This window comes from Strix aluco, unplaced genomic scaffold, assembly GCF_031877795.1.
Source record: "Strix aluco isolate bStrAlu1 unplaced genomic scaffold, bStrAlu1.hap1 HAP1_SCAFFOLD_37, whole genome shotgun sequence".
Lineage (NCBI taxonomy): Eukaryota > Metazoa > Chordata > Aves > Strigiformes > Strigidae > Strix > Strix aluco.
Window position 1 is genome coordinate 1,461,659 of NW_027436531.1, and position 139,507 is coordinate 1,601,165.

Sequence of the window (139,507 nt, forward strand, 5' to 3'; positions counted from 1 at the left end):
AGCCCCAGATTCTATGTTGTCCTGGAGAGCTTGCAGAGCACTGGGGAAAGGCAGGCAGAGAATTCCTTGCTAGCACCTTCTCTGTGCCTGGGAAGCAGAAGTGTTCACATTGCTTCGCAAGAATCGCTTTTGTGCAGAAAACAGTAACACTTGTTCAGAAGGAAAGAAAGCACAGAGCCCCAGATTCTATGTTGTCCTGGAGAGCTTGCAGAGCACTGGGGAAAGGCAGGCAGAGAATTCCCTGCTAGCACCTTCTCTGTGCCTGTTCACATTGCTTCGCAGAATCGCTTTTGTGCAGAAAACAGTAACACTTGTTCAGAAGGAAAGAAAGCACAGAGCCCCAGATTCTATGTTGTCCTGGAGAGCTTGCAGAGCACTGGGGAAAGGCAGGCAGAGAATTCCTTGCTAGCACCTTCTCTGTGCCTGGGAAGCAGAAGTGTTCACATTGCTTCGCAAGAATCGCTTTTGTGCAGAAAACACTTACACTTGTTCAGAAGGAAAGAAAGCACAGAGCCCCAGATTTTATGTTGTCCTGGAGAGCTTGCAGAGCACTGGGGAAAGGCAGGCAGAGAATTCCCTGCTAGCACCTTCTCTGTGCCTGGGAAGCAGAAGTGTTCACATTGCTTCGCAAGAATCGGTTTTGTGCAGAAAACAGTAACACTTGTTCAGAAGGAAAGAAAGCACAGAGCCCCAGATTTTATGTTGTCCTGGAGAGCTTGCAGAGCACTGGGGAAAGGCAGGCAGAGAATTCCCTGCTAGCACCTTCTCTGAGCCTGTTCACAGTTCTTCGCAGAATCGCTTTTGTGCAGAAAACAGTAACACTTGTTCATAAGGAAAGAAAGCACAGAGCCCCAGATTCTATGTTGTCCTGGAGAGCTTGCAGAGCACTGGGGAAAGGCAGGCAGAGAATTCCTTGCTAGCACCTTCTCTGTGCCTGGGAAGCAGAAATGTTCACATTGCTTCGCAGAATCGCTTTTGTGCAGAAAACACTAACACTTGTTCAGAACGAAAGAAAGCACAGAGCCCCAGATTCTATGTTGTCCTGGAGAGCTTGCAGAGCACTGGGGAAAGGCAGGCAGAGAATTCCCTGCTAGCACCTTCTCTGTGCCTGGGAAGCAGAAGTGTTCACATTGCTTCGCAAGAATTGCTTTTGTGCAGAAAACAGTAACACTTGTTCAGAAGGAAAGAAAGCACAGAGCCCCAGATTCTATGTTGTCCGGGAGAGCTTGCAGAGCACTGGGGAAAGGCAGGCAGAGAATTCCCTGCTAGCACCTTCTCTGTGCCTGTTCACATTGCTTCGCAGAATCGCTTTTGTGCAGAAAACAGTAACACTTGTTCAGAAGGAAAGAAAGCACAGAGCCCCAGATTTTATGTTGTCCTGGAGAGCTTGCAGAGCACTGTGGAAAGGCAGGCAGAGAATTCCTTGCTAGCACCTTCTCTGTGCCTGGGAAGCAGAAGTGTTCACATTCCTTCGCAAGAATCGCTTTTGTGCAGAAAACAGTAACACTTGTTCAGAACGAAAGAAAGCACAGAGCCCCAGATTCTATGTTGTCCTGGAGAGCTTGCAGAGCACTGGGGAAAGGCAGGCAGAGAATTCCTTGCTAGCACCTTCTCTGTGCCTGGGAAGCAGAAGTGTTCACATTGCTTCGCAAGAATCGCTTTTGTGCAGAAAACAGTAACACTTGTTCAGAAGGAAAGAAAGCACAGAGCCCCAGATTCTATGTTGTCCTGGAGAGCTTGCAGAGCACTGGGGAAAGGCAGGCAGAGAATTCCCTGCTAGCACCTTCTCTGTGCCTGGGAAGCAGAAGTGTTCACGTTGCTTCGCAGAATCGCTTTTGTGCAGAAAACAGTAACACTTGTTCAGAAGGAAAGAAAGCACAGAGCCCCAGATTTTATGTTGTCCTGGAGAGCTTGCAGAGCACTGGGGAAAGGCAGGCAGAGAATTCCCTGCTAGCACCTTCTCTGTGCCTGGGAAGCAGAAGTGTTCACATTGCTTCGCAAGAATTGCTTTTGTGCAGAAAACACTAACACTTGTTCAGAAGGAAAGAAAGCACAGAGCCCCAGATTCTATGTTGTCCGGGAGAGCTTGCAGAGCACTGGGGAAAGGCAGGCAGAGAATTCCCTGCTAGCACCTTCTCTGTGCCTGTTCACATTGCTTCGCAGAATCGCTTTTGTGCAGAAAACAGTAACACTTGTTCAGAAGGAAAGAAAGCACAGAGCCCCAGATTTTATGTTGTCCTGGAGAGCTTGCAGAGCACTGGGGAAAGGCAGGCAGAGAATTCCTTGCTAGCACCTTCTCTGTGCCTGGGAAACAGAAGTGTTCACATTGCTTCGCAAGAATCGCTTTTGTGCAGAAAACAGTAACACTTGTTCAGAACGAAAGAAAGCACAGAGCCCCAGATTTTATGTTGTCCTGGAGAGCTTGCAGAGCACTGGGGAAAGGCAGGCAGAGAATTCCTTGCTACCACCTTCTCTGTGCCTGGGAAGCAGAAGTGTTCAGATTGCTTCGCAAGAATCGCTTTTGTGCAGAAAACACTTACACTTGTTCAGAAGGAAAGAAAGCACAGAGCCCCAGATTCTATGTTGTCCTGGAGAGCTTGCAGAGCCCTGGGGAAAGGCAGGCAGAGAATTCCTTGCTAGCACCTTCTCTGTGCCTGGGAAGCAGAAGTGTTCACATTCCTTCGCAAGAATCGCTTTTGTGCAGAAAACAGTAACACTTGTTCAGAACGAAAGAAAGCACAGAGCCCCAGATTCTATGTTGTCCTGGAGAGCTTGCAGAGCACTGGGGAAAGGCAGGCAGAGAATTCCCTGATAGCACCTTCTCTGTGCCTGGGAAGCAGAAGTGTTCACATTGCTTCGCAAGAATCGCTTTTGTGCAGAAAACAGTAACACTTGTTCAGAAGGAAAGAAAGCACAGAGCCCCAGATTCTATGTTGTCCTGGAGAGCTTGCAGAGCACTGGGGAAAGGCAGGCAGAGAATTCCCTGCTAGCACCTTCTCTGTGCCTGTTCACATTGCTTCGCAGAATCGCTTTTGTGCAGAAAACAGTAACACTTGTTCAGAAGGAAAGAAAGCACAGAGCCCCAGATTCTATGTTGTCCTGGAGAGCTTGCAGAGCACTGGGGAAAGGCAGGCAGAGAATTCCTTGCTAGCACCTTCTCTGTGCCTGGGAAGCAGAAGTGTTCACATTGCTTCGCAAGAATCGCTTTTGTGCAGAAAACACTTACACTTGTTCAGAAGGAAAGAAAGCACAGAGCCCCAGATTTTATGTTGTCCTGGAGAGCTTGCAGAGCACTGGGGAAAGGCAGGCAGAGAATTCCCTGCTAGCACCTTCTCTGTGCCTGGGAAGCAGAAGTGTTCACATTGCTTCGCAAGAATCGGTTTTGTGCAGAAAACAGTAACACTTGTTCAGAAGGAAAGAAAGCACAGAGCCCCAGATTTTATGTTGTCCTGGAGAGCTTGCAGAGCACTGGGGAAAGGCAGGCAGAGAATTCCCTGCTAGCACCTTCTCTGAGCCTGTTCACAGTTCTTCGCAGAATCGCTTTTGTGCAGAAAACAGTAACACTTGTTCATAAGGAAAGAAAGCACAGAGCCCCAGATTCTATGTTGTCCTGGAGAGCTTGCAGAGCACTGGGGAAAGGCAGGCAGAGAATTCCTTGCTAGCACCTTCTCTGTGCCTGGGAAGCAGAAATGTTCACATTGCTTCGCAGAATCGCTTTTGTGCAGAAAACACTAACACTTGTTCAGAACGAAAGAAAGCACAGAGCCCCAGATTCTATGTTGTCCTGGAGAGCTTGCAGAGCACTGGGGAAAGGCAGGCAGAGAATTCCCTGCTAGCACCTTCTCTGTGCCTGGGAAGCAGAAGTGTTCACATTGCTTCGCAAGAATTGCTTTTGTGCAGAAAACAGTAACACTTGTTCAGAAGGAAAGAAAGCACAGAGCCCCAGATTCTATGTTGTCCGGGAGAGCTTGCAGAGCACTGGGGAAAGGCAGGCAGAGAATTCCCTGCTAGCACCTTCTCTGTGCCTGTTCACATTGCTTCGCAGAATCGCTTTTGTGCAGAAAACAGTAACACTTGTTCAGAAGGAAAGAAAGCACAGAGCCCCAGATTTTATGTTGTCCTGGAGAGCTTGCAGAGCACTGTGGAAAGGCAGGCAGAGAATTCCTTGCTAGCACCTTCTCTGTGCCTGGGAAGCAGAAGTGTTCACATTCCTTCGCAAGAATCGCTTTTGTGCAGAAAACAGTAACACTTGTTCAGAACGAAAGAAAGCACAGAGCCCCAGATTCTATGTTGTCCTGGAGAGCTTGCAGAGCACTGGGGAAAGGCAGGCAGAGAATTCCTTGCTAGCACCTTCTCTGTGCCTGGGAAGCAGAAGTGTTCACATTGCTTCGCAAGAATCGCTTTTGTGCAGAAAACAGTAACACTTGTTCAGAAGGAAAGAAAGCACAGAGCCCCAGATTCTATGTTGTCCTGGAGAGCTTGCAGAGCACTGGGGAAAGGCAGGCAGAGAATTCCCTGCTAGCACCTTCTCTGTGCCTGGGAAGCAGAAGTGTTCACGTTGCTTCGCAGAATCGCTTTTGTGCAGAAAACAGTAACACTTGTTCAGAAGGAAAGAAAGCACAGAGCCCCAGATTTTATGTTGTCCTGGAGAGCTTGCAGAGCACTGGGGAAAGGCAGGCAGAGAATTCCCTGCTAGCACCTTCTCTGTGCCTGGGAAGCAGAAGTGTTCACATTGCTTCGCAAGAATTGCTTTTGTGCAGAAAACACTAACACTTGTTCAGAAGGAAAGAAAGCACAGAGCCCCAGATTCTATGTTGTCCGGGAGAGCTTGCAGAGCACTGGGGAAAGGCAGGCAGAGAATTCCCTGCTAGCACCTTCTCTGTGCCTGTTCACATTGCTTCGCAGAATCGCTTTTGTGCAGAAAACAGTAACACTTGTTCAGAAGGAAAGAAAGCACAGAGCCCCAGATTTTATGTTGTCCTGGAGAGCTTGCAGAGCACTGGGGAAAGGCAGGCAGAGAATTCCTTGCTAGCACCTTCTCTGTGCCTGGGAAACAGAAGTGTTCACATTGCTTCGCAAGAATCGCTTTTGTGCAGAAAACAGTAACACTTGTTCAGAACGAAAGAAAGCACAGAGCCCCAGATTTTATGTTGTCCTGGAGAGCTTGCAGAGCACTGGGGAAAGGCAGGCAGAGAATTCCTTGCTACCACCTTCTCTGTGCCTGGGAAGCAGAAGTGTTCAGATTGCTTCGCAAGAATCGCTTTTGTGCAGAAAACACTTACACTTGTTCAGAAGGAAAGAAAGCACAGAGCCCCAGATTCTATGTTGTCCTGGAGAGCTTGCAGAGCCCTGGGGAAAGGCAGGCAGAGAATTCCTTGCTAGCACCTTCTCTGTGCCTGGGAAGCAGAAGTGTTCACATTCCTTCGCAAGAATCGCTTTTGTGCAGAAAACAGTAACACTTGTTCAGAACGAAAGAAAGCACAGAGCCCCAGATTCTATGTTGTCCTGGAGAGCTTGCAGAGCACTGGGGAAAGGCAGGCAGAGAATTCCCTGATAGCACCTTCTCTGTGCCTGGGAAGCAGAAGTGTTCACATTGCTTCGCAAGAATCGCTTTTGTGCAGAAAACAGTAACACTTGTTCAGAAGGAAAGAAAGCACAGAGCCCCAGATTCTATGTTGTCCTGGAGAGCTTGCAGAGCACTGGGGAAAGGCAGGCAGAGAATTCCCTGCTAGCACCTTCTCTGTGCCTGGGAAGCAGAAGTGTTCACGTTGCTTCGCAGAATCGCTTTTGTGCAGAAAACAGTAACACTTGTTCAGAAGGAAAGAAAGCACAGAGTCCCAGATTTGCTGCTGTCCTGGAGAGCTTGCAGAGCACTGGGGAAAGGCAGGCAGAGAATTCCTTGCTAGCACCTTCTCTGTGCCTGGGAAGCAGAAGTGTTCACATTGCTTCGCAAGAATTGCTTTTGTGCAGAAAACAGTAACACTTGTTCAGAAGGAAAGAAAGCACAGAGCCCCAGATTCTATGTTGTCCAGGAGAGCTTGCAGAGCACTGGGGAAAGGCAGGCAGAGAATTCCCTGCTAGCACCTTCTCTGTGCCTGTTCACATTGCTTCGCAGAATCGCTTTTGTGCAGAAAACAGTAACACTTGTTCAGAAGGAAAGAAAGCACAGAGCCCCAGATTTTATGTTGTCCTGGAGAGCTTGCAGAGCACTGGGGAAAGGCAGGCAGAGAATTCCTTGCTAGCACCTTCTCTGTGCCTGGGAAACAGAAGTGTTCACATTGCTTCGCAAGAATCGCTTTTGTGCAGAAAACAGTAACACTTGTTCAGAACGAAAGAAAGCACAGAGCCCCAGATTTTATGTTGTCCTGGAGAGCTTGCAGAGCACTGGGGAAAGGCAGGCAGAGAATTCCCTGATAGCACCTTCTCTGTGCCTGGGAAGCAGAAGTGTTCACATTGCTTCGCAAGAATCGCTTTTGTGCAGAAAACAGTAACACTTGTTCAGAAGGAAAGAAAGCACAGAGCCCCAGATTTTATGTTGTCCTGGAGAGCTTGCAGAGCACTGGGGAAAGGCAGGCAGAGAATTCCTTGTACCACCTTCTCTGTGCCTGGGAAGCAGAAGTGTTCACATTGCTTCGCAGAATCGCTTTTGTGCAGAAAACACTAACACTTGTTCAGAAGGAAAGAAAGCACAGAGCCCCAGATTCTATGTTGTCCTGGAGAGCTTGCAGAGCACTGGGGAAAGGCAGGCAGAGAATTCCTTGCTAGCACCTTCTCTGTGCCTGGGAAGCAGAAGTGTTCACATTGCTTCGCAAGAATCGCTTTTGTGCAGAAAACAGTAACACTTGTTCAGAACGAAAGAAAGCACAGAGCCCCAGATTCTATGTTGTCCTGGAGAGCTTGCAGAGCACTGGGGAAAGGCAGGCAGAGAATTCCCTGATAGCACCTTCTCTGTGCCTGGGAAGCAGAAGTGTTCACATTGCTTCGCAAGAATCGCTTTTGTGCAGAAAACAGTAACACTTGTTCAGAAGGAAAGAAAGCACAGAGCCCCAGATTCTATGTTGTCCTGGAGAGCTTGCAGAGCACTGGGGAAAGGCAGGCAGAGAATTCCCTGCTAGCACCTTCTCTGTGCCTGGGAAGCAGAAGTGTTCACGTTGCTTCGCAGAATCGCTTTTGTGCAGAAAACACTAACACTTGTTCAGAAGGAAAGAAAGCACAGAGCCCCAGATTCTATGTTGTCCTGGAGAGCTTGCAGAGCACTGGGGAAAGGCAGGCAGAGAATTCCTTGCTAGCACCTTCTCTGTGCCTGGGAAGCAGAAGTGTTCACATTGCTTCGCAAGAATCGCTTTTGTGCAGAAAACACTAACACTTGTTCAGAAGGAAAGAAAGCACAGAGCCCCAGATTCTATGTTGTCCTGGAGAGCTTGCAGAGCACTGGGGAAAGGCAGGCAGAGAATTCCTTGCTAGCACCTTCTCTGTGCCTGGGAAGCAGAAGTGTTCACATTGCTTCGCAAGAATCGCTTTTGTGCAGAAAACAGTAACACTTGTTCAGAACGAAAGAAAGCACAGAGCCCCAGATTCTATGTTGTCCTGGAGAGCTTGCAGAGCACTGGGGAAAGGCAGGCAGAGAATTCCCTGCTAGCACCTTCTCTGAGCCTGTTCACAGTTCTTCGCAGAATCGCTTTTGTGCAGAAAACAGTAACACTTGTTCAGAAGGAAAGAAAGCACAGAGCCCCAGATTCTATGTTGTCCTGGAGAGCTTGCAGAGCACTGGGGAAAGGCAGGCAGAGAATTCCTTGCTAGCACCTTCTCTGTGCCTGGGAAGCAGAAGTGTTCACATTGCTTCGCAAGAATCGCTTTTGTGCAGAAAACACTTACACTTGTTCAGAAGGAAAGAAAGCACAGAGCCCCAGATTTTATGTTGTCCTGGAGAGCTTGCAGAGCACTGGGGAAAGGCAGGCAGAGAATTCCCTGCTAGCACCTTCTCTGTGCCTGGGAAGCAGAAGTGTTCACATTGCTTCGCAAGAATCGGTTTTGTGCAGAAAACAGTAACACTTGTTCAGAAGGAAAGAAAGCACAGAGCCCCAGATTTTATGTTGTCCTGGAGAGCTTGCAGAGCACTGGGGAAAGGCAGGCAGAGAATTCCCTGCTAGCACCTTCTCTGAGCCTGTTCACAGTTCTTCGCAGAATGGCTTTTGTGCAGAAAACAGTAACACTTGTTCATAAGGAAAGAAAGCACAGAGCCCCAGATTCTATGTTGTCCTGGAGAGCTTGCAGAGCACTGGGGAAAGGCAGGCAGAGAATTCCTTGCTAGCACCTTCTCTGTGCCTGGGAAGCAGAAATGTTCACATTGCTTCGCAGAATCGCTTTTGTGCAGAAAACAGTAACACTTGTTCAGAACGAAAGAAAGCACAGAGCCCCAGATTCTATGTTGTCCTGGAGAGCTTGCAGAGCACTGGGGAAAGGCAGGCAGAGAATTCCCTGCTAGCACCTTCTCTGTGCCTGGGAAGCAGAAGTGTTCACATTGCTTCGCAAGAATTGCTTTTGTGCAGAAAACAGTAACACTTGTTCAGAAGGAAAGAAAGCACAGAGCCCCAGATTCTATGTTGTCCGGGAGAGCTTGCAGAGCACTGGGGAAAGGCAGGCAGAGAATTCCCTGCTAGCACCTTCTCTGTGCCTGTTCACATTGCTTCGCAGAATCGCTTTTGTGCAGAAAACAGTAACACTTGTTCAGAAGGAAAGAAAGCACAGAGCCCCAGATTTTATGTTGTCCTGGAGAGCTTGCAGAGCACTGTGGAAAGGCAGGCAGAGAATTCCTTGCTAGCACCTTCTCTGTGCCTGGGAAGCAGAAGTGTTCACATTGCTTCGCAAGAATCGCTTTTGTGCAGAAAACACTTACACTTGTTCAGAAGGAAAGAAAGCACAGAGCCCCAGATTCTATGTTGTCCTGGAGAGCTTGCAGAGCCCTGGGGAAAGGCAGGCAGAGAATTCCTTGCTAGCACCTTCTCTGTGCCTGGTAAGCAGAAGTGTTCACATTCCTTCGCAAGAATCGCTTTTGTGCAGAAAACAGTAACACTTGTTCAGAACGAAAGAAAGCACAGAGCCCCAGATTCTATGTTGTCCTGGAGAGCTTGCAGAGCACTGGGGAAAGGCAGGCAGAGAATTCCCTGATAGCACCTTCTCTGTGCCTGGGAAGCAGAAGTGTTCACATTGCTTCGCAAGAATCGCTTTTGTGCAGAAAACAGTAACACTTGTTCAGAAGGAAAGAAAGCACAGAGCCCCAGATTCTATGTTGTCCTGGAGAGCTTGCAGAGCACTGGGGAAAGGCAGGCAGAGAATTCCCTGCTAGCACCTTCTCTGTGCCTGGGAAGCAGAAGTGTTCACGTTGCTTCGCAGAATCGCTTTTGTGCAGAAAACAGTAACACTTGTTCAGAAGGAAAGAAAGCACAGAGTCCCAGATTTGCTGCTGTCCTGGAGAGCTTGCAGAGCACTGGGGAAAGGCAGGCAGAGAATTCCCTGCTAGCACCTTCTCTGTGCCTGGGAAGCAGAAGTGTTCACATTGCTTCGCAAGAATTGCTTTTGTGCAGAAAACACTAACACTTGTTCAGAAGGAAAGAAAGCACAGAGCCCCAGATTCTATGTTGTCCGGGAGAGCTTGCAGAGCACTGGGGAAAGGCAGGCAGAGAATTCCCTGATAGCACCTTCTCTGTGCCTGTTCACATTGCTTCGCAGAATCGCTTTTGTGCAGAAAACAGTAACACTTGTTCAGAAGGAAAGAAAGCACAGAGCCCCAGATTTTATGTTGTCCTGGAGAGCTTGCAGAGCACTGGGGAAAGGCAGGCAGAGAATTCCTTGCTAGCACCTTCTCTGTGCCTGGGAAACAGAAGTGTTCACATTGCTTCGCAAGAATCGCTTTTGTGCAGAAAACAGTAACACTTGTTCAGAACGAAAGAAAGCACAGAGCCCCAGATTTTATGTTGTCCTGGAGAGCTTGCAGAGCACTGGGGAAAGGCAGGCAGAGAATTCCTTGCTAGCACCTTCTCTGTGCCTGGGAAACAGAAGTGTTCACATTGCTTCGCAAGAATCGCTTTTGTGCAGAAAACAGTAACACTTGTTCAGAACGAAAGAAAGCACAGAGCCCCAGATTTTATGTTGTCCTGGAGAGCTTGCAGAGCACTGGGGAAAGGCAGGCAGAGAATTCCCTGATAGCACCTTCTCTGTGCCTGGGAAGCAGAAGTGTTCACATTGCTTCGCAAGAATCGCTTTTGTGCAGAAAACAGTAACACTTGTTCAGAAGGAAAGAAAGCACAGAGCCCCAGATTTTATGTTGTCCTGGAGAGCTTGCAGAGCACTGGGGAAAGGCAGGCAGAGAATTCCTTGTACCACCTTCTCTGTGCCTGGGAAGCAGAAGTGTTCACATTGCTTCGCAGAATCGCTTTTGTGCAGAAAACACTAACACTTGTTCAGAAGGAAAGAAAGCACAGAGCCCCAGATTCTATGTTGTCCTGGAGAGCTTGCAGAGCACTGGGGAAAGGCAGGCAGAGAATTCCTTGCTAGCACCTTCTCTGTGCCTGGGAAGCAGAAGTGTTCACATTGCTTCGCAAGAATCGCTTTTGTGCAGAAAACAGTAACACTTGTTCAGAACGAAAGAAAGCACAGAGCCCCAGATTCTATGTTGTCCTGGAGAGCTTGCAGAGCACTGGGGAAAGGCAGGCAGAGAATTCCCTGATAGCACCTTCTCTGTGCCTGGGAAGCAGAAGTGTTCACATTGCTTCGCAAGAATCGCTTTTGTGCAGAAAACAGTAACACTTGTTCAGAAGGAAAGAAAGCACAGAGCCCCAGATTCTATGTTGTCCTGGAGAGCTTGCAGAGCACTGGGGAAAGGCAGGCAGAGAATTCCCTGCTAGCACCTTCTCTGTGCCTGGGAAGCAGAAATGTTCACTTTGCTTCGCAGAATCGCTTTTGTGCAGAAAACACTAACACTTGTTCAGAAGGAAAGAAAGCACAGAGCCCCAGATTCTATGTTGTCCTGGAGAGCTTGCAGAGCACTGGGGAAAGGCAGGCAGAGAATTCCTTGCTAGCACCTTCTCTGTGCCTGGGAAGCAGAAGTGTTCACATTGCTTCGCAAGAATCGCTTTTGTGCAGAAAACAGTAACACTTGTTCAGAAGGAAAGAAAGCACAGAGCCCCAGATTTTATGTTGTCCTGGAGAGCTTGCAGAGCACTGGGGAAAGGCAGGCAGAGAATTCCCTGATAGCACCTTCTCTGTGCCTGGGAAGCAGAAGTGTTCACATTGCTTCGCAAGAATCGCTTTTGTGCAGAAAACACTTACACTTGTTCAGAAGGAAAGAAAGCACAGAGCCCCAGATTCTATGTTGTCCTGGAGAGCTTGCAGAGCCCTGGGGAAAGGCAGGCAGAGAATTCCTTGCTAGCACCTTCTCTGTGCCTGGGAAGCAGAAGTGTTCACATTGCTTCGCAAGAATCGCTTTTGTGCAGAAAACAGTAACACTTGTTCAGAAGGAAAGAAAGCACAGAGCCCCAGATTCTATGTTGTCCTGGAGAGCTTGCAGAGCACTGGGGAAAGGCAGGCAGAGAATTCCCTGCTAGCACCTTCTCTGTGCCTGTTCACATTGCTTCGCAGAATCGCTTTTGTGCAGAAAACAGTAACACTTGTTCAGAACGAAAGAAAGCACAGAGCCCCAGATTCTATGTTGTCCTGGAGAGCTTGCAGAGCACTGGGGAAAGGCAGGCAGAGAATTCCTTGCTAGCACCTTCTCTGTGCCTGGGAAGCAGAAGTGTTCACATTGCTTCGCAAGAATCGCTTTTGTGCAGAAAACACTAACACTTGTTCAGAACGAAAGAAAGCACAGAGCCCCAGATTCTATGTTGTCCTGGAGAGCTTGCAGAGCACTGGGGAAAGGCAGGCAGAGAATTCCCTGATAGCACCTTCTCTGTGCCTGGGAAGCAGAAGTGTTCACATTGCTTCGCAAGAATCGCTTTTGTGCAGAAAACAGTAACACTTGTTCAGAAGGAAAGAAAGCACAGAGCCCCAGATTCTATGTTGTCCTGGAGAGCTTGCAGAGCCCTGGGGAAAGGCAGGCAGAGAATTCCTTGCTAGCACCTTCTCTGTGCCTGGGAAGCAGAAGTGTTCACATTGCTTCGCAAGAATCGCTTTTGTGCAGAAAACAGTAACACTTGTTCAGAAGGAAAGAAAGCACAGAGCCCCAGATTCTATGTTGTCCTGGAGAGCTTGCAGAGCACTGGGGAAAGGCAGGCAGAGAATTCCCTGCTAGCACCTTCTCTGTGCCTGGGAAGCAGAAGTGTTCACATTGCTTCGCAAGAATCGCTTTTGTGCAGAAAACACTAACACTTGTTCAGAAGGAAAGAAAGCACAGAGCCCCAGATTCTATGTTGTCCTGGAGAGCTTGCAGAGCACTGGGGAAAGGCAGGCAGAGAATTCCCTGCTAGCACCTTCTCTGTGCCTGTTCACATTGCTTCGCAGAATCGCTTTTGTGCAGAAAACAGTAACACTTGTTCAGAACGAAAGAAAGCACAGAGCCCCAGATTCTATGTTGTCCTGGAGAGCTTGCAGAGCACTGGGGAAAGGCAGGCAGAGAATTCCTTGCTAGCACCTTCTCTGTGCCTGGGAAGCAGAAGTGTTCACATTGCTTCGCAAGAATCGCTTTTGTGCAGAAAACAGTAACACTTGTTCAGAACGAAAGAAAGCACAGAGCCCCAGATTCTATGTTGTCCTGGAGAGCTTGCAGAGCACTGGGGAAAGGCAGGCAGAGAATTCCCTGATAGCACCTTCTCTGTGCCTGGGAAGCAGAAGTGTTCACATTGCTTCGCAAGAATTGCTTTTGTGCAGAAAACAGTAACACTTGTTCAGAAGGAAAGAAAGCACAGAGCCCCAGATTCTATGTTGTCCTGGAGAGCTTGCAGAGCACTGGGGAAAGGCAGGCAGAGAATTCCCTGCTAGCACCTTCTCTGTGCCTGGGAAGCAGACGTGTTCACATTGCTTCGCAAGAATCGCTTTTGTGCAGAAAACAGTAACACTTGTTCAGAAGGAAAGAAAGCACAGAGCCCCAGATTCTATGTTGTCCTGGAGAGCTTGCAGAGCACTGGGGAAAGGCAGGCAGAGAATTCCCTGCTAGCACCTTCTCTGTGCCTGTTCACATTGCTTCGCAGAATCGCTTTTGTGCAGAAAACAGTAACACTTGTTCAGAACGAAAGAAAGCACAGAGCCCCAGATTCTATGTTGTCCTGGAGAGCTTGCAGAGCACTGGGGAAAGGCAGGCAGAGAATTCCTTGCTAGCACCTTCTCTGTGCCTGGGAAGCAGAAGTGTTCACATTGCTTCGCAAGAATCGCTTTTGTGCAGAAAACAGTAACACTTGTTCAGAACGAAAGAAAGCACAGAGCCCCAGATTCTATGTTGTCCTGGAGAGCTTGCAGAGCACTGGGGAAAGGCAGGCAGAGAATTCCTTGCTAGCACCTTCTCTGTGCCTGGGAAGCAGAAGTGTTCACATTGCTTCGCAAGAATCGCTTTTGTACAGAAAACAGTAACACTTTTTCAGAAGGAAAGAAAGCACAGAGCCCCAGATTTTATGTTGTCCTGGAGAGCTTGCAGAGCACTGGGGAAAGGCAGGCAGAGAATTCCCTGATAGCACCTTCTCTGTGCCTGGGAAGCAGAAGTGTTCACATTGCTTCGCAAGAATCGCTTTTGTGCAGAAAACAGTAACACTTGTTCAGAAGGAAAGAAAGCACAGAGCCCCAGATTCTATGTTGTCCTGGAGAGCTTGCAGAGCACTGGGGAAAGGCAGGCAGAGAATTCCCTGCTAGCACCTTCTCTGTGCCTGTTCACATTGCTTCGCAGAATCGCTTTTGTGCAGAAAACAGTAACACTTGTTCAGAACGAAAGAAAGCACAGAGCCCCAGATTCTATGTTGTCCTGGAGAGCTTGCAGAGCACTGGGGAAAGGCAGGCAGAGAATTCCTTGCTAGCACCTTCTCTGTGCCTGGGAAGCAGAAGTGTTCACATTGCTTCGCAAGAATCGCTTTTGTGCAGAAAACACTAACACTTGTTCAGAACGAAAGAAAGCACAGAGCCCCAGATTCTATGTTGTCCTGGAGAGCTTGCAGAGCACTGGGGAAAGGCAGGCAGAGAATTCCCTGATAGCACCTTCTCTGTGCCTGGGAAGCAGAAGTGTTCACATTGCTTCGCAAGAATCGCTTTTGTGCAGAAAACAGTAACACTTGTTCAGAAGGAAAGAAAGCACAGAGCCCCAGATTCTATGTTGTCCTGGAGAGCTTGCAGAGCCCTGGGGAAAGGCAGGCAGAGAATTCCTTGCTAGCACCTTCTCTGTGCCTGGGAAGCAGAAGTGTTCACATTGCTTCGCAAGAATCGCTTTTGTGCAGAAAACAGTAACACTTGTTCAGAAGGAAAGAAAGCACAGAGCCCCAGATTCTATGTTGTCCTGGAGAGCTTGCAGAGCACTGGGGAAAGGCAGGCAGAGAATTCCCTGCTAGCACCTTCTCTGTGCCTGGGAAGCAGAAGTGTTCACATTGCTTCGCAAGAATCGCTTTTGTGCAGAAAACACTAACACTTGTTCAGAAGGAAAGAAAGCACAGAGCCCCAGATTCTATGTTGTCCTGGAGAGCTTGCAGAGCACTGGGGAAAGGCAGGCAGAGAATTCCCTGATAGCACCTTCTCTGTGCCTGTTCACATTGCTTCGCAGAATCGCTTTTGTGCAGAAAACAGTAACACTTGTTCAGAACGAAAGAAAGCACAGAGCCCCAGATTCTATGTTGTCCTGGAGAGCTTGCAGAGCACTGGGGAAAGGCAGGCAGAGAATTCCTTGCTAGCACCTTCTCTGTGCCTGGGAAGCAGAAGTGTTCACATTGCTTCGCAAGAATCGCTTTTGTGCAGAAAACAGTAACACTTGTTCAGAACGAAAGAAAGCACAGAGCCCCAGATTCTATGTTGTCCTGGAGAGCTTGCAGAGCACTGGGGAAAGGCAGGCAGAGAATTCCCTGATAGCACCTTCTCTGTGCCTGGGAAGCAGAAGTGTTCACATTGCTTCGCAAGAATTGCTTTTGTGCAGAAAACAGTAACACTTGTTCAGAAGGAAAGAAAGCACAGAGCCCCAGATTCTATGTTGTCCTGGAGAGCTTGCAGAGCACTGGGGAAAGGCAGGCAGAGAATTCCCTGCTAGCACCTTCTCTGTGCCTGGGAAGCAGACGTGTTCACATTGCTTCGCAAGAATCGCTTTTGTGCAGAAAACAGTAACACTTGTTCAGAAGGAAAGAAAGCACAGAGCCCCAGATTCTATGTTGTCCTGGAGAGCTTGCAGAGCACTGGGGAAAGGCAGGCAGAGAATTCCCTGCTAGCACCTTCTCTGTGCCTGTTCACATTGCTTCGCAGAATCGCTTTTGTGCAGAAAACAGTAACACTTGTTCAGAACGAAAGAAAGCACAGAGCCCCAGATTCTATGTTGTCCTGGAGAGCTTGCAGAGCACTGGGGAAAGGCAGGCAGAGAATTCCTTGCTAGCACCTTCTCTGTGCCTGGGAAGCAGAAGTGTTCACATTGCTTCGCAAGAATCGCTTTTGTGCAGAAAACAGTAACACTTGTTCAGAACGAAAGAAAGCACAGAGCCCCAGATTCTATGTTGTCCTGGAGAGCTTGCAGAGCACTGGGGAAAGGCAGGCAGAGAATTCCTTGCTAGCACCTTCTCTGTGCCTGGGAAGCAGAAGTGTTCACATTGCTTCGCAAGAATCGCTTTTGTACAGAAAACAGTAACACTTTTTCAGAAGGAAAGAAAGCACAGAGCCCCAGATTTTATGTTGTCCTGGAGAGCTTGCAGAGCACTGGGGAAAGGCAGGCAGAGAATTCCCTGATAGCACCTTCTCTGTGCCTGGGAAGCAGAAGTGTTCACATTGCTTCGCAAGAATCGCTTTTGTGCAGAAAACAGTAACACTTGTTCAGAAGGAAAGAAAGCACAGAGCCCCAGATTCTATGTTGTCCTGGAGAGCTTGCAGAGCACTGGGGAAAGGCAGGCAGAGAATTCCCTGCTAGCACCTTCTCTGTGCCTGGGAAGCAGAAGTGTTCACATTGCTTCGCAAGAATCGCTTTTGTGCAGAAAACAGTAACACTTGTTCAGAAGGAAAGAAAGCACAGAGCCCCAGATTTTATGTTGTCCTGGAGAGCTTGCAGAGCCCTGGGGAAAGGCAGGCAGAGAATTCCCTGCTAGCACCTTCTCTGTGCCTGTTCACATTGCTTCGCAGAATCGCTTTTGTGCAGAAAACAGTAACACTTGTTCAGAAGGAAAGAAAGCACAGAGCCCCAGATTCTATGTTGTCCTGGAGAGCTTGCAGAGCACTGGGGAAAGGCAGGCAGAGAATTCCCTGCTAGCACCTTCTCTGTGCCTGGGAAGCAGAAGTGTTCACATTGCTTCGCAAGAATCGCTTTTGTGCAGAAAACAGTAACACTTGTTCAGAAGGAAAGAAAGCACAGAGCCCCAGATTTTATGTTGTCCTGGAGAGCTTGCAGAGCACTGGGGAAAGGCAGGCAGAGAATTCCCTGCTAGCACCTTCTCTGTGCCTGTTCACATTGCTTCGCAGAATCGCTTTTGTGCAGAAAACAGTAACACTTGTTCAGAAGGAAAGAAAGCACAGAGCCCCAGATTTTATGTTGTCCTGGAGAGCTTGCAGAGCACTGGGGAAAGGCAGGCAGAGAATTCCTTGCTAGCACCTTCTCTGTGCCTGGGAAGCAGAAGTGTTCACATTGCTTCGCAAGAATCGCTTTTGTGCAGAAAACAGTAACACTTGTTCAGAACGAAAGAAAGCACAGAGCCCCAGATTTTATGTTGTCCTGGAGAGCTTGCAGAGCACTGGGGAAAGGCAGGCAGAGAATTCCTTGCTAGCACCTTCTCTGTGCCTGGGAAGCAGAAGTGTTCACATTGCTTCGCAAGAATCGCTTTTGTGCAGAAAACACTAACACTTGTTCAGAACGAAAGAAAGCACAGAGCCCCAGATTCTATGTTGTCCTGGAGAGCTTGCAGAGCACTGGGGAAAGGCAGGCAGAGAATTCCCTGATAGCACCTTCTCTGTGCCTGGGAAGCAGAAGTGTTCACATTGCTTCGCAAGAATCGCTTTTGTGCAGAAAACAGTAACACTTGTTCAGAAGGAAAGAAAGCACAGAGCCCCAGATTCTATGTTGTCCTGGAGAGCTTGCAGAGCCCTGGGGAAAGGCAGGCAGAGAATTCCTTGCTAGCACCTTCTCTGTGCCTGGGAAGCAGAAGTGTTCACATTGCTTCGCAAGAATCGCTTTTGTGCAGAAAACAGTAACACTTGTTCAGAAGGAAAGAAAGCACAGAGCCCCAGATTCTATGTTGTCCTGGAGAGCTTGCAGAGCACTGGGGAAAGGCAGGCAGAGAATTCCTTGCTAGCACCTTCTCTGTGCCTGGGAAGCAGAAGTGTTCACATTGCTTCGCAAGAATCGCTTTTGTGCAGAAAACAGTAACACTTGTTCAGAAGGAAAGAAAGCACAGAGCCCCAGATTCTATGTTGTCCTGGAGAGCTTGCAGAGCACTGGGGAAAGGCAGGCAGAGAATTCCCTGCTAGCACCTTCTCTGTGCCTGTTCACATTGCTTCGCAGAATCGCTTTTGTGCAGAAAACAGTAACACTTGTTCAGAACGAAAGAAAGCACAGAGCCCCAGATTCTATGTTGTCCTGGAGAGCTTGCAGAGCACTGGGGAAAGGCAGGCAGAGAATTCCTTGCTAGCACCTTCTCTGTGCCTGGGAAGCAGAAGTGTTCACATTGCTTCGCAAGAATCGCTTTTGTGCAGAAAACAGTAACACTTGTTCAGAACGAAAGAAAGCACAGAGCCCCAGATTCTATGTTGTCCTGGAGAGCTTGCAGAGCACTGGGGAAAGGCAGGCAGAGAATTCCTTGCTAGCACCTTCTCTGTGCCTGGGAAGCAGAAGTGTTCACATTGCTTCGCAAGAATCGCTTTTGTACAGAAAACAGTAACACTTTTTCAGAAGGAAAGAAAGCACAGAGCCCCAGATTTTATGTTGTCCTGGAGAGCTTGCAGAGCACTGGGGAAAGGCAGGCAGAGAATTCCCTGATAGCACCTTCTCTGTGCCTGGGAAGCAGAAGTGTTCACATTGCTTCGCAAGAATCGCTTTTGTGCAGAAAACAGTAACACTTGTTCAGAAGGAAAGAAAGCACAGAGCCCCAGATTCTATGTTGTCCTGGAGAGCTTGCAGAGCACTGGGGAAAGGCAGGCAGAGAATTCCCTGCTAGCACCTTCTCTGTGCCTGGGAAGCAGAAGTGTTCACATTGCTTCGCAAGAATCGCTTTTGTGCAGAAAACAGTAACACTTGTTCAGAAGGAAAGAAAGCACAGAGCCCCAGATTTTATGTTGTCCTGGAGAGCTTGCAGAGCCCTGGGGAAAGGCAGGCAGAGAATTCCCTGCTAGCACCTTCTCTGTGCCTGTTCACATTGCTTCGCAGAATCGCTTTTGTGCAGAAAACAGTAACACTTGTTCAGAAGGAAAGAAAGCACAGAGCCCCAGATTCTATGTTGTCCTGGAGAGCTTGCAGAGCACTGGGGAAAGGCAGGCAGAGAATTCCCTGCTAGCACCTTCTCTGTGCCTGGGAAGCAGAAGTGTTCACATTGCTTCGCAAGAATCGCTTTTGTGCAGAAAACAATAACACTTGTTCAGAAGGAAAGAAAGCACAGAGCCCCAGATTTTATGTTGTCCTGGAGAGCTTGCAGAGCACTGGGGAAAGGCAGGCAGAGAATTCCCTGCTAGCACCTTCTCTGTGCCTGTTCACATTGCTTCGCAGAATCGCTTTTGTGCAGAAAACAGTAACACTTGTTCAGAAGGAAAGAAAGCACAGAGCCCCAGATTTTATGTTGTCCTGGAGAGCTTGCAGAGCACTGGGGAAAGGCAGGCAGAGAATTCCTTGCTAGCACCTTCTCTGTGCCTGGGAAGCAGAAGTGTTCACATTGCTTCGCAAGAATCGCTTTTGTGCAGAAAACAGTAACACTTGTTCAGAACGAAAGAAAGCACAGAGCCCCAGATTTTATGTTGTCCTGGAGAGCTTGCAGAGCACTGGGGAAAGGCAGGCAGAGAATTCCTTGCTAGCACCTTCTCTGTGCCTGGGAAGCAGAAGTGTTCACATTGCTTCGCAAGAATCGCTTTTGTGCAGAAAACACTAACACTTGTTCAGAACGAAAGAAAGCACAGAGCCCCAGATTCTATGTTGTCCTGGAGAGCTTGCAGAGCACTGGGGAAAGGCAGGCAGAGAATTCCCTGATAGCACCTTCTCTGTGCCTGGGAAGCAGAAGTGTTCACATTGCTTCGCAAGAATCGCTTTTGTGCAGAAAACAGTAACACTTGTTCAGAAGGAAAGAAAGCACAGAGCCCCAGATTCTATGTTGTCCTGGAGAGCTTGCAGAGCCCTGGGGAAAGGCAGGCAGAGAATTCCTTGCTAGCACCTTCTCTGTGCCTGGGAAGCAGAAGTGTTCACATTGCTTCGCAAGAATCGCTTTTGTGCAGAAAACAGTAACACTTGTTCAGAAGGAAAGAAAGCACAGAGCCCCAGATTCTATGTTGTCCTGGAGAGCTTGCAGAGCACTGGGGAAAGGCAGGCAGAGAATTCCTTGCTAGCACCTTCTCTGTGCCTGGGAAGCAGAAGTGTTCACATTGCTTCGCAAGAATCGCTTTTGTGCAGAAAACACTAACACTTGTTCAGAAGGAAAGAAAGCACAGAGCCCCAGATTCTATGTTGTCCTGGAGAGCTTGCAGAGCACTGGGGAAAGGCAGGCAGAGAATTCCCTGATAGCACCTTCTCTGTGCCTGGGAAGCAGAAGTGTTCACATTGCTTCGCAAGAATCGCTTTTGTGCAGAAAACACTAACACTTGTTCAGAAGGAAAGAAAGCACAGAGCCCCAGATTCTATGTTGTCCTGGAGAGCTTGCAGAGCACTGGGGAAAGGCAGGCAGAGAATTCCCTGATAGCACCTTCTCTGTGCCTGTTCACATTGCTTCGCAGAATCGCTTTTGTGCAGAAAACAGTAACACTTGTTCAGAACGAAAGAAAGCACAGAGCCCCAGATTCTATGTTGTCCTGGAGAGCTTGCAGAGCACTGGGGAAAGGCAGGCAGAGAATTCCTTGCTAGCACCTTCTCTGTGCCTGGGAAGCAGAAGTGTTCACATTGCTTCGCAAGAATCGCTTTTGTGCAGAAAACAGTAACACTTGTTCAGAACGAAAGAAAGCACAGAGCCCCAGATTCTATGTTGTCCTGGAGAGCTTGCAGAGCACTGGGGAAAGGCAGGCAGAGAATTCCCTGATAGCACCTTCTCTGTGCCTGGGAAGCAGAAGTGTTCACATTGCTTCGCAAGAATTGCTTTTGTGCAGAAAACAGTAACACTTGTTCAGAAGGAAAGAAAGCACAGAGCCCCAGATTCTATGTTGTCCTGGAGAGCTTGCAGAGCACTGGGGAAAGGCAGGCAGAGAATTCCTTGCTAGCACCTTCTCTGTGCCTGGGAAGCAGAAGTGTTCACATTGCTTCGCAAGAATCGCTTTTGTACAGAAAACAGTAACACTTTTTCAGAAGGAAAGAAAGCACAGAGCCCCAGATTTTATGTTGTCCTGGAGAGCTTGCAGAGCACTGGGGAAAGGCAGGCAGAGAATTCCCTGATAGCACCTTCTCTGTGCCTGGGAAGCAGAAGTGTTCACATTGCTTCGCAAGAATCGCTTTTGTGCAGAAAACAGTAACACTTGTTCAGAAGGAAAGAAAGCACAGAGCCCCAGATTCTATGTTGTCCTGGAGAGCTTGCAGAGCACTGGGGAAAGGCAGGCAGAGAATTCCCTGCTAGCACCTTCTCTGTGCCTGGGAAGCAGAAGTGTTCACATTGCTTCGCAAGAATCGCTTTTGTGCAGAAAACAGTAACACTTCTTCAGAAGGAAAGAAAGCACAGAGCCCCAGATTTTATGTTGTCCTGGAGAGCTTGCAGAGCACTGGGGAAAGGCAGGCAGAGAATTCCCTGCTAGCACCTTCTCTGTGCCTGTTCACATTGCTTCGCAGAATCGCTTTTGTGCAGAAAACAGTAACACTTGTTCAGAAGGAAAGAAAGCACAGAGCCCCAGATTCTATGTTGTCCTGGAGAGCTTGCAGAGCACTGGGGAAAGGCAGGCAGAGAATTCCCTGCTAGCACCTTCTCTGTGCCTGGGAAGCAGAAGTGTTCACATTGCTTCGCAAGAATCGCTTTTGTGCAGAAAACAATAACACTTGTTCAGAAGGAAAGAAAGCACAGAGCCCCAGATTTTATGTTGTCCTGGAGAGCTTGCAGAGCACTGGGGAAAGGCAGGCAGAGAATTCCCTGCTAGCACCTTCTCTGTGCCTGTTCACATTGCTTCGCAGAATCGCTTTTGTGCAGAAAACAGTAACACTTGTTCAGAAGGAAAGAAAGCACAGAGCCCCAGATTTTATGTTGTCCTGGAGAGCTTGCAGAGCACTGGGGAAAGGCAGGCAGAGAATTCCTTGCTAGCACCTTCTCTGTGCCTGGGAAGCAGAAGTGTTCACATTGCTTCGCAAGAATCGCTTTTGTGCAGAAAACACTAACACTTGTTCAGAAGGAAAGAAAGCACAGAGCCCCAGATTCTATGTTGTCCTGGAGAGCTTGCAGAGCACTGGGGAAAGGCAGGCAGAGAATTCCTTGCTAGCACCTTCTCTGTGCCTGGGAAGCAGAAGTGTTCACATTGCTTCGCAAGAATCGCTTTTGTGCAGAAAACACTAACACTTGTTCAGAACGAAAGAAAGCACAGAGCCCCAGATTCTATGTTGTCCTGGAGAGCTTGCAGAGCACTGGGGAAAGGCAGGCAGAGAATTCCCTGATAGCACCTTCTCTGTGCCTGGGAAGCAGAAGTGTTCACATTGCTTCGCAAGAATCGCTTTTGTGCAGAAAACAGTAACACTTGTTCAGAAGGAAAGAAAGCACAGAGCCCCAGATTCTATGTTGTCCTGGAGAGCTTGCAGAGCACTGGGGAAAGGCAGGCAGAGAATTCCTTGCTAGCACCTTCTCTGTGCCTGGGAAGCAGAAGTGTTCACATTGCTTCGCAAGAATCGCTTTTGTGCAGAAAACAGTAACACTTGTTCAGAAGGAAAGAAAGCACAGAGCCCCAGATTCTATGTTGTCCTGGAGAGCTTGCAGAGCACTGGGGAAAGGCAGGCAGAGAATTCCATGCTAGCACCTTCTCTGTGCCTGGGAAGCAGAAGTGTTCACATTGCTTCGCAAGAATCGCTTTTGTGCAGAAAACACTAACACTTGTTCAGAAGGAAAGAAAGCACAGAGCCCCAGATTCTATGTTGTCCTGGAGAGCTTGCAGAGCACTGGGGAAAGGCAGGCAGAGAATTCCCTGCTAGCACCTTCTCTGTGCCTGGGAAGCAGAAGTGTTCACATTGCTTCGCAAGAATCGCTTTTGTGCAGAAAACACTAACACTTGTTCAGAAGGAAAGAAAGCACAGAGGCCCAGATTCTATGTTGTCCTGGAGAGCTTGCAGAGCACTGGGGAAAGGCAGGCAGAGAATTCCCTGATAGCACCTTCTCTGTGCCTGTTCACATTGCTTCGCAGAATCGCTTTTGTGCAGAAAACAGTAACACTTGTTCAGAACGAAAGAAAGCACAGAGCCCCAGATTCTATGTTGTCCTGGAGAGCTTGCAGAGCACTGGGGAAAGGCAGGCAGAGAATTCCTTGCTAGCACCTTCTCTGTGCCTGGGAAGCAGAAGTGTTCACATTGCTTCGCAAGAATCGCTTTTGTGCAGAAAACAGTAACACTTGTTCAGAACGAAAGAAAGCACAGAGCCCCAGATTCTATGTTGTCCTGGAGAGCTTGCAGAGCACTGGGGAAAGGCAGGCAGAGAATTCCCTGATAGCACCTTCTCTGTGCCTGGGAAGCAGAAGTGTTCACATTGCTTCGCAAGAATTGCTTTTGTGCAGAAAACAGTAACACTTGTTCAGAAGGAAAGAAAGCACAGAGCCCCAGATTCTATGTTGTCCTGGAGAGCTTGCAGAGCACTGGGGAAAGGCAGGCAGAGAATTCCCTGATAGCACCTTCTCTGTGCCTGGGAAGCAGACGTGTTCACATTGCTTCGCAAGAATCGCTTTTGTGCAGAAAACAGTAACACTTGTTCAGAAGGAAAGAAAGCACAGAGCCCCAGATTCTATGTTGTCCTGGAGAGCTTGCAGAGCACTGGGGAAAGGCAGGCAGAGAATTCCCTGCTAGCACCTTCTCTGTGCCTGTTCACATTGCTTCGCAGAATCGCTTTTGTGCAGAAAACAGTAACACTTGTTCAGAACGAAAGAAAGCACAGAGCCCCAGATTCTATGTTGTCCTGGAGAGCTTGCAGAGCACTGGGGAAAGGCAGGCAGAGAATTCCTTGCTAGCACCTTCTCTGTGCCTGGGAAGCAGAAGTGTTCACATTGCTTCGCAAGAATCGCTTTTGTGCAGAAAACACTAACACTTGTTCAGAACGAAAGAAAGCACAGAGCCCCAGATTCTATGTTGTCCTGGAGAGCTTGCAGAGCACTGGGGAAAGGCAGGCAGAGAATTCCTTGCTAGCACCTTCTCTGTGCCTGGGAAGCAGAAGTGTTCACATTGCTTCGCAAGAATCGCTTTTGTGCAGAAAACAGTAACACTTGTTCAGAAGGAAAGAAAGCACAGAGCCCCAGATTCTATGTTGTCCTGGAGAGCTTGCAGAGCACTGGGGAAAGGCAGGCAGAGAATTCCCTGATAGCACCTTGTCTGTGCCTGGGAAGCAGAAGTGTTCACATTGCTTCGCAAGAATCGCTTTTGTGCAGAAAACACTTACACTTGTTCAGAAGGAAAGAAAGCACAGAGCCCCAGATTCTATGTTGTCCTGGAGAGCTTGCAGAGCACTGGGGAAAGGCAGGCAGAGAATTCCCTGCTAGCACCTTCTCTGTGCCTGGGAAGCAGAAGTGTTCACATTGCTTCGCAAAAATCGCTTTTGTGCAGAAAACAGTAACACTTGTTCAGAAGGAAAGAAAGCACAGAGCCCCAGATTTTATGTTGTCCTGGAGAGCTTGCAGAGCACTGGGGAAAGGCAGGCAGAGAATTCCCTGCTAGCACCTTCTCTGTGCCTGTTCACATTGCTTCGCAGAATCGCTTTTGTGCAGAAAACAGTAACACTTGTTCAGAAGGAAAGAAAGCACAGAGCCCCAGATTCTATGTTGTCCTGGAGAGCTTGCAGAGCACTGGGGAAAGGCAGGCAGAGAATTCCCTGCTAGCACCTTCTCTGTGCCTGGGAAGCAGAAGTGTTCACATTGCTTCGCAAGAATCGCTTTTGTGCAGAAAACAATAACACTTGTTCAGAAGGAAAGAAAGCACAGAGCCCCAGATTTTATGTTGTCCTGGAGAGCTTGCAGAGCACTGGGGAAAGGCAGGCAGAGAATTCCCTGCTAGCACCTTCTCTGTGCCTGTTCACATTGCTTCGCAGAATCGCTTTTGTGCAGAAAACAGTAACACTTGTTCAGAAGGAAAGAAAGCACAGAGCCCCAGATTTTATGTTGTCCTGGAGAGCTTGCAGAGCACTGGGGAAAGGCAGGCAGAGAATTCCTTGCTAGCACCTTCTCTGTGCCTGGGAAGCAGAAGTGTTCACATTGCTTCGCAAGAATCGCTTTTGTGCAGAAAACAGTAACACTTGTTCAGAAGGAAAGAAAGCACAGAGCCCCAGATTTTATGTTGTCCTGGAGAGCTTGCAGAGCACTGGGGAAAGGCAGGCAGAGAATTCCCTGCTAGCACCTTCTCTGTGCCTGGGAAGCAGAAGTGTTCACATTGCTTCGCAGAATCGCTTTTGTGCAGAAAACACTAACACTTGTTCAGAACGAAAGAAAGCACAGAGCCCCAGATTCTATGTTGTCCTGGAGAGCTTGCAGAGCACTGGGGAAAGGCAGGCAGAGAATTCCCTGATAGCACCTTCTCTGTGCCTGGGAAGCAGAAGTGTTCACATTGCTTCGCAAGAATCGCTTTTGTGCAGAAAACAGTAACACTTGTTCAGAAGGAAAGAAAGCACAGAGCCCCAGATTCTATGTTGTCCTGGAGAGCTTGCAGAGCCCTGGGGAAAGGCAGGCAGAGAATTCCTTGCTAGCACCTTCTCTGTGCCTGGGAAGCAGAAGTGTTCACATTGCTTCGCAAGAATCGCTTTTGTGCAGAAAACAGTAACACTTGTTCAGAAGGAAAGAAAGCACAGAGCCCCAGATTCTATGTTGTCCTGGAGAGCTTGCAGAGCACTGGGGAAAGGCAGGCAGAGAATTCCATGCTAGCACCTTCTCTGTGCCTGGGAAGCAGAAGTGTTCACATTGCTTCGCAAGAATCGCTTTTGTGCAGAAAACACTAACACTTGTTCAGAAGGAAAGAAAGCACAGAGCCCCAGATTCTATGTTGTCCTGGAGAGCTTGCAGAGCACTGGGGAAAGGCAGGCAGAGAATTCCCTGCTAGCACCTTCTCTGTGCCTGGGAAGCAGAAGTGTTCACATTGCTTCGCAAGAATCGCTTTTGTGCAGAAAACACTAACACTTGTTCAGAAGGAAAGAAAGCACAGAGCCCCAGATTCTATGTTGTCCTGGAGAGCTTGCAGAGCACTGGGGAAAGGCAGGCAGAGAATTCCCTGATAGCACCTTCTCTGTGCCTGTTCACATTGCTTCGCAGAATCGCTTTTGTGCAGAAAACAGTAACACTTGTTCAGAACGAAAGAAAGCACAGAGCCCCAGATTCTATGTTGTCCTGGAGAGCTTGCAGAGCACTGGGGAAAGGCAGGCAGAGAATTCCTTGCTAGCACCTTCTCTGTGCCTGGGAAGCAGAAGTGTTCACATTGCTTCGCAAGAATCGCTTTTGTGCAGAAAACAGTAACACTTGTTCAGAACGAAAGAAAGCACAGAGCCCCAGATTCTATGTTGTCCTGGAGAGCTTGCAGAGCACTGGGGAAAGGCAGGCAGAGAATTCCCTGATAGCACCTTCTCTGTGCCTGGGAAGCAGAAGTGTTCACATTGCTTCGCAAGAATTGCTTTTGTGCAGAAAACAGTAACACTTGTTCAGAAGGAAAGAAAGCACAGAGCCCCAGATTCTATGTTGTCCTGGAGAGCTTGCAGAGCACTGGGGAAAGGCAGGCAGAGAATTCCCTGATAGCACCTTCTCTGTGCCTGGGAAGCAGACGTGTTCACATTGCTTCGCAAGAATCGCTTTTGTGCAGAAAACAGTAACACTTGTTCAGAAGGAAAGAAAGCACAGAGCCCCAGATTCTATGTTGTCCTGGAGAGCTTGCAGAGCACTGGGGAAAGGCAGGCAGAGAATTCCCTGCTAGCACCTTCTCTGTGCCTGTTCACATTGCTTCGCAGAATCGCTTTTGTGCAGAAAACAGTAACACTTGTTCAGAACGAAAGAAAGCACAGAGCCCCAGATTCTATGTTGTCCTGGAGAGCTTGCAGAGCACTGGGGAAAGGCAGGCAGAGAATTCCTTGCTAGCACCTTCTCTGTGCCTGGGAAGCAGAAGTGTTCACATTGCTTCGCAAGAATCGCTTTTGTGCAGAAAACACTAACACTTGTTCAGAACGAAAGAAAGCACAGAGCCCCAGATTCTATGTTGTCCTGGAGAGCTTGCAGAGCACTGGGGAAAGGCAGGCAGAGAATTCCTTGCTAGCACCTTCTCTGTGCCTGGGAAGCAGAAGTGTTCACATTGCTTCGCAAGAATCGCTTTTGTACAGAAAACAGTAACACTTTTTCAGAAGGAAAGAAAGCACAGAGCCCCAGATTTTATGTTGTCCTGGAGAGCTTGCAGAGCACTGGGGAAAGGCAGGCAGAGAATTCCCTGATAGCACCTTGTCTGTGCCTGGGAAGCAGAAGTGTTCACATTGCTTCGCAAGAATCGCTTTTGTGCAGAAAACACTTACACTTGTTCAGAAGGAAAGAAAGCACAGAGCCCCAGATTCTATGTTGTCCTGGAGAGCTTGCAGAGCACTGGGGAAAGGCAGGCAGAGAATTCCCTGCTAGCACCTTCTCTGTGCCTGGGAAGCAGAAGTGTTCACATTGCTTCGCAAGAATCGCTTTTGTGCAGAAAACACTAACACTTGTTCAGAAGGAAAGAAAGCACAGAGGCCCAGATTCTATGTTGTCCTGGAGAGCTTGCAGAGCACTGGGGAAAGGCAGGCAGAGAATTCCCTGATAGCACCTTCTCTGTGCCTGTTCACATTGCTTCGCAGAATCGCTTTTGTGCAGAAAACAGTAACACTTGTTCAGAACGAAAGAAAGCACAGAGCCCCAGATTCTATGTTGTCCTGGAGAGCTTGCAGAGCACTGGGGAAAGGCAGGCAGAGAATTCCTTGCTAGCACCTTCTCTGTGCCTGGGAAGCAGAAGTGTTCACATTGCTTCGCAAGAATCGCTTTTGTGCAGAAAACAGTAACACTTGTTCAGAACGAAAGAAAGCACAGAGCCCCAGATTCTATGTTGTCCTGGAGAGCTTGCAGAGCACTGGGGAAAGGCAGGCAGAGAATTCCCTGATAGCACCTTCTCTGTGCCTGGGAAGCAGAAGTGTTCACATTGCTTCGCAAGAATTGCTTTTGTGCAGAAAACAGTAACACTTGTTCAGAAGGAAAGAAAGCACAGAGCCCCAGATTCTATGTTGTCCTGGAGAGCTTGCAGAGCACTGGGGAAAGGCAGGCAGAGAATTCCCTGATAGCACCTTCTCTGTGCCTGGGAAGCAGACGTGTTCACATTGCTTCGCAAGAATCGCTTTTGTGCAGAAAACAGTAACACTTGTTCAGAAGGAAAGAAAGCACAGAGCCCCAGATTCTATGTTGTCCTGGAGAGCTTGCAGAGCACTGGGGAAAGGCAGGCAGAGAATTCCCTGCTAGCACCTTCTCTGTGCCTGTTCACATTGCTTCGCAGAATCGCTTTTGTGCAGAAAACAGTAACACTTGTTCAGAACGAAAGAAAGCACAGAGCCCCAGATTCTATGTTGTCCTGGAGAGCTTGCAGAGCACTGGGGAAAGGCAGGCAGAGAATTCCTTGCTAGCACCTTCTCTGTGCCTGGGAAGCAGAAGTGTTCACATTGCTTCGCAAGAATCGCTTTTGTGCAGAAAACACTAACACTTGTTCAGAACGAAAGAAAGCACAGAGCCCCAGATTCTATGTTGTCCTGGAGAGCTTGCAGAGCACTGGGGAAAGGCAGGCAGAGAATTCCTTGCTAGCACCTTCTCTGTGCCTGGGAAGCAGAAGTGTTCACATTGCTTCGCAAGAATCGCTTTTGTGCAGAAAACAGTAACACTTGTTCAGAAGGAAAGAAAGCACAGAGCCCCAGATTCTATGTTGTCCTGGAGAGCTTGCAGAGCACTGGGGAAAGGCAGGCAGAGAATTCCCTGATAGCACCTTGTCTGTGCCTGGGAAGCAGAAGTGTTCACATTGCTTCGCAAGAATCGCTTTTGTGCAGAAAACACTTACACTTGTTCAGAAGGAAAGAAAGCACAGAGCCCCAGATTCTATGTTGTCCTGGAGAGCTTGCAGAGCACTGGGGAAAGGCAGGCAGAGAATTCCCTGCTAGCACCTTCTCTGTGCCTGGGAAGCAGAAGTGTTCACATTGCTTCGCAAAAATCGCTTTTGTGCAGAAAACAGTAACACTTGTTCAGAAGGAAAGAAAGCACAGAGCCCCAGATTTTATGTTGTCCTGGAGAGCTTGCAGAGCACTGGGGAAAGGCAGGCAGAGAATTCCCTGCTAGCACCTTCTCTGTGCCTGTTCACATTGCTTCGCAGAATCGCTTTTGTGCAGAAAACAGTAACACTTGTTCAGAAGGAAAGAAAGCACAGAGCCCCAGATTCTATGTTGTCCTGGAGAGCTTGCAGAGCACTGGGGAAAGGCAGGCAGAGAATTCCCTGCTAGCACCTTCTCTGTGCCTGGGAAGCAGAAGTGTTCACATTGCTTCGCAAGAATCGCTTTTGTGCAGAAAACAATAACACTTGTTCAGAAGGAAAGAAAGCACAGAGCCCCAGATTTTATGTTGTCCTGGAGAGCTTGCAGAGCACTGGGGAAAGGCAGGCAGAGAATTCCCTGCTAGCACCTTCTCTGTGCCTGTTCACATTGCTTCGCAGAATCGCTTTTGTGCAGAAAACAGTAACACTTGTTCAGAAGGAAAGAAAGCACAGAGCCCCAGATTTTATGTTGTCCTGGAGAGCTTGCAGAGCACTGGGGAAAGGCAGGCAGAGAATTCCTTGCTAGCACCTTCTCTGTGCCTGGGAAGCAGAAGTGTTCACATTGCTTCGCAAGAATCGCTTTTGTGCAGAAAACAGTAACACTTGTTCAGAAGGAAAGAAAGCACAGAGCCCCAGATTTTATGTTGTCCTGGAGAGCTTGCAGAGCACTGGGGAAAGGCAGGCAGAGAATTCCCTGCTAGCACCTTCTCTGTGCCTGGGAAGCAGAAGTGTTCACATTGCTTCGCAGAATCGCTTTTGTGCAGAAAACACTAACACTTGTTCAGAACGAAAGAAAGCACAGAGCCCCAGATTCTATGTTGTCCTGGAGAGCTTGCAGAGCACTGGGGAAAGGCAGGCAGAGAATTCCCTGATAGCACCTTCTCTGTGCCTGGGAAGCAGAAGTGTTCACATTGCTTCGCAAGAATCGCTTTTGTGCAGAAAACAGTAACACTTGTTCAGAAGGAAAGAAAGCACAGAGCCCCAGATTCTATGTTGTCCTGGAGAGCTTGCAGAGCCCTGGGGAAAGGCAGGCAGAGAATTCCTTGCTAGCACCTTCTCTGTGCCTGGGAAGCAGAAGTGTTCACATTGCTTCGCAAGAATCGCTTTTGTGCAGAAAACAGTAACACTTGTTCAGAAGGAAAGAAAGCACAGAGCCCCAGATTCTATGTTGTCCTGGAGAGCTTGCAGAGCACTGGGGAAAGGCAGGCAGAGAATTCCATGCTAGCACCTTCTCTGTGCCTGGGAAGCAGAAGTGTTCACATTGCTTCGCAAGAATCGCTTTTGTGCAGAAAACACTAACACTTGTTCAGAAGGAAAGAAAGCACAGAGCCCCAGATTCTATGTTGTCCTGGAGAGCTTGCAGAGCACTGGGGAAAGGCAGGCAGAGAATTCCCTGCTAGCACCTTCTCTGTGCCTGGGAAGCAGAAGTGTTCACATTGCTTCGCAAGAATCGCTTTTGTGCAGAAAACACTAACACTTGTTCAGAAGGAAAGAAAGCACAGAGCCCCAGATTCTATGTTGTCCTGGAGAGCTTGCAGAGCACTGGGGAAAGGCAGGCAGAGAATTCCCTGATAGCACCTTCTCTGTGCCTGTTCACATTGCTTCGCAGAATCGCTTTTGTGCAGAAAACAGTAACACTTGTTCAGAACGAAAGAAAGCACAGAGCCCCAGATTCTATGTTGTCCTGGAGAGCTTGCAGAGCACTGGGGAAAGGCAGGCAGAGAATTCCTTGCTAGCACCTTCTCTGTGCCTGGGAAGCAGAAGTGTTCACATTGCTTCGCAAGAATCGCTTTTGTGCAGAAAACAGTAACACTTGTTCAGAACGAAAGAAAGCACAGAGCCCCAGATTCTATGTTGTCCTGGAGAGCTTGCAGAGCACTGGGGAAAGGCAGGCAGAGAATTCCCTGATAGCACCTTCTCTGTGCCTGGGAAGCAGAAGTGTTCACATTGCTTCGCAAGAATTGCTTTTGTGCAGAAAACAGTAACACTTGTTCAGAAGGAAAGAAAGCACAGAGCCCCAGATTCTATGTTGTCCTGGAGAGCTTGCAGAGCACTGGGGAAAGGCAGGCAGAGAATTCCCTGATAGCACCTTCTCTGTGCCTGGGAAGCAGACGTGTTCACATTGCTTCGCAAGAATCGCTTTTGTGCAGAAAACAGTAACACTTGTTCAGAAGGAAAGAAAGCACAGAGCCCCAGATTCTATGTTGTCCTGGAGAGCTTGCAGAGCACTGGGGAAAGGCAGGCAGAGAATTCCCTGCTAGCACCTTCTCTGTGCCTGTTCACATTGCTTCGCAGAATCGCTTTTGTGCAGAAAACAGTAACACTTGTTCAGAACGAAAGAAAGCACAGAGCCCCAGATTCTATGTTGTCCTGGAGAGCTTGCAGAGCACTGGGGAAAGGCAGGCAGAGAATTCCTTGCTAGCACCTTCTCTGTGCCTGGGAAGCAGAAGTGTTCACATTGCTTCGCAAGAATCGCTTTTGTGCAGAAAACACTAACACTTGTTCAGAACGAAAGAAAGCACAGAGCCCCAGATTCTATGTTGTCCTGGAGAGCTTGCAGAGCACTGGGGAAAGGCAGGCAGAGAATTCCTTGCTAGCACCTTCTCTGTGCCTGGGAAGCAGAAGTGTTCACATTGCTTCGCAAGAATCGCTTTTGTACAGAAAACAGTAACACTTTTTCAGAAGGAAAGAAAGCACAGAGCCCCAGATTTTATGTTGTCCTGGAGAGCTTGCAGAGCACTGGGGAAAGGCAGGCAGAGAATTCCCTGATAGCACCTTGTCTGTGCCTGGGAAGCAGAAGTGTTCACATTGCTTCGCAAGAATCGCTTTTGTGCAGAAAACACTTACACTTGTTCAGAAGGAAAGAAAGCACAGAGCCCCAGATTCTATGTTGTCCTGGAGAGCTTGCAGAGCACTGGGGAAAGGCAGGCAGAGAATTCCCTGCTAGCACCTTCTCTGTGCCTGGGAAGCAGAAGTGTTCACATTGCTTCGCAAGAATCGCTTTTGTGCAGAAAACAATAACACTTGTTCAGAAGGAAAGAAAGCACAGAGCCCCAGATTTTATGTTGTCCTGGAGAGCTTGCAGAGCACTGGGGAAAGGCAGGCAGAGAATTCCCTGCTAGCACCTTCTCTGTGCCTGTTCACATTGCTTCGCAGAATCGCTTTTGTGCAGAAAACAGTAACACTTGTTCAGAAGGAAAGAAAGCACAGAGCCCCAGATTTTATGTTGTCCTGGAGAGCTTGCAGAGCACTGGGGAAAGGCAGGCAGAGAATTCCTTGCTAGCACCTTCTCTGTGCCTGGGAAGCAGAAGTGTTCACATTGCTTCGCAAGAATCGCTTTTGTGCAGAAAACAGTAACACTTGTTCAGAAGGAAAGAAAGCACAGAGCCCCAGATTTTATGTTGTCCTGGAGAGCTTGCAGAGCACTGGGGAAAGGCAGGCAGAGAATTCCCTGCTAGCACCTTCTCTGTGCCTGGGAAGCAGAAGTGTTCACATTGCTTCGCAGAATCGCTTTTGTGCAGAAAACAGTAACACTTGTTCAGAAGGAAAGAAAGCACAGAGCCCCAGATTTTATGTTGTCCTGGAGAGCTTGCAGAGCACTGGGGAAAGGCAGGCAGAGAATTCCCTGCTAGCACCTTCTCTGTGCCTGGGAAGCAGAAGTGTTCACATTGCTTCGCAAGAATCGCTTTTGTGCAGAAAACACTAACACTTGTTCAGAAGGAAAGAAAGCACAGAGCCCCAGATTCTATGTTGTCCTGCAGAGCTTGCAGAGCACTGGGGAAAGGCAGGCAGAGAATTCCTTGCTAGCACCTTCTCTGTGCCTGGGAAGCAGAAGTGTTCACATTGCTTCGCAGAATCGCTTTTGTGCAGAAAACAGTAACACTTGTTCAGAAGGAAAGAAAGCACAGAGCCCCAGATTCTATGTTGTCCTGGAGAGCTTGCAGAGCACTGGGGAAAGGCAGGCAGAGAATTCCCTGCTAGCACCTTCTCTGTGCCTGTTCACATTCCTTCGCTGAATCGCTTTTGTGCAGAAAACAATAACACTTGTTCAGAAGGAAAGAAAGCACAGAGCCCCAGATTCTATGTTGTCCTGGAGAGCTTGCAGAGCACTGGGGAAAGGCAGGCAGAGAATTCCCTGCTAGCACCTTCTCTGTGCCTGGGAAGCAGAAGTGTTCACATTGCTTCGCAAGAATCGCTTTTGTGCAGAAAACAGTAACACTTGTTCAGAAGGAAAGAAAGCACAGAGCCCCAGATTCTATGTTGTCCTGGAGAGCTTGCAGAGCACTGGGGAAAGGCAGGCAGAGAATTCCTTGCTAGCACCTTCTCTGTGCCTGGGAAGCAGAAGTGTTCACATTGCTTCGCAGAATCGCTTTTGTGCAGAAAACACTAACACTTGTTCAGAAGGAAAGAAAGCACAGAGCCCCAGATTCTATGTTGTCCTGGAGAGCTTGCAGAGCACTGGGGAAAGGCAGGCAGAGAATTCCCTGCTAGCACCTTCTCTGAGCCTGTTCACAGTTCTTCGCAGAATCGCTTTTGTGCAGAAAACAGTAACACTTGTTCAGAAGGAAAGAAAGCACAGAGCCCCAGATTTTATGTTGTCCTGGAGAGCTTGCAGAGCACTGGGGAAAGGCAGGCAGAGAATTCCTTGCTAGCACCTTCTCTGTGCCTGGGAAGCAGAAATGTTCACATTGCTTCGCAGAATCGCTTTTGTGCAGAAAACAGTAACACTTGTTCAGAACGAAAGAAAGCACAGAGTCCCAGATTTGCTGCTGTCCTGGAGAGCTTGCAGAGCACTGGGGAAAGGCAGGCAGAGAATTCCCTGCTAGCACCTTCTCTGTGCCTGGGAAGCAGAAGTGTTCACATTGCTTCGCAAGAATCGCTTTTGTGCAGAAAACAGTAACACTTGTTCAGAAGGAAAGAAAGCACAGAGCCCCAGATTTTATGTTGTCCTGGAGAGCTTGCAGAGCACTGGGGAAAGGCAGGCAGAGAATTCCCTGCTAGCACCTTCTCTGTGCCTGTTCACATTGCTTCGCAGAATCGCTTTTGTGCAGAAAACAGTAACACTTGTTCAGAAGGAAAGAAAGCACAGAGCCCCAGATTCTATGTTGTCCTGGAGAGCGTGCAGAGCACTGGGGAAAGGCAGGCAGAGAATTCCTTGCTAGCACCTTCTCTGTGCCTGGGAAGCAGAAGTGTTCACATTGCTTCGCAGAATCGCTTTTGTGCAGAAAACAGTAACACTTGTTCAGAACGAAAGAAAGCACAGAGCCCCAGATTTTATGTTGTCCTGGAGAGCTTGCAGAGCACTGGGGAAAGGCAGGCAGAGAATTCCCTGATAGCACCTTCTCTGTGCCTGGGAAGCAGAAGTGTTCACATTGCTTCGCAAGAATCGCTTTTGTGCAGAAAACAGTAACACTTGTTCAGAAGGAAAGAAAGCACAGAGCCCCAGATTCTATGTTGTCCTGGAGAGCTTGCAGAGCACTGGGGAAAGGCAGGCAGAGAATTCCCTGATAGCACCTTCTCTGTGCCTGGGAAGCAGAAGTGTTCACATTGCTTCGCAAGAATCGCTTTTGTGCAGAAAACAGTAACACTTGTTCAGAAGGAAAGAAAGCACAGAGCCCCAGATTCTATGTTGTCCTGGAGAGCTTGCAGAGCCCTGGGGAAAGGCAGGCAGAGAATTCCCTGCTAGCACCTTCTCTGTGCCTGGGAAGCAGAAGTGTTCACATTGCTTCGCAAGAATCGGTTTTGTGCAGAAAACACTAACACTTGTTCAGAAGGAAAGAAAGCACAGAGCCCCAGATTTTATGTTGTCCTGGAGAGCTTGCAGAGCACTGGGGAAAGGCAGGCAGAGACTTCCTTGCTAGCACCTTCTCTGTGCCTGGGAAGCAGAAGTGTTCACATTGCTTCGCAAGAATCGCTTTTGTGCAGAAAACACTAACACTTGTTCAGAAGGAAAGAAAGCACAGAGCCCCAGATTCTATGTTGTCCTGGAGAGCTTGCAGAGCACTGGGGAAAGGCAGGCAGAGAATTCCCTGCTAGCACTTTCTCTGTGCCTGTTCACATTGCTTCGCAGAATCGCTTTTGTGCAGAAAACAGTAACACTTGTTCAGAAGGAAAGAAAGCACAGAGCCCCAGATTTTATGTTGTCCTGGAGAGCTTGCAGAGCACTGGGGAAAGGCAGGCAGAGAATTCCTTGCTAGCGCCTTCTCTGTGCCTGGGAAGCAGAAGTGTTCACATTGCTTCGCAAGAATCGCTTTTGTGCAGAAAACACTAACACTTGTTCAGAAGGAAAGAAAGCACAGAGCCCCAGATTCTATGTTGTCCTGGAGAGCTTGCAGAGCACTGGGGAAAGGCAGGCAGAGAATTCCTTGCTAGCACCTTCTCTGTGCCTGGGAAGCAGAAGTGTTCACATTGCTTCGCAAGAATCGCTTTTGTGCAGAAAACACTTACACTTGTTCAGAAGGAAAGAAAGCACAGAGCCCCAGATTCTATGTTGTCCTGGAGAGCTTGCAGAGCACTGGGGAAAGGCAGGCAGAGAATTCCTTGCTAGCACCTTCTCTGTGCCTGGGAAGCAGAAGTGTTCACATTGCTTCGCAGAATCGCTTTTGTGCAGAAAACAGTAACACTTGTTCAGAACGAAAGAAAGCACAGAGCCCCAGATTTTATGTTGTCCTGGAGAGCTTGCAGAGCACTGGGGAAAGGCAGGCAGAGAATTCCCTGATAGCACCTTCTCTGTGCCTGGGAAGCAGAAGTGTTCACATTGCTTCGCAAGAATCGCTTTTGTGCAGAAAACACTAACACTTGTTCAGAAGGAAAGAAAGCACAGAGCCCCAGATTCTATGTTGTCCTGGAGAGCTTGCAGAGCACTGGGGAAAGGCAGGCAGAGAATTCCCTGCTAGCACCTTCTCTGTGCCTGGGAAGCAGAAGTGTTCACATTGCTTCGCAGAATCGCTTTTGTGCAGAAAACAGTAACACTTGTTCAGAAGGAAAGAAAGCATAGAGCCCCAGATTTTATGTTGTCCTGGAGAGCTTGCAGAGCACTGGGGAAAGGCAGGCAGAGAATTCCCTGCTAGCACCTTCTCTGTGCCTGTTCACATTGCTTCGCAGAATCGCTTTTGTGCAGAAAACAGTAACACTTGTTCAGAAGGAAAGAAAGCACAGAGCCCCAGATTTTATGTTGTCCTGGAGAGCTTGCAGAGCACTGGGGAAAGGCAGGCAGAGAATTCCTTGCTAGCACCTTCTCTGTGCCTGGGAAGCAGAAGTGTTCACATTGCTTCGCAAGAATCGCTTTTGTGCAGAAAACACTAACACTTGTTCAGAAGGAAAGAAAGCACAGAGCCCCAGATTCTATGTTGTCCTGGAGAGCTTGCAGAGCACTGGGGAAAGGCAGGCAGAGAATTCCTTGCTAGCACCTTCTCTGTGCCTGGGAAGCAGAAGTGTTCACATTGCTTGGCAGAATCGCTTTTGTGCAGAAAACAGTAACACTTGTTCAGAAGGAAAGAAAGCACAGAGCCCCAGATTTTATGTTGTCCTGCAGAGCTTGCAGAGCACTGGGGAAAGGCAGGCAGAGAATTCCTTGCTAGCACCTTCTCTGTGCCTGGGAAGCAGAAGTGTTCACATTGCTTCGCAAGAATCGCTTTTGTGCAGAAAACACTAACACTTGTTCAGAACGAAAGAAAGCACAGAGCCCCAGATTCTATGTTGTCCTGGAGAGCTTGCAGAGCACTGGGGAAAGGCAGGCAGAGAATTCCTTGCTAGCACCTTCTCTGTTCCTGGGAAGCAGAAGTGTTCACATTGCTTCGCAGAATCGCTTTTGTGCAGAAAACAGTAACACTTGTTCAGAAGGAAAGAAAGCACAGAGCCCCAGATTTTATGTTGTCCTGGAGAGCTTGCAGAGCACTGGGGAAAGGCAGGCAGAGAATTCCCTGCTAGCACCTTCTCTGTGCCTGGGAAGCAGAAGTGTTCACATTGCTTCGCAAAAATCGCTTTTGTGCAGAAAACAGTAACACTTGTTCAGAAGGAAAGAAAGCACAGAGCCCCACATTTTATGTTGTCCTGGAGAGCTTGCAGAGCACTGGGGAAAGGCAGGCAGAGAATTCCCTGCTAGCACCTTCTCTGTGCCTGTTCACATTGCTTCGCAGAATCGCTTTTGTGCAGAAAACAATAACACTTGTTCAGAAGGAAAGAAAGCACAGAGCCCCAGATTTTATGTTGTCCTGGAGAGCTTGCAGAGCACTGGGGAAAGGCAGGCAGAGAATTCCCTGATAGCACCTTGTCTGTGCCTGGGAAGCAGAAGTGTTCACATTGCTTCGCAAGAATCGCTTTTGTGCAGAAAACAGTAACACTTGTTCAGAAGGAAAGAAAGCACAGAGCCCCAGATTTTATGTTGTCCTGGAGAGCTTGCAGAGCACTGAGGAAAGGCAGGCAGAGAATTCCCTGCTAGCACCTTCTCTGTGCCTGTTCACATTGCTTCGCAGAATCGCTTTTGTGCAGAAAACAGTAACACTTGTTCAGAAGGAAAGAAAGCACAGAGCCCCAGATTTTATGTTGTCCTGGAGAGCTTGCAGAGCACTGGGGAAAGGCAGGCAGAGAATTCCTTGCTAGCACCTTCTCTGTGCCTGGGAAGCAGAAGTGTTCACATTGCTTCGCAAGAATCGCTTTTGTGCAGAAAACACTAACACTTGTTCAGAACGAAAGAAAGCACAGAGCCCCAGATTCTATGTTGTCCTGGAGAGCTTGCAGAGCACTGGGGAAAGGCAGGCAGAGAATTCCTTGCTAGCACCTTCTCTGTGCCTGGGAAGCAGAAGTGTTCACATTGCTTCGCAAGAATCGCTTTTGTGCAGAAAACAGTAACACTTGTTCAGAAGGAAAGAAAGCACAGAGCCCCAGATTCTATGTTGTCCTGGAGAGCTTGCAGAGCACTGGGGAAAGGCAGGCAGAGAATTCCCTGCTAGCACCTTCTCTGTGCCTGTTCACATTGCTTCGCAAGAATCGCTTTTGTGCAGAAAACAATAACACTTGTTCAGAAGGAAAGAAAGCACAGAGCCCCAGATTCTATGTTGTCCTGGAGAGCTTGCAGAGCACTGGGGAAAGGCAGGCAGAGACTTCCTTGCTAGCACCTTCTCTGTGCCTGGGAAGCAGAAGTGTTCACATTGCTTCGCAAGAATCGCTTTTGTGCAGAAAACACTAACACTTGTTCAGAAGGAAAGAAAGCACAGAGCCCCAGATTCTATGTTGTCCTGGAGAGCTTGCAGAACACTGGGGAAAAGCAGGCAGAGAATTCACTGCTAGCACCTTCTCTGTGCCTGTTCACATTGCTTCGCAGAATCGCTTTTGTGCAGAAAACAGTAACACTTGTTCAGAAGGAAAGAAAGCACAGAGCCCCAGATTTTATGTTGTCCTGGAGAGCTTGCAGAGCACTGGGGAAAGGCAGGCAGAGAATTCCTTGCTAGCACCTTCTCTGTGCCTGGGAAGCAGAAGTGTTCACATTGCTTCGCAAGAATCGCTTTTGTGCAGAAAACACTAACACTTGTTCAGAAGGAAAGAAAGCACAGAGCCCCAGATTCTATGTTGTCCTGGAGAGCTTGCAGAGCACTGGGGAAAGGCAGGCAGAGAATTCCCTGCTAGCACCTTCTCTGTGCCTGTTCACATTGCTTCGCAAGAATCGCTTTTGTGCAGAAAACACTAACACTTGTTCAGAAGGAAAGAAAGCACAGAGCCCCAGATTCTATGTTGTCCTGGAGAGCTTGCAGAGCACTGGGGAAAGGCAGGCAGAGAATTCCTTGCTAGCACCTTCTCTGTGCCTGGGAAGCAGAAGTGTTCACATTGCTTGGCAGAATAGCTTTTGTGCAGAAAACAGTAACACTTGTTCAGAAGGAAAGAAAGCACAGAGCCCCAGATTTTATGTTGTCCTGGAGAGCTTGCAGAGCACTGGGGAAAGGCAGGCAGAGAATTCCCTGCTAGCACCTTCTCTGTGCCTGGGAAGCAGAAGTGTTCACATTGCTTCGCAAGAATCGCTTTTGTGCAGAAAACAGTAACACTTGTTCAGAAGGAAAGAAAGCACAGAGCCCCACATTTTATGTTGTCCTGGAGAGCTTGCAGAGCACTGGGGAAAGGCAGGCAGAGAATTCCCTGCTAGCACCTTCTCTGTGCCTGTTCACATTGCTTCGCAGAATCGCTTTTGTGCAGAAAACAATAACACTTGTTCAGAAGGAAAGAAAGCACAGAGCCCCAGATTTTATGTTGTCCTGGAGAGCTTGCAGAGCACTGGGGAAAGGCAGGCAGAGAATTCCCTGATAGCACCTTGTCTGTGCCTGGGAAGCAGAAGTGTTCACATTGCTTCGCAAGAATCGCTTTTGTGCAGAAAACACTAACACTTGTTCAGAACGAAAGAAAGCACAGAGCCCCAGATTCTATGTTGTCCTGGAGAGCTTGCAGAGCACTGGGGAAAGGCAGGCAGAGAATTCCTTGCTAGCACCTTCTCTGTGCCTGGGAAGCAGAAGTGTTCACATTGCTTCGCAAGAATCGCTTTTGTGCAGAAAACAGTAACACTTGTTCAGAAGGAAAGAAAGCACAGAGCCCCAGATTCTATGTTGTCCTGGAGAGCTTGCAGAGCACTGGGGAAAGGCAGGCAGAGAATTCCTTGCTAGCACCTTCTCTGTGCCTGGGAAGCAGAAGTGTTCACATTGCTTCGCAGAATCGCTTTTGTGCAGAAAACAGTAACACTTGTTCAGAACGAAAGAAAGCACAGAGCCCCAGATTTTATGTTGTCCTGGAGAGCTTGCAGAGCACTGGGGAAAGGCAGGCAGAGAATTCCCTGATAGCACCTTCTCTGTGCCTGGGAAGCAGAAGTGTTCACATTGCTTCGCAAGAATCGCTTTTGTGCAGAAAACAGTAACACTTGTTCAGAAGGAAAGAAAGCACAGAGCCCCAGATTCTATGTTGTCCTGGAGAGCTTGCAGAGCACTGGGGAAAGGCAGGCAGAGAATTCCCTGATAGCACCTTCTCTGTGCCTGGGAAGCAGAAGTGTTCACATTGCTTCGCAGAATCGCTTTTGTGCAGAAAACACTAACACTTGTTCAGAAGGAAAGAAAGCATAGAGCCCCAGATTTTATGTTGTCCTGGAGAGCTTGCAGAGCACTGGGGAAAGGCAGGCAGAGAATTCCCTGCTAGCACCTTCTCTGTGCCTGTTCACATTGCTTCGCAAGAATCGCTTTTGTGCAGAAAACAATAACACTTGTTCAGAAGGAAAGAAAGCACAGAGCCCCAGATTCTATGTTGTCCTGGAGAGCTTGCAGAGCACTGGGGAAAGGCAGGCAGAGACTTCCTTGCTAGCACCTTCTCTGTGCCTGGGAAGCAGAAGTGTTCACATTGCTTCGCAAGAATCGCTTTTGTGCAGAAAACACTAACACTTGTTCAGAAGGAAAGAAAGCACAGAGCCCCAGATTCTATGTTGTCCTGGAGAGCTTGCAGAGCACTGGGGAAAAGCAGGCAGAGAATTCCCTGCTAGCACCTTCTCTGTGCCTGTTCACATTGCTTCGCAGAATCGCTTTTGTGCAGAAAACAGTAACACTTGTTCAGAAGGAAAGAAAGCACAGAGCCCCAGATTTTATGTTGTCCTGGAGAGCTTGCAGAGCACTGGGGAAAGGCAGGCAGAGAATTCCCTGCTAGCACCTTCTCTGTGCCTGGGAAGCAGAAGTGTTCACATTGCTTCGCAAAAATCGCTTTTGTGCAGAAAACAGTAACACTTGTTCAGAAGGAAAGAAAGCACAGAGCCCCACATTTTATGTTGTCCTGGAGAGCTTGCAGAGCACTGGGGAAAGGCAGGCAGAGAATTCCCTGCTAGCACCTTCTCTGTGCCTGTTCACATTGCTTCGCAGAATCGCTTTTGTGCAGAAAACAATAACACTTGTTCAGAAGGAAAGAAAGCACAGAGCCCCAGATTTTATGTTGTCCTGGAGAGCTTGCAGAGCACTGGGGAAAGGCAGGCAGAGAATTCCCTGATAGCACCTTGTCTGTGCCTGGGAAGCAGAAGTGTTCACATTGCTTCGCAGAATCGCTTTTGTGCAGAAAACAGTAACACTTGTTCGTAACGAAAGAAAGCACAGAGCCCCAGATTTTATGTTGTCCTGGAGAGCTTGCAGAGCACTGGGGAAAGGCAGGCAGAGAATTCCCTGATAGCACCTTCTCTGTGCCTGGGAAGCAGAAGTGTTCACATTGCTTCGCAAGAATCGCTTTTGTGCAGAAAACACTAACACTTGTTCAGAAGGAAAGAAAGCACAGAGCCCCAGATTCTATGTTGTCCTGGAGAGCTTGCAGAGCACTGGGGAAAGGCAGGCAGAGAATTCCCTGATAGCACCTTCTCTGTGCCTGGGAAGCAGAAGTGTTCACATTGCTTCGCAGAATCGCTTTTGTGCAGAAAACACTAACACTTGTTCAGAAGGAAAGAAAGCATAGAGCCCCAGATTTTATGTTGTCCTGGAGAGCTTGCAGAGCACTGGGGAAAGGCAGGCAGAGAATTCCCTGCTAGCACCTTCTCTGTGCCTGTTCACATTGCTTCGCAAGAATCGCTTTTGTGCAGAAAACAATAACACTTGTTCAGAAGGAAAGAAAGCACAGAGCCCCAGATTCTATGTTGTCCTGGAGAGCTTGCAGAGCACTGGGGAAAGGCAGGCAGAGACTTCCTTGCTAGCACCTTCTCTGTGCCTGGGAAGCAGAAGTGTTCACATTGCTTCGCAAGAATCGCTTTTGTGCAGAAAACACTAACACTTGTTCAGAAGGAAAGAAAGCACAGAGCCCCAGATTCTATGTTGTCCTGGAGAGCTTGCAGAGCACTGGGGAAAAGCAGGCAGAGAATTCCCTGCTAGCACCTTCTCTGTGCCTGTTCACATTGCTTCGCAGAATCGCTTTTGTGCAGAAAACAGTAACACTTGTTCAGAAGGAAAGAAAGCACAGAGCCCCAGATTTTATGTTGTCCTGGAGAGCTTGCAGAGCACTGGGGAAAGGCAGGCAGAGAATTCCCTGCTAGCACCTTCTCTGTGCCTGGGAAGCAGAAGTGTTCACATTGCTTCGCAAAAATCGCTTTTGTGCAGAAAACAGTAACACTTGTTCAGAAGGAAAGAAAGCACAGAGCCCCACATTTTATGTTGTCCTGGAGAGCTTGCAGAGCACTGGGGAAAGGCAGGCAGAGAATTCCCTGCTAGCACCTTCTCTGTGCCTGTTCACATTGCTTCGCAAGAATCGCTTTTGTGCAGAAAACAATAACACTTGTTCAGAAGGAAAGAAAGCACAGAGCCCCAGATTTTATGTTGTCCTGGAGAGCTTGCAGAGCACTGGGGAAAGGCAGGCAGAGAATTCCCTGATAGCACCTTGTCTGTGCCTGGGAAGCAGAAGTGTTCACATTGCTTCGCAAGAATCGCTTTTGTGCAGAAAACACTAACACTTGTTCAGAAGGAAAGAAAGCACAGAGCCCCAGATTCTATGTTGTCCTGGAGAGCTTGCAGAGCACTGAGGAAAGGCAGGCAGAGAATTCCCTGCTAGCACCTTCTCTGTGCCTGTTCACATTGCTTCGCAGAATCGCTTTTGTGCAGAAAACAGTAACACTTGTTCAGAAGGAAAGAAAGCACAGAGCCCCAGATTTTATGTTGTCCTGGAGAGCTTGCAGAGCACTGGGGAAAGGCAGGCAGAGAATTCCTTGCTAGCACCTTCTCTGTGCCTGGGAAGCAGAAGTGTTCACATTGCTTCGCAAGAATCGCTTTTGTGCAGAAAACAGTAACACTTGTTCAGAAGGAAAGAAAGCACAGAGCCCCAGATTCTATGTTGTCCTGGAGAGCTTGCAGAGCACTGGGGAAAGGCAGGCAGAGAATTCCTTGCTAGCACCTTCTCTGTGCCTGGGAAGCAGAAGTGTTCACATTGCTTCGCAAGAATCGCTTTTGTGCAGAAAACAGTAACACTTGTTCAGAAGGAAAGAAAGCACAGAGCCCCAGATTCTATGTTGTCCTGGAGAGCTTGCAGAGCACTGGGGAAAGGCAGGCAGAGAATTCCCTGCTAGCACCTTCTCTGTGCCTGTTCACATTGCTTCGCAAGAATCGCTTTTGTGCAGAAAACAATAACACTTGTTCAGAAGGAAAGAAAGCACAGAGCCCCAGATTCTATGTTGTCCTGGAGAGCTTGCAGAGCACTGGGGAAAGGCAGGCAGAGACTTCCTTGCTAGCACCTTCTCTGTGCCTGGGAAGCAGAAGTGTTCACATTGCTTCGCAAGAATCGCTTTTGTGCAGAAAACACTAACACTTGTTCAGAAGGAAAGAAAGCACAGAGCCCCAGATTCTATGTTGTCCTGGAGAGCTTGCAGAACACTGGGGAAAAGCAGGCAGAGAATTCCCTGCTAGCACCTTCTCTGTGCCTGTTCACATTGCTTCGCAGAATCGCTTTTGTGCAGAAAACAGTAACACTTGTTCAGAAGGAAAGAAAGCACAGAGCCCCAGATTTTATGTTGTCCTGGAGAGCTTGCAGAGCACTGGGGAAAGGCAGGCAGAGAATTCCTTGCTAGCACCTTCTCTGTGCCTGGGAAGCAGAAGTGTTCACATTGCTTCGCAAGAATCGCTTTTGTGCAGAAAACACTAACACTTGTTCAGAAGGAAAGAAAGCACAGAGCCCCAGATTCTATGTTGTCCTGGAGAGCTTGCAGAGCACTGGGGAAAGGCAGGCAGAGAATTCCCTGCTAGCACCTTCTCTGTGCCTGTTCACATTGCTTCGCAAGAATCGCTTTTGTGCAGAAAACACTAACACTTGTTCAGAAGGAAAGAAAGCACAGAGCCCCAGATTCTATGTTGTCCTGGAGAGCTTGCAGAGCACTGGGGAAAGGCAGGCAGAGAATTCCTTGCTAGCACCTTCTCTGTGCCTGGGAAGCAGAAGTGTTCACATTGCTTGGCAGAATAGCTTTTGTGCAGAAAACAGTAACACTTGTTCAGAAGGAAAGAAAGCACAGAGCCCCAGATTTTATGTTGTCCTGGAGAGCTTGCAGAGCACTGGGGAAAGGCAGGCAGAGAATTCCCTGCTAGCACCTTCTCTGTGCCTGGGAAGCAGAAGTGTTCACATTGCTTCGCAAGAATCGCTTTTGTGCAGAAAACAGTAACACTTGTTCAGAAGGAAAGAAAGCACAGAGCCCCACATTTTATGTTGTCCTGGAGAGCTTGCAGAGCACTGGGGAAAGGCAGGCAGAGAATTCCCTGCTAGCACCTTCTCTGTGCCTGTTCACATTGCTTCGCAGAATCGCTTTTGTGCAGAAAACAATAACACTTGTTCAGAAGGAAAGAAAGCACAGAGCCCCAGATTTTATGTTGTCCTGGAGAGCTTGCAGAGCACTGGGGAAAGGCAGGCAGAGAATTCCCTGATAGCACCTTGTCTGTGCCTGGGAAGCAGAAGTGTTCACATTGCTTCGCAAGAATCGCTTTTGTGCAGAAAACACTAACACTTGTTCAGAACGAAAGAAAGCACAGAGCCCCAGATTCTATGTTGTCCTGGAGAGCTTGCAGAGCACTGGGGAAAGGCAGGCAGAGAATTCCTTGCTAGCACCTTCTCTGTGCCTGGGAAGCAGAAGTGTTCACATTGCTTCGCAAGAATCGCTTTTGTGCAGAAAACAGTAACACTTGTTCAGAAGGAAAGAAAGCACAGAGCCCCAGATTCTATGTTGTCCTGGAGAGCTTGCAGAGCACTGGGGAAAGGCAGGCAGAGAATTCCTTGCTAGCACCTTCTCTGTGCCTGGGAAGCAGAAGTGTTCACATTGCTTCGCAGAATCGCTTTTGTGCAGAAAACAGTAACACTTGTTCAGAAGGAAAGAAAGCACAGAGCCCCAGATTTTATGTTGTCCTGGAGAGCTTGCAGAGCACTGGGGAAAGGCAGGCAGAGAATTCCCTGATAGCACCTTCTCTGTGCCTGGGAAGCAGAAGTGTTCACATTGCTTCGCAAGAATCGCTTTTGTGCAGAAAACAGTAACACTTGTTCAGAAGGAAAGAAAGCACAGAGCCCCAGATTCTATGTTGTCCTGGAGAGCTTGCAGAGCACTGGGGAAAGGCAGGCAGAGAATTCCCTGATAGCACCTTCTCTGTGCCTGGGAAGCAGAAGTGTTCACATTGCTTCGCAGAATCGCTTTTGTGCAGAAAACACTAACACTTGTTCAGAAGGAAAGAAAGCATAGAGCCCCAGATTTTATGTTGTCCTGGAGAGCTTGCAGAGCACTGGGGAAAGGCAGGCAGAGAATTCCCTGCTAGCACCTTCTCTGTGCCTGTTCACATTGCTTCGCAAGAATCGCTTTTGTGCAGAAAACAATAACACTTGTTCAGAAGGAAAGAAAGCACAGAGCCCCAGATTCTATGTTGTCCTGGAGAGCTTGCAGAGCACTGGGGAAAGGCAGGCAGAGACTTCCTTGCTAGCACCTTCTCTGTGCCTGGGAAGCAGAAGTGTTCACATTGCTTCGCAAGAATCGCTTTTGTGCAGAAAACACTAACACTTGTTCAGAAGGAAAGAAAGCACAGAGCCCCAGATTCTATGTTGTCCTGGAGAGCTTGCAGAGCACTGGGGAAAAGCAGGCAGAGAATTCCCTGCTAGCACCTTCTCTGTGCCTGTTCACATTGCTTCGCAGAATCGCTTTTGTGCAGAAAACAGTAACACTTGTTCAGAAGGAAAGAAAGCACAGAGCCCCAGATTTTATGTTGTCCTGGAGAGCTTGCAGAGCACTGGGGAAAGGCAGGCAGAGAATTCCTTGCTAGCACCTTCTCTGTGCCTGGGAAGCAGAAGTGTTCACATTGCTTCGCAAGAATCGCTTTTGTGCAGAAAACACTAACACTTGTTCAGAAGGAAAGAAAGCACAGAGCCCCAGATTCTATGTTGTCCTGGAGAGCTTGCAGAGCACTGGGGAAAGGCAGGCAGAGAATTCCCTGCTAGCACCTTCTCTGTGCCTGTTCACATTGCTTCGCAAGAATCGCTTTTGTGCAGAAAACACTAACACTTGTTCAGAAGGAAAGAAAGCACAGAGCCCCAGATTATATGTTGTCCTGGAGAGCTTGCAGAGCACTGGGGAAAGGCAGGCAGAGAATTCCTTGCTAGCACCTTCTCTGTGCCTGGGAAGCAGAAGTGTTCACATTGCTTGGCAGAATCGCTTTTGTGCAGAAAACAGTAACACTTGTTCAGAAGGAAAGAAAGCACAGAGCCCCAGATTCTATGTTGTCCTGGAGAGCTTGCAGAGCACTGGGGAAAGGCAGGCAGAGAATTCCCTGCTAGCACCTTCTCTGTGCCTGTTCACATTGCTTCGCAGAATCGCTTTTGTGCAGAAAACAGTAACACTTGTTCAGAAGGAAAGAAAGCACAGAGCCCCAGATTTTATGTTGTCCTGGAGAGCTTGCAGAGCACTGGGGAAAGGCAGGCAGAGAATTCCCTGCTAGCACCTTCTCTGTGCCTGGGAAGCAGAAGTGTTCACATTGCTTCGCAAGAATCGCTTTTGTGCAGAAAACAGTAACACTTGTTCAGAAGGAAAGAAAGCACAGAGCCCCAGATTCTATGTTGTCCTGGAGAGCTTGCAGAGCACTGGGGAAAGGCAGGCAGAGAATTCCCTGCTAGCACCTTCTCTGTGCCTGTTCACATTGCTTCGCAAGAATCGCTTTTGTGCAGAAAACACTAACACTTGTTCAGAAGGAAAGAAAGCACAGAGCCCCAGATTATATGTTGTCCTGGAGAGCTTGCAGAGCACTGGGGAAAGGCAGGCAGAGAATTCCTTGCTAGCACCTTCTCTGTGCCTGGGAAGCAGAAGTGTTCACATTGCTTGGCAGAATCGCTTTTGTGCAGAAAACAGTAACACTTGTTCAGAAGGAAAGAAAGCACAGAGCCCCAGATTTTATGTTGTCCTGCAGAGCTTGCAGAGCACTGGGGAAAGGCAGGCAGAGAATTCCTTGCTAGCACCTTCTCTGTGCCTGGGAAGCAGAAGTGTTCACATTGCTTCGCAAGAATCGCTTTTGTGCAGAAAACACTAACACTTGTTCAGAACGAAAGAAAGCACAGAGCCCCAGATTCTATGTTGTCCTGGAGAGCTTGCAGAGCACTGGGGAAAGGCAGGCAGAGAATTCCTTGCTAGCATCTTCTCTGTGCCTGGGAAGCAGAAGTGTTCACATTGCTTCGTAGAATCGCTTTTGTGCAGAAAACAGTAACACTTGTTCAGAAGGAAAGAAAGCACAGAGCCCCAGATTTTATGTTGTCCTGGAGAGCTTGCAGAGCACTGGGGAAAGGCAGGCAGAGAATTCCCTGCTAGCACCTTCTCTGTGCCTGTTCACATTGCTTCGCAAGAATCGCTTTTGTGCAGAAAACACTAACACTTGTTCAGAAGGAAAGAAAGCACAGAGCCCCAGATTATATGTTGTCCTGGAGAGCTTGCAGAGCACTGGGGAAAGGCAGGCAGAGAATTCCTTGCTAGCACCTTCTCTGTGCCTGGGAAGCAGAAGTGTTCACATTGCTTGGCAGAATCGCTTTTGTGCAGAAAACAGTAACACTTGTTCAGAAGGAAAGAAAGCACAGAGCCCCAGATTTTATGTTGTCCTGCAGAGCTTGCAGAGCACTGGGGAAAGGCAGGCAGAGAATTCCTTGCTAGCACCTTCTCTGTGCCTGGGAAGCAGAAGTGTTCACATTGCTTCGCAAGAATCGCTTTTGTGCAGAAAACACTAACACTTGTTCAGAACGAAAGAAAGCACAGAGCCCCAGATTCTATGTTGTCCTGGAGAGCTTGCAGAGCACTGGGGAAAGGCAGGCAGAGAATTCCTTGCTAGCATCTTCTCTGTGCCTGGGAAGCAGAAGTGTTCACATTGCTTCGTAGAATCGCTTTTGTGCAGAAAACAGTAACACTTGTTCAGAAGGAAAGAAAGCACAGAGCCCCAGATTTTATGTTGTCCTGGAGAGCTTGCAGAGCACTGGGGAAAGGCAGGCAGAGAATTCCCTGCTAGCACCTTCTCTGTGCCTGGGAAGCAGAAGTGTTCACATTGCTTCGCAAGAATCGCTTTTTTGCAGAAAACAGTAACACTTGTTCAGAAGGAAAGAAAGCACAGAGCCCCACATTTTATGTTGTCCTGGAGAGCTTGCAGAGCACTGGGGAAAGGCAGGCAGAGAATTCCCTGCTAGCACCTTCTCTGTGCCTGGGAAGCAGAAGTGTTCACATTGCTTCGCAAGAATCGCTTTTGTGCAGAAAACAGTAACACTTGTTCAGAAGGAAAGAAAGCACAGAGCCCCAGATTCTATGTTGTCCTGGAGAGCTTGCAGAGCACTGGGGAAAGGCAGGCAGAGAATTCCCTGCTAGCACCTTCTCTGTGCCTGTTCACATTGCTTCGCAAGAATCGCTTTTGTGCAGAAAACACTAACACTTGTTCAGAAGGAAAGAAAGCACAGAGCCCCAGATTATATGTTGTCCTGGAGAGCTTGCAGAGCACTGGGGAAAGGCAGGCAGAGAATTCCTTGCTAGCACCTTCTCTGTGCCTGGGAAGCAGAAGTGTTCACATTGCTTGGCAGAATCGCTTTTGTGCAGAAAACAGTAACACTTGTTCAGAAGGAAAGAAAGCACAGAGCCCCACATTTTATGTTGTCCTGGAGAGCTTGCAGAGCACTGGGGAAAGGCAGGCAGAGAATTCCCTGCTAGCACCTTCTCTGTGCCTGTTCACATTGCTTCGCAGAATCGCTTTTGTGCAGAAAACAATAACACTTGTTCAGAAGGAAAGAAAGCACAGAGCCCCAGATTCTATGTTGTCCTGGAGAGCTTGCAGAGCACTGGGGAAAGGCAGGCAGAGAATTCCCTGATAGCACCTTGTCTGTGCCTGGGAAGCAGAAGTGTTCACATTGCTTCGCAAGAATCGCTTTTGTGCAGAAAACACTAACACTTGTTCAGAAGGAAAGAAAGCACAGAGCCCCAGATTCTATGTTGTCCTGGAGAGCTTGCAGAGCACTGGGGAAAGGCAGGCAGAGAGTTCCTTGCTAGCACCTTCTCTGTGCCTGGGAAGCAGAAGTGTTCACATTGCTTCGCAGAATCGCTTTTGTGCAGAAAACAGTAACACTTGTTCAGAAGGAAAGAAAGCACAGAGCCCCAGATTTTATGTTGTCCTGGAGAGCTTGCAGAGCACTGGGGAAAGGCAGGCAGAGAATTCCCTGCTAGCACCTTCTCTGTGCCTGGGAAGCAGAAGTGTTCACATTGCTTCGCAGAATCGCTTTTGTGCAGAAAACACTAACACTTGTTCAGAAGGAAAGAAAGCACAGAGCCCCAGATTCTATGTTGTCCTGGAGAGCTTGCAGAGCACTGGGGAAAGGCAGGCAGAGAATTCCTTGCTAGCATCTTCTCTGTGCCTGGGAAGCAGAAGTGTTCACATTGCTTCGTAGAATCGCTTTTGTGCAGAAAACAGTAACACTTGTTCAGAAGGAAAGAAAGCACAGAGCCCCAGATTTTATGTTGTCCTGCAGAGCTTGCAGAGCACTGGGGAAAGGCAGGCAGAGAATTCCTTGCTAGCACCTTCTCTGTGCCTGGGAAGCAGAAGTGTTCACATTGCTTCGCAAGAATCGCTTTTGTGCAGAAAACACTAACACTTGTTCAGAACGAAAGAAAGCACAGAGCCCCAGATTCTATGTTGTCCTGGAGAGCTTGCAGAGCACTGGGGAAAGGCAGGCAGAGAATTCCTTGCTAGCATCTTCTCTGTGCCTGGGAAGCAGAAGTGTTCACATTGCTTCGCAGAATCGCTTTTGTGCAGAAAACAGTAACACTTGTTCAGAAGGAAAGAAAGCACAGAGCCCCAGATTCTATGTTGTCCTGGAGAGCTTGCAGAGCACTGGGGAAAGGCAGGCAGAGAATTCCCTGCTAGCACCTTCTCTGTGCCTGGGAAGCAGAAGTGTTCACATTGCTTCGCAAGAATCGCTTTTGTGCAGAAAACAGTAACACTTGTTCAGAAGGAAAGAAAGCACAGAGCCCCAGATTTTATGTTGTCCTGGAGAGCTTGCAGAGCACTGGGGAAAGGCAGGCAGAGAATTCCCTGCTAGCACCTTCTCTGTGCCTGGGAAGCAGAAGTGTTCACATTGCTTCGCAAGAATCGCTTTTGTGCAGAAAACAGTAACACTTGTTCAGAAGGAAAGAAAGCACAGAGCCCCAGATTCTATGTTGTCCTGGAGAGCTTGCAGAGCACTGGGGAAAGGCAGGCAGAGAATTCCCTGCTAGCACCTTCTCTGTGCCTGTTCACATTGCTTCGCAAGAATCGCTTTTGTGCAGAAAACACTAACACTTGTTCAGAAGGAAAGAAAGCACAGAGCCCCAGATTCTATGTTGTCCTGGAGAGCTTGCAGAGCACTGGGGAAAGGCAGGCAGAGAATTCCTTGCTAGCACCTTCTCTGTGCCTGGGAAGCAGAAGTGTTCACATTGCTTGGCAGAATCGCTTTTGTGCAGAAAACAGTAACACTTGTTCAGAAGGAAAGAAAGCACAGAGCCCCAGATTTTATGTTGTCCTGCAGAGCTTGCAGAGCACTGGGGAAAGGCAGGCAGAGAATTCCTTGCTAGCACCTTCTCTGTGCCTGGGAAGCAGAAGTGTTCACATTGCTTCGCAAGAATCGCTTTTGTGCAGAAAACACTAACACTTGTTCAGAACGAAAGAAAGCACAGAGCCCCAGATTCTATGTTGTCCTGGAGAGCTTGCAGAGCACTGGGGAAAGGCAGGCAGAGAATTCCTTGCTAGCATCTTCTCTGTGCCTGGGAAGCAGAAGTGTTCACATTGCTTCGTAGAATCGCTTTTGTGCAGAAAACAGTAACACTTGTTCAGAAGGAAAGAAAGCACAGAGCCCCAGATTTTATGTTGTCCTGGAGAGCTTGCAGAGCACTGGGGAAAGGCAGGCAGAGAATTCCCTGCTAGCACCTTCTCTGTGCCTGGGAAGCAGAAGTGTTCACATTGCTTCGCAAGAATCGCTTTTGTGCAGAAAACAGTAACACTTGTTCAGAAGGAAAGAAAGCACAGAGCCCCACATTTTATGTTGTCCTGGAGAGCTTGCAGAGCACTGGGGAAAGGCAGGCAGAGAATTCCCTGCTAGCACCTTCTCTGTGCCTGTTCACATTGCTTCGCAGAATCGCTTTTGTGCAGAAAACAATAACACTTGTTCAGAAGGAAAGAAAGCACAGAGCCCCAGATTCTATGTTGTCCTGGAGAGCTTGCAGAGCACTGGGGAAAGGCAGGCAGAGAATTCCCTGATAGCACCTTGTCTGTGCCTGGGAAGCAGAAGTGTTCACATTGCTTCGCAAGAATCGCTTTTGTGCAGAAAACACTAACACTTGTTCAGAAGGAAAGAAAGCACAGAGCCCCAGATTCTATGTTGTCCTGGAGAGCTTGCAGAGCACTGGGGAAAGGCAGGCAGAGAGTTCCTTGCTAGCACCTTCTCTGTGCCTGGGAAGCAGAAGTGTTCACATTGCTTCGCAGAATCGCTTTGGTGCAGAAAACAGTAACACTTGTTCAGAAGGAAAGAAAGCACAGAGCCCCAGATTTTATGTTGTCCTGGAGAGCTTGCAGAGCACTGGGGAAAGGCAGGCAGAGAATTCCCTGCTAGCACCTTCTCTGTGCCTGGGAAGCAGAAGTGTTCACATTGCTTCGCAGAATCGCTTTTGTGCAGAAAACAGTAACACTTGTTCAGAAGGAAAGAAAGCACAGAGCCCCAGATTCTATGTTGTCCTGCAGAGCTTGCATAGCACTGGGGAAAGGCAGGCAGAGAATTCCTTGCTAGCACCTTCTCTGTGCCTGGGAAGCAGAAGTGTTCACATTGCTTCGCAAGAATCGCTTTTGTGCAGAAAACACTAACACTTGTTCAGAAGGAAAGAAAGCACAGAGCACCAGATTCTATGTTGTCCTGGAGAGCTTGCAGAGCACTGGGGAAAGGCAGGCAGAGAATACCTTGCTAGCACCTTCTCTGTGCCTGGGAAGCAGAAGTGTTCACATTGCTTCGCAAGAATCGCTTTTGTGCAGAAAACAGTAACACTTGTTCAGAAGGAAAGAAAGCACAGAGCCCCAGATTCTATGTTGTCCTGGAGAGCTTGCAGAGCACTGGGGAAAGGCAGGCAGAGAATTCCCTGCTAGCACCTTCTCTGTGCCTGTTCACATTGCTTCGCAAGAATCGCTTTTGTACAGAAAACAATAACACTTGTTCAGAAGGAAAGAAAGCACAGAGCCCCAGATTCTATGTTGTCCTGGAGAGCTTGCAGAGCACTGGGGAAAGGCAGGCAGAGACTTCCTTGCTAGCACCTTCTCTGTGCCTGGGAAGCAGAAGTGTTCACATTGCTTCGCAAGAATCGCTTTTGTGCAGAAAACACTAACACTTGTTCAGAAGGAAAGAAAGCACAGAGCCCCAGATTCTATGTTGTCCTGGAGAGCTTGCAGAGCACTGGGGAAAAGCAGGCAGAGAATTCCCTGCTAGCACCTTCTCTGTGCCTGTTCACATTGCTTCGCAGAATCGCTTTTGTGCAGAAAACAGTAACACTTGTTCAGAAGGAAAGAAAGCACAGAGCCCCAGATTTTATGTTGTCCTGGAGAGCTTGCAGAGCACTGGGGAAAGGCAGGCAGAGAATTCCTTGCTAGCACCTTCTCTGTGCCTGGGAAGCAGAAGTGTTCACATTGCTTCGCAAGAATCGCTTTTGTGCAGAAAACACTAACACTTGTTCAGAAGGAAAGAAAGCACAGAGCCCCAGATTCTATGTTGTCCTGGAGAGCTTGCAGAGCACTGGGGAAAGGCAGGCAGAGAATTCCTTGCTAGCACCTTCTCTGTGCCTGGGAAGCAGAAGTGTTCACATTGCTTGGCAGAATCGCTTTTGTGCAGAAAACAGTAACACTTGTTCAGAAGGAAAGAAAGCACAGAGCCCCAGATTTTATGTTGTCCTGCAGAGCTTGCAGAGCACTGGGGAAAGGCAGGCAGAGAATTCCTTGCTAGCACCTTCTCTGTGCCTGGGAAGCAGAAGTGTTCACATTGCTTCGCAAGAATCGCTTTTGTGCAGAAAACACTAACACTTGTTCAGAAGGAAAGAAAGCACAGAGCCCCAGATTCTATGTTGTCCTGGAGAGCTTGCAGAGCACTGGGGAAAGGCAGGCAGAGAATTCCTTGCTAGCATCTTCTCTGTGCCTGGGAAGCAGAAGTGTTCACATTGCTTCGTAGAATCGCTTTTGTGCAGAAAACAGTAACACTTGTTCAGAAGGAAAGAAAGCACAGAGCCCCAGATTTTATGTTGTCCTGGAGAGCTTGCAGAGCACTGGGGAAAGGCAGGCAGAGAATTCCCTGCTAGCACCTTCTCTGTGCCTGGGAAGCAGAAGTGTTCACATTGCTTCGCAAGAATCGCTTTTGTGCAGAAAACAGTAACACTTGTTCAGAAGGAAAGAAAGCACAGAGCCCCACATTTTATGTTGTCCTGGAGAGCTTGCAGAGCACTGGGGAAAGGCAGGCAGAGAATTCCCTGCTAGCACCTTCTCTGTGCCTGTTCACATTGCTTCGCAGAATCGCTTTTGTGCAGAAAACAATAACACTTGTTCAGAAGGAAAGAAAGCACAGAGCCCCAGATTCTATGTTGTCCTGGAGAGCTTGCAGAGCACTGGGGAAAGGCAGGCAGAGAATTCCCTGATAGCACCTTGTCTGTGCCTGGGAAGCAGAAGTGTTCACATTGCTTCGCAAGAATCGCTTTTGTGCAGAAAACACTAACACTTGTTCAGAAGGAAAGAAAGCACAGAGCCCCAGATTCTATGTTGTCCTGGAGAGCTTGCAGAGCACTGGGGAAAGGCAGGCAGAGAGTTCCTTGCTAGCACCTTCTCTGTGCCTGGGAAGCAGAAGTGTTCACATTGCTTCGCAGAATCGCTTTTGTGCAGAAAACAGTAACACTTGTTCAGAAGGAAAGAAAGCACAGAGCCCCAGATTTTATGTTGTCCTGGAGAGCTTGCAGAGCACTGGGGAAAGGCAGGCAGAGAATTCCCTGCTAGCACCTTCTCTGTGCCTGGGAAGCAGAAGTGTTCACATTGCTTCGCAAGAATCGCTTTTGTGCAGAAAACACTAACACTTGTTCAGAAGGAAAGAAAGCACAGAGCACCAGATTCTATGTTGTCCTGGAGAGCTTGCAGAGCACTGGGGAAAGGCAGGCAGAGAATACCTTGCTAGCACCTTCTCTGTGCCTGGGAAGCAGAAGTGTTCACATTGCTTCGCAGAATCGCTTTTGTGCAGAAAACAGTAACACTTGTTCAGAAGGAAAGAAAGCACAGAGCCCCACATTTTATGTTGTCCTGGAGAGCTTGCAGAGCACTGGGGAAAGGCAGGCAGAGAATTCCCTGCTAGCACCTTCTCTGTGCCTGGGAAGCAGAAGAGTTCACATTGCTTCGCAAGAATCGCTTTTGTGCAGAAAACAGTAACACTTGTTCAGAAGGAAAGAAAGCACAGAGCCCCAGATTCTATGTTGTCCTGGAGAGCTTGCAGAGCACTGGGGAAAGGCAGGCAGAGAATTCCCTGCTAGCACCTTCTCTGTGCCTGGGAAGCAGAAGTGTTCACATTGCTTCGCAAGAATCGCTTTTGTGCAGAAAACACTAACACTTGTTCAGAAGGAAAGAAAGCACAGAGCCCCAGATTCTATGTTGTCCTGGAGAGCTTGCAGAGCACTGGGGAAAGGCAGGCAGAGAATTCCCTGCTAGCACCTTCTCTGTGCCTGGGAAGCAGAAGTGTTCACATTGCTTCGCAGAATCGCTTTTGTGCAGAAAACACTAAAACTTGTTCAGAAGGAAAGAAAGCACAGAGCCCCAGATTCTATGTTGTCCTGGAGAGCTTGCAGAGCACTGGGGAAAGGCAGGCAGAGAATTCCCTGCTAGCACCTTCTCTGAGCCTGTTCACAGTTCTTCGCAGAATCGCTTTTGTGCAGAAAACAGTAACACTTGTTCATAAGGAAAGAAAGCACAGAGCCCCAGATTCTATGTTGTCCTGGAGAGCTTGCAGAGCACTGGGGAAAGGCAGGCAGAGAATTCCTTGCTAGCACCTTCTCTGTGCCTGGGAAGCAGAAATGTTCACATTGCTTCGCAGAATCGCTTTTGTGCAGAAAACAGTAACACTTGTTCAGAACGAAAGAAAGCACAGAGCCCCAGATTTGCTGCTGTCCTGGAGAGCTTGCAGAGCACTGGGGAAAGGCAGGCAGAGAATTCCCTGCTAGCACCTTCTCTGTGCCTGGGAAGCAGAAGTGTTCACATTGCTTCGCAAGAATCGCTTTTGTGCAGAAAACACTAACACTTGTTCAGAAGGAAAGAAAGCACAGAGCCCCAGATTTTATGTTGTCCTGGAGAGCTTGCAGAGCACTGGGGAAAGGCAGGCAGAGAATTCCCTGCTAGCACCTTCTCTGTGCCTGTTCACATTGCTTCGCAGAATCGCTTTTGTGCAGAAAACAGTAACACTTGTTCAGAAGGAAAGAAAGCACAGAGCCCCAGATTTTATGTTGTCCTGGACAGCTTGCAGAGCACTGGGGAAAGGCAGGCAGAGAATTCCCTGCTAGCACCTTCTCTGTGCCTGGGAAGCAGAAGTGTTCACATTGCTTCGCAGAATCGCTTTTGTGCAGAAAACAGTAACACTTGTTCAGAAGGAAAGAAAGCACAGAGCCCCAGATTTTATGTTGTCCTGGAGAGCTTGCAGAGCACTGGGGAAAGGCAGGCAGAGAATTCCCTGATAGCACCTTCTCTGTGCCTGGGAAGCAGAAGTGTTCACATTGCTTCGCAGAATCGCTTTTGTGCAGAAAACACTAACACTTGTTCAGAAGGAAAGAAAGCACAGAGCCCCAGATTCTATGTTGTCCTGGAGAGCTTGCAGAGCACTGGGGAAAGGCAGGCAGAGAATTCCCTGCTAGCACCTTCTCTGTGCCTGTTCACATTGCTTCGCAAGAATCGCTTTTGTGCAGAAAACAATAACACTTGTTCAGAAGGAAAGAAAGCACAGAGCCCCAGATTCTATGTTGTCCTGGAGAGCTTGCAGAGCACTGGGGAAAGGCAGGCAGAGACTTCCTTGCTAGCACCTTCTCTGTGCCTGGGAAGCAGAAGTGTTCACATTGCTTCGCAAGAATCGCTTTTGTGCAGAAAACAGTAACACTTGTTCAGAAGGAAAGAAAGCACAGAGCCCCAGATTCTATGTTGTCCTGGAGAGCTTGCAGAGCACTGGGGAAAGGCAGGCAGAGAATTCCTTGCTAGCACCTTCTGTGTGCCTGGGAAGCAGAAGTGTTCACATTGCTTCGCAGAATCGCTTTTGTGCAGAAAACACTAACACTTGTTCAAAACGAAAGAAAGCACAGAGCCCCAGATTCTATGTTGTCCTGGAGAGCTTGCAGAGCACTGGGGAAAGGCAGGCAGAGAATTCCTTGCTAGCATCTTCTCTGTGCCTGGGAAGCAGAAGTGTTCACATTGCTTCGCAAGAATCGCTTTTGTGCAGAAAACAGTAACACTTGTTCAGAAGGAAAGAAAGCACAGAGCCCCACATTTTATGTTGTCCTGGAGAGCTTGCAGAGCACTGGGGAAAGGCAGGCAGAGAATTCCCTGCTAGCACCTTCTCTGTGCCTGTTCACATTGCTTCGCAGAATCGCTTTTGTGCAGAAAACAATAACACTTGTTCAGAAGGAAAGAAAGCACAGAGCCCCAGATTCTATGTTGTCCTGGAGAGCTTGCAGAGCACTGGGGAAAGGCAGGCAGAGAATTCCCTGCTAGCACCTTCTCTGTGCCTGGGAAGCAGAAGTGTTCACATTGCTTCGCAGAATCGCTTTTGTGCAGAAAACAGTAACACTTGTTCAGAAGGAAAGAAAGCACAGAGCCCCAGATTTTATGTTGTCCTGGAGAGCTTGCAGAGCACTGGGGAAAGGCAGGCAGAGAATTCCCTGCTAGCACCTTCTCTGTGCCTGGGAAGCAGAAGTGTTCACATTGCTTCGCAGAATCGCTTTTGTGCAGAAAACAGTAACACTTGTTCAGAAGGAAAGAAAGCACAGAGCCCCAGATTCTATGTTGTCCTGCAGAGCTTGCATAGCACTGGGGAAAGGCAGGCAGAGAATTCCTTGCTAGCACCTTCTCTGTGCCTGGGAAGCAGAAGTGTTCACATTGCTTCGCAAGAATCGCTTTTGTGCAGAAAACACTAACACTTGTTCAGAAGGAAAGAAAGCACAGAGCCCCAGATTCTATGTTGTCCTGGAGAGCTTGCAGAGCACTGGGGAAAGGCAGGCAGAGAATTCCCTGCTAGCACCTTCTCTGTGCCTGGGAAGCAGAAGAGTTCACATTGCTTCGCAAGAATCGCTTTTGTGCAGAAAACAGTAACACTTGTTCAGAAGGAAAGAAAGCACAGAGCCCCAGATTCTATGTTGTCCTGGAGAGCTTGCAGAGCACTGGGGAAAGGCAGGCAGAGAATTCCCTGCTAGCACCTTCTCTGTGCCTGGGAAGCAGAAGTGTTCACATTGCTTCGCAAGAATTGCTTTTGTGCAGAAAACAGTAACACTTGTTCAGAAGGAAAGAAAGCACAGAGCCCCAGATTCTATGTTGTCCTGGAGAGCTTGCAGAGCACTGGGGAAAGGCAGGCAGAGAATTCCCTGCTAGCACCTTCTCTGTGCCTGGGAAGCAGAAGTGTTCACATTGCTTCGCAAGAATCGCTTTTGTGCAGAAAACACTAACACTTGTTCAGAAGGAAAGAAAGCACAGAGCCCCAGATTCTATGTTGTCCTGGAGAGCTTGCAGAGCACTGGGGAAAGGCAGGCAGAGAATTCCCTGCTAGCACCTTCTCTGTGCCTGGGAAGCAGAAGTGTTCACATTCCTTCGCAAGAATCGCTTTTGTGCAGAAAACAGTAACACTTGTTCAGAACGAAAGAAAGCACAGAGCCCCAGATTCTATGTTGTCCTGGAGAGCTTGCAGAGCACTGGGGAAAGGCAGGCAGAGAATTCCCTGCTAGCACCTTCTCTGAGCCTGTTCACAGTTCTTCGCAGAATCGCTTTTGTGCAGAAAACAGTAACACTTGTTCATAAGGAAAGAAAGCACAGAGCCCCAGATTCTATGTTGTCCTGGAGAGCTTGCAGAGCACTGGGGAAAGGCAGGCAGAGAATTCCTTGCTAGCACCTTCTCTGTGCCTGGGAAGCAGAAATGTTCACATTGCTTCGCAGAATCGCTTTTGTGCAGAAAACAGTAACACTTGTTCAGAAGGAAAGAAAGCACAGAGCCCCAGATTTGCTGCTGTCCTGGAGAGCTTGCAGAGCACTGGGGAAAGGCAGGCAGAGAATTCCCTGCTAGCACCTTCTCTGTGCCTGGGAAGCAGAAGTGTTCACATTGCTTCGCAAGAATCGCTTTTGTGCAGAAAACACTAACACTTGTTCAGAAGGAAAGAAAGCACAGAGCCCCAGATTTTATGTTGTCCTGGAGAGCTTGCAGAGCACTGGGGAAAGAGAGGCAGAGAATTCCCTGCTAGCACCTTCTCTGTGCCTGTTCACATTGCTTCGCAGAATCGCTTTTGTGCAGAAAACAGTAACACTTGTTCAGAAGGAAAGAAAGCACAGAGCCCCAGATTTTATGTTGTCCTGGACAGCTTGCAGAGCACTGGGGAAAGGCAGGCAGAGAATTCCCTGCTAGCACCTTCTCTGTGCCTGGGAAGCAGAAGTGTTCACATAGCTTCGCAGAATCGCTTTTGTGCAGAAAACAGTAACACTTGTTCAGAAGGAAAGAAAGCACAGAGCCCCAGATTTTATGTTGTCCTGGAGAGCTTGCAGAGCACTGGGGAAAGGCAGGCAGAGAATTCCCTGCTAGCACCTTCTCTGTGCCTGGGAAGCAGACGTGTTCACATTGCTTCGCAAGAATCGCTTTTGTGCAGAAAACAGTAACACTTGTTCAGAAGGAAAGAAAGCACAGAGCCCCAGATTTTATGTTGTCCTGGAGAGCTTGCAGAGCACTGGGGAAAGGCAGGCAGAGAATTCCCTGCTAGCACCTTCTCTGTGCCTGGGAAGCAAAAGTGTTCACATTGCTTCGCAAGAATCGCTTTTGTGCAGAAAACAGTAACACTTGTTCAGAAGGAAAGAAAGCACAGAGCCCCAGATTTTATGTTGTCCTGGAGAGCTTGCAGAGCACTGGGGAAAGGCAGGCAGAGAATTCCCTGCTAGCACCTTCTCTGTGCCTGGGAAGCAGAAGTGTTCACATTGCTTCGCAAGAATCGCTTTTGTGCAGAAAACACTAACACTTGTTCAGAAGGAAAGAAAGCACAGAGCCCCAGATTTTATGTTGTCCTGGAGAGCTTGCAGAGCACTGGGGAAAGGCAGGCAGAGAATTCCCTGCTAGCACCTTCTCTGTGCCTGTTCACATTGCTTCGCAGAATCGCTTTTGTGCAGAAAACAGTAACACTTGTTCAGAAGGAAAGAAAGCACAGAGCCCCAGATTTTATGTTGTCCTGGAGAGCTTGCAGAGCACTGGGGAAAGGCAGGCAGAGAATTCCTTGCTAGCACCTTCTCTGTGCCTGGGAAGCAGAAGTGTTCGCATTGCTTCGCAAGAATCGCTTTTGTGCAGAAAACACTAACACTTGTTCAGAAGGAAAGAAAGCACAGAGCCCCAGATTCTATGTTGTCCTGGAGAGCTTGCAGAGCACTGGGGAAAGGCAGGCAGAGAATTCCCTGCTAGCACCTTCTCTGTGCCTGGGAAGCAGATGTGTTCACATTGCTTCGCAAGAATCGCTTTTGTGCAGAAAACACTTACACTTGTTCAGAACGAAAGAAAGCACAGAGCCCCAGATTTTATGTTGTCCTGGAGAGCTTGCAGAGCACTGGGGAAAGGCAGGCAGAGAATTCCTTGCTAGCACCTTCTCTGTGCCTGGGAAGCAGAAGTGTTCACATTGCTTCGCAAGAATCGCTTTTGTGCAGAAAACAGTAACACTTGTTCAGAACGAAAGAAAGCACAGAGCCCCAGATTTTATGTTGTCCTGGAGAGCTTGCAGAGCCCTGGGGAAAGGCAGGCAGAGAATTCCCTGCTAGCACCTTCTCTGTGCCTGGGAAGCAGAAGTGTTCACATTGCTTCGCAAGAATCGCTTTTGTGCAGAAAACAGTAACACTTGTTCAGAAGGAAAGAAAGCACAGAGCCCCAGATTCTATGTTGTCCTGGAGAGCTTGCAGAGCACTGGGGAAAGGCAGGCAGAGAATTCCTTGCTAGCACCTTCTCTGTGCCTGGGAAGCAGAAGTGTTCACATTGCTTCGCAGAATCGCTTTTGTGCAGAAAACAGTAACACTTGTTCAGAAGGAAAGAAAGCACAGAGCCCCAGATTTTATGTTGTCCTGGAGAGCTTGCAGAGCACTGGGGAAAGGCAGGCAGAGAATTCCCTGCTAGCACCTTCTCTGTGCCTGTTCACATTGCTTCGCAGAATCGCTTTTGTGCAGAAAACAGTAACACTTGTTCAGAAGGAAAGAAAGCACAGAGCCCCAGATTCTATGTTGTCCTGGAGAGCTTGCAGAGCACTGGGGAAAGGCAGGCAGAGACTTCCTTGCTAGCACCTTCTCTGTGCCTGGGAAGCAGAAGTGTTCACATTGCTTCGCAAGAATCGCTTTTGTGCAGAAAACACTAACACTTGTTCAGAAGGAAAGAAAGCACAGAGCCCCAGATTCTATGTTGTCCTGGAGAGCTTGCAGAGCACTGGGGAAAGGCAGGCAGAGAATTCCTTGCTAGCACCTTCTCTGTGCCTGGGAAGCAGAAGTGTTCACATTGCTTCGCAGAATCGCTTTTGTGCAGAAAACAGTAACACTTGTTCAGAAGGAAAGAAAGCACAGAGCCCCAGATTTTATGTTGTCCTGGAGAGCTTGCAGAGCACTGGGGAAAGGCAGGCAGAGAATTCCCTGCTAGCACCTTCTCTGTGCCTGGGAAGCAGAAGTGTTCACATTGCTTCGCAGAATCGCTTTTGTGCAGAAAACACTAACACTTGTTCAGAAGGAAAGAAAGCACAGAGCCCCAGATTCTATGTTGTCCTGGAGAGCTTGCAGAGCACTGGGGAAAGGCAGGCAGAGAATTCCTTGCTAGCACCTTCTCTGTGCCTGGGAAGCAGAAGTGTTCACATTGCTTCGCAAGAATCGCTTTTGTGCAGAAAACAGTAACACTTGTTCAGAATGAAAGAAAGCACAGAGCCCCAGATTCTATGTTGTCCTGGAGAGCTTGCAGAGCACTGGGGAAAGGCAGGCAGAGAATTCCCTGCTAGCACCTTCTCTGTGCCTGGGAAGCAGAAGTGTTCACATTGCTTCGCAAGAATCGCTTTTGTGCAGAAAACAGTAACACTTGTTCAGAAGGAAAGAAAGCACAGAGCCCCAGATTCTATGTTGTCCTGGAGAGCTTGCAGAGCACTGGGGAAAGGCAGGCAGAGAATTCCTTGCTAGCACCTTCTCTGTGCCTGGGAAGCAGAAGTGTTCACATTGCTTCGCAGAATCGCTTTTGTGCAGAAAACAGTAACACTTGTTCATAAGGAAAGAAAGCACAGAGCCCCAGATTTTATGTTGTCCTGGACAGCTTGCAGAGCACTGGGGAAAGGCAGGCAGAGAATTCCCTGCTAGCACCTTCTCTGTGCCTGTTCACATTGCTTCGCAGAATCGCTTTTGTGCAGAAAACAGTAACACTTGTTCAGAAGGAAAGAAAGCACAGAGCCCCAGATTTTATGTTGTCCTGGACAGCTTGCAGAGCACTGGGGAAAGGCAGGCAGAGAATTCCCTGCTAGCACCTCTGTGCCTGGGAAGCAGAAGTGTTCACATTGCTTCGCAGAATCGCTTTTGTGCAGAAAACAGTAACACTTGTTCAGAAGGAAAGAAAGCACAGAGCCCCAGATTCTATGTTGTCCTGGAGAGCTTGCAGAGCACTGGGGAAAGGCAGGCAGAGAATTCCTTGCTAGCACCTTCTCTGTGCCTGGGAAGCAGAAGTGTTCACATTGCTTCGCAAGAATCGCTTTTGTGCAGAAAACACTAACACTTGTTCAGAAGGAAAGAAAGCACAGAGCACCAGATTCTATGTTGTCCTGGAGAGCTTGCAGAGCACTGGGGAAAGGCAGGCAGAGAATTCCTTGCTAGCACCTTCTCTGTGCCTGGGAAGCAGAAGTGTTCACATTGCTTCGCAGAATCGCTTTTGTGCAGAAAACACTAACACTTGTTCAGAAGGAAAGAAAGCACAGAGCCCCAGATTTTATGTTGTCCTGGAGAGCTTGCAGAGCACTGGGGAAAGGCAGGCAGAGAATTCCCTGCTAGCACCTTCTCTGTGCCTGGGAAGCAGAAGAGTTCACATTGCTTCGCAAGAATCGCTTTTGTGCAGAAAACAGTAACACTTGTTCAGAAGGAAAGAAAGCACAGAGCCCCAGATTCTATGTTGTCCTGGAGAGCTTGCAGAGCACTGGGGAAAGGCAGGCAGAGAATTCCCTGCTAGCACCTTCTCTGTGCCTGGGAAGCAGAAGTGTTCACATTGCTTCGCAAGAATTGCTTTTGTGCAGAAAACAGTAACACTTGTTCAGAAGGAAAGAAAGCACAGAGCCCCAGATTCTATGTTGTCCTGGAGAGCTTGCAGAGCACTGGGGAAAGGCAGGCAGAGAATTCCCTGCTAGCACCTTCTCTGTGCCTGGGAAGCAGAAGTGTTCACATTGCTTCGCAAGAATCGCTTTTGTGCAGAAAACACTAACACTTGTTCAGAAGGAAAGAAAGCACAGAGCCCCAGATTCTATGTTGTCCTGGAGAGCTTGCAGAGCACTGGGGAAAGGCAGGCAGAGAATTCCCTGCTAGCACCTTCTCTGAGCCTGTTCACAGTTCTTCGCAGAATCGCTTTTGTGCAGAAAACAGTAACACTTGTTCATAAGGAAAGAAAGCACAGAGCCCCAGATTCTATGTTGTCCTGGAGAGCTTGCAGAGCACTGGGGAAAGGCAGGCAGAGAATTCCTTGCTAGCACCTTCTCTGTGCCTGGGAAGCAGAAATGTTCACATTGCTTCGCAGAATCGCTTTTGTGCAGAAAACAGTAACACTTGTTCAGAACGAAAGAAAGCACAGAGCCCCAGATTTGCTGCTGTCCTGGAGAGCTTGCAGAGCACTGGGGAAAGGCAGGCAGAGAATTCCCTGCTAGCACCTTCTCTGTGCCTGTTCACATTGCTTCGCAGAATCGCTTTTGTGCAGAAAACAGTAACACTTGTTCAGAAGGAAAGAAAGCACAGAGCCCCAGATTTTATGTTGTCCTGGACAGCTTGCAGAGCACTGGGGAAAGGCAGGCAGAGAATTCCCTGCTAGCACCTTCTCTGTGCCTGGGAAGCAGAAGTGTTCACATAGCTTCGCAGAATCGCTTTTGTGCAGAAAACAGTAACACTTGTTCAGAAGGAAAGAAAGCACAGAGCCCCAGATTCTATGTTGTCCTGGAGAGCTTGCAGAGCACTGGGGAAAGGCAGGCAGAGAATTCCTTGCTAGCACCTTCTCTGTGCCTGGGAAGCAGAAGTGTTCACATTGCTTCGCAGAATCGCTTTTGTGCAGAAAACAGTAACACTTGTTCAGAAGGAAAGAAAGCACAGAGCCCCAGATTTTATGTTGTCCTGGAGAGCTTGCAGAGCACTGGGGAAAGGCAGGCAGAGAATTCCCTGCTAGCACCTTCTCTGTGCCTGTTCACATTGATTCGCAGAATCGCTTTTGTGCAGAAAACACTAACACTTGTTCAGAAGGAAAGAAAGCACAGAGCCCCAGATTTTATGTTGTCCTGGACAGCTTGCAGAGCACTGGGGAAAGGCAGGCAGAGAATTCCCTGCTAGCACCTCTGTGCCTGGGAAGCAGAAGTGTTCACATTGCTTCGCAGAATCGCTTTTGTGCAGAAAACAGTAACACTTGTTCAGAAGGAAAGAAAGCACAGAGCCCCAGATTTTATGTTGTCCTGGAGAGCTTGCAGAGCACTGGGGAAAGGCAGGCAGAGAATTCCCTGCTAGCACCTTCTCTGTGCCTGGGAAGCAGAAGTGTTCACATTGCTTCGCAGAATCGCTTTTGTGCAGAAAACACTAACACTTGTTCAGAAGGAAAGAAAGCACAGAGCCCCAGATTCTATGTTGTCCTGGAGAGCTTGCAGAGCACTGGGGAAAGGCAGGCAGAGAATTCCTTGCTAGCACCTTCTCTGTGCCTGGGAAGCAGAAGTGTTCACATTGCTTCGCAAGAATCGCTTTTGTGCAGAAAACACTTACACTTGTTCAGAAGGAAAGAAAGCACAGAGCCCCAGATTTTATGTTGTCCTGGAGAGCTTGCAGAGCACTGGGGAAAGGCAGGCAGAGAATTCCTTGCTAGCACCTTCTCTGTGCCTGGGAAACAGAAGTGTTCACATTGCTTCGCAAGAATCGCTTTTGTGCAGAAAACAGTAACACTTGTTCAGAAGGAAAGAAAGCACAGAGCCCCAGATTTTATGTTGTCCTGGAGAGCTTGCAGAGCACTGGGGAAAGGCAGGCAGAGAATTCCCTGCTAGCACCTTCTCTGTGCCTGGGAAGCAGAAGAGTTCACATTGCTTCGCAAGAATCGCTTTTGTGCAGAAAACAGTAACACTTGTTCAGAAGGAAAGAAAGCACAGAGCCCCAGATTCTATGTTGTCCTGGAGAGCTTGCAGAGCACTGGGGAAAGGCAGGCAGAGAATTCCCTGCTAGCACCTTCTCTGTGCCTGGGAAGCAGAAGTGTTCACATTGCTTCGCAAGAATTGCTTTTGTGCAGAAAACAGTAACACTTGTTCAGAAGGAAAGAAAGCACAGAGCCCCAGATTCTATGTTGTCCTGGAGAGCTTGCAGAGCACTGGGGAAAGGCAGGCAGAGAATTCCCTGCTAGCACCTTCTCTGTGCCTGGGAAGCAGAAGTGTTCACATTGCTTCGCAAGAATCGCTTTTGTGCAGAAAACACTTACACTTGTTCAGAAGGAAAGAAAGCACAGAGCCCCAGATTCTATGTTGTCCTGGAGAGCTTGCAGAGCACTGGGGAAAGGCAGGCAGAGAATTCCCTGCTAGCACCTTCTCTGAGCCTGTTCACAGTTCTTCGCAGAATCGCTTTTGTGCAGAAAACAGTAACACTTGTTCAGAAGGAAAGAAAGCACAGAGCCCCAGATTCTATGTTGTCCTGGAGAGCTTGCAGAGCACTGGGGAAAGGCAGGCAGAGAATTCCTTGCTAGCACCTTCTCTGTGCCTGGGAAGCAGAAATGTTCACATTGCTTCGCAGAATCGCTTTTGTGCAGAAAACAGTAACACTTGTTCAGAACGAAAGAAAGCACAGAGCCCCAGATTTTATGTTGTCCTGGACAGCTTGCAGAGCACTGGGGAAAGGCAGGCAGAGAATTCCCTGCTAGCACCTTCTCTGTGCCTGGGAAGCAGAAGTGTTCACATAGCTTCGCAGAATCGCTTTTGTGCAGAAAACAGTAACACTTGTTCAGAAGGAAAGAAAGCACAGAGCCCCAGATTTTATGTTGTCCTGGAGAGCTTGCAGAGCACTGGGGAAAGGCAGGCAGAGAATTCCCTGCTAGCACCTTCTCTGTGCCTGGGAAGCAGACGTGTTCACATTGCTTCGCAAGAATCGCTTTTGTGCAGAAAACAGTAACACTTGTTCAGAAGGAAAGAAAGCACAGAGCCCCAGATTTTATGTTGTCCTGGAGAGCTTGCAGAGCACTGGGGAAAGGCAGGCAGAGAATTCCCTGCTAGCACCTTCTCTGTGCCTGGGAAGCAGAAGTGTTCACATTGCTTCGCAAGAATCGCTTTTGTGCAGAAAACACTAACACTTGTTCAGAAGGAAAGAAAGCACAGAGCCCCAGATTTTATGTTGTCCTGGAGAGCTTGCAGAGCACTGGGGAAAGGCAGGCAGAGAATTCCCTGCTAGCACCTTCTCTGTGCCTGTTCACATTGCTTCGCAGAATCGCTTTTGTGCAGAAAACAGTAACACTTGTTCAGAAGGAAAGAAAGCACAGAGCCCCAGATTTTATGTTGTCCTGGAGAGCTTGCAGAGCACTGGGGAAAGGCAGGCAGAGAATTCCTTGCTAGCACCTTCTCTGTGCCTGGGAAGCAGAAGTGTTCGCATTGCTTCGCAAGAATCGCTTTTGTGCAGAAAACACTAACACTTGTTCAGAAGGAAAGAAAGCACAGAGCCCCAGATTTTATGTTGTCCTGGACAGCTTGCAGAGCACTGGGGAAAGAGAGGCAGAGAATTCCCTGCTAGCACCTTCTCTGTGCCTGTTCACATTGCTTCGCAGAATCGCTTTTGTGCAGAAAACAGTAACACTTGTTCAGAAGGAAAGAAAGCACAGAGCCCCAGATTTTATGTTGTCCTGGACAGCTTGCAGAGCACTGGGGAAAGGCAGGCAGAGAATTCCCTGCTAGCACCTTCTCTGTGCCTGGGAAGCAGAAGTGTTCACATAGCTTCGCAGAATCGCTTTTGTGCAGAAAACAGTAACACTTGTTCAGAAGGAAAGAAAGCACAGAGCCCCAGATTTTATGTTGTCCTGGAGAGCTTGCAGAGCACTGGGGAAAGGCAGGCAGAGAATTCCCTGCTAGCACCTTCTCTGTGCCTGGGAAGCAGACGTGTTCACATTGCTTCGCAAGAATCGCTTTTGTGCAGAAAACAGTAACACTTGTTCAGAAGGAAAGAAAGCACAGAGCCCCAGATTTTATGTTGTCCTGGAGAGCTTGCAGAGCACTGGGGAAAGGCAGGCAGAGAATTCCCTGCTAGCACCTTCTCTGTGCCTGGGAAGCAAAAGTGTTCACATTGCTTCGCAAGAATCGCTTTTGTGCAGAAAACAGTAACACTTGTTCAGAAGGAAAGAAAGCACAGAGCCCCAGATTTTATGTTGTCCTGGAGAGCTTGCAGAGCACTGGGGAAAGGCAGGCAGAGAATTCCCTGCTAGCACCTTCTCTGTGCCTGGGAAGCAGAAGTGTTCACATTGCTTCGCAAGAATCGCTTTTGTGCAGAAAACACTAACACTTGTTCAGAAGGAAAGAAAGCACAGAGCCCCAGATTTTATGTTGTCCTGGAGAGCTTGCAGAGCACTGGGGAAAGGCAGGCAGAGAATTCCTTGCTAGCACCTTCTCTGTGCCTGGGAAGCAGAAGTGTTCGCATTGCTTCGCAAGAATCGCTTTTGTGCAGAAAACACTAACACTTGTTCAGAAGGAAAGAAAGCACAGAGCCCCAGATTCTATGTTGTCCTGGAGAGCTTGCAGAGCACTGGGGAAAGGCAGGCAGAGAATTCCCTGCTAGCACCTTCTCTGTGCCTGGGAAGCAGATGTGTTCACATTGCTTCGCAAGAATCGCTTTTGTGCAGAAAACACTTACACTTGTTCAGAACGAAAGAAAGCACAGAGCCCCAGATTTTATGTTGTCCTGGAGAGCTTGCAGAGCACTGGGGAAAGGCAGGCAGAGAATTCCTTGCTAGCACCTTCTCTGTGCCTGGGAAGCAGAAGTGTTCACATTGCTTCGCAAGAATCGCTTTTGTGCAGAAAACAGTAACACTTGTTCAGAACGAAAGAAAGCACAGAGCCCCAGATTTTATGTTGTCCTGGAGAGCTTGCAGAGCACTGGGGAAAGGCAGGCAGAGAATTCCCTGCTAGCACCTTCTCTGTGCCTGGGAAGCAGAAGTGTTCACATTGCTTCGCAAGAATCGCTTTTGTGCAGAAAACAGTAACACTTGTTCAGAAGGAAAGAAAGCACAGAGCCCCAGATTCTATGTTGTCCTGGAGAGCTTGCAGAGCACTGGGGAAAGGCAGGCAGAGAATTCCTTGCTAGCACCTTCTCTGTGCCTGGGAAGCAGAAGTGTTCACATTGCTTCGCAGAATCGCTTTTGTGCAGAAAACAGTAACACTTGTTCAGAAGGAAAGAAAGCACAGAGCCCCAGATTCTATGTTGTCCTGGAGAGCTTGCAGAGCACTGGGGAAAGGCAGGCAGAGAATTCCCTGCTAGCACCTTCTCTGTGCCTGTTCACATTGCTTCGCAGAATCGCTTTTGTGCAGAAAACAGTAACACTTGTTCAGAAGGAAAGAAAGCACAGAGCCCCAGATTCTATGTTGTCCTGGAGAGCTTGCAGAGCACTGGGGAAAGGCAGGCAGAGACTTCCTTGCTAGCACCTTCTCTGTGCCTGGGAAGCAGAAGTGTTCACATTGCTTCGCAAGAATCGCTTTTGTGCAGAAAACACTAACACTTGTTCAGAAGGAAAGAAAGCACAGAGCCCCAGATTCTATGTTGTCCTGGAGAGCTTGCAGAGCACTGGGGAAAGGCAGGCAGAGAATTCCTTGCTAGCACCTTCTCTGTGCCTGGGAAGCAGAAGTGTTCACATTGCTTCGCAGAATCGCTTTTGTGCAGAAAACAGTAACACTTGTTCAGAAGGAAAGAAAGCACAGAGCCCCAGATTTTATGTTGTCCTGGAGAGCTTGCAGAGCACTGGGGAAAGGCAGGCAGAGAATTCCCTGCTAGCACCTTCTCTGTGCCTGGGAAGCAGAAGTGTTCACATTGCTTCGCAGAATCGCTTTTGTGCAGAAAACACTAACACTTGTTCAGAAGGAAAGAAAGCACAGAGCCCCAGATTCTATGTTGTCCTGGAGAGCTTGCAGAGCACTGGGGAAAGGCAGGCAGAGAATTCCTTGCTAGCACCTTCTCTGTGCCTGGGAAGCAGAAGTGTTCACATTGCTTCGCAAGAATCGCTTTTGTGCAGAAAACAGTAACACTTGTTCAGAATGAAAGAAAGCACAGAGCCCCAGATTCTATGTTGTCCTGGAGAGCTTGCAGAGCACTGGGGAAAGGCAGGCAGAGAATTCCCTGCTAGCACCTTCTCTGTGCCTGGGAAGCAGAAGTGTTCACATTGCTTCGCAAGAATCGCTTTTGTGCAGAAAACACTAACACTTGTTCAGAAGGAAAGAAAGCACAGAGCCCCAGATTCTATGTTGTCCTGGAGAGCTTGCAGAGCACTGGGGAAAGGCAGGCAGAGAATTCCTTGCTAGCACCTTCTCTGTGCCTGGGAAGCAGAAGTGTTCACATTGCTTCGCAAGAATCGCTTTTGTGCAGAAAACACTAACACTTGTTCAGAAGGAAAGAAAGCACAGAGCCCCAGATTTTATGTTGTCCTGGAGAGCTTGCAGAGCACTGGGGAAAGGCAGGCAGAGAATTCCCTGCTAGCACCTTCTCTGTGCCTGTTCACATTGCTTCGCAGAATCGCTTTTGTGCAGAAAACAGTAACACTTGTTCAGAAGGAAAGAAAGCACAGAGCCCCAGATTTTATGTTGTCCTGGAGAGCTTGCAGAGCACTGGGGAAAGGCAGGCAGAGAATTCCTTGCTAGCACCTTCTCTGTGCCTGGGAAGCAGAAGTGTTCGCATTGCTTCGCAAGAATCGCTTTTGTGCAGAAAACACTAACACTTGTTCAGAAGGAAAGAAAGCACAGAGCCCCAGATTCTATGTTGTCCTGGAGAGCTTGCAGAGCACTGGGGAAAGGCAGGCAGAGAATTCCCTGCTAGCACCTTCTCTGTGCCTGGGAAGCAGAAGTGTTCACATTGCTTCGCAAGAATCGCTTTTGTGCAGAAAACACTTACACTTGTTCAGAACGAAAGAAAGCACAGAGCCCCAGATTTTATGTTGTCCTGGAGAGCTTGCAGAGCACTGGGGAAAGGCAGGCAGAGAATTCCTTGCTAGCACCTTCTCTGTGCCTGGGAAGCAGAAGTGTTCACATTGCTTCGCAAGAATCGCTTTTGTGCAGAAAACAGTAACACTTGTTCAGAACGAAAGAAAGCACAGAGCCCCAGATTTTATGTTGTCCTGGAGAGCTTGCAGAGCACTGGGGAAAGGCAGGCAGAGAATTCCCTGCTAGCACCTTCTCTGTGCCTGGGAAGCAGAAGTGTTCACATTGATTCGCAAGAATCGCTTTTGTGCAGAAAACAGTAACACTTGTTCAGAAGGAAAGAAAGCACAGAGCCCCAGATTCTATGTTGTCCTGGAGAGCTTGCAGAGCACTGGGGAAAGGCAGGCAGAGAATTCCTTGCTAGCACCTTCTCTGTGCCTGGGAAGCAGAAGTGTTCACATTGCTTCGCAGAATCGCTTTTGTGCAGAAAACAGTAACACTTGTTCAGAAGGAAAGAAAGCACAGAGCCCCAGATTCTATGTTGTCCTGGAGAGCTTGCAGAGCACTGGGGAAAGGCAGGCAGAGAATTCCCTGCTAGCACCTTCTCTGTGCCTGGGAAGCAGAAGTGTTCACATTGCTTCGCAAGAATCGCTTTTGTGCAGAAAACAGTAACACTTGTTCAGAAGGAAAGAAAGCACAGAGCCCCAGATTCTATGTTGTCCTGGAGAGCTTGCAGAGCACTGGGGAAAGGCAGGCAGAGAATTCCTTGCTAGCACCTTCTCTGTGCCTGGGAAGCAGAAGTGTTCACATTGCTTCGCAGAATCGCTTTTGTGCAGAAAACAGTAACACTTGTTCATAAGGAAAGAAAGCACAGAGCCCCAGATTTTATGTTGTCCTGGACAGCTTGCAGAGCACTGGGGAAAGGCAGGCAGAGAATTCCCTGCTAGCACCTTCTCTGTGCCTGTTCACATTGCTTCGCAGAATCGCTTTTGTGCAGAAAACAGTAACACTTGTTCAGAAGGAAAGAAAGCACAGAGCCCCAGATTTTATGTTGTCCTGGACAGCTTGCAGAGCACTGGGGAAAGGCAGGCAGAGAATTCCCTGCTAGCACCTCTGTGCCTGGGAAGCAGAAGTGTTCACATTGCTTCGCAGAATCGCTTTTGTGCAGAAAACAGTAACACTTGTTCAGAAGGAAAGAAAGCACAGAGCCCCAGATTCTATGTTGTCCTGGAGAGCTTGCAGAGCACTGGGGAAAGGCAGGCAGAGACTTCCTTGCTAGCACCTTCTCTGTGCCTGGGAAGCAGAAGTGTTCACATTGCTTCGCAAGAATCGCTTTTGTGCAGAAAACACTAACACTTGTTCAGAAGGTAAGAAAGCACAGAGCACCAGATTCTATGTTGTCCTGGAGAGCTTGCAGAGCACTGGGGAAAGGCAGGCAGAGAATTCCTTGCTAGCACCTTCTCTGTGCCTGGGAAACAGAAGTGTTCACATTGCTTCGCAGAATCGCTTTTGTGCAGAAAACACTAACACTTGTTCAGAAGGAAAGAAAGCACAGAGCCCCAGATTTTATGTTGTCCTGGAGAGCTTGCAGAGCACTGGGGAAAGGCAGGCAGAGAATTCCCTGCTAGCACCTTCTCTGTGCCTGGGAAGCAGAAGAGTTCACATTGCTTCGCAAGAATCGCTTTTGTGCAGAAAACAGTAACACTTGTTCAGAACGAAAGAAAGCACAGAGCCCCAGATTTTATGTTGTCCTGGAGAGCTTGCAGAGCACTGGGGAAAGGCAGGCAGAGAATTCCCTGCTAGCACCTTCTCTGTGCCTGGGAAGCAGAAGTGTTCACATTGCTTCGCAAGAATTGCTTTTGTGCAGAAAACAGTAACACTTGTTCAGAAGGAAAGAAAGCACAGAGCCCCAGATTCTATGTTGTCCTGGAGAGCTTGCAGAGCACTGGGGAAAGGCAGGCAGAGAATTCCCTGCTAGCACCTTCTCTGTGCCTGGGAAGCAGAAGTGTTCACATTGCTTCGCAAGAATCGCTTTTGTGCAGAAAACACTAACACTTGTTCAGAAGGAAAGAAAGCACAGAGCCCCAGATTCTATGTTGTCCTGGAGAGCTTGCAGAGCACTGGGGAAAGGCAGGCAGAGAATTCCCTGCTAGCACCTTCTCTGAGCCTGTTCACAGTTCTTCGCAGAATCGCTTTTGTGCAGAAAACAGTAACACTTGTTCATAAGGAAAGAAAGCACAGAGCCCCAGATTCTATGTTGTCCTGGAGAGCTTGCAGAGCACTGGGGAAAGGCAGGCAGAGAATTCCTTGCTAGCACCTTCTCTGTGCCTGGGAAGCAGAAATGTTCACATTGCTTCGCAGAATCGCTTTTGTGCAGAAAACAGTAACACTTGTTCAGAACGAAAGAAAGCACAGAGCCCCAGATTTTATGTTGTCCTGGACAGCTTGCAGAGCACTGGGGAAAGGCAGGCAGAGAATTCCCTGCTAGCACCTTCTCTGTGCCTGGGAAGCAGAAGTGTTCACATAGCTTCGCAGAATCGCTTTTGTGCAGAAAACAGTAACACTTGTTCAGAAGGAAAGAAAGCACAGAGCCCCAGATTTTATGTTGTCCTGGAGAGCTTGCAGAGCACTGGGGAAAGGCAGGCAGAGAATTCCCTGCTAGCACCTTCTCTGTGCCTGGGAAGCAGACGTGTTCACATTGCTTCGCAAGAATCGCTTTTGTGCAGAAAACAGTAACACTTGTTCAGAAGGAAAGAAAGCACAGAGCCCCAGATTTTATGTTGTCCTGGAGAGCTTGCAGAGCACTGGGGAAAGGCAGGCAGAGAATTCCCTGCTAGCACCTTCTCTGTGCCTGGGAAGCAAAAGTGTTCACATTGCTTCGCAAGAATCGCTTTTGTGCAGAAAACAGTAACACTTGTTCAGAAGGAAAGAAAGCACAGAGCCCCAGATTTTATGTTGTCCTGGAGAGCTTGCAGAGCACTGGGGAAAGGCAGGCAGAGACTTCCTTGCTAGCACCTTCTCTGTGCCTGGGAAGCAGAAGTGTTCACATTGCTTCGCAAGAATCGCTTTTGTGCAGAAAACACTAACACTTGTTCAGAAGGAAAGAAAGCACAGAGCCCCAGATTTTATGTTGTCCTGGAGAGCTTGCAGAGCACTGGGGAAAGGCAGGCAGAAAATTCCCTGCTAGCACCTTCTCTGTGCCTGTTCACATTGCTTCGCAGAATCGCTTTTGTGCAGAAAACAGTAACACTTGTTCAGAAGGAAAGAAAGCACAGAGCCCCAGATTTTATGTTGTCCTGGAGAGCTTGCAGAGCACTGGGGAAAGGCAGGCAGAGAATTCCTTGCTAGCACCTTCTCTGTGCCTGGGAAGCAGAAGTGTTCGCATTGCTTCGCAAGAATCGCTTTTGTGCAGAAAACACTAACACTTGTTCAGAAGGAAAGAAAGCACAGAGCCCCAGATTCTATGTTGTCCTGGAGAGCTTGCAGAGCACTGGGGAAAGGCAGGCAGAGAATTCCCTGCTAGCACCTTCTCTGTGCCTGGGAAGCAGATGTGTTCACATTGCTTCGCAAGAATCGCTTTTGTGCAGAAAACACTTACACTTGTTCAGAACGAAAGAAAGCACAGAGCCCCAGATTTTATGTTGTCCTGGAGAGCTTGCAGAGCACTGGGGAAAGGCAGGCAGAGAATTCCTTGCTAGCACCTTCTCTGTGCCTGGGAAGCAGAAGTGTTCACATTGCTTCGCAAGAATCGCTTTTGTGCAGAAAACAGTAACACTTGTTCAGAACGAAAGAAAGCACAGAGCCCCAGATTTTATGTTGTCCTGGAGAGCTTGCAGAGCACTGGGGAAAGGCAGGCAGAGAATTCCCTGCTAGCACCTTCTCTGTGCCTGGGAAGCAGAAGTGTTCACATTGCTTCGCAAGAATCGCTTTTGTGCAGAAAACAGTAACACTTGTTCAGAAGGAAAGAAAGCACAGAGCCCCAGATTCTATGTTGTCCTGGAGAGCTTGCAGAGCACTGGGGAAAGGCAGGCAGAGAATTCCTTGCTAGCACCTTCTCTGTGCCTGGGAAGCAGAAGTGTTCACATTGCTTCGCAGAATCGCTTTTGTGCAGAAAACAGTAACACTTGTTCAGAAGGAAAGAAAGCACAGAGCCCCAGATTCTATGTTGTCCTGGAGAGCTTGCAGAGCACTGGGGAAAGGCAGGCAGAGAATTCCCTGCTAGCACCTTCTCTGTGCCTGTTCACATTGCTTCGCAGAATCGCTTTTGTGCAGAAAACAGTAACACTTGTTCAGAAGGAAAGAAAGCACAGAGCCCCAGATTCTATGTTGTCCTGGAGAGCTTGCAGAGCACTGGGGAAAGGCAGGCAGAGACTTCCTTGCTAGCACCTTCTCTGTGCCTGGGAAGCAGAAGTGTTCACATTGCTTCGCAAGAATCGCTTTTGTGCAGAAAACACTAACACTTGTTCAGAAGGAAAGAAAGCACAGAGCCCCAGATTCTATGTTGTCCTGGAGAGCTTGCAGAGCACTGGGGAAAGGCAGGCAGAGAATTCCTTGCTAGCACCTTCTCTGTGCCTGGGAAGCAGAAGTGTTCACATTGCTTCGCAGAATCGCTTTTGTGCAGAAAACAGTAACACTTGTTCAGAAGGAAAGAAAGCACAGAGCCCCAGATTTTATGTTGTCCTGGAGAGCTTGCAGAGCACTGGGGAAAGGCAGGCAGAGAATTCCCTGCTAGCACCTTCTCTGTGCCTGGGAAGCAGAAGTGTTCACATTGCTTCGCAGAATCGCTTTTGTGCAGAAAACACTAACACTTGTTCAGAAGGAAAGAAAGCACAGAGCCCCAGATTCTATGTTGTCCTGGAGAGCTTGCAGAGCACTGGGGAAAGGCAGGCAGAGAATTCCTTGCTAGCACCTTCTCTGTGCCTGGGAAGCAGAAGTGTTCACATTGCTTCGCAAGAATCGCTTTTGTGCAGAAAACAGTAACACTTGTTCAGAATGAAAGAAAGCACAGAGCCCCAGATTCTATGTTGTCCTGGAGAGCTTGCAGAGCACTGGGGAAAGGCAGGCAGAGAATTCCCTGCTAGCACCTTCTCTGTGCCTAGGAAGCAGAAGTGTTCACATTGCTTCGCAAGAATCGCTTTTGTGCAGAAAACAGTAACACTTGTTCAGAAGGAAAGAAAGCACAGAGCCCCAGATTCTATGTTGTCCTGGAGAGCTTGCAGAGCACTGGGGAAAGGCAGGCAGAGAATTCCTTGCTAGCACCTTCTCTGTGCCTGGGAAGCAGAAGTGTTCACATTGCTTCGCAGAATCGCTTTTGTGCAGAAAACACTAACACTTGTTCAGAAGGAAAGAAAGCACAGAGCCCCAGATTTTATGTTGTCCTGGACAGCTTGCAGAGCACTGGGGAAAGGCAGGCAGAGAATTCCCTGCTAGCACCTTCTCTGTGCCTGTTCACATTGCTTCGCAGAATCGCTTTTGTGCAGAAAACAGTAACACTTGTTCAGAAGGAAAGAAAGCACAGAGCCCCAGATTTTATGTTGTCCTGGACAGCTTGCAGAGCACTGGGGAAAGGCAGGCAGAGAATTCCCTGCTAGCACCTCTGTGCCTGGGAAGCAGAAGTGTTCACATTGCTTCGCAAGAATCGCTTTTGTGCAGAAAACACTAACACTTGTTCAGAAGGAAAGAAAGCACAGAGCCCCAGATTCTATGTTGTCCTGGAGAGCTTGCAGAGCACTGGGGAAAGGCAGGCAGAGAATTCCTTGCTAGCACCTTCTCTGTGCCTGGGAAGCAGAAGTGTTCACATTGCTTCGCAGAATCGCTTTTGTGCAGAAAACACTAACACTTGTTCAGAAGGAAAGAAAGCACAGAGCCCCAGATTTTATGTTGTCCTGGAGAGCTTGCAGAGCACTGGGGAAAGGCAGGCAGAGAATTCCCTGCTAGCACCTTCTCTGTGCCTGGGAAGCAGAAGAGTTCACATTGCTTCGCAAGAATCGCTTTTGTGCAGAAAACAGTAACACTTGTTCAGAAGGAAAGAAAGCACAGAGCCCCAGATTCTATGTTGTCCTGGAGAGCTTGCAGAGCACTGGGGAAAGGCAGGCAGAGAATTCCCTGCTAGCACCTTCTCTGTGCCTGGGAAGCAGAAGTGTTCACATTGCTTCGCAAGAATTGCTTTTGTGCAGAAAACAGTAACACTTGTTCAGAAGGAAAGAAAGCACAGAGCCCCAGATTCTATGTTGTCCTGGAGAGCTTGCAGAGCACTGGGGAAAGGCAGGCAGAGAATTCCCTGCTAGCACCTTCTCTGTGCCTGGGAAGCAGAAGTGTTCACATTGCTTCGCAAGAATCGCTTTTGTGCAGAAAACACTAACACTTGTTCAGAAGGAAAGAAAGCACAGAGCCCCAGATTCTATGTTGTCCTGGAGAGCTTGCAGAGCACTGGGGAAAGGCAGGCAGAGAATTCCCTGCTAGCACCTTCTCTGAGCCTGTTCACAGTTCTTCGCAGAATCGCTTTTGTGCAGAAAACAGTAACACTTGTTCATAAGGAAAGAAAGCACAGAGCCCCAGATTCTATGTTGTCCTGGAGAGCTTGCAGAGCACTGGGGAAAGGCAGGCAGAGAATTCCTTGCTAGCACCTTCTCTGTGCCTGGGAAGCAGAAATGTTCACATTGCTTCGCAGAATCGCTTTTGTGCAGAAAACAGTAACACTTGTTCAGAACGAAAGAAAGCACAGAGCCCCAGATTTGCTGCTGTCCTGGAGAGCTTGCAGAGCACTGGGGAAAGGCAGGCAGAGAATTCCCTGCTAGCACCTTCTCTGTGCCTGGGAAGCAGAAGTGTTCACATTGCTTCGCAAGAATCGCTTTTGTGCAGAAAACACTAACACTTGTTCAGAAGGAAAGAAAGCACAGAGCCCCAGATTTTATGTTGTCCTGGAGAGCTTGCAGAGCACTGGGGAAAGGCAGGCAGAGAATTCCCTGCTAGCACCTTCTCTGTGCCTGTTCACATTGCTTCGCAGAATCGCTTTTGTGCAGAAAACAGTAACACTTGTTCAGAAGGAAAGAAAGCACAGAGCCCCAGATTTTATGTTGTCCTGGACAGCTTGCAGAGCACTGGGGAAAGGCAGGCAGAGAATTCCCTGCTAGCACCTTCTCTGTGCCTGGGAAGCAGAAGTGTTCACATAGCTTCGCAGAATCGCTTTTGTGCAGAAAACAGTAACACTTGTTCAGAAGGAAAGAAAGCACAGAGCCCCAGATTCTATGTTGTCCTGGAGAGCTTGCAGAGCACTGGGGAAAGGCAGGCAGAGAATTCCTTGCTAGCACCTTCTCTGTGCCTGGGAAGCAGAAGTGTTCACATTGCTTCGCAGAATCGCTTTTGTGCAGAAAACAGTAACACTTGTTCAGAAGGAAAGAAAGCACAGAGCCCCAGATTTTATGTTGTCCTGGAGAGCTTGCAGAGCACTGGGGAAAGGCAGGCAGAGAATTCCCTGCTAGCACCTTCTCTGTGCCTGTTCACATTGATTCGCAGAATCGCTTTTGTGCAGAAAACAGTAACACTTGTTCAGAAGGAAAGAAAGCACAGAGCCCCAGATTTTATGTTGTCCTGGACAGCTTGCAGAGCACTGGGGAAAGGCAGGCAGAGAATTCCCTGCTAGCACCTCTGTGCCTGGGAAGCAGAAGTGTTCACATTGCTTCGCAGAATCGCTTTTGTGCAGAAAACAGTAACACTTGTTCAGAAGGAAAGAAAGCACAGAGCCCCAGATTTTATGTTGTCCTGGAGAGCTTGCAGAGCACTGGGGAAAGGCAGGCAGAGAATTCCCTGCTAGCACCTTCTCTGTGCCTGGGAAGCAGAAGTGTTCACATTGCTTCGCAGAATCGCTTTTGTGCAGAAAACACTAACACTTGTTCAGAAGGAAAGAAAGCACAGAGCCCCAGATTCTATGTTGTCCTGGAGAGCTTGCAGAGCACTGGGGAAAGGCAGGCAGAGAATTCCTTGCTAGCACCTTCTCTGTGCCTGGGAAGCAGAAGTGTTCACATTGCTTCGCAAGAATCGCTTTTGTGCAGAAAACACTTACACTTGTTCAGAAGGAAAGAAAGCACAGAGCCCCAGATTTTATATTGTCCTGGAGAGCTTGCAGAGCACTGGGGAAAGGCAGGCAGAGAATTCCTTGCTAGCACCTTCTCTGTGCCTGGGAAACAGAAGTGTTCACATTGCTTCGCAAGAATCGCTTTTGTGCAGAAAACAGTAACACTTGTTCAGAACGAAAGAAAGCACAGAGCCCCAGATTTTATGTTGTCCTGGAGAGCTTGCAGAGCCCTGGGGAAAGGCAGGCAGAGAATTCCCTGCTAGCACCTTCTCTGTGCCTGGGAAGCAGAAGTGTTCACATTGCTTCGCAAGAATCGCTTTTGTGCAGAAAACAGTAACACTTGTTCAGAAGGAAAGAAAGCACAGAGCCCCAGATTCTATGTTGTCCTGGAGAGCTTGCAGAGCCCTGGGGAAAGGCAGGCAGAGAATTCCCTGCTAGCACCTTCTCTGTGCCTGGGAAGCAGACGTGTTCACATTGCTTCGCAAGAATCGCTTTTGTGCAGAAAACAGTAACACTTGTTCAGAAGGAAAGAAAGCACAGAGCCCCAGATTTTATGTTGTCCTGGAGAGCTTGCAGAGCACTGGGGAAAGGCAGGCAGAGACTTCCTTGCTAGCACCTTCTCTGTGCCTGGGAAGCAGAAGTGTTCACATTGCTTCGCAAGAATCGCTTTTGTGCAGAAAACACTAACACTTGTTCAGAAGGAAAGAAAGCACAGAGCCCCAGATTTTATGTTGTCCTGGAGAGCTTGCAGAGCACTGGGGAAAGGCAGGCAGAGAATTCCCTGCTAGCACCTTCTCTGTGCCTGTTCACATTGCTTCGCAGAATCGCTTTTGTGCAGAAAACAGTAACACTTGTTCAGAAGGAAAGAAAGCCCAGAGCCCCAGATTTTATGTTGTCCTGGAGAGCTTGCAGAGCACTGGGGAAAGGCAGGCAGAGAATTCCTTGCTAGCACCTTCTCTGTGCCTGGGAAGCAGAAGTGTTCGCATTGCTTCGCAAGAATCGCTTTTGTGCAGAAAACACTAACACTTGTTCAGAAGGAAAGAAAGCACAGAGCCCCAGATTCTATGTTGTCCTGGAGAGCTTGCAGAGCACTGGGGAAAGGCAGGCAGAGAATTCCCTGCTAGCACCTTCTCTGTGCCTGGGAAGCAGAAGTGTTCACATTGCTTCGCAAGAATCGCTTTTGTGCAGAAAACACTTACACTTGTTCAGAATGAAAGAAAGCACAGAGCCCCAGATTCTATGTTGTCCTGGAGAGCTTGCAGAGCACTGGGGAAAGGCAGGCAGAGAATTCCTTGCTAGCACCTTCTCTGTGCCTGGGAAGCAGAAGTGTTCACATTGCTTCGCAAGAATCGCTTTTGTGCAGAAAACAGTAACACTTGTTCAGAAGGAAAGAAAGCACAGAGCCCCAGATTTTATGTTGTCCTGGAGAGCTTGCAGAGCACTGGGGAAAGGCAGGCAGAGAATTCCCTGCTAGCACCTTCTCTGTGCCTGTCCACATTGCTTCGCAGAATCGCTTTTGTGCAGAAAACAGTAACACTTGTTCAGAAGGAAAGAAAGCACAGAGCCCCAGATTTTATGTTGTCCTGGACAGCTTGCAGAGCACTGGGGAAAGGCAGGCAGAGAATTCCCTGCTAGCACCTCTGTGCCTGGGAAGCAGAAGTGTTCACATTGCTTCGCAGAATCGCTTTTGTGCAGAAAACACTAACACTTGTTCAGAAGGAAAGAAAGCACAGAGCCCCAGATTCTATGTTGTCCTGGAGAGCTTGCAGAGCACTGGGGAAAGGCAGGCAGAGACTTCCTTGCTAGCACCTTCTCTGTGCCTGGGAAGCAGAAGTGTTCACATTGCTTCGCAGAATCGCTTTTGTGCAGAAAACAGTAACACTTGTTCAGAAGGAAAGAAAGCACAGAGCCCCAGATTTTATGTTGTCCTGGAGAGCTTGCAGAGCACTGGGGAAAGGCAGGCAGAGAATTCCCTGCTAGCACCTTCTCTGTGCCTGGGAAGCAGAAGTGTTCACATTGCTTCGCAGAATCGCTTTTGTGCAGAAAACACTAACACTTGTTCAGAAGGAAAGAAAGCACAGAGCCCCAGATTCTATGTTGTCCTGGAGAGCTTGCAGAGCACTGGGGAAAGGCAGGCAGAGAATTCCTTGCTAGCACCTTCTCTGTGCCTGGGAAGCAGAAGTGTTCACATTGCTTCGCAAGAATCGCTTTTGTGCAGAAAACAGTAACACTTGTTCAGAACGAAAGAAAGCACAGAGCCCCAGATTCTATGTTGTCCTGGAGAGCTTGCAGAGCACTGGGGAAAGGCAGGCAGAGAATTCCTTGCTAGCACCTTCTCTGTGCCTGGGAAGCAGAAGTGTTCACATCGCTTCGCAAGAATCGCTTTTGTGCAGAAAACAGTAACACTTGTTCAGAAGGAAAGAAAGCACAGAGCCCCAGATTCTATGTTGTCCTGGAGAGCTTGCAGAGCACTGGGGAAAGGCAGGCAGAGAATTCCTTGCTAGCACCTTCTCTGTGCCTGGGAAGCAGAAGTGTTCACATTGCTTCGCAGAATCGCTTTTGTGCGGAAAACAGTAACACTTGTTCAGAAGGAAAGAAAGCACAGAGCCCCAGATTTTATGTTGTCCTGGAGAGCTTGCAGAGCACTGGGGAAAGGCAGGCAGAGAATTCCCTGATAGCACCTTGTCTGTGCCTGGGAAGCAGAAGTGTTCACATTGCTTCGCAAGAATCGCTTTTGTGCAGAAAACAGTAACACTTGTTCAGAAGGAAAGAAAGCACAGAGCCCCAGATTCTATGTTGTCCTGGAGAGCTTGCAGAGCCCTGGGGAAAGGCAGGCAGAGAATTCCCTGCTAGCACCTTCTCTGTGCCTGGGAAGCAAAAGTGTTCACATTGCTTCGCAAGAATCGCTTTTGTGCAGAAAACAGTAACACTTGTTCAGAAGGAAAGAAAGCACAGAGCCCCAGATTTTATGTTGTCCTGGAGAGCTTGCAGAGCACTGGGGAAAGGCAGGCAGAGACTTCCTTGCTAGCACCTTCTCTGTGCCTGGGAAGCAGAAGTGTTCACATTGCTTCGCAAGAATCGCTTTTGTGCAGAAAACAGTAACACTTGTTCAGAAGGAAAGAAAGCACAGAGCCCCAGATTTTATGTTGTCCTGGAGAGCTTGCAGAGCACTGGGGAAAGGCAGGCAGAGAATTCCCTGCTAGCACCTTCTCTGTGCCTGTTCACATTGCTTCGCAGAATCGCTTTTGTGCAGAAAACAGTAACACTTGTTCAGAAGGAAAGAAAGCCCAGAGCCCCAGATTTTATGTTGTCCTGGAGAGCTTGCAGAGCACTGGGGAAAGGCAGGCAGAGAATTCCTTGCTAGCACCTTCTCTGTGCCTGGGAAGCAGAAGTGTTCGCATTGCTTCGCAAGAATCGCTTTTGTGCAGAAAACACTAACACTTGTTCAGAAGGAAAGAAAGCACAGAGCCCCAGATTCTATGTTGTCCTGGAGAGCTTGCAGAGCACTGGGGAAAGGCAGGCAGAGAATTCCCTGCTAGCACCTTCTCTGTGCCTGGGAAGCAGAAGTGTTCACATTGCTTCGCAAGAATCGCTTTTGTGCAGAAAACACTTACACTTGTTCAGAATGAAAGAAAGCACAGAGCCCCAGATTTTATGTTGTCCTGGAGAGCTTGCAGAGCACTGGGGAAAGGCAGGCAGAGAATTCCTTGCTAGCACCTTCTCTGTGCCTGGGAAGCAGAAGTGTTCACATTGCTTCGCAAGAATCGCTTTTGTGCAGAAAACAGTAACACTTGTTCAGAACGAAAGAAAGCACAGAGCCCCAGATTTTATGTTGTCCTGGAGAGCTTGCAGAGCACTGGGGAAAGGCAGGCAGAGAATTCCCTGCTAGCACCTTCTCTGTGCCTGGGAAGCAGAAGTGTTCACATTGCTTCGCAAGAATCGCTTTTGTGCAGAAAACAGTAACACTTGTTCAGAAGGAAAGAAAGCACAGAGCCCCAGATTCTATGTTGTCCTGGAGAGCTTGCAGAGCACTGGGGAAAGGCAGGCAGAGAATTCCTTGCTAGCACCTTCTCTGTGCCTGGGAAGCAGAAGTGTTCACATTGCTTCGCAGAATCGCTTTTGTGCAGAAAACAGTAACACTTGTTCAGAAGGAAAGAAAGCACAGAGCCCCAGATTTTATGTTGTCCTGGAGAGCTTGCAGAGCACTGGGGAAAGGCAGGCAGAGAATTCCCTGCTAGCACCTTCTCTGTGCCTGTCCACATTGCTTCGCAGAATCGCTTTTGTGCAGAAAACAGTAACACTTGTTCAGAAGGAAAGAAAGCACAGAGCCCCAGATTTTATGTTGTCCTGGACAGCTTGCAGAGCACTGGGGAAAGGCAGGCAGAGAATTCCCTGCTAGCACCTCTGTGCCTGGGAAGCAGAAGTGTTCACATTGCTTCGCAGAATCGCTTTTGTGCAGAAAACACTAACACTTGTTCAGAAGGAAAGAAAGCACAGAGCCCCAGATTCTATGTTGTCCTGGAGAGCTTGCAGAGCACTGGGGAAAGGCAGGCAGAGACTTCCTTGCTAGCACCTTCTCTGTGCCTGGGAAGCAGAAGTGTTCACATTGCTTCGCAGAATCGCTTTTGTGCAGAAAACAGTAACACTTGTTCAGAAGGAAAGAAAGCACAGAGCCCCAGATTTTATGTTGTCCTGGAGAGCTTGCAGAGCACTGGGGAAAGGCAGGCAGAGAATTCCCTGCTAGCACCTTCTCTGTGCCTGTTCACATTGCTTCGCAGAATCGCTTTTGTGCAGAAAACAGTAACACTTGTTCAGAAGGAAAGAAAGCACAGAGCCCCAGATTTTATGTTGTCCTGGAGAGCTTGCAGAGCACTGGGGAAAGGCAGGCAGAGAATTCCTTGCTAGCACCTTCTCTGTGCCTGGGAAGCAGAAGTGTTCACATTGCTTCACAGAATCGCTTTTGTGCAGAAAACAGTAACACTTGTTCAGAAGGAAAGAAAGCACAGAGCCCCAGATTTTATGTTGTCCTGGAGAGCTTGCAGAGCACTGGGGAAAGGCAGGCAGAGAATTCCCTGCTAGCACCTTCTCTGTGCCTGGGAAGCAGAAGTGTTCACATTGCTTCGCAGAATCGCTTTTGTGCAGAAAACAGTAACACTTGTTCAGAAGGAAAGAAAGCACAGAGCCCCAGATTTTATGTTGTCCTGGAGAGCTTGCAGAGCACTGGGGAAAGGCAGGCAGAGAATTCCCTGCTAGCACCTTCTCTGTGCCTGGGAAGCAGAAGTGTTCACATTGCTTCGCAGAATCGCTTTTGTGCAGAAAACACTAACACTTGTTCAGAAGGAAAGAAAGCACAGAGCCCCAGATTCTATGTTGTCCTGGAGAGCTTGCAGAGCACTGGGGAAAGGCAGGCAGAGAATTCCTTGCTAGCACCTTCTCTGTGCCTGGGAAGCAGAAGTGTTCACATTGCTTCGCAAGAATCGCTTTTGTGCAGAAAACACTTACACTTGTTCAGAAGGAAAGAAAGCACAGAGCCCCAGATTTTATGTTGTCCTGGAGAGCTTGCAGAGCACTGGGGAAAGGCAGGCAGAGAATTCCTTGCTAGCACCTTCTCTGTGCCTGGGAAACAGAAGTGTTCACATTGCTTCGCAAGAATCGCTTTTGTGCAGAAAACAGTAACACTTGTTCAGAACGAAAGAAAGCACAGAGCCCCAGATTTTATGTTGTCCTGGAGGGCTTGCAGAGCACTGGGGAAAGGCAGGCAGAGAATTCCCTGATAGCACCTTCTCTGTGCCTGGGAAGCAGAAGTGTTCACATTGCTTCGCAAGAATCGCTTTTGTGCAGAAAACAGTAACACTTGTTCAGAAGGAAAGAAAGCACAGAGCCCCAGATTCTATGTTGTCCTGGAGAGCTTGCAGAGCCCTGGGGAAAGGCAGGCAGAGAATTCCCTGCTAGCACCTTCTCTGTGCCTGGGAAGCAAAAGTGTTCACATTGCTTCGCAAGAATCGCTTTTGTGCAGAAAACAGTAACACTTGTTCAGAAGGAAAGAAAGCACAGAGCCCCAGATTCTATGTTGTCCTGGAGAGCTTGCAGAGCACTGGGGAAAGGCAGGCAGAGAATTCCCTGCTAGCACCTTCTCTGTGCCTGTTCACATTGCTTCGCAGAATCGCTTTTGTGCAGAAAACAGTAACACTTGTTCAGAAGGAAAGAAAGCACAGAGCCCCAGATTTTATGTTGTCCTGGAGAGCTTGCAGAGCACTGGGGAAAGGCAGGCAGAGAATTCCTTGCTAGCACCTTCTCTGTGCCTGGGAAGCAGAAGTGTTCACATTGCTTCGCAAGAATCGCTTTTGTGCAGAAAACACTAACACTTGTTCAGAAGGAAAGAAAGCACAGAGCCCCAGATTTTATGTTGTCCTGGAGAGCTTGCAGAGCACTGGGGAAAGGCAGGCAGAGAATTCCTTGCTAGCACCTTCTCTGTGCCTGGGAAGCAGAAGTGTTCACACTGCTTCGCAAGAATCGCTTTTGTGCAGAAAACAGTAACACTTGTTCAGAAGGAAAGAAAGCACAGAGCCCCAGATTTTATGTTGTCCTGGAGAGCTTGCAGAGCACTGGGGAAAGGCAGGCAGAGAATTCCCTGATAGCACCTTCTCTGTGCCTGGGAAGCAGAAGTGTTCACATTGCTTCGCAGAATCGCTTTTGTGCAGAAAACAGTAACACTTGTTCAGAAGGAAAGAAAGCACAGAGCCCCAGATTTTATGTTGTCCTGGACAGCTTGCAGAGCACTGGGGAAAGGCAGGCAGAGAATTCCCTGCTAGCACCTCTGTGCCTGGGAAGCAGAAGTGTTCACATTGCTTCGCAGAATCGCTTTTGTGCAGAAAACACTAACACTTGTTCAGAAGGAAAGAAAGCACAGAGCCCCAGATTCTATGTTGTCCTGGAGAGCTTGCAGAGCACTGGGGAAAGGCAGGCAGAGACTTCCTTGCTAGCACCTTCTCTGTGCCTGGGAAGCAGAAGTGTTCACATTGCTTCGCAAGAATCGCTTTTGTGCAGAAAACACTAACACTTGTTCAGAAGGAAAGAAAGCACAGAGCCCCAGATTCTATGTTGTCCTGGAGAGCTTGCAGAGCACTGGGGAAAGGCAGGCAGAGAATTCCTTGCTAGCACCTTCTCTGTGCCTGGGAAGCAGAAGTGTTCACATTGCTTCGCAGAATCGCTTTTGTGCAGAAAACAGTAACACTTGTTCAGAAGGAAAGAAAGCACAGAGCCCCAGATTTTATGTTGTCCTGGAGAGCTTGCAGAGCACTGGGGAAAGGCAGGCAGAGAATTCCCTGCTAGCACCTTCTCTGTGCCTGTTCACATTGCTTCGCAGAATCGCTTTTGTGCAGAAAACAGTAACACTTGTTCAGAAGGAAAGAAAGCACAGAGCCCCAGATTTTATGTTGTCCTGGAGAGCTTGCAGAGCACTGGGGAAAGGCAGGCAGAGAATTCCCTGCTAGCACCTTCTCTGTGCCTGGGAAGCAGAAGTGTTCACATTGCTTCGCAGAATCGCTTTTGTGCAGAAAACACTAACACTTGTTCAGAAGGAAAGAAAGCACAGAGCCCCAGATTCTATGTTGTCCTGGAGAGCTTGCAGAGCACTGGGGAAAGGCAGGCAGAGACTTCCTTGCTAGCACCTTCTCTGTGCCTGGGAAGCAGAAGTGTTCACATTGCTTCGCAAAAATCGCTTTTGTGCAGAAAACACTAACACTTGTTCAGAAGGAAAGAAAGCACAGAGCCCCAGATTCTATGTTGTCCTGGAGAGCTTGCAGAGCACTGGGGAAAGGCAGGCAGAGAATTCCTTGCTAGCACCTTCTCTGTGCCTGGGAAGCAGAAGTGTTCACATTGCTTCGCAGAATCGCTTTTGTGCAGAAAACAGTAACACTTGTTCAGAAGGAAAGAAAGCACAGAGCCCCAGATTTTATGTTGTCCTGGAGAGCTTGCAGAGCACTGGGGAAAGGCAGGCAGAGAATTCCCTGCTAGCACCTTCTCTGTGCCTGGGAAGCAGAAGTGTTCACATTGCTTCGCAAGAATCGCTTTTGTGCAGAAAACACTAACACTTGTTCAGAAGGAAAGAAAGCACAGAGCCCCAGATTTTATGTTGTCCTGGAGAGCTTGCAGAGCACTGGGGAAAGGCAGGCAGAGAATTCCTTGCTAGCACCTTCTCTGTGCCTGGGAAACAGAAGTGTTCACATTGCTTCGCAAGAATCGCTTTTGTGCAGAAAACAGTAACACTTGTTCAGAACGAAAGAAAGCACAGAGCCCCAGATTTTATGTTGTCCTGGAGAGCTTGCAGAGCACTGGGGAAAGGCAGGCAGAGAATTCCCTGATAGCACCTTCTCTGTGCCTGGGAAGCAGAAGTGTTCACATTGCTTCGCAAGAATCGCTTTTGTGCAGAAAACAGTAACACTTGTTCAGAAGGAAAGAAAGCACAGAGCCCCAGATTCTATGTTGTCCTGGAGAGCTTGCAGAGCACTGGGGAAAGGCAGGCAGAGAATTCCTTGCTAGCACCTTCTCTGTGCCTGGGAAGCAGAAGTGTTCACATTGCTTCGCAGAATCGCTTTTGTGCAGAAAACAGTAACACTTGTTCAGAAGGAAAGAAAGCACAGAGCCCCAGATTTTATGTTGTCCTGGAGAGCTTGCAGAGCACTGGGGAAAGGCAGGCAGAGAATTCCCTGCTAGCACCTTCTCTGTGCCTGTTCACATTGCTTCGCAGAATCGCTTTTGTGCAGAAAACAGTAACACTTGTTCAGAAGGAAAGAAAGCACAGAGCCCCAGATTTTATGTTGTCCTGGAGAGCTTGCAGAGCACTGGGGAAAGGCAGGCAGAGACTTCCTTGCTAGCACCTTCTCTGTGCCTGGGAAGCAGAAGTGTTCACATTGCTTCGCAAGAATCGCTTTTGTGCAGAAAACACTAACACTTGTTCAGAAGGAAAGAAAGCACAGAGCCCCAGATTCTATGTTGTCCTGGAGAGCTTGCAGAGCACTGGGGAAAGGCAGGCAGAGAATTCCTTGCTAGCACCTTCTCTGTGCCTGGGAAGCAGAAGTGTTCACATTGCTTCACAGAATCGCTTTTGTGCAGAAAACAGTAACACTTGTTCAGAAGGAAAGAAAGCACAGAGCCCCAGATTTTATGTTGTCCTGGAGAGCTTGCAGAGCACTGGGGAAAGGCAGGCAGAGAATTCCCTGCTAGCACCTTCTCTGTGCCTGGGAAGCAGAAGTGTTCACATTGCTTCGCAGAATCGCTTTTGTGCAGAAAACACTAACACTTGTTCAGAAGGAAAGAAAGCACAGAGCCCCAGATTTTATGTTGTCCTGGAGAGCTTGCAGAGCACTGGGGAAAGGCAGGCAGAGAATTCCCTGCTAGCACCTTCTCTGTGCCTGGGAAGCAGAAGTGTTCACATTGCTTCGCAGAATCGCTTTTGTGCAGAAAACACTAACACTTGTTCAGAAGGAAAGAAAGCACAGAGCCCCAGATTCTATGTTGTCCTGGAGAGCTTGCAGAGCACTGGGGAAAGGCAGGCAGAGAATTCCTTGCTAGCACCTTCTCTGTGCCTGGGAAGCAGAAGTGTTCACATTGCTTCGCAAGAATCGCTTTTGTGCAGAAAACACTTACACTTGTTCAGAAGGAAAGAAAGCACAGAGCCCCAGATTTTATGTTGTCCTGGAGAGCTTGCAGAGCACTGGGGAAAGGCAGGCAGAGAATTCCTTGCTAGCACCTTCTCTGTGCCTGGGAAACAGAAGTGTTCACATTGCTTCGCAAGAATCGCTTTTGTGCAGAAAACAGTAACACTTGTTCAGAACGAAAGAAAGCACAGAGCCCCAGATTTTATGTTGTCCTGGAGAGCTTGCAGAGCACTGGGGAAAGGCAGGCAGAGAATTCCCTGATAGCACCTTCTCTGTGCCTGGGAAGCAGAAGTGTTCACATTGCTTCGCAAGAATCGCTTTTGTGCAGAAAACAGTAACACTTGTTCAGAAGGAAAGAAAGCACAGAGCCCCAGATTCTATGTTGTCCTGGAGAGCTTGCAGAGCACTGGGGAAAGGCAGGCAGAGAATTCCCTGCTAGCACCTTCTCTGTGCCTGGGAAGCAAAAGTGTTCACATTGCTTCGCAAGAATCGCTTTTGTGCAGAAAACAGTAACACTTGTTCAGAAGGAAAGAAAGCACAGAGCCCCAGATTTTATGTTGTCCTGGAGAGCTTGCAGAGCACTGGGGAAAGGCAGGCAGAGAATTCCTTGCTAGCACCTTCTCTGTGCCTGGGAAGCAGAAGTGTTCACATTGCTTCGCAAGAATCGCTTTTGTGCAGAAAACAGTAACACTTGTTCAGAAGGAAAGAAAGCACAGAGCCCCAGATTTTATGTTGTCCTGGAGAGCTTGCAGAGCACTGGGGAAAGGCAGGCAGAGAATTCCTTGCTAGCACCTTCTCTGTGCCTGGGAAGCAGAAGTGTTCACATTGCTTCGCAGAATCGCTTTTGTGCAGAAAACAGTAACACTTGTTCAGAAGGAAAGAAAGCACAGAGCCCCAGATTTTATGTTGTCCTGGACAGCTTGCAGAGCACTGGGGAAAGGCAGGCAGAGAATTCCCTGCTAGCACCTCTGTGCCTGGGAAGCAGAAGTGTTCACATTGCTTCGCAGAATCGCTTTTGTGCAGAAAACACTAACACTTGTTCAGAAGGAAAGAAAGCACAGAGCCCCAGATTCTATGTTGTCCTGGAGAGCTTGCAGAGCACTGGGGAAAGGCAGGCAGAGAATTCCCTGCTAGCACCTTCTCTGTGCCTGGGAAGCAGAAGTGTTCACATTGCTTCGCAAGAATCGCTTTTGTGCAGAAAACAGTAACACTTGTTCAGAAGGAAAGAAAGCACAGAGCCCCAGATTCTATGTTGTCCTGGAGAGCTTGCAGAGCACTGGGGAAAGGCAGGCAGAGAATTCCCTGCTAGCACCTTCTCTGTGCCTGGGAAGCAGAAGTGTTCACATTGCTTCGCAAGAATTGCTTTTGTGCAGAAAACAGTAACACTTGTTCAGAAGGAAAGAAAGCACAGAGCCCCAGATTCTATGTTGTCCTGGAGAGCTTGCAGAGCACTGGGGAAAGGCAGGCAGAGAATTCCCTGCTAGCACCTTCTCTGTGCCTGGGAAGCAGAAGTGTTCACATTGCTTCGCAAGAATCGCTTTTGTGCAGAAAACACTAACACTTGTTCAGAAGGAAAGAAAGCACAGAGCCCCAGATTCTATGTTGTCCTGGAGAGCTTGCAGAGCACTGGGGAAAGGCAGGCAGAGAATTCCCTGCTAGCACCTTCTCTGAGCCTGTTCACAGTTCTTCGCAGAATCGCTTTTGTGCAGAAAACAGTAACACTTGTTCATAAGGAAAGAAAGCACAGAGCCCCAGATTCTATGTTGTCCTGGAGAGCTTGCAGAGCACTGGGGAAAGGCAGGCAGAGAATTCCTTGCTAGCACCTTCTCTGTGCCTGGGAAGCAGAAATGTTCACATTGCTTCGCAGAATCGCTTTTGTGCAGAAAACAGTAACACTTGTTCAGAACGAAAGAAAGCACAGAGCCCCAGATTTGCTGCTGTCCTGGAGAGCTTGCAGAGCACTGGGGAAAGGCAGGCAGAGAATTCCCTGCTAGCACCTTCTCTGTGCCTGGGAAGCAGAAGTGTTCACATTGCTTCGCAAGAATCGCTTTTGTGCAGAAAACACTAACACTTGTTCAGAAGGAAAGAAAGCACAGAGCCCCAGATTTTATGTTGTCCTGGAGAGCTTGCAGAGCACTGGGGAAAGGCAGGCAGAGAATTCCCTGCTAGCACCTTCTCTGTGCCTGTTCACATTGCTTCGCAGAATCGCTTTTGTGCAGAAAACAGTAACACTTGTTCAGAAGGAAAGAAAGCACAGAGCCCCAGATTTTATGTTGTCCTGGAGAGCTTGCAGAGCACTGGGGAAAGGCAGGCAGAGAATTCCCTGCTAGCACCTTCTCTGTGCCTGGGAAGCAGAAGTGTTCACATAGCTTCGCAGAATCGCTTTTGTGCAGAAAACAGTAACACTTGTTCAGAAGGAAAGAAAGCACAGAGCCCCAGATTCTATGTTGTCCTGGAGAGCTTGCAGAGCACTGGGGAAAGGCAGGCAGAGAATTCCTTGCTAGCACCTTCTCTGTGCCTGGGAAGCAGAAGTGTTCACATTGCTTCGCAGAATCGCTTTTGTGCAGAAAACAGTAACACTTGTTCAGAAGGAAAGAAAGCACAGAGCCCCAGATTTTATGTTGTCCTGGAGAGCTTGCAGAGCACTGGGGAAAGGCAGGCAGAGAATTCCCTGCTAGCACCTTCTCTGTGCCTGTTCACATTGATTCGCAGAATCGCTTTTGTGCAGAAAACAGTAACACTTGTTCAGAAGGAAAGAAAGCACAGAGCCCCAGATTTTATGTTGTCCTGGACAGCTTGCAGAGCACTGGGGAAAGGCAGGCAGAGAATTCCCTGCTAGCACCTCTGTGCCTGGGAAGCAGAAGTGTTCACATTGCTTCGCAGAATCGCTTTTGTGCAGAAAACAGTAACACTTGTTCAGAAGGAAAGAAAGCACAGAGCCCCAGATTTTATGTTGTCCTGGAGAGCTTGCAGAGCACTGGGGAAAGGCAGGCAGAGAATTCCCTGCTAGCACCTTCTCTGTGCCTGGGAAGCAGAAGTGTTCACATTGCTTCGCAGAATCGCTTTTGTGCAGAAAACACTAACACTTGTTCAGAAGGAAAGAAAGCACAGAGCCCCAGATTCTATGTTGTCCTGGAGAGCTTGCAGAGCACTGGGGAAAGGCAGGCAGAGAATTCCTTGCTAGCACCTTCTCTGTGCCTGGGAAGCAGAAGTGTTCACATTGCTTCGCAAGAATCGCTTTTGTGCAGAAAACACTTACACTTGTTCAGAAGGAAAGAAAGCACAGAGCCCCAGATTTTATGTTGTCCTGGAGAGCTTGCAGAGCACTGGGGAAAGGCAGGCAGAGAATTCCTTGCTAGCACCTTCTCTGTGCCTGGGAAGCAGAAGTGTTCACATTGCTTCGCAAGAATCGCTTTTGTGCAGAAAACACTAACACTTGTTCAGAAGGAAAGAAAGCACAGAGCCCCAGATTTTATGTTGTCCTGGAGAGCTTGCAGAGCACTGGGGAAAGGCAGGCAGAGAATTCCTTGCTAGCACCTTCTCTGTGCCTGGGAAGCAGAAGTGTTCACATTGCTTCGCAGAATCGCTTTTGTGCAGAAAACAGTAACACTTGTTCAGAAGGAAAGAAAGCACAGAGCCCCAGATTTTATGTTGTCCTGGACAGCTTGCAGAGCACTGGGGAAAGGCAGGCAGAGAATTCCCTGCTAGCACCTCTGTGCCTGGGAAGCAGAAGTGTTCACATTGCTTCGCAGAATCGCTTTTGTGCAGAAAACACTAACACTTGTTCAGAAGGAAAGAAAGCACAGAGCCCCAGATTCTATGTTGTCCTGGAGAGCTTGCAGAGCACTGGGGAAAGGCAGGCAGAGAATTCCCTGCTAGCACCTTCTCTGTGCCTGGGAAGCAGAAGTGTTCACATTGCTTCGCAAGAATCGCTTTTGTGCAGAAAACAGTAACACTTGTTCAGAAGGAAAGAAAGCACAGAGCCCCAGATTCTATGTTGTCCTGGAGAGCTTGCAGAGCACTGGGGAAAGGCAGGCAGAGAATTCCCTGCTAGCACCTTCTCTGTGCCTGGGAAGCAGAAGTGTTCACATTGCTTCGCAAGAATTGCTTTTGTGCAGAAAACAGTAACACTTGTTCAGAAGGAAAGAAAGCACAGAGCCCCAGATTCTATGTTGTCCTGGAGAGCTTGCAGAGCACTGGGGAAAGGCAGGCAGAGAATTCCCTGCTAGCACCTTCTCTGTGCCTGGGAAGCAGAAGTGTTCACATTGCTTCGCAAGAATCGCTTTTGTGCAGAAAACACTAACACTTGTTCAGAAGGAAAGAAAGCACAGAGCCCCAGATTCTATGTTGTCCTGGAGAGCTTGCAGAGCACTGGGGAAAGGCAGGCAGAGAATTCCCTGCTAGCACCTTCTCTGAGCCTGTTCACAGTTCTTCGCAGAATCGCTTTTGTGCAGAAAACAGTAACACTTGTTCATAAGGAAAGAAAGCACAGAGCCCCAGATTCTATGTTGTCCTGGAGAGCTTGCAGAGCACTGGGGAAAGGCAGGCAGAGAATTCCTTGCTAGCACCTTCTCTGTGCCTGGGAAGCAGAAATGTTCACATTGCTTCGCAGAATCGCTTTTGTGCAGAAAACAGTAACACTTGTTCAGAACGAAAGAAAGCACAGAGCCCCAGATTTGCTGCTGTCCTGGAGAGCTTGCAGAGCACTGGGGAAAGGCAGGCAGAGAATTCCCTGCTAGCACCTTCTCTGTGCCTGGGAAGCAGAAGTGTTCACATTGCTTCGCAAGAATCGCTTTTGTGCAGAAAACACTAACACTTGTTCAGAAGGAAAGAAAGCACAGAGCCCCAGATTTTATGTTGTCCTGGAGAGCTTGCAGAGCACTGGGGAAAGGCAGGCAGAGAATTCCCTGCTAGCACCTTCTCTGTGCCTGTTCACATTGCTTCGCAGAATCGCTTTTGTGCAGAAAACAGTAACACTTGTTCAGAAGGAAAGAAAGCACAGAGCCCCAGATTTTATGTTGTCCTGGACAGCTTGCAGAGCACTGGGGAAAGGCAGGCAGAGAATTCCCTGCTAGCACCTTCTCTGTGCCTGGGAAGCAGAAGTGTTCACATAGCTTCGCAGAATCGCTTTTGTGCAGAAAACAGTAACACTTGTTCAGAAGGAAAGAAAGCACAGAGCCCCAGATTCTATGTTGTCCTGGAGAGCTTGCAGAGCACTGGGGAAAGGCAGGCAGAGAATTCCTTGCTAGCACCTTCTCTGTGCCTGGGAAGCAGAAGTGTTCACATTGCTTCGCAGAATCGCTTTTGTGCAGAAAACAGTAACACTTGTTCAGAAGGAAAGAAAGCACAGAGCCCCAGATTTTATGTTGTCCTGGAGAGCTTGCAGAGCACTGGGGAAAGGCAGGCAGAGAATTCCCTGCTAGCACCTTCTCTGTGCCTGTTCACATTGCTTCGCAGAATCGCTTTTGTGCAGAAAACAGTAACACTTGTTCAGAAGGAAAGAAAGCACAGAGCCCCAGATTTTATGTTGTCCTGGAGAGCTTGCAGAGCACTGGGGAAAGGCAGGCAGAGAATTCCCTGCTAGCACCTTCTCTGTGCCTGGGAAGCAGAAGTGTTCACATTGCTTCGCAGAATCGCTTTTGTGCAGAAAACACTAACACTTGTTCAGAAGGAAAGAAAGCACAGAGCCCCAGATTCTATGTTGTCCTGGAGAGCTTGCAGAGCACTGGGGAAAGGCAGGCAGAGACTTCCTTGCTAGCACCTTCTCTGTGCCTGGGAAGCAGAAGTGTTCACATTGCTTCGCAAAAATCGCTTTTGTGCAGAAAACACTAACACTTGTTCAGAAGGAAAGAAAGCACAGAGCCCCAGATTCTATGTTGTCCTGGAGAGCTTGCAGAGCACTGGGGAAAGGCAGGCAGAGAATTCCTTGCTAGCACCTTCTCTGTGCCTGGGAAGCAGAAGTGTTCACATTGCTTCGCAGAATCGCTTTTGTGCAGAAAACAGTAACACTTGTTCAGAAGGAAAGAAAGCACAGAGCCCCAGATTTTATGTTGTCCTGGAGAGCTTGCAGAGCACTGGGGAAAGGCAGGCAGAGAATTCCCTGCTAGCACCTTCTCTGTGCCTGGGAAGCAGAAGTGTTCACATTGCTTCGCAAGAATCGCTTTTGTGCAGAAAACACTAACACTTGTTCAGAAGGAAAGAAAGCACAGAGCCCCAGATTTTATGTTGTCCTGGAGAGCTTGCAGAGCACTGGGGAAAGGCAGGCAGAGAATTCCTTGCTAGCACCTTCTCTGTGCCTGGGAAACAGAAGTGTTCACATTGCTTCGCAAGAATCGCTTTTGTGCAGAAAACAGTAACACTTGTTCAGAACGAAAGAAAGCACAGAGCCCCAGATTTTATGTTGTCCTGGAGAGCTTGCAGAGCACTGGGGAAAGGCAGGCAGAGAATTCCCTGATAGCACCTTCTCTGTGCCTGGGAAGCAGAAGTGTTCACATTGCTTCGCAAGAATCGCTTTTGTGCAGAAAACAGTAACACTTGTTCAGAAGGAAAGAAAGCACAGAGCCCCAGATTCTATGTTGTCCTGGAGAGCTTGCAGAGCACTGGGGAAAGGCAGGCAGAGAATTCCTTGCTAGCACCTTCTCTGTGCCTGGGAAGCAGAAGTGTTCACATTGCTTCGCAGAATCGCTTTTGTGCAGAAAACAGTAACACTTGTTCAGAAGGAAAGAAAGCACAGAGCCCCAGATTTTATGTTGTCCTGGAGAGCTTGCAGAGCACTGGGGAAAGGCAGGCAGAGAATTCCCTGCTAGCACCTTCTCTGTGCCTGTTCACATTGCTTCGCAGAATCGCTTTTGTGCAGAAAACAGTAACACTTGTTCAGAAGGAAAGAAAGCACAGAGCCCCAGATTTTATGTTGTCCTGGAGAGCTTGCAGAGCACTGGGGAAAGGCAGGCAGAGACTTCCTTGCTAGCACCTTCTCTGTGCCTGGGAAGCAGAAGTGTTCACATTGCTTCGCAAGAATCGCTTTTGTGCAGAAAACACTAACACTTGTTCAGAAGGAAAGAAAGCACAGAGCCCCAGATTCTATGTTGTCCTGGAGAGCTTGCAGAGCACTGGGGAAAGGCAGGCAGAGAATTCCTTGCTAGCACCTTCTCTGTGCCTGGGAAGCAGAAGTGTTCACATTGCTTCACAGAATCGCTTTTGTGCAGAAAACAGTAACACTTGTTCAGAAGGAAAGAAAGCACAGAGCCCCAGATTTTATGTTGTCCTGGAGAGCTTGCAGAGCACTGGGGAAAGGCAGGCAGAGAATTCCCTGCTAGCACCTTCTCTGTGCCTGGGAAGCAGAAGTGTTCACATTGCTTCGCAGAATCGCTTTTGTGCAGAAAACACTAACACTTGTTCAGAAGGAAAGAAAGCACAGAGCCCCAGATTTTATGTTGTCCTGGAGAGCTTGCAGAGCACTGGGGAAAGGCAGGCAGAGAATTCCCTGCTAGCACCTTCTCTGTGCCTGGGAAGCAGAAGTGTTCACATTGCTTCGCAGAATCGCTTTTGTGCAGAAAACACTAACACTTGTTCAGAAGGAAAGAAAGCACAGAGCCCCAGATTCTATGTTGTCCTGGAGAGCTTGCAGAGCACTGGGGAAAGGCAGGCAGAGAATTCCTTGCTAGCACCTTCTCTGTGCCTGGGAAGCAGAAGTGTTCACATTGCTTCGCAAGAATCGCTTTTGTGCAGAAAACACTTACACTTGTTCAGAAGGAAAGAAAGCACAGAGCCCCAGATTTTATGTTGTCCTGGAGAGCTTGCAGAGCACTGGGGAAAGGCAGGCAGAGAATTCCTTGCTAGCACCTTCTCTGTGCCTGGGAAACAGAAGTGTTCACATTGCTTCGCAAGAATCGCTTTTGTGCAGAAAACAGTAACACTTGTTCAGAACGAAAGAAAGCACAGAGCCCCAGATTTTATGTTGTCCTGGAGAGCTTGCAGAGCACTGGGGAAAGGCAGGCAGAGAATTCCCTGATAGCACCTTCTCTGTGCCTGGGAAGCAGAAGTGTTCACATTGCTTCGCAAGAATCGCTTTTGTGCAGAAAACAGTAACACTTGTTCAGAAGGAAAGAAAGCACAGAGCCCCAGATTCTATGTTGTCCTGGAGAGCTTGCAGAGCACTGGGGAAAGGCAGGCAGAGAATTCCCTGCTAGCACCTTCTCTGTGCCTGGGAAGCAAAAGTGTTCACATTGCTTCGCAAGAATCGCTTTTGTGCAGAAAACAGTAACACTTGTTCAGAAGGAAAGAAAGCACAGAGCCCCAGATTTTATGTTGTCCTGGAGAGCTTGCAGAGCACTGGGGAAAGGCAGGCAGAGAATTCCTTGCTAGCACCTTCTCTGTGCCTGGGAAGCAGAAGTGTTCACATTGCTTCGCAAGAATCGCTTTTGTGCAGAAAACAGTAACACTTGTTCAGAAGGAAAGAAAGCACAGAGCCCCAGATTTTATGTTGTCCTGGAGAGCTTGCAGAGCACTGGGGAAAGGCAGGCAGAGAATTCCTTGCTAGCACCTTCTCTGTGCCTGGGAAGCAGAAGTGTTCACATTGCTTCGCAGAATCGCTTTTGTGCAGAAAACAGTAACACTTGTTCAGAAGGAAAGAAAGCACAGAGCCCCAGATTTTATGTTGTCCTGGACAGCTTGCAGAGCACTGGGGAAAGGCAGGCAGAGAATTCCCTGCTAGCACCTCTGTGCCTGGGAAGCAGAAGTGTTCACATTGCTTCGCAGAATCGCTTTTGTGCAGAAAACACTAACACTTGTTCAGAAGGAAAGAAAGCACAGAGCCCCAGATTCTATGTTGTCCTGGAGAGCTTGCAGAGCACTGGGGAAAGGCAGGCAGAGAATTCCCTGCTAGCACCTTCTCTGTGCCTGGGAAGCAGAAGTGTTCACATTGCTTCGCAAGAATCGCTTTTGTGCAGAAAACAGTAACACTTGTTCAGAAGGAAAGAAAGCACAGAGCCCCAGATTCTATGTTGTCCTGGAGAGCTTGCAGAGCACTGGGGAAAGGCAGGCAGAGAATTCCCTGCTAGCACCTTCTCTGTGCCTGGGAAGCAGAAGTGTTCACATTGCTTCGCAAGAATTGCTTTTGTGCAGAAAACAGTAACACTTGTTCAGAAGGAAAGAAAGCACAGAGCCCCAGATTCTATGTTGTCCTGGAGAGCTTGCAGAGCACTGGGGAAAGGCAGGCAGAGAATTCCCTGCTAGCACCTTCTCTGTGCCTGGGAAGCAGAAGTGTTCACATTGCTTCGCAAGAATCGCTTTTGTGCAGAAAACACTAACACTTGTTCAGAAGGAAAGAAAGCACAGAGCCCCAGATTCTATGTTGTCCTGGAGAGCTTGCAGAGCACTGGGGAAAGGCAGGCAGAGAATTCCCTGCTAGCACCTTCTCTGAGCCTGTTCACAGTTCTTCGCAGAATCGCTTTTGTGCAGAAAACAGTAACACTTGTTCATAAGGAAAGAAAGCACAGAGCCCCAGATTCTATGTTGTCCTGGAGAGCTTGCAGAGCACTGGGGAAAGGCAGGCAGAGAATTCCTTGCTAGCACCTTCTCTGTGCCTGGGAAGCAGAAATGTTCACATTGCTTCGCAGAATCGCTTTTGTGCAGAAAACAGTAACACTTGTTCAGAACGAAAGAAAGCACAGAGCCCCAGATTTGCTGCTGTCCTGGAGAGCTTGCAGAGCACTGGGGAAAGGCAGGCAGAGAATTCCCTGCTAGCACCTTCTCTGTGCCTGGGAAGCAGAAGTGTTCACATTGCTTCGCAAGAATCGCTTTTGTGCAGAAAACACTAACACTTGTTCAGAAGGAAAGAAAGCACAGAGCCCCAGATTTTATGTTGTCCTGGAGAGCTTGCAGAGCACTGGGGAAAGGCAGGCAGAGAATTCCCTGCTAGCACCTTCTCTGTGCCTGTTCACATTGCTTCGCAGAATCGCTTTTGTGCAGAAAACAGTAACACTTGTTCAGAAGGAAAGAAAGCACAGAGCCCCAGATTTTATGTTGTCCTGGAGAGCTTGCAGAGCACTGGGGAAAGGCAGGCAGAGAATTCCCTGCTAGCACCTTCTCTGTGCCTGGGAAGCAGAAGTGTTCACATAGCTTCGCAGAATCGCTTTTGTGCAGAAAACAGTAACACTTGTTCAGAAGGAAAGAAAGCACAGAGCCCCAGATTCTATGTTGTCCTGGAGAGCTTGCAGAGCACTGGGGAAAGGCAGGCAGAGAATTCCTTGCTAGCACCTTCTCTGTGCCTGGGAAGCAGAAGTGTTCACATTGCTTCGCAGAATCGCTTTTGTGCAGAAAACAGTAACACTTGTTCAGAAGGAAAGAAAGCACAGAGCCCCAGATTTTATGTTGTCCTGGAGAGCTTGCAGAGCACTGGGGAAAGGCAGGCAGAGAATTCCCTGCTAGCACCTTCTCTGTGCCTGTTCACATTGATTCGCAGAATCGCTTTTGTGCAGAAAACAGTAACACTTGTTCAGAAGGAAAGAAAGCACAGAGCCCCAGATTTTATGTTGTCCTGGACAGCTTGCAGAGCACTGGGGAAAGGCAGGCAGAGAATTCCCTGCTAGCACCTCTGTGCCTGGGAAGCAGAAGTGTTCACATTGCTTCGCAGAATCGCTTTTGTGCAGAAAACAGTAACACTTGTTCAGAAGGAAAGAAAGCACAGAGCCCCAGATTTTATGTTGTCCTGGAGAGCTTGCAGAGCACTGGGGAAAGGCAGGCAGAGAATTCCCTGCTAGCACCTTCTCTGTGCCTGGGAAGCAGAAGTGTTCACATTGCTTCGCAGAATCGCTTTTGTGCAGAAAACACTAACACTTGTTCAGAAGGAAAGAAAGCACAGAGCCCCAGATTCTATGTTGTCCTGGAGAGCTTGCAGAGCACTGGGGAAAGGCAGGCAGAGAATTCCTTGCTAGCACCTTCTCTGTGCCTGGGAAGCAGAAGTGTTCACATTGCTTCGCAAGAATCGCTTTTGTGCAGAAAACACTTACACTTGTTCAGAAGGAAAGAAAGCACAGAGCCCCAGATTTTATGTTGTCCTGGAGAGCTTGCAGAGCACTGGGGAAAGGCAGGCAGAGAATTCCTTGCTAGCACCTTCTCTGTGCCTGGGAAGCAGAAGTGTTCACATTGCTTCGCAAGAATCGCTTTTGTGCAGAAAACACTAACACTTGTTCAGAAGGAAAGAAAGCACAGAGCCCCAGATTTTATGTTGTCCTGGAGAGCTTGCAGAGCACTGGGGAAAGGCAGGCAGAGAATTCCTTGCTAGCACCTTCTCTGTGCCTGGGAAGCAGAAGTGTTCACATTGCTTCGCAGAATCGCTTTTGTGCAGAAAACAGTAACACTTGTTCAGAAGGAAAGAAAGCACAGAGCCCCAGATTTTATGTTGTCCTGGACAGCTTGCAGAGCACTGGGGAAAGGCAGGCAGAGAATTCCCTGCTAGCACCTCTGTGCCTGGGAAGCAGAAGTGTTCACATTGCTTCGCAGAATCGCTTTTGTGCAGAAAACACTAACACTTGTTCAGAAGGAAAGAAAGCACAGAGCCCCAGATTCTATGTTGTCCTGGAGAGCTTGCAGAGCACTGGGGAAAGGCAGGCAGAGAATTCCCTGCTAGCACCTTCTCTGTGCCTGGGAAGCAGAAGTGTTCACATTGCTTCGCAAGAATCGCTTTTGTGCAGAAAACAGTAACACTTGTTCAGAAGGAAAGAAAGCACAGAGCCCCAGATTCTATGTTGTCCTGGAGAGCTTGCAGAGCACTGGGGAAAGGCAGGCAGAGAATTCCCTGCTAGCACCTTCTCTGTGCCTGGGAAGCAGAAGTGTTCACATTGCTTCGCAAGAATTGCTTTTGTGCAGAAAACAGTAACACTTGTTCAGAAGGAAAGAAAGCACAGAGCCCCAGATTCTATGTTGTCCTGGAGAGCTTGCAGAGCACTGGGGAAAGGCAGGCAGAGAATTCCCTGCTAGCACCTTCTCTGTGCCTGGGAAGCAGAAGTGTTCACATTGCTTCGCAAGAATCGCTTTTGTGCAGAAAACACTAACACTTGTTCAGAAGGAAAGAAAGCACAGAGCCCCAGATTCTATGTTGTCCTGGAGAGCTTGCAGAGCACTGGGGAAAGGCAGGCAGAGAATTCCCTGCTAGCACCTTCTCTGAGCCTGTTCACAGTTCTTCGCAGAATCGCTTTTGTGCAGAAAACAGTAACACTTGTTCATAAGGAAAGAAAGCACAGAGCCCCAGATTCTATGTTGTCCTGGAGAGCTTGCAGAGCACTGGGGAAAGGCAGGCAGAGAATTCCTTGCTAGCACCTTCTCTGTGCCTGGGAAGCAGAAATGTTCACATTGCTTCGCAGAATCGCTTTTGTGCAGAAAACAGTAACACTTGTTCAGAACGAAAGAAAGCACAGAGCCCCAGATTTGCTGCTGTCCTGGAGAGCTTGCAGAGCACTGGGGAAAGGCAGGCAGAGAATTCCCTGCTAGCACCTTCTCTGTGCCTGGGAAGCAGAAGTGTTCACATTGCTTCGCAAGAATCGCTTTTGTGCAGAAAACACTAACACTTGTTCAGAAGGAAAGAAAGCACAGAGCCCCAGATTTTATGTTGTCCTGGAGAGCTTGCAGAGCACTGGGGAAAGGCAGGCAGAGAATTCCCTGCTAGCACCTTCTCTGTGCCTGTTCACATTGCTTCGCAGAATCGCTTTTGTGCAGAAAACAGTAACACTTGTTCAGAAGGAAAGAAAGCACAGAGCCCCAGATTTTATGTTGTCCTGGACAGCTTGCAGAGCACTGGGGAAAGGCAGGCAGAGAATTCCCTGCTAGCACCTTCTCTGTGCCTGGGAAGCAGAAGTGTTCACATAGCTTCGCAGAATCGCTTTTGTGCAGAAAACAGTAACACTTGTTCAGAAGGAAAGAAAGCACAGAGCCCCAGATTCTATGTTGTCCTGGAGAGCTTGCAGAGCACTGGGGAAAGGCAGGCAGAGAATTCCTTGCTAGCACCTTCTCTGTGCCTGGGAAGCAGAAGTGTTCACATTGCTTCGCAGAATCGCTTTTGTGCAGAAAACAGTAACACTTGTTCAGAAGGAAAGAAAGCACAGAGCCCCAGATTTTATGTTGTCCTGGAGAGCTTGCAGAGCACTGGGGAAAGGCAGGCAGAGAATTCCCTGCTAGCACCTTCTCTGTGCCTGTTCACATTGATTCGCAGAATCGCTTTTGTGCAGAAAACAGTAACACTTGTTCAGAAGGAAAGAAAGCACAGAGCCCCAGATTTTATGTTGTCCTGGACAGCTTGCAGAGCACTGGGGAAAGGCAGGCAGAGAATTCCCTGCTAGCACCTCTGTGCCTGGGAAGCAGAAGTGTTCACATTGCTTCGCAGAATCGCTTTTGTGCAGAAAACAGTAACACTTGTTCAGAAGGAAAGAAAGCACAGAGCCCCAGATTTTATGTTGTCCTGGAGAGCTTGCAGAGCACTGGGGAAAGGCAGGCAGAGAATTCCCTGCTAGCACCTTCTCTGTGCCTGGGAAGCAGAAGTGTTCACATTGCTTCGCAGAATCGCTTTTGTGCAGAAAACACTAACACTTGTTCAGAAGGAAAGAAAGCACAGAGCCCCAGATTCTATGTTGTCCTGGAGAGCTTGCAGAGCACTGGGGAAAGGCAGGCAGAGAATTCCTTGCTAGCACCTTCTCTGTGCCTGGGAAGCAGAAGTGTTCACATTGCTTCGCAAGAATCGCTTTTGTGCAGAAAACACTTACACTTGTTCAGAAGGAAAGAAAGCACAGAGCCCCAGATTTTATGTTGTCCTGGAGAGCTTGCAGAGCACTGGGGAAAGGCAGGCAGAGAATTCCTTGCTAGCACCTTCTCTGTGCCTGGGAAACAGAAGTGTTCACATTGCTTCGCAAGAATCGCTTTTGTGCAGAAAACAGTAACACTTGTTCAGAACGAAAGAAAGCACAGAGCCCCAGATTTTATGTTGTCCTGGAGAGCTTGCAGAGCCCTGGGGAAAGGCAGGCAGAGAATTCCCTGCTAGCACCTTCTCTGTGCCTGGGAAGCAGAAGTGTTCACATTGCTTCGCAAGAATCGCTTTTGTGCAGAAAACAGTAACACTTGTTCAGAAGGAAAGAAAGCACAGAGCCCCAGATTCTATGTTGTCCTGGAGAGCTTGCAGAGCCCTGGGGAAAGGCAGGCAGAGAATTCCCTGCTAGCACCTTCTCTGTGCCTGGGAAGCAAAAGTGTTCACATTGCTTCGCAAGAATCGCTTTTGTGCAGAAAACAGTAACACTTGTTCAGAAGGAAAGAAAGCACAGAGCCCCAGATTTTATGTTGTCCTGGAGAGCTTGCAGAGCACTGGGGAAAGGCAGGCAGAGACTTCCTTGCTAGCACCTTCTCTGTGCCTGGGAAGCAGAAGTGTTCACATTGCTTCGCAAGAATCGCTTTTGTGCAGAAAACACTAACACTTGTTCAGAAGGAAAGAAAGCACAGAGCCCCAGATTTTATGTTGTCCTGGAGAGCTTGCAGAGCACTGGGGAAAGGCAGGCAGAGAATTCCCTGCTAGCACCTTCTCTGTGCCTGTTCACATTGCTTCGCAGAATCGCTTTTGTGCAGAAAACAGTAACACTTGTTCAGAAGGAAAGAAAGCCCAGAGCCCCAGATTTTATGTTGTCCTGGAGAGCTTGCAGAGCACTGGGGAAAGGCAGGCAGAGAATTCCTTGCTAGCACCTTCTCTGTGCCTGGGAAGCAGAAGTGTTCGCATTGCTTCGCAAGAATCGCTTTTGTGCAGAAAACACTAACACTTGTTCAGAAGGAAAGAAAGCACAGAGCCCCAGATTCTATGTTGTCCTGGAGAGCTTGCAGAGCACTGGGGAAAGGCAGGCAGAGAATTCCCTGCTAGCACCTTCTCTGTGCCTGGGAAGCAGAAGTGTTCACATTGCTTCGCAAGAATCGCTTTTGTGCAGAAAACACTTACACTTGTTCAGAATGAAAGAAAGCACAGAGCCCCAGATTCTATGTTGTCCTGGAGAGCTTGCAGAGCACTGGGGAAAGGCAGGCAGAGAATTCCTTGCTAGCACCTTCTCTGTGCCTGGGAAGCAGAAGTGTTCACATTGCTTCGCAAGAATCGCTTTTGTGCAGAAAACAGTAACACTTGTTCAGAAGGAAAGAAAGCACAGAGCCCCAGATTTTATGTTGTCCTGGAGAGCTTGCAGAGCACTGGGGAAAGGCAGGCAGAGAATTCCCTGCTAGCACCTTCTCTGTGCCTGTCCACATTGCTTCGCAGAATCGCTTTTGTGCAGAAAACAGTAACACTTGTTCAGAAGGAAAGAAAGCACAGAGCCCCAGATTTTATGTTGTCCTGGACAGCTTGCAGAGCACTGGGGAAAGGCAGGCAGAGAATTCCCTGCTAGCACCTCTGTGCCTGGGAAGCAGAAGTGTTCACATTGCTTCGCAGAATCGCTTTTGTGCAGAAAACACTAACACTTGTTCAGAAGGAAAGAAAGCACAGAGCCCCAGATTCTATGTTGTCCTGGAGAGCTTGCAGAGCACTGGGGAAAGGCAGGCAGAGACTTCCTTGCTAGCACCTTCTCTGTGCCTGGGAAGCAGAAGTGTTCACATTGCTTCGCAGAATCGCTTTTGTGCAGAAAACAGTAACACTTGTTCAGAAGGAAAGAAAGCACAGAGCCCCAGATTTTATGTTGTCCTGGAGAGCTTGCAGAGCACTGGGGAAAGGCAGGCAGAGAATTCCCTGCTAGCACCTTCTCTGTGCCTGGGAAGCAGAAGTGTTCACATTGCTTCGCAGAATCGCTTTTGTGCAGAAAACACTAACACTTGTTCAGAAGGAAAGAAAGCACAGAGCCCCAGATTCTATGTTGTCCTGGAGAGCTTGCAGAGCACTGGGGAAAGGCAGGCAGAGAATTCCTTGCTAGCACCTTCTCTGTGCCTGGGAAGCAGAAGTGTTCACATTGCTTCGCAAGAATCGCTTTTGTGCAGAAAACAGTAACACTTGTTCAGAACGAAAGAAAGCACAGAGCCCCAGATTCTATGTTGTCCTGGAGAGCTTGCAGAGCACTGGGGAAAGGCAGGCAGAGAATTCCTTGCTAGCACCTTCTCTGTGCCTGGGAAGCAGAAGTGTTCACATCGCTTCGCAAGAATCGCTTTTGTGCAGAAAACAGTAACACTTGTTCAGAAGGAAAGAAAGCACAGAGCCCCAGATTCTATGTTGTCCTGGAGAGCTTGCAGAGCACTGGGGAAAGGCAGGCAGAGAATTCCTTGCTAGCACCTTCTCTGTGCCTGGGAAGCAGAAGTGTTCACATTGCTTCGCAAGAATCGCTTTTGTGCAGAAAACAGTAACACTTGTTCAGAAGGAAAGAAAGCACAGAGCCCCAGATTTTATGTTGTCCTGGAGAGCTTGCAGAGCACTGGGGAAAGGCAGGCAGAGAATTCCCTGATAGCACCTTCTCTGTGCCTGGGAAGCAGAAGTGTTCACATTGCTTCGCAAGAATCGCTTTTGTGCAGAAAACAGTAACACTTGTTCAGAAGGAAAGAAAGCACAGAGCCCCAGATTCTATGTTGTCCTGGAGAGCTTGCAGAGCCCTGGGGAAAGGCAGGCAGAGAATTCCCTGCTAGCACCTTCTCTGTGCCTGGGAAGCAAAAGTGTTCACATTGCTTCGCAAGAATCGCTTTTGTGCAGAAAACAGTAACACTTGTTCAGAAGGAAAGAAAGCACAGAGCCCCAGATTTTATGTTGTCCTGGAGAGCTTGCAGAGCACTGGGGAAAGGCAGGCAGAGACTTCCTTGCTAGCACCTTCTCTGTGCCTGGGAAGCAGAAGTGTTCACATTGCTTCGCAAGAATCGCTTTTGTGCAGAAAACACTAACACTTGTTCAGAAGGAAAGAAAGCACAGAGCCCCAGATTTTATGTTGTCCTGGAGAGCTTGCAGAGCACTGGGGAAAGGCAGGCAGAGAATTCCCTGCTAGCACCTTCTCTGTGCCTGTTCACATTGCTTCGCAGAATCGCTTTTGTGCAGAAAACAGTAACACTTGTTCAGAAGGAAAGAAAGCCCAGAGCCCCAGATTTTATGTTGTCCTGGAGAGCTTGCAGAGCACTGGGGAAAGGCAGGCAGAGAATTCCTTGCTAGCACCTTCTCTGTGCCTGGGAAGCAGAAGTGTTCGCATTGCTTCGCAAGAATCGCTTTTGTGCAGAAAACACTAACACTTGTTCAGAAGGAAAGAAAGCACAGAGCCCCAGATTCTATGTTGTCCTGGAGAGCTTGCAGAGCACTGGGGAAAGGCAGGCAGAGAATTCCCTGCTAGCACCTTCTCTGTGCCTGGGAAGCAGAAGTGTTCACATTGCTTCGCAAGAATCGCTTTTGTGCAGAAAACACTTACACTTGTTCAGAATGAAAGAAAGCACAGAGCCCCAGATTTTATGTTGTCCTGGAGAGCTTGCAGAGCACTGGGGAAAGGCAGGCAGAGAATTCCTTGCTAGCACCTTCTCTGTGCCTGGGAAGCAGAAGTGTTCACATTGCTTCGCAAGAATCGCTTTTGTGCAGAAAACAGTAACACTTGTTCAGAACGAAAGAAAGCACAGAGCCCCAGATTTTATGTTGTCCTGGAGAGCTTGCAGAGCACTGGGGAAAGGCAGGCAGAGAATTCCCTGCTAGCACCTTCTCTGTGCCTGGGAAGCAGAAGTGTTCACATTGCTTCGCAAGAATCGCTTTTGTGCAGAAAACAGTAACACTTGTTCAGAAGGAAAGAAAGCACAGAGCCCCAGATTCTATGTTGTCCTGGAGAGCTTGCAGAGCACTGGGGAAAGGCAGGCAGAGAATTCCTTGCTAGCACCTTCTCTGTGCCTGGGAAGCAGAAGTGTTCACATTGCTTCGCAGAATCGCTTTTGTGCAGAAAACAGTAACACTTGTTCAGAAGGAAAGAAAGCACAGAGCCCCAGATTTTATGTTGTCCTGGAGAGCTTGCAGAGCACTGGGGAAAGGCAGGCAGAGAATTCCCTGCTAGCACCTTCTCTGTGCCTGTCCACATTGCTTCGCAGAATCGCTTTTGTGCAGAAAACAGTAACACTTGTTCAGAAGGAAAGAAAGCACAGAGCCCCAGATTTTATGTTGTCCTGGACAGCTTGCAGAGCACTGGGGAAAGGCAGGCAGAGAATTCCCTGCTAGCACCTTCTCTGTGCCTGGGAAGCAGAAGTGTTCACATTGCTTCGCAGAATCGCTTTTGTGCAGAAAACACTAACACTTGTTCAGAAGGAAAGAAAGCACAGAGCCCCAGATTCTATGTTGTCCTGGAGAGCTTGCAGAGCACTGGGGAAAGGCAGGCAGAGACTTCCTTGCTAGCACCTTCTCTGTGCCTGGGAAGCAGAAGTGTTCACATTGCTTCGCAGAATCGCTTTTGTGCAGAAAACAGTAACACTTGTTCAGAAGGAAAGAAAGCACAGAGCCCCAGATTTTATGTTGTCCTGGAGAGCTTGCAGAGCACTGGGGAAAGGCAGGCAGAGAATTCCCTGCTAGCACCTTCTCTGTGCCTGGGAAGCAGAAGTGTTCACATTGCTTCGCAGAATCGCTTTTGTGCAGAAAACACTAACACTTGTTCAGAAGGAAAGAAAGCACAGAGCCCCAGATTCTATGTTGTCCTGGAGAGCTTGCAGAGCACTGGGGAAAGGCAGGCAGAGAATTCCTTGCTAGCACCTTCTCTGTGCCTGGGAAGCAGAAATGTTCACATTGCTTCGCAAGAATCGCTTTTGTGCAGAAAACAGTAACACTTGTTCAGAACGAAAGAAAGCACAGAGCCCCAGATTCTATGTTGTCCTGGAGAGCTTGCAGAGCACTGGGGAAAGGCAGGCAGAGAATTCCTTGCTAGCACCTTCTCTGTGCCTGGGAAGCAGAAGTGTTCACATCGCTTCGCAAGAATCGCTTTTGTGCAGAAAACAGTAACACTTGTTCAGAAGGAAAGAAAGCACAGAGCCCCAGATTCTATGTTGTCCTGGAGAGCTTGCAGAGCACTGGGGAAAGGCAGGCAGAGAATTCCTTGCTAGCACCTTCTCTGTGCCTGGGAAGCAGAAGTGTTCACATTGCTTCGCAGAATCGCTTTTGTGCAGAAAACAGTAACACTTGTTCAGAAGGAAAGAAAGCACAGAGCCCCAGATTTTATGTTGTCCTGGAGAGCTTGCAGAGCACTGGGGAAAGGCAGGCAGAGAATTCCCTGCTAGCACCTTCTCTGTGCCTGTTCACATTGCTTCGCAGAATCGCTTTTGTGCAGAAAACAGTAACACTTGTTCAGAAGGAAAGAAAGCACAGAGCCCCAGATTTTATGTTGTCCTGGAGAGCTTGCAGAGCACTGGGGAAAGGCAGGCAGAGAATTCCCTGCTAGCACCTCTGTGCCTGGGAAGCAGAAGTGTTCACATTGCTTCGCAAGAATCGCTTTTGTGCAGAAAACACTAACAATTGTTCAGATGGAAAGAAAGCACAGAGCCCCAGATTCTATGTTGTCCTGGAGAGCTTGCAGAGCACTGGGGAAAGGCAGGCAGAGAATTCCTTGCTAGCACCTTCTCTGTGCCTGGGAAGCAGAAGTGTTCACATTGCTTCGCAGAATCGCTTTTGTGCAGAAAACAGTAACACTTGTTCAGAAGGAAAGAAAGCACAGAGCCCCAGATTTTATGTTGTCCTGGAGAGCTTGCAGAGCACTGGGGAAAGGCAGGCAGAGAATTCCCTGCTAGCACCTTCTCTGTGCCTGTTCACATTGCTTCGCAGAATCGCTTTTGTGCAGAAAACAGTAACACTTGTTCAGAAGGAAAGAAAGCACAGAGCCCCAGATTTTATGTTGTCCTGGAGAGCTTGCAGAGCACTGGGGAAAGGCAGGCAGAGAATTCCCTGCTAGCACCTCTGTGCCTGGGAAGCAGAAGTGTTCACATTGCTTCGCAGAATCGCTTTTGTGCAGAAAACAGTAACACTTGTTCAGAAGGAAAGAAAGCACAGAGCCCCAGATTCTATGTTGTCCTGGAGAGCTTGCAGAGCACTGGGGAAAGGCAGGCAGAGACTTCCTTGCTAGCACCTTCTCTGTGCCTGGGAAGCAGAAGTGTTCACATTGCTTCGCAAGAATCGCTTTTGTGCAGAAAACACTAACAATTGTTCAGATGGAAAGAAAGCACAGAGCCCCAGATTCTATGTTGTCCTGGAGAGCTTGCAGAGCACTGGGGAAAGGCAGGCAGAGAATTCCCTGCTAGCACCTTCTCTGTGCCTGGGAAGCAGAAGTGTTCACATTGCTTCGCAGAATCGCTTTTGTGCAGAAAACAGTAACACTTGTTCAGAAGGAAAGAAAGCACAGAGCCCCAGATTTTATGTTGTCCTGGAGAGCTTGCAGAGCACTGGGGAAAGGCAGGCAGAGAATTCCCTGCTAGCACCTCTGTGCCTGGGAAGCAGAAGTGTTCACATTGCTTCGCAGAATCGCTTTTGTGCAGAAAACAGTAACACTTGTTCAGAAGGAAAGAAAGCACAGAGCCCCAGATTCTATGTTGTCCTGGAGAGCTTGCAGAGCACTGGGGAAAGGCAGGCAGAGACTTCCTTGCTAGCACCTTCTCTGTGCCTGGGAAGCAGAAGTGTTCACATTGCTTCGCAAGAATCGCTTTTGTGCAGAAAACACTAACACTTGTTCAGAAGGAAAGAAAGCACAGAGCCCCAGATTCTATGTTGTCCTGGAGAGCTTGCAGAGCACTGGGGAAAGGCAGGCAGAGAATTCCTTGCTAGCACCTTCTCTGTGCCTGGGAAGCAGAAGTGTTCACATTGCTTCACAGAATCGCTTTTGTGCAGAAAACAGTAACACTTGTTCAGAAGGAAAGAAAGCACAGAGCCCCAGATTTTATGTTGTCCTGGAGAGCTTGCAGAGCACTGGGGAAAGGCAGGCAGAGAATTCCCTGCTAGCACCTTCTCTGTGCCTGGGAAGCAGAAGTGTTCACATTGCTTCGCAGAATCGCTTTTGTGCAGAAAACACTAACACTTGTTCAGAAGGAAAGAAAGCACAGAGCCCCAGATTTTATGTTGTCCTGGAGAGCTTGCAGAGCACTGGGGAAAGGCAGGCAGAGAATTCCCTGCTAGCACCTTCTCTGTGCCTGGGAAGCAGAAGTGTTCACATTGCTTCGCAGAATCGCTTTTGTGCAGAAAACACTAACACTTGTTCAGAAGGAAAGAAAGCACAGAGCCCCAGATTCTATGTTGTCCTGGAGAGCTTGCAGAGCACTGGGGAAAGGCAGGCAGAGAATTCCTTGCTAGCACCTTCTCTGTGCCTGGGAAGCAGAAGTGTTCACATTGCTTCGCAAGAATCGCTTTTGTGCAGAAAACACTTACACTTGTTCAGAAGGAAAGAAAGCACAGAGCCCCAGATTTTATGTTGTCCTGGAGAGCTTGCAGAGCACTGGGGAAAGGCAGGCAGAGAATTCCTTGCTAGCACCTTCTCTGTGCCTGGGAAACAGAAGTGTTCACATTGCTTCGCAAGAATCGCTTTTGTGCAGAAAACAGTAACACTTGTTCAGAACGAAAGAAAGCACAGAGCCCCAGATTTTATGTTGTCCTGGAGAGCTTGCAGAGCACTGGGGAAAGGCAGGCAGAGAATTCCCTGATAGCACCTTCTCTGTGCCTGGGAAGCAGAAGTGTTCACATTGCTTCGCAAGAATCGCTTTTGTGCAGAAAACAGTAACACTTGTTCAGAAGGAAAGAAAGCACAGAGCCCCAGATTCTATGTTGTCCTGGAGAGCTTGCAGAGCCCTGGGGAAAGGCAGGCAGAGAATTCCCTGCTAGCACCTTCTCTGTGCCTGTTCACATTGCTTCGCAGAATCGCTTTTGTGCAGAAAACAGTAACACTTGTTCAGAAGGAAAGAAAGCACAGAGCCCCAGATTTTATGTTGTCCTGGAGAGCTTGCAGAGCACTGGGGAAAGGCAGGCAGAGAATTCCTTGCTAGCACCTTCTCTGTGCCTGGGAAGCAGAAGTGTTCACATTGCTTCGCAAGAATCGCTTTTGTGCAGAAAACACTAACACTTGTTCAGAAGGAAAGAAAGCACAGAGCCCCAGATTTTATGTTGTCCTGGAGAGCTTGCAGAGCACTGGGGAAAGGCAGGCAGAGAATTCCTTGCTAGCACCTTCTCTGTGCCTGGGAAGCAGAAGTGTTCACACTGCTTCGCAAGAATCGCTTTTGTGCAGAAAACAGTAACACTTGTTCAGAAGGAAAGAAAGCACAGAGCCCCAGATTTTATGTTGTCCTGGAGAGCTTGCAGAGCACTGGGGAAAGGCAGGCAGAGAATTCCCTGATAGCACCTTCTCTGTGCCTGGGAAGCAGAAGTGTTCACATTGCTTCGCAGAATCGCTTTTGTGCAGAAAACAGTAACACTTGTTCAGAAGGAAAGAAAGCACAGAGCCCCAGATTTTATGTTGTCCTGGACAGCTTGCAGAGCACTGGGGAAAGGCAGGCAGAGAATTCCCTGCTAGCACCTCTGTGCCTGGGAAGCAGAAGTGTTCACATTGCTTCGCAGAATCGCTTTTGTGCAGAAAACACTAACACTTGTTCAGAAGGAAAGAAAGCACAGAGCCCCAGATTCTATGTTGTCCTGGAGAGCTTGCAGAGCACTGGGGAAAGGCAGGCAGAGACTTCCTTGCTAGCACCTTCTCTGTGCCTGGGAAGCAGAAGTGTTCACATTGCTTCGCAAGAATCGCTTTTGTGCAGAAAACACTAACACTTGTTCAGAAGGAAAGAAAGCACAGAGCCCCAGATTCTATGTTGTCCTGGAGAGCTTGCAGAGCACTGGGGAAAGGCAGGCAGAGAATTCCTTGCTAGCACCTTCTCTGTGCCTGGGAAGCAGAAGTGTTCACATTGCTTCGCAGAATCGCTTTTGTGCAGAAAACAGTAACACTTGTTCAGAAGGAAAGAAAGCACAGAGCCCCAGATTTTATGTTGTCCTGGAGAGCTTGCAGAGCACTGGGGAAAGGCAGGCAGAGAATTCCCTGCTAGCACCTTCTCTGTGCCTGTTCACATTGCTTCGCAGAATCGCTTTTGTGCAGAAAACAGTAACACTTGTTCAGAAGGAAAGAAAGCACAGAGCCCCAGATTTTATGTTGTCCTGGAGAGCTTGCAGAGCACTGGGGAAAGGCAGGCAGAGAATTCCCTGCTAGCACCTTCTCTGTGCCTGGGAAGCAGAAGTGTTCACATTGCTTCGCAGAATCGCTTTTGTGCAGAAAACACTAACACTTGTTCAGAAGGAAAGAAAGCACAGAGCCCCAGATTCTATGTTGTCCTGGAGAGCTTGCAGAGCACTGGGGAAAGGCAGGCAGAGACTTCCTTGCTAGCACCTTCTCTGTGCCTGGGAAGCAGAAGTGTTCACATTGCTTCGCAAAAATCGCTTTTGTGCAGAAAACACTAACACTTGTTCAGAAGGAAAGAAAGCACAGAGCCCCAGATTCTATGTTGTCCTGGAGAGCTTGCAGAGCACTGGGGAAAGGCAGGCAGAGAATTCCTTGCTAGCACCTTCTCTGTGCCTGGGAAGCAGAAGTGTTCACATTGCTTCGCAGAATCGCTTTTGTGCAGAAAACAGTAACACTTGTTCAGAAGGAAAGAAAGCACAGAGCCCCAGATTTTATGTTGTCCTGGAGAGCTTGCAGAGCACTGGGGAAAGGCAGGCAGAGAATTCCCTGCTAGCACCTTCTCTGTGCCTGGGAAGCAGAAGTGTTCACATTGCTTCGCAAGAATCGTTTTTGTGCAGAAAACACTTACACTTGTTCAGAAGGAAAGAAAGCACAGAGCCCCAGATTTTATGTTGTCCTGGAGAGCTTGCAGAGCACTGGGGAAAGGCAGGCAGAGAATTCCTTGCTAGCACCTTCTCTGTGCCTGGGAAACAGAAGTGTTCACATTGCTTCGCAAGAATCGCTTTTGTGCAGAAAACAGTAACACTTGTTCAGAACGAAAGAAAGCACAGAGCCCCAGATTTTATGTTGTCCTGGAGAGCTTGCAGAGCACTGGGGAAAGGCAGGCAGAGAATTCCCTGATAGCACCTTCTCTGTGCCTGGGAAGCAGAAGTGTTCACATTGCTTCGCAAGAATCGCTTTTGTGCAGAAAACAGTAACACTTGTTCAGAAGGAAAGAAAGCACAGAGCCCCAGATTCTATGTTGTCCTGGAGAGCTTGCAGAGCACTGGGGAAAGGCAGGCAGAGAATTCCTTGCTAGCACCTTCTCTGTGCCTGGGAAGCAGAAGTGTTCACATTGCTTCGCAGAATCGCTTTTGTGCAGAAAACAGTAACACTTGTTCAGAAGGAAAGAAAGCACAGAGCCCCAGATTTTATGTTGTCCTGGAGAGCTTGCAGAGCACTGGGGAAAGGCAGGCAGAGAATTCCCTGCTAGCACCTTCTCTGTGCCTGTTCACATTGCTTCGCAGAATCGCTTTTGTGCAGAAAACAGTAACACTTGTTCAGAAGGAAAGAAAGCACAGAGCCCCAGATTTTATGTTGTCCTGGAGAGCTTGCAGAGCACTGGGGAAAGGCAGGCAGAGACTTCCTTGCTAGCACCTTCTCTGTGCCTGGGAAGCAGAAGTGTTCACATTGCTTCGCAAGAATCGCTTTTGTGCAGAAAACACTAACACTTGTTCAGAAGGAAAGAAAGCACAGAGCCCCAGATTCTATGTTGTCCTGGAGAGCTTGCAGAGCACTGGGGAAAGGCAGGCAGAGAATTCCTTGCTAGCACCTTCTCTGTGCCTGGGAAGCAGAAGTGTTCACATTGCTTCACAGAATCGCTTTTGTGCAGAAAACAGTAACACTTGTTCAGAAGGAAAGAAAGCACAGAGCCCCAGATTTTATGTTGTCCTGGAGAGCTTGCAGAGCACTGGGGAAAGGCAGGCAGAGAATTCCCTGCTAGCACCTTCTCTGTGCCTGGGAAGCAGAAGTGTTCACATTGCTTCGCAGAATCGCTTTTGTGCAGAAAACACTAACACTTGTTCAGAAGGAAAGAAAGCACAGAGCCCCAGATTTTATGTTGTCCTGGAGAGCTTGCAGAGCACTGGGGAAAGGCAGGCAGAGAATTCCCTGCTAGCACCTTCTCTGTGCCTGGGAAGCAGAAGTGTTCACATTGCTTCGCAGAATCGCTTTTGTGCAGAAAACACTAACACTTGTTCAGAAGGAAAGAAAGCACAGAGCCCCAGATTCTATGTTGTCCTGGAGAGCTTGCAGAGCACTGGGGAAAGGCAGGCAGAGAATTCCTTGCTAGCACCTTCTCTGTGCCTGGGAAGCAGAAGTGTTCACATTGCTTCGCAAGAATCGCTTTTGTGCAGAAAACACTTACACTTGTTCAGAAGGAAAGAAAGCACAGAGCCCCAGATTTTATGTTGTCCTGGAGAGCTTGCAGAGCACTGGGGAAAGGCAGGCAGAGAATTCCTTGCTAGCACCTTCTCTGTGCCTGGGAAACAGAAGTGTTCACATTGCTTCGCAAGAATCGCTTTTGTGCAGAAAACAGTAACACTTGTTCAGAACGAAAGAAAGCACAGAGCCCCAGATTTTATGTTGTCCTGGAGAGCTTGCAGAGCACTGGGGAAAGGCAGGCAGAGAATTCCCTGATAGCACCTTCTCTGTGCCTGGGAAGCAGAAGTGTTCACATTGCTTCGCAAGAATCGCTTTTGTGCAGAAAACAGTAACACTTGTTCAGAAGGAAAGAAAGCACAGAGCCCCAGATTCTATGTTGTCCTGGAGAGCTTGCAGAGCACTGGGGAAAGGCAGGCAGAGAATTCCCTGCTAGCACCTTCTCTGTGCCTGGGAAGCAAAAGTGTTCACATTGCTTCGCAAGAATCGCTTTTGTGCAGAAAACAGTAACACTTGTTCAGAAGGAAAGAAAGCACAGAGCCCCAGATTTTATGTTGTCCTGGAGAGCTTGCAGAGCACTGGGGAAAGGCAGGCAGAGAATTCCTTGCTAGCACCTTCTCTGTGCCTGGGAAGCAGAAGTGTTCACATTGCTTCGCAAGAATCGCTTTTGTGCAGAAAACACTAACACTTGTTCAGAAGGAAAGAAAGCACAGAGCCCCAGATTTTATGTTGTCCTGGAGAGCTTGCAGAGCACTGGGGAAAGGCAGGCAGAGAATTCCTTGCTAGCACCTTCTCTGTGCCTGGGAAGCAGAAGTGTTCACACTGCTTCGCAAGAATCGCTTTTGGGCAGAAAACAGTAACACTTGTTCAGAAGGAAAGAAAGCACAGAGCCCCAGATTTTATGTTGTCCTGGAGAGCTTGCAGAGCACTGGGGAAAGGCAGGCAGAGAATTCCCTGATAGCACCTTCTCTGTGCCTGGGAAGCAGAAGTGTTCACATTGCTTCGCAGAATCGCTTTTGTGCAGAAAACAGTAACACTTGTTCAGAAGGAAAGAAAGCACAGAGCCCCAGATTTTATGTTGTCCTGGACAGCTTGCAGAGCACTGGGGAAAGGCAGGCAGAGAATTCCCTGCTAGCACCTCTGTGCCTGGGAAGCAGAAGTGTTCACATTGCTTCGCAGAATCGCTTTTGTGCAGAAAACACTAACACTTGTTCAGAAGGAAAGAAAGCACAGAGCACCAGATTCTATGTTGTCCTGGAGAGCTTGCAGAGCACTGGGGAAAGGCAGGCAGAGACTTCCTTGCTAGCACCTTCTCTGTGCCTGGGAAGCAGAAGTGTTCACATTGCTTCGCAAGAATCGCTTTTGTGCAGAAAACACTAACACTTGTTCAGAAGGAAAGAAAGCACAGAGCCCCAGATTCTATGTTGTCCTGGAGAGCTTGCAGAGCACTGGGGAAAGGCAGGCAGAGAATTCCTTGCTAGCACCTTCTCTGTGCCTGGGAAGCAGAAGTGTTCACATTGCTTCGCAGAATCGCTTTTGTGCAGAAAACAGTAACACTTGTTCAGAAGGAAAGAAAGCACAGAGCCCCAGATTTTATGTTGTCCTGGAGAGCTTGCAGAGCACTGGGGAAAGGCAGGCAGAGAATTCCCTGCTAGCACCTTCTCTGTGCCTGTTCACATTGCTTCGCAGAATCGCTTTTGTGCAGAAAACAGTAACACTTGTTCAGAAGGAAAGAAAGCACAGAGCCCCAGATTTTATGTTGTCCTGGAGAGCTTGCAGAGCACTGGGGAAAGGCAGGCAGAGAATTCCCTGCTAGCACCTTCTCTGTGCCTGGGAAGCAGAAGTGTTCACATTGCTTCGCAGAATCGCTTTTGTGCAGAAAACACTAACACTTGTTCAGAAGGAAAGAAAGCACAGAGCCCCAGATTCTATGTTGTCCTGGAGAGCTTGCAGAGCACTGGGGAAAGGCAGGCAGAGACTTCCTTGCTAGCACCTTCTCTGTGCCTGGGAAGCAGAAGTGTTCACAGTTCTTCGCAGAATCGCTTTTGTGCAGAAAACAGTAACACTTGTTCATAAGGAAAGAAAGCACAGAGCCCCAGATTCTATGTTGTCCTGGAGAGCTTGCAGAGCACTGGGGAAAGGCAGGCAGAGAATTCCTTGCTAGCACCTTCTCTGTGCCTGGGAAGCAGAAATGTTCACATTGCTTCGCAAGAATCGCTTTTGTGCAGAAAACAGTAACACTTGTTCAGAAGGAAAGAAAGCACAGAGCCCCAGATTTTATGTTGTCCTGGAGAGCTTGCAGAGCACTGGGGAAAGGCAGGCAGAGAATTCCCTGCTAGCACCTTCTCTGTGCCTGGGAAGCAGAAGTGTTCACATTGCTTCGCAAGAATCGTTTTTGTGCAGAAAACACTTACACTTGTTCAGAAGGAAAGAAAGCACAGAGCCCCAGATTTTATGTTGTCCTGGAGAGCTTGCAGAGCACTGGGGAAAGGCAGGCAGAGAATTCCTTGCTAGCACCTTCTCTGTGCCTGGGAAACAGAAGTGTTCACATTGCTTCGCAAGAATCGCTTTTGTGCAGAAAACAGTAACACTTGTTCAGAACGAAAGAAAGCACAGAGCCCCAGATTTTATGTTGTCCTGGAGAGCTTGCAGAGCACTGGGGAAAGGCAGGCAGAGAATTCCCTGATAGCACCTTCTCTGTGCCTGGGAAGCAGAAGTGTTCACATTGCTTCGCAAGAATCGCTTTTGTGCAGAAAACAGTAACACTTGTTCAGAAGGAAAGAAAGCACAGAGCCCCAGATTCTATGTTGTCCTGGAGAGCTTGCAGAGCACTGGGGAAAGGCAGGCAGAGAATTCCTTGCTAGCACCTTCTCTGTGCCTGGGAAGCAGAAGTGTTCACATTGCTTCGCAGAATCGCTTTTGTGCAGAAAACAGTAACACTTGTTCAGAAGGAAAGAAAGCACAGAGCCCCAGATTTTATGTTGTCCTGGAGAGCTTGCAGAGCACTGGGGAAAGGCAGGCAGAGAATTCCCTGCTAGCACCTTCTCTGTGCCTGTTCACATTGCTTCGCAGAATCGCTTTTGTGCAGAAAACAGTAACACTTGTTCAGAAGGAAAGAAAGCACAGAGCCCCAGATTTTATGTTGTCCTGGAGAGCTTGCAGAGCACTGGGGAAAGGCAGGCAGAGAATTCCCTGCTAGCACCTCTGTGCCTGGGAAGCAGAAGTGTTCACATTGCTTCGCAGAATCGCTTTTGTGCAGAAAACAGTAACACTTGTTCAGAAGGAAAGAAAGCACAGAGCCCCAGATTCTATGTTGTCCTGGAGAGCTTGCAGAGCACTGGGGAAAGGCAGGCAGAGACTTCCTTGCTAGCACCTTCTCTGTGCCTGGGAAGCAGAAGTGTTCACATTGCTTCGCAAGAATCGCTTTTGTGCAGAAAACACTAACACTTGTTCAGAAGGAAAGAAAGCACAGAGCCCCAGATTCTATGTTGTCCTGGAGAGCTTGCAGAGCACTGGGGAAAGGCAGGCAGAGAATTCCTTCCTAGCACCTTCTCTGTGCCTGGGAAGCAGAAGTGTTCACATTGCTTCACAGAATCGCTTTTGTGCAGAAAACAGTAACACTTGTTCAGAAGGAAAGAAAGCACAGAGCCGCAGATTTTATGTTGTCCTGGAGAGCTTGCAGAGCACTGGGGAAAGGCAGGCAGAGAATTCCCTGCTAGCACCTTCTCTGTGCCTGGGAAGCAGAAGTGTTCACATTGCTTCGCAGAATCGCTTTTGTGCAGAAAACACTAACACTTGTTCAGAAGGAAAGAAAGCACAGAGCCCCAGATTTTATGTTGTCCTGGAGAGCTTGCAGAGCACTGGGGAAAGGCAGGCAGAGAATTCCCTGATAGCACCTTCTCTGTGCCTGGGAAGCAGAAGTGTTCACATTGCTTCGCAGAATCGCTTTTGTGCAGAAAACAGTAACACTTGTTCAGAAGGAAAGAAAGCACAGAGCCCCAGATTTTATGTTGTCCTGGACAGCTTGCAGAGCACTGGGGAAAGGCAGGCAGAGAATTCCCTGCTAGCACCTCTGTGCCTGGGAAGCAGAAGTGTTCACATTGCTTCGCAGAATCGCTTTTGTGCAGAAAACACTAACACTTGTTCAGAAGGAAAGAAAGCACAGAGCCCCAGATTCTATGTTGTCCTGGAGAGCTTGCAGAGCACTGGGGAAAGGCAGGCAGAGACTTCCTTGCTAGCACCTTCTCTGTGCCTGGGAAGCAGAAGTGTTCACATTGCTTCGCAAGAATCGCTTTTGTGCAGAAAACACTAACACTTGTTCAGAAGGAAAGAAAGCACAGAGCCCCAGATTCTATGTTGTCCTGGAGAGCTTGCAGAGCACTGGGGAAAGGCAGGCAGAGAATTCCTTGCTAGCACCTTCTCTGTGCCTGGGAAGCAGAAGTGTTCACATTGCTTCGCAGAATCGCTTTTGTGCAGAAAACAGTAACACTTGTTCAGAAGGAAAGAAAGCACAGAGCCCCAGATTTTATGTTGTCCTGGAGAGCTTGCAGAGCACTGGGGAAAGGCAGGCAGAGAATTCCCTGCTAGCACCTTCTCTGTGCCTGTTCACATTGCTTCGCAGAATCGCTTTTGTGCAGAAAACAGTAACACTTGTTCAGAAGGAAAGAAAGCACAGAGCCCCAGATTTTATGTTGTCCTGGAGAGCTTGCAGAGCACTGGGGAAAGGCAGGCAGAGAATTCCCTGCTAGCACCTTCTCTGTGCCTGGGAAGCAGAAGTGTTCACATTGCTTCGCAGAATCGCTTTTGTGCAGAAAACACTAACACTTGTTCAGAAGGAAAGAAAGCACAGAGCCCCAGATTCTATGTTGTCCTGGAGAGCTTGCAGAGCACTGGGGAAAGGCAGGCAGAGACTTCCTTGCTAGCACCTTCTCTGTGCCTGGGAAGCAGAAGTGTTCACATTGCTTCGCAAAAATCGCTTTTGTGCAGAAAACACTAACACTTGTTCAGAAGGAAAGAAAGCACAGAGCCCCAGATTCTATGTTGTCCTGGAGAGCTTGCAGAGCACTGGGGAAAGGCAGGCAGAGAATTCCTTGCTAGCACCTTCTCTGTGCCTGGGAAGCAGAAGTGTTCACATTGCTTCGCAAGAATCGCTTTTGTGCAGAAAACACTAACACTTGTTCAGAAGGAAAGAAAGCACAGAGCCCCAGATTCTATGTTGTCCTGGAGAGCTTGCAGAGCACTGGGGAAAGGCAGGCAGAGAATTCCTTGCTAGCACCTTCTCTGTGCCTGGGAAGCAGAAGTGTTCACATTGCTTCGCAGAATCGCTTTTGTGCAGAAAACAGTAACACTTGTTCAGAAGGAAAGAAAGCACAGAGCCCCAGATTTTATGTTGTCCTGGAGAGCTTGCAGAGCACTGGGGAAAGGCAGGCAGAGAATTCCCTGCTAGCACCTTCTCTGTGCCTGTTCACATTGCTTCGCAGAATCGCTTTTGTGCAGAAAACAGTAACACTTGTTCAGAAGGAAAGAAAGCACAGAGCCCCAGATTTTATGTTGTCCTGGAGAGCTTGCAGAGCACTGGGGAAAGGCAGGCAGAGAATTCCCTGCTAGCACCTTCTCTGTGCCTGGGAAGCAGAAGTGTTCACATTGCTTCGCAGAATCGCTTTTGTGCAGAAAACACTAACACTTGTTCAGAAGGAAAGAAAGCACAGAGCCCCAGATTCTATGTTGTCCTGGAGAGCTTGCAGAGCACTGGGGAAAGGCAGGCAGAGACTTCCTTGCTAGCACCTTCTCTGTGCCTGGGAAGCAGAAGTGTTCACATTGCTTCGCAAAAATCGCTTTTGTGCAGAAAACACTAACACTTGTTCAGAAGGAAAGAAAGCACAGAGCCCCAGATTCTATGTTGTCCTGGAGAGCTTGCAGAGCACTGGGGAAAGGCAGGCAGAGAATTCCTTGCTAGCACCTTCTCTGTGCCTGGGAAGCAGAAGTGTTCACATTGCTTCGCAGAATCGCTTTTGTGCAGAAAACAGTAACACTTGTTCAGAAGGAAAGAAAGCACAGAGCCCCAGATTTTATGTTGTCCTGGAGAGCTTGCAGAGCACTGGGGAAAGGCAGGCAGAGAATTCCCTGCTAGCACCTTCTCTGTGCCTGGGAAGCAGAAGTGTTCACATTGCTTCGCAAGAATCGTTTTTGTGCAGAAAACACTTACACTTGTTCAGAAGGAAAGAAAGCACAGAGCCCCAGATTTTATGTTGTCCTGGAGAGCTTGCAGAGCACTGGGGAAAGGCAGGCAGAGAATTCCTTGCTAGCACCTTCTCTGTGCCTGGGAAACAGAAGTGTTCACATTGCTTCGCAAGAATCGCTTTTGTGCAGAAAACAGTAACACTTGTTCAGAACGAAAGAAAGCACAGAGCCCCAGATTTTATGTTGTCCTGGAGAGCTTGCAGAGCACTGGGGAAAGGCAGGCAGAGAATTCCCTGATAGCACCTTCTCTGTGCCTGGGAAGCAGAAGTGTTCACATTGCTTCGCAAGAATCGCTTTTGTGCAGAAAACAGTAACACTTGTTCAGAAGGAAAGAAAGCACAGAGCCCCAGATTCTATGTTGTCCTGGAGAGCTTGCAGAGCACTGGGGAAAGGCAGGCAGAGAATTCCTTGCTAGCACCTTCTCTGTGCCTGGGAAGCAGAAGTGTTCACATTGCTTCGCAGAATCGCTTTTGTGCAGAAAACAGTAACACTTGTTCAGAAGGAAAGAAAGCACAGAGCCCCAGATTCTATGTTGTCCTGGAGAGCTTGCAGAGCACTGGGGAAAGGCAGGCAGAGAATTCCCTGCTAGCACCTTCTCTGTGCCTGTTCACATTGCTTCGCAGAATCGCTTTTGTGCAGAAAACAGTAACACTTGTTCAGAAGGAAAGAAAGCACAGAGCCCCAGATTTTATGTTGTCCTGGAGAGCTTGCAGAGCACTGGGGAAAGGCAGGCAGAGAATTCCCTGCTAGCACCTCTGTGCCTGGGAAGCAGAAGTGTTCACATTGCTTCGCAGAATCGCTTTTGTGCAGAAAACAGTAACACTTGTTCAGAAGGAAAGAAAGCACAGAGCCCCAGATTCTATGTTGTCCTGGAGAGCTTGCAGAGCACTGGGGAAAGGCAGGCAGAGACTTCCTTGCTAGCACCTTCTCTGTGCCTGGGAAGCAGAAGTGTTCACATTGCTTCGCAAGAATCGCTTTTGTGCAGAAAACACTAACACTTGTTCAGAAGGAAAGAAAGCACAGAGCCCCAGATTCTATGTTGTCCTGGAGAGCTTGCAGAGCACTGGGGAAAGGCAGGCAGAGAATTCCTTCCTAGCACCTTCTCTGTGCCTGGGAAGCAGAAGTGTTCACATTGCTTCACAGAATCGCTTTTGTGCAGAAAACAGTAACACTTGTTCAGAAGGAAAGAAAGCACAGAGCCGCAGATTTTATGTTGTCCTGGAGAGCTTGCAGAGCACTGGGGAAAGGCAGGCAGAGAATTCCCTGCTAGCACCTTCTCTGTGCCTGGGAAGCAGAAGTGTTCACATTGCTTCGCAGAATCGCTTTTGTGCAGAAAACACTAACACTTGTTCAGAAGGAAAGAAAGCACAGAGCCCCAGATTTTATGTTGTCCTGGAGAGCTTGCAGAGCACTGGGGAAAGGCAGGCAGAGAATTCCCTGCTAGCACCTTCTCTGTGCCTGGGAAGCAGAAGTGTTCACATTGCTTCGCAAGAATTGCTTTTGTGCAGAAAACACTAACACTTGTTCAGAAGGAAAGAAAGCACAGAGCCCCAGATTGTATGTTGTCCTGCAGAGCTTGCAGAGCACTGGGGAAAGGCAGGCAGAGAATTCCCTGCTAGCACCTTCTCTGTGCCTGGGAAGCAGAAGTGTTCACATTGCTTCGCAAGAATCGCTTTTGTGCAGAAAACACTAACACTTGTTCAGAAGGAAAGAAAGCACAGAGCCCCAGATTCTATGTTGTCCTGGAGAGCTTGCAGAGCACTGGGGAAAGGCAGGCAGAGAATTCCCTGATAGCACCTTCTCTGAGCCTGTTCACATTGCTTCGCAGAATCGCTTTTGTGCAGAAAACAGTAACACTTGTTCATAAGGAAAGAAAGCACAGAGCCCCAGATTCTATGTTGTCCTGGAGAGCTTGCAGAGCACTGGGGAAAGGCAGGCAGAGAATTCCTTGCTAGCACCTTCTCTGTGCCTGGGAAGCAGAAATGTTCACATTGCTTCGCAGAATCGCTTTTGTGCAGAAAACAGTAACACTTGTTCAGAACGAAAGAAAGCACAGAGCCCCAGATTTGCTGCTGTCCTGGAGAGCTTGCAGAGCACTGGGGAAAGGCAGGCAGAGAATTCCCTGCTAGAACCTTCTCTGTGCCTGGGAAGCAGAAGTGTTCACATTGCTTCGCGGAATCGCTTTTGTGCAGAAAACAGTAACACTTGTTCAGAAGGAAAGAAAGCATAGAGCCCCAGATTTTATGTTGTCCTGGAGAGCTTGCAGAGCACTGGGGAAAGGCAGGCAGAGAATTCCCTGCTAGCACCTTCTCTGTGCCTGTTCACATTGCTTCGCAAGAATCGCTTTTGTGCAGAAAACAATAACACTTGTTCAGAAGGAAAGAAAGCACAGAGCCCCAGATTCTATGTTGTCCTGGAGAGCTTGCAGAGCACTGGGGAAAGGCAGGCAGAGACTTCCTTGCTAGCACCTTCTCTGTGCCTGGGAAGCAAAAGTGTTCACATTGCTTCACAAGAATCGCTTTTGTGCAGAAAACACTAACACTTGTTCAGAAGGAAAGAAAGCACAGAGCCCCAGATTCTATGTTGTCCTGGAGAGCTTGCAGAGCACTGGGGAAAAGCAGGCAGAGAATTCCCTGCTAGCACCTTCTCTGTGCCTGTTCACATTGCTTCGCAGAATCGCTTTTGTGCAGAAAACACTAACACTTGTTCAGAAGGAAAGAAAGCACAGAGCCCCAGATTTTATGTTGTCCTGGAGAGCTTGCAGAGCACTGGGGAAAGGCAGGCAGAGAATTCCCTGCTAGCACCTTCTCTGTGCCTGTTCACATTGCTTCGCAAGAATCGCTTTTGTGCAGAAAACACTAACACTTGTTCAGAAGGAAAGAAAGCACAGAGCCCCAGATTCTATGTTGTCCTGGAGAGCTTGCAGAGCACTGGGGAAAGGCAGGCAGAGAATTCCTTGCTAGCACCTTCTCTGTGCCTGGGAAGCAGAAGTGTTCACATTGCTTCGCAGAATCGCTTTTGTGCAGAAAACAGTAACACTTGTTCAGAAGGAAAGAAAGCACAGAGCCGCAGATTTTATATTGTCCTGCAGAGCTTGCAGAGCACTGGGGAAAGGCAGGCAGAGAATTCCTTGCTAGCACCTTCTCTGTGCCTGGGAAGCAGAAGTGTTCACATTGCTTCGCAAGAATCGCTTTTGTGCAGAAAACAGTAACACTTGTTCAGAAGGAAAGAAAGCACAGAGCCCCAGATTTTATGTTGTCCTGGAGAGCTTGCAGAGCACTGGGGAAAGGCAGGCAGAGAATTCCCTGCTAGCACCTTCTCTGTGCCTGTTCACATTGCTTCGCAGAATCGCTTTTGTGCAGAAAACACTAACACTTGTTCAGAAGGAAAGAAAGCACAGAGCCCCAGATTCTATGTTGTCCTGGAGAGCTTGCAGAGCACTGGGGAAAGGCAGGCAGAGAATTCCCTGATAGCACCTTGTCTGTGCCTGGGAAGCAGAAGTGTTCACATTGCTTCGCAAGAATCGCTTTTGTGCAGAAAACACTAACACTTGTTCAGAAGGAAAGAAAGCACAGAGCCCCAGATTCTATGTTGTCCTGGAGAGCTTGCAGAGCACTGGGGAAAGGCAGGCAGAGAATTCCCTGCTAGCACCTTCTCTGTGCCTGTTCACATTGCTTCGCAGAATCGCTTTTGTGCAGAAAACAGTAACACTTGTTCAGAAGGAAAGAAAGCACAGAGCCCCAGATTTTATGTTGTCCTGGACAGCTTGCAGAGCACTGGGGAAAGGCAGGCAGAGAATTCCCTGCTAGCACCTCTGTGCCTGGGAAGCAGAAGTGTTCACATTGCTTCGCAGAATCGCTTTTGTGCAGAAAACACTAACACTTGTTCAGAAGGAAAGAAAGCACAGAGCCCCAGATTCTATGTTGTCCTGGAGAGCTTGCAGAGCACTGGGGAAAGGCAGGCAGAGACTTCCTTGCTAGCACCTTCTCTGTGCCTGGGAAGCAAAAGTGTTCACATTGCTTCACAAGAATCGCTTTTGTGCAGAAAACACTAACACTTGTTCAGAAGGAAAGAAAGCACAGAGCCCCAGATTCTATGTTGTCCTGGAGAGCTTGCAGAGCACTGGGGAAAAGCAGGCAGAGAATTCCCTGCTAGCACCTTCTCTGTGCCTGTTCACATTGCTTCGCAGAATCGCTTTTGTGCAGAAAACAGTAACACTTGTTCAGAAGGAAAGAAAGCACAGAGCCCCAGATTTTATGTTGTCCTGGAGAGCTTGCAGAGCACTGGGGAAAGGCAGGCAGAGAATTCCCTGCTAGCACCTTCTCTGTGCCTGTTCACATTGCTTCGCAAGAATCGCTTTTGTGCAGAAAACAGTAACACTTGTTCAGAAGGAAAGAAAGCACAGAGCCCCAGATTCTATGTTGTCCTGGAGAGCTTGCAGAGCACTGGGGAAAGGCAGGCAGAGAATTCCTTGCTAGCACCTTCTCTGTGCCTGGGAAGCAGAAGTGTTCACATTGCTTCGCAGAATCGCTTTTGTGCAGAAAACAGTAACACTTGTTCAGAAGGAAAGAAAGCACAGAGCCGCAGATTTTATATTGTCCTGCAGAGCTTGCAGAGCACTGGGGAAAGGCAGGCAGAGAATTCCTTGCTAGCACCTTCTCTGTGCCTGGGAAGCAGAAGTGTTCACATTGCTTCGCAAGAATCGCTTTTGTGCAGAAAACAGTAACACTTGTTCAGAAGGAAAGAAAGCACAGAGCCCCAGATTTTATGTTGTCCTGGAGAGCTTGCAGAGCACTGGGGAAAGGCAGGCAGAGAATTCCCTGCTAGCACCTTCTCTGTGCCTGTTCACATTGCTTCGCAGAATCGCTTTTGTGCAGAAAACAGTAACACTTGTTCAGAAGGAAAGAAAGCACAGAGCCCCAGATTCTATGTTGTCCTGGAGAGCTTGCAGAGCACTGGGGAAAGGCAGGCAGAGAATTCCCTGATAGCACCTTGTCTGTGCCTGGGAAGCAGAAGTGTTCACATTGCTTCGCAAGAATCGCTTTTGTGCAGAAAACACTAACACTTGTTCAGAAGGAAAGAAAGCACAGAGCCCCAGATTCTATGTTGTCCTGGAGAGCTTGCAGAGCACTGGGGAAAGGCAGGCAGAGAATTCCTTGCTAGCACCTTCTCTGTGCCTGGGAAGCAGAAGTGTTCACATTGCTTCGCAGAATCGCTTTTGTGCAGAAAACACTAACACTTGTTCAGAAGGAAAGAAAGCACAGAGCCCCAGATTCTATGTTGTCCTGGAGAGCTTGCAGAGCACTGGGGAAAGGCAGGCAGAGAATTCCCTGCTAGCACCTTCTCTGTGCCTGTTCACATTGCTTCGCAGAATCGCTTTTGTGCAGAAAACAGTAACACTTGTTCAGAAGGAAAGAAAGCACAGAGCCCCAGATTTTATGTTGTCCTGGACAGCTTGCAGAGCACTGGGGAAAGGCAGGCAGAGAATTCCCTGCTAGCACCTTCTCTGTGCCTGGGAAGCAGAAGTGTTCACATTGCTTCGCAGAATCGCTTTTGTGCAGAAAACAGTAACACTTGTTCAGAAGGAAAGAAAGCACAGAGCCCCAGATTTTATGTTATCCTGGAGAGCTTGCAGAGCACTGGGGAAAGGCAGGCAGAGAATTCCCTGCTAGCACCTTCTCTGTGCCTGGGAAGCAGAAGTGTTCACATTGCTTCGCAAGAATCGCTTTTGTGCAGAAAACAGTAACACTTGTTCAGAACGAAAGAAAGCACAGAGCACCAGATTCTATGTTGTCCTGGAGAGCTTGCAGAGCACTGGGGAAAGGCAGGCAGAGAATTCCCTGCTAGCACCTTCTCTGTGCCTGAGAAGCAGAAGTGTTCACATTGCTTCGCAAGAATCGCTTTTGTGCAGAAAACACTAACACTTGTTCAGAAGGAAAGAAAGCACAGAGCCCCAGATTCTATGTTGTCCTGGAGAGCTTGCAGAGCACTGGGGAAAGGCAGGCAGAGAATTCCCTGCTAGCACCTTCTCTGAGCCTGTTCACAGTTCTTCGCAGAATCGCTTTTGTGCAGAAAACAGTAACACTTGTTCATAAGGAAAGAAAGTACAGAGCCCCAGATTCTATGTTGTCCTGGAGAGCTTGCAGAGCACTGGGGAAAGGCAGGCAGAGAATTCCTTGCTAGCACCTTCTCTGTGCCTGGGAAGCAGAAATGTTCACATTGCTTCGCAGAATCGCTTTTGTGCAGAAAACAGTAACACTTGTTCAGAACGAAAGAAAGCACAGAGCCCCAGATTTGCTGCTGTCCTGGAGAGCTTGCAGAGCACTGGGGAAAGGCAGGCAGAGAATTCCCTGCTAGCACCTTCTCTGTGCCTGGGAAGCAGAAGTGTTCACATTGCTTCGCAAGAATCGCTTTTGTGCAGAAAACAGTAACACTTGTTCAGAAGGAAAGAAAGCACAGAGCCCCAGATTTTATGTTGTCCTGGAGAGCTTGCAGAGCACTGGGGAAAGGCAGGCAGAGAATTCCCTGCTAGCACCTTCTCTGTGCCTGTTCACATTGCTTCGCAGAATCGCTTTTGTGCAGAAAACAGTAACACTTGTTCAGAAGGAAAGAAAGCACAGAGCCCCAGATTTTATGTTGTCCTGGAGAGCTTGCAGAGCACTGGGGAAAGGCAGGCAGAGACTTCCTTGCTAGCACCTTCTCTGTGCCTGGGAAGCAGAAGTGTTCACATTGCTTCGCAAGAATCGCTTTTGTGCAGAAAACACTAACACTTGTTCAGAAGGAAAGAAAGCACAGAGCCCCAGATTCTATGTTGTCCTGGAGAGCTTGCAGAGCACTGGGGAAAGGCAGGCAGAGAATTCCTTGCTAGCACCTTCTCTGTGCCTGGGAAGCAGAAGTGTTCACATTGCTTCGCAAGAATCGCTTTTGTGCAGAAAACAGTAACACTTGTTCAGAAGGAAAGAAAGCACAGAGCCCCAGATTTTATGTTGTCCTGGAGAGCTTGCAGAGCACTGGGGAAAGGCAGGCAGAGAATTCCCTGCTAGCACCTTCTCTGTGCCTGGGAAGCAGAAGTGTTCACATTGCTTCGCAGAATCGCTTTTGTGCAGAAAACAGTAACACTTGTTCAGAACGAAAGAAAGCACAGAGCCCCAGATTCTATGTTGTCCTGCAGAGCTTGCAGAGCACTGGGGAAAGGCAGGCAGAGAATTCCTTGCTAGCACCTTCTCTGTGCCTGGGAAGCAGAAGTGTTCACATTGCTTCGCAAGAATCGCTTTTGTGCAGAAAACAGTAACACTTGTTCAGAACGAAAGAAAGCACAGAGCCCCAGATTTTATGTTGTCCTGGAGAGCTTGCAGAGCACTGGGGAAAGAGAGGCAGAGAATTCCCTGCTAGCACCTTCTCTGTGCCTGTTCACATTGCTTCGCAGAATCGCTTTTGTGCAGAAAACAATAACACTTGTTCAGAAGGAAAGAAAGCACAGAGCCCCAGATTCTATGTTGTCCTGGAGAGCTTGCAGAGCACTGGGGAAAGGCAGGCAGAGAATTCCTTGCTAGCACCTTCTCTGTGCCAGGGAAGCAGAAGTGTTCACATTGCTTCGCAGAATCGCTTTTGTGCAGAAAACAGTAACACTTGTTCAGAAGGAAAGAAAGCACAGAGCCCCAGATTTTATGTTGTCCTGGAGAGCTTGCAGAGCACTGGGGAAAGGCAGGCAGAGAATTCCCTGCTAGCACCTTCTCTGTGCCTGGGAAGCAAAAGTGTTCACATTGCTTCGCAGAATCGCTTTTGTGCAGAAAACAGTAACACTTGTTCAGAACGAAAGAAAGCACAGAGCCCCAGATTCTATGTTGTCCTGCAGAGCTTGCAGAGCACTGGGGAAAGGCAGGCAGAGAATTCCTTGCTAGCACCTTCTCTGTGCCTGGGAAGCAGAAGTGTTCACATTGCTTCGCAAGAATCGCTTTTGTGCAGAAAACAGTAACACTTGTTCAGAAGGAAAGAAAGCAGAGAGCACCAGATTCTATGTTGTCCTGGAGAGCTTGCAGAGCACTGGGGAAAGGCAGGCAGAGAATACCTTGCTAGCACTTTCTCTGTGCCTGGGAAGCAGAAGTGTTCACATTGCTTCGCAGAATCGCTTTTGTGCAGAAAACAGTAACACTTGTTCAGAAGGAAAGAAAGCACAGAGCCCCAGATTTTATGTTGTCCTGGAGAGCTTGCAGAGCACTGGGGAAAGGCAGGCAGAGAATTCCCTGCTAGCACCTTCTCTGTGCCTGGGAAGCAGAAGTGTTCACATTGCTTCGCAAGAATTGCTTTTGTGCAGAAAACACTAACACTTGTTCAGAAGGAAAGAAAGCACAGAGCCCCAGATTCTATGTTGTCCTGGAGAGCTTGCAGAGCACTGGGGAAAGGCAGGCAGAGAATTCCCTGATAGCACCTTCTCTGAGCCTGTTCACAGTTCTTCGCAGAATCGCTTTTGTGCAGAAAACAGTAACACTTGTTCATAAGGAAAGAAAGCACAGAGCCCCAGATTCTATGTTGTCCTGGAGAGCTTGCAGAGCACTGGGGAAAGGCAGGCAGAGAATTCCTTGCTAGCACCTTCTCTGTGCCTGGGAAGCAGAAATGTTCACATTGCTTCGCAGAATCGCTTTTGTGCAGAAAACAGTAACACTTGTTCAGAACGAATGAAAGCACAGAGCCCCAGATTTGCTGCTGTCCTGGAGAGCTTGCAGAGCACTGGGGAAAGGCAGGCAGAGAATTCCCTGCTAGCACCTTCTCTGTGCCTGGGAAGCAGAAGTGTTCACATTGCTTCGCAAGAATCGCTTTTGTGCAGAAAACAGTAACACTTGTTCAGAAGGAAAGAAAGCACAGAGCCCCAGATTTTATGTTGTCCTGGAGAGCTTGCAGAGCACTGGGGAAAGGCAGGCAGAGAATTCCCTGCTAGCACCTTCTCTGTGCCTGTTCACATTGCTTCGCAGAATCGCTTTTGTGCAGAAAACAGTAACACTTGTTCAGAAGGAAAGAAAGCACAGAGCCCCAGATTTTATGTTGTCCTGGACAGCTTGCAGAGCACTGGGGAAAGGCAGGCAGAGAATTCCCTGCTAGCACCTCTGTGCCTGGGAAGCAGAAGTGTTCACATTGCTTCGCAGAATCGCTTTTGTGCAGAAAACAGTAACACTTGTTCAGAAGGAAAGAAAGCACAGAGCCCCAGATTCTATGTTGTCCTGGAGAGCTTGCAGAGCACTGGGGAAAGGCAGGCAGAGAATTCCCTGCTAGCACCTTCTCTGTGCCTGGGAAGCAGAAGTGTTCACATTGCTTCGCAAGAATCGTTTTTGTGCAGAAAACACTTACACTTGTTCAGAAGGAAAGAAAGCACAGAGCCCCAGATTTTATGTTGTCCTGGAGAGCTTGCAGAGCACTGGGGAAAGGCAGGCAGAGAATTCCTTGCTAGCACCTTCTCTGTGCCTGGGAAACAGAAGTGTTCACATTGCTTCGCAAGAATCGCTTTTGTGCAGAAAACAGTAACACTTGTTCAGAACGAAAGAAAGCACAGAGCCCCAGATTTTATGTTGTCCTGGAGAGCTTGCAGAGCACTGGGGAAAGGCAGGCAGAGAATTCCCTGATAGCACCTTCTCTGTGCCTGGGAAGCAGAAGTGTTCACATTGCTTCGCAAGAATCGCTTTTGTGCAGAAAACAGTAACACTTGTTCAGAAGGAAAGAAAGCACAGAGCCCCAGATTCTATGTTGTCCTGGAGAGCTTGCAGAGCACTGGGGAAAGGCAGGCAGAGAATTCCTTGCTAGCACCTTCTCTGTGCCTGGGAAGCAGAAGTGTTCACATTGCTTCGCAGAATCGCTTTTGTGCAGAAAACAGTAACACTTGTTCAGAAGGAAAGAAAGCACAGAGCCCCAGATTCTATGTTGTCCTGGAGAGCTTGCAGAGCACTGGGGAAAGGCAGGCAGAGAATTCCCTGCTAGCACCTTCTCTGTGCCTGTTCACATTGCTTCGCAGAATCGCTTTTGTGCAGAAAACAGTAACACTTGTTCAGAAGGAAAGAAAGCACAGAGCCCCAGATTTTATGTTGTCCTGGAGAGCTTGCAGAGCACTGGGGAAAGGCAGGCAGAGAATTCCCTGCTAGCACCTCTGTGCCTGGGAAGCAGAAGTGTTCACATTGCTTCGCAGAATCGCTTTTGTGCAGAAAACAGTAACACTTGTTCAGAAGGAAAGAAAGCACAGAGCCCCAGATTCTATGTTGTCCTGGAGAGCTTGCAGAGCACTGGGGAAAGGCAGGCAGAGACTTCCTTGCTAGCACCTTCTCTGTGCCTGGGAAGCAGAAGTGTTCACATTGCTTCGCAAGAATCGCTTTTGTGCAGAAAACACTAACACTTGTTCAGAAGGAAAGAAAGCACAGAGCCCCAGATTCTATGTTGTCCTGGAGAGCTTGCAGAGCACTGGGGAAAGGCAGGCAGAGAATTCCTTCCTAGCACCTTCTCTGTGCCTGGGAAGCAGAAGTGTTCACATTGCTTCACAGAATCGCTTTTGTGCAGAAAACAGTAACACTTGTTCAGAAGGAAAGAAAGCACAGAGCCGCAGATTTTATGTTGTCCTGGAGAGCTTGCAGAGCACTGGGGAAAGGCAGGCAGAGAATTCCCTGCTAGCACCTTCTCTGTGCCTGGGAAGCAGAAGTGTTCACATTGCTTCGCAGAATCGCTTTTGTGCAGAAAACACTAACACTTGTTCAGAAGGAAAGAAAGCACAGAGCCCCAGATTTTATGTTGTCCTGGAGAGCTTGCAGAGCACTGGGGAAAGGCAGGCAGAGAATTCCCTGCTAGCACCTTCTCTGTGCCTGGGAAGCAGAAGTGTTCACATTGCTTCGCAAGAATTGCTTTTGTGCAGAAAACACTAACACTTGTTCAGAAGGAAAGAAAGCACAGAGCCCCAGATTGTATGTTGTCCTGCAGAGCTTGCAGAGCACTGGGGAAAGGCAGGCAGAGAATTCCCTGCTAGCACCTTCTCTGTGCCTGGGAAGCAGAAGTGTTCACATTGCTTCGCAAGAATCGCTTTTGTGCAGAAAACACTAACACTTGTTCAGAAGGAAAGAAAGCACAGAGCCCCAGATTCTATGTTGTCCTGGAGAGCTTGCAGAGCACTGGGGAAAGGCAGGCAGAGAATTCCCTGATAGCACCTTCTCTGAGCCTGTTCACATTGCTTCGCAGAATCGCTTTTGTGCAGAAAACAGTAACACTTGTTCATAAGGAAAGAAAGCACAGAGCCCCAGATTCTATGTTGTCCTGGAGAGCTTGCAGAGCACTGGGGAAAGGCAGGCAGAGAATTCCTTGCTAGCACCTTCTCTGTGCCTGGGAAGCAGAAATGTTCACATTGCTTCGCAGAATCGCTTTTGTGCAGAAAACAGTAACACTTGTTCAGAACGAAAGAAAGCACAGAGCCCCAGATTTGCTGCTGTCCTGGAGAGCTTGCAGAGCACTGGGGAAAGGCAGGCAGAGAATTCCCTGCTAGCACCTTCTCTGTGCCTGGGAAGCAGAAGTGTTCACATTGCTTCGCAGAATCGCTTTTGTGCAGAAAACAGTAACACTTGTTCAGAAGGAAAGAAAGCATAGAGCCCCAGATTTTATGTTGTCCTGGAGAGCTTGCAGAGCACTGGGGAAAGGCAGGCAGAGAATTCCCTGCTAGCACCTTCTCTGTGCCTGTTCACATTGCTTCGCAAGAATCGCTTTTGTGCAGAAAACAATAACACTTGTTCAGAAGGAAAGAAAGCACAGAGCCCCAGATTCTATGTTGTCCTGGAGAGCTTGCAGAGCACTGGGGAAAGGCAGGCAGAGACTTCCTTGCTAGCACCTTCTCTGTGCCTGGGAAGCAAAAGTGTTCACATTGCTTCACAAGAATCGCTTTTGTGCAGAAAACACTAACACTTGTTCAGAAGGAAAGAAAGCACAGAGCCCCAGATTCTATGTTGTCCTGGAGAGCTTGCAGAGCACTGGGGAAAAGCAGGCAGAGAATTCCCTGCTAGCACCTTCTCTGTGCCTGTTCACATTGCTTCGCAGAATCGCTTTTGTGCAGAAAACACTAACACTTGTTCAGAAGGAAAGAAAGCACAGAGCCCCAGATTTTATGTTGTCCTGGAGAGCTTGCAGAGCACTGGGGAAAGGCAGGCAGAGAATTCCCTGCTAGCACCTTCTCTGTGCCTGTTCACATTGCTTCGCAAGAATCGCTTTTGTGCAGAAAACACTAACACTTGTTCAGAAGGAAAGAAAGCACAGAGCCCCAGATTCTATGTTGTCCTGGAGAGCTTGCAGAGCACTGGGGAAAGGCAGGCAGAGAATTCCTTGCTAGCACCTTCTCTGTGCCTGGGAAGCAGAAGTGTTCACATTGCTTCGCAGAATCGCTTTTGTGCAGAAAACAGTAACACTTGTTCAGAAGGAAAGAAAGCACAGAGCCGCAGATTTTATATTGTCCTGCAGAGCTTGCAGAGCACTGGGGAAAGGCAGGCAGAGAATTCCTTGCTAGCACCTTCTCTGTGCCTGGGAAGCAGAAGTGTTCACATTGCTTCGCAAGAATCGCTTTTGTGCAGAAAACAGTAACACTTGTTCAGAAGGAAAGAAAGCACAGAGCCCCAGATTTTATGTTGTCCTGGAGAGCTTGCAGAGCACTGGGGAAAGGCAGGCAGAGAATTCCCTGCTAGCACCTTCTCTGTGCCTGTTCACATTGCTTCGCAGAATCGCTTTTGTGCAGAAAACACTAACACTTGTTCAGAAGGAAAGAAAGCACAGAGCCCCAGATTCTATGTTGTCCTGGAGAGCTTGCAGAGCACTGGGGAAAGGCAGGCAGAGAATTCCCTGATAGCACCTTGTCTGTGCCTGGGAAGCAGAAGTGTTCACATTGCTTCGCAAGAATCGCTTTTGTGCAGAAAACACTAACACTTGTTCAGAAGGAAAGAAAGCACAGAGCCCCAGATTCTATGTTGTCCTGGAGAGCTTGCAGAGCACTGGGGAAAGGCAGGCAGAGAATTCCCTGCTAGCACCTTCTCTGTGCCTGTTCACATTGCTTCGCAGAATCGCTTTTGTGCAGAAAACAGTAACACTTGTTCAGAAGGAAAGAAAGCACAGAGCCCCAGATTTTATGTTGTCCTGGACAGCTTGCAGAGCACTGGGGAAAGGCAGGCAGAGAATTCCCTGCTAGCACCTCTGTGCCTGGGAAGCAGAAGTGTTCACATTGCTTCGCAGAATCGCTTTTGTGCAGAAAACACTAACACTTGTTCAGAAGGAAAGAAAGCACAGAGCCCCAGATTCTATGTTGTCCTGGAGAGCTTGCAGAGCACTGGGGAAAGGCAGGCAGAGACTTCCTTGCTAGCACCTTCTCTGTGCCTGGGAAGCAAAAGTGTTCACATTGCTTCACAAGAATCGCTTTTGTGCAGAAAACACTAACACTTGTTCAGAAGGAAAGAAAGCACAGAGCCCCAGATTCTATGTTGTCCTGGAGAGCTTGCAGAGCACTGGGGAAAAGCAGGCAGAGAATTCCCTGCTAGCACCTTCTCTGTGCCTGTTCACATTGCTTCGCAGAATCGCTTTTGTGCAGAAAACAGTAACACTTGTTCAGAAGGAAAGAAAGCACAGAGCCCCAGATTTTATGTTGTCCTGGAGAGCTTGCAGAGCACTGGGGAAAGGCAGGCAGAGAATTCCCTGCTAGCACCTTCTCTGTGCCTGTTCACATTGCTTCGCAAGAATCGCTTTTGTGCAGAAAACAGTAACACTTGTTCAGAAGGAAAGAAAGCACAGAGCCCCAGATTCTATGTTGTCCTGGAGAGCTTGCAGAGCACTGGGGAAAGGCAGGCAGAGAATTCCTTGCTAGCACCTTCTCTGTGCCTGGGAAACAGAAGTGTTCACATTGCTTCGCAGAATCGCTTTTGTGCAGAAAACAGTAACACTTGTTCAGAAGGAAAGAAAGCACAGAGCCGCAGATTTTATATTGTCCTGCAGAGCTTGCAGAGCACTGGGGAAAGGCAGGCAGAGAATTCCTTGCTAGCACCTTCTCTGTGCCTGGGAAGCAGAAGTGTTCACATTGCTTCGCAAGAATCGCTTTTGTGCAGAAAACAGTAACACTTGTTCAGAAGGAAAGAAAGCACAGAGCCCCAGATTTTATGTTGTCCTGGAGAGCTTGCAGAGCACTGGGGAAAGGCAGGCAGAGAATTCCCTGCTAGCACCTTCTCTGTGCCTGTTCACATTGCTTCGCAGAATCGCTTTTGTGCAGAAAACAGTAACACTTGTTCAGAAGGAAAGAAAGCACAGAGCCCCAGATTCTATGTTGTCCTGGAGAGCTTGCAGAGCACTGGGGAAAGGCAGGCAGAGAATTCCCTGCTAGCACCTTCTCTGTGCCTGTTCACATTGCTTCGCAGAATCGCTTTTGTGCAGAAAACAGTAACACTTGTTCAGAAGGAAAGAAAGCACAGAGCCCCAGATTTTATGTTATCCTGGAGAGCTTGCAGAGCACTGGGGAAAGGCAGGCAGAGAATTCCCTGCTAGCACCTTCTCTGTGCCTGGGAAGCAGAAGTGTTCACATTGCTTCGCAAGAATCGCTTTTGTGCAGAAAACAGTAACACTTGTTCAGAACGAAAGAAAGCACAGAGCACCAGATTCTATGTTGTCCTGGAGAGCTTGCAGAGCACTGGGGAAAGGCAGGCAGAGAATTCCCTGCTAGCACCTTCTCTGTGCCTGAGAAGCAGAAGTGTTCACATTGCTTCGCAAGAATCGCTTTTGTGCAGAAAACACTAACACTTGTTCAGAAGGAAAGAAAGCACAGAGCCCCAGATTCTATGTTGTCCTGGAGAGCTTGCAGAGCACTGGGGAAAGGCAGGCAGAGAATTCCCTGCTAGCACCTTCTCTGAGCCTGTTCACAGTTCTTCGCAGAATCGCTTTTGTGCAGAAAACAGTAACACTTGTTCATAAGGAAAGAAAGTACAGAGCCCCAGATTCTATGTTGTCCTGGAGAGCTTGCAGAGCACTGGGGAAAGGCAGGCAGAGAATTCCTTGCTAGCACCTTCTCTGTGCCTGGGAAGCAGAAATGTTCACATTGCTTCGCAGAATCGCTTTTGTGCAGAAAACAGTAACACTTGTTCAGAACGAAAGAAAGCACAGAGCCCCAGATTTGCTGCTGTCCTGGAGAGCTTGCAGAGCACTGGGGAAAGGCAGGCAGAGAATTCCCTGCTAGCACCTTCTCTGTGCCTGGGAAGCAGAAGTGTTCACGTTGCTTCGCAAGAATCGCTTTTGTGCAGAAAACAGTAACACTTGTTCAGAAGGAAAGAAAGCACAGAGCCCCAGATTTTATGTTGTCCTGGAGAGCTTGCAGAGCACTGGGGAAAGGCAGGCAGAGAATTCCCTGCTAGCACCTTCTCTGTGCCTGTTCACATTGCTTCGCAGAATCGCTTTTGTGCAGAAAACAGTAACACTTGTTCAGAAGGAAAGAAAGCACAGAGCCCCAGATTTTATGTTGTCCTGGAGAGCTTGCAGAGCACTGGGGAAAGGCAGGCAGAGACTTCCTTGCTAGCACCTTCTCTGTGCCTGGGAAGCAGAAGTGTTCACATTGCTTCGCAAGAATCGCTTTTGTGCAGAAAACACTAACACTTGTTCAGAAGGAAAGAAAGCACAGAGCCCCAGATTCTATGTTGTCCTGGAGAGCTTGCAGAGCACTGGGGAAAGGCAGGCAGAGAATTCCTTGCTAGCACCTTCTCTGTGCCTGGGAAGCAGAAGTGTTCACATTGCTTCGCAAGAATCGCTTTTGTGCAGAAAACAGTAACACTTGTTCAGAACGAAAGAAAGCACAGAGCCCCAGATTTTATGTTGTCCTGGAGAGCTTGCAGAGCACTGGGGAAAGAGAGGCAGAGAATTCCCTGCTAGCACCTTCTCTGTGCCTGTTCACATTGCTTCGCAGAATCGCTTTTGTGCAGAAAACAATAACACTTGTTCAGAAGGAAAGAAAGCACAGAGCCCCAGATTCTATGTTGTCCTGGAGAGCTTGCAGAGCACTGGGGAAAGGCAGGCAGAGAATTCCTTGCTAGCACCTTCTCTGTGCCAGGGAAGCAGAAGTGTTCACATTGCTTCGCAGAATCGCTTTTGTGCAGAAAACAGTAACACTTGTTCAGAAGGAAAGAAAGCACAGAGCCCCAGATTTTATGTTGTCCTGGAGAGCTTGCAGAGCACTGGGGAAAGGCAGGCAGAGAATTCCCTGCTAGCACCTTCTCTGTGCCTGGGAAGCAAAAGTGTTCACATTGCTTCGCAGAATCGCTTTTGTGCAGAAAACAGTAACACTTGTTCAGAACGAAAGAAAGCACAGAGCCCCAGATTCTATGTTGTCCTGCAGAGCTTGCAGAGCACTGGGGAAAGGCAGGCAGAGAATTCCTTGCTAGCACCTTCTCTGTGCCTGGGAAGCAGAAGTGTTCACATTGCTTCGCAAGAATCGCTTTTGTGCAGAAAACAGTAACACTTGTTCAGAAGGAAAGAAAGCACAGAGCACCAGATTCTATGTTGTCCTGGAGAGCTTGCAGAGCACTGGGGAAAGGCAGGCAGAGAATACCTTGCTAGCACTTTCTCTGTGCCTGGGAAGCAGAAGTGTTCACATTGCTTCGCAGAATCGCTTTTGTGCAGAAAACAGTAACACTTGTTCAGAAGGAAAGAAAGCACAGAGCCCCAGATTTTATGTTGTCCTGGAGAGCTTGCAGAGCACTGGGGAAAGGCAGGCAGAGAATTCCCTGCTAGCACCTTCTCTGTGCCTGGGAAGCAGAAGTGTTCACATTGCTTCGCAAGAATTGCTTTTGTGCAGAAAACACTAACACTTGTTCAGAAGGAAAGAAAGCACAGAGCCCCAGATTCTATGTTGTCCTGGAGAGCTTGCAGAGCACTGGGGAAAGGCAGGCAGAGAATTCCCTGATAGCACCTTCTCTGAGCCTGTTCACAGTTCTTCGCAGAATCGCTTTTGTGCAGAAAACAGTAACACTTGTTCATAAGGAAAGAAAGCACAGAGCCCCAGATTCTATGTTGTCCTGGAGAGCTTGCAGAGCACTGGGGAAAGGCAGGCAGAGAATTCCTTGCTAGCACCTTCTCTGTGCCTGGGAAGCAGAAATGTTCACATTGCTTCGCAGAATCGCTTTTGTGCAGAAAACAGTAACACTTGTTCAGAACGAAAGAAAGCACAGAGCCCCAGATTTGCTGCTGTCCTGGAGAGCTTGCAGAGCACTGGGGAAAGGCAGGCAGAGAATTCCCTGCTAGCACCTTCTCTGTGCCTGGGAAGCAGAAGTGTTCACATTGCTTCGCAAGAATCGCTTTTGTGCAGAAAACAGTAACACTTGTTCAGAAGGAAAGAAAGCACAGAGCCCCAGATTTTATGTTGTCCTGGAGAGCTTGCAGAGCACTGGGGAAAGGCAGGCAGAGAATTCCCTGCTAGCACCTTCTCTGTGCCTGTTCACATTGCTTCGCAGAATCGCTTTTGTGCAGAAAACAGTAACACTTGTTCAGAAGGAAAGAAAGCACAGAGCCCCAGATTTTATGTTGTCCTGGACAGCTTGCAGAGCACTGGGGAAAGGCAGGCAGAGAATTCCCTGCTAGCACCTCTGTGCCTGGGAAGCAGAAGTGTTCACATTGCTTCGCAGAATCGCTTTTGTGCAGAAAACAGTAACACTTGTTCAGAAGGAAAGAAAGCACAGAGCCCCAGATTTTATGTTGTCCTGGAGAGCTTGCAGAGCACTGGGGAAAGGCAGGCAGAGAATTCCCTGCTAGCACCTTCTCTGTGCCTGGGAAGCAGAAGTGTTCACATTGCTTCGCAGAATCGCTTTTGTGCAGAAAACAGTAACACTTGTTCAGAAGGAAAGAAAGCACAGAGCCCCAGATTCTATGTTGTCCTGGAGAGCTTGCAGAGCCCTGGGGAAAGGCAGGCAGAGAATTCCTTGCTAGCACCTTCTCTGTGCCTGGGAAGCAGAAGTGTTCACATTGCTTCGCAAAAATCGCTTTTGTGCAGTAAACACTTACACTTGTTCATAAGGAAAGAAAGCACAGAGCCCCAGATTCTATGTTGTCCTGGAGAGCTTGCAGAGCACTGGGGAAAGGCAGGCAGAGAATTCCTTGCTAGCACCTTCTCTGTGCCTGGGAAACAGAAGTGTTCACATTGCTTCGCAGAATCGCTTTTGTGCAGAAAACAGTAACACTTGTTCAGAAGGAAAGAAAGCACAGAGCCCCAGATTTTATGTTGTCCTGGAGAGCTTGCAGAGCACTGGGGAAAGGCAGGCAGAGAATTCCCTGCTAGCACCTTCTCTGTGCCTGGGAAGCAGAAGTGTTCACATTGCTTCGCAAGAATCGCTTTTGTGCAGAAAACAGTAACACTTGTTCAGAAGGAAAGAAAGCACAGAGCCCCAGATTCTATGTTGTCCTGGAGAGCTTGCAGAGCACTGGGGAAAGGCAGGCAGAGAATTCCTTGCTAGCACCTTCTCTGTGCCTGGGAAGCAGAAGTGTTCACATTGCTTCGCAGAATCGCTTTTGTGCAGAAAACAGTAACACTTGTTCAGCAGGAAAGAAAGCATAGAGCCCCAGATTTTATGTTGTCCTGGAGAGCTTGCAGAGCACTGGGGAAAGGCAGGCAGAGAATTCCCTGCTAGCACCTTCTCTGTGCCTGTTCACATTGCTTCGCAAGAATCGCTTTTGTGCAGAAAACAGTAACACTTGTTCAGAAGGAAAGAAAGCACAGAGCCCCAGATTTTATGTTGTCCTGGACAGCTTGCAGAGCACTGGGGAAAGGCAGGCAGAGAATTCCCTGCTAGCACCTTCTCTGTGCCTGGGAAGCAGAAGTGTTCACATTGCTTCGCAGAATCGCTTTTGTGCAGAAAACAGTAACACTTGTTCAGAAGGAAAGAAAGCACAGAGCCCCAGATTTTATGTTGTCCTGGAGAGCTTGCAGAGCACTGGGGAAAGGCAGGCAGAGAATTCCCTGCTAGCACCTTCTCTGTGCCTGGGAAGCAGAAGTGTTCACATTGCTTCGCAGAATCGCTTTTGTGCAGAAAACACTAACACTTGTTCAGAAGGAAAGAAAGCACAGAGCCCCAGATTCTATGTTGTCCTGGAGAGCTTGCAGAGCCCTGGGGAAAGGCAGGCAGAGAATTCCTTGCTAGCACCTTCTCTGTGCCTGGGAAGCAGAAGTGTTCACATTGCTTCGCAAAAATCGCTTTTGTGCAGTAAACACTTACACTTGTTCATAAGGAAAGAAAGCACAGAGCCCCAGATTCTATGTTGTCCTGGAGAGCTTGCAGAGCACTGGGGAAAGGCAGGCAGAGAATTCCTTGCTAGCACCTTCTCTGTGCCTGGGAAACAGAAGTGTTCACATTGCTTCGCAGAATCGCTTTTGTGCAGAAAACAGTAACACTTGTTCAGAAGGAAAGAAAGCACAGAGCCCCAGATTTTATGTTGTCCTGGAGAGCTTGCAGAGCACTGGGGAAAGGCAGGCAGAGAATTCCCTGCTAGCACCTTCTCTGTGCCTGGGAAGCAGAAGTGTTCACATTGCTTCGCAAGAATCGCTTTTGTGCAGAAAACAGTAACACTTGTTCAGAAGGAAAGAAAGCACAGAGCCCCAGATTCTATGTTGTCCTGGAGAGCTTGCAGAGCACTGGGGAAAGGCAGGCAGAGAATTCCTTGCTAGCACCTTCTCTGTGCCTGGGAAGCAGAAGTGTTCACATTGCTTCGCAGAATCGCTTTTGTGCAGAAAACAGTAATACTTGTTCAGCAGGAAAGAAAGCATAGAGCCCCAGATTTTATGTTGTCCTGGAGAGCTTGCAGAGCACTGGGGAAAGGCAGGCAGAGAATTCCCTGCTAGCACCTTCTCTGTGCCTGTTCACATTGCTTCGCAAGAATCGCTTTTGTGCAGAAAACAATAACACTTGTTCAGAAGGAAAGAAAGCACAGAGCCCCAGATTCTATGTTGTCCTGGAGAGCTTGCAGAGCACTGGGGAAAGGCAGGCAGAGACTTCCTTGCTAGCACCTTCTCTGTGCCTGGGAAGCAGAAGTGTTCACATTGCTTCGCAAGAATCGCTTTTGTGCAGAAAACACTAACACTTGTTCAGAAGGAAAGAAAGCACAGAGCCCCAGATTCTATGTTGTCCTGGAGAGCTTGCAGAGCACTGGGGAAAAGCAGGCAGAGAATTCCCTGCTAGCACCTTCTCTGTGCCTGTTCACATTGCTTCGCAAGAATCGCTTTTGTGCAGAAAACACTAACACTTGTTCAGAAGGAAAGAAAGCACAGAGCCCCAGATTCTATGTTGTCCTGGAGAGCTTGCAGAGCACTGGGGAAAGGCAGGCAGAGAATTCCTTGCTAGCACCTTCTCTGTGCCTGGGAAGCAGAAGTGTTCACATTGCTTGGCAGAATCGCTTTTGTGCAGAAAACAGTAACACTTGTTCAGAAGGAAAGAAAGCACAGAGCCGCAGATTTTATATTGTCCTGCAGAGCTTGCAGAGCACTGGGGAAAGGCAGGCAGAGAATTCCTTGCTAGCACCTTCTCTGTGCCTGGGAAGCAGAAGTGTTCACATTGCTTCGCAAGAATCGCTTTTGTGCAGAAAACAGTAACACTTGTTCAGAAGGAAAGAAAGCACAGAGCCCCAGATTCTATGTTGTCCTGGAGAGCTTGCAGAGCACTGGGGAAAGGCAGGCAGAGAATTCCTTGCTAGCACCTTCTCTGTGCCTGGGAAGCAGAAGTGTTCACATTGCTTCGCAGAATCGCTTTTGTGCAGAAAACAGTAACACTTGTTCAGAAGGAAAGAAAGCACAGAGCCCCAGATTTTATGTTGTCCTGGAGAGCTTGCAGAGCACTGGGGAAAGGCAGGCAGAGA